Source organism: Empidonax traillii, unplaced genomic scaffold (genome assembly GCF_003031625.1).
Source record: "Empidonax traillii isolate 1590-97213 ecotype Southwest subspecies unplaced genomic scaffold, ASM303162v1 scaffold7:size3022706, whole genome shotgun sequence".
NCBI classification, from domain to species: Eukaryota; Metazoa; Chordata; class Aves; order Passeriformes; family Tyrannidae; genus Empidonax; species Empidonax traillii.
The window spans coordinates 275,424-419,602 of NW_020955200.1; the positions used below are offsets into that span (position 1 = coordinate 275,424).

The following is a 144,179-nucleotide window of genomic DNA, read 5'->3' on the forward strand; positions in this document are numbered from 1 at the left end:
TTTATTCACATACACATAAACTCCTCTTTTCTCATGCCTTTTCTAAATTGTTCCCTTAAAGATGTGAGTATATTACCAGGAATACAATTATAGACAGACTAAAAAACTTTCTCAGACATCTCTACCTCATCTTCCCACAATGGCAACTGTTTTGTTTTCCATTCTAACACAGTAAGAACATAGGACAGCAAAACCCAAGTATTTCCCAAGCTAAAAATAACTGATCAAAAAGCTACCCTTTCTCTTCTGTCTCAGACACCTGTTTCAAATGCCTTTTTTTCAGCATGAAAATCCTGGCACCTCAAATAGTTTCTAAAGAAATGCACAGAAAGGTAAAAATAGGATTTTAAGAATCTGAGTCATCTAAGAAGGGAAGACATTTCTTTAAACAATAAAATCTACATTTCCAATATAGCCAACTTAGTAAAACTGTCTGGAACTTAATGTATGAAACCAGAAGATCTTTCCTGCCATACCATGCAAGCAGATCTCTGCTGCTGTAAAACTGAGGGACAATGTTCACATATTCTCTTTTTCAAAGTTTCTATAAAGAAATATTTTTTAGAGTTCTGCTTTTCCATAAATCTGTCCTACAGATTTAAGGGGAAAAAAAAAAAAAAAAAAGAGCTGCCTTTTTGTTCATCTGCTTATTCAACGAGCAAAATAAGATAAGAATTATTCTTACCAAAACACAGGCTTCATTACTATGCAGGTTCTACCAGCATTATTAGCATTATGTTTGATTCAGTGCAAGCTGACATTTTTGCAAATCAACCAAATACTGTTTTATGCAAGTAAGCAGACAGACGTCCCTGGTAGTGTTATTCTTCAAGTGGAGGAAGTTGTACAGACTGTGAGGGGAATACCATCTGAAACATTCTGAAAAGTTCTTGTTTTCACCAAATACAAAATGCTTAGGCTGCTTTATTGCTTATCTGTTGTGGTTATTTTAGTTGTTTTTCTCAGCCATACTGGATCCCTGTATATTTGAGTCTCCCTAAGGACTATGTATAACCATGAAACATCAATTCTGTTCTAAGAATCCAGTGCACAACCCCACCATTGCCCTGTTCCCTCATCTGTATAAATGCTCTTTTGTACATAGGCACTTTCAGGAAATTGCCCTCCTCCTCCCCTGCTTACTCCCCACTGTCCAACTCCAGCTCACACCCCCCTCCCGATCAACACTAGGGAATAATTGCATTTTTGTTGGAGCACTTCCAGCTCCTCTACATGTTCCACTCCAGAAGCAGCACGCTGTAGCTCTGGCACACTTCTCTGTTTTAACACACTCATTTAACACACTCATAACACACACACTCTCACACACACACTCATTTGGACAGCATCAAGCTTATTTCAAAAAAAAATGACCTTTCACTTCTCCCCCATGCAACTTCCTCTTTTGCTGAAAAATACAGTGCTTCCAAATTAAAGAAATATTCCTCTTTCGGTATGTGACTACCACTGTTCTGAAACACTGTTTCTTCCACTTATGGGTACCCCACGTGCAAGAAAATTACCATTGCCAAGACAGATATCCCTGGGTTCCAAAGTTTCAGTCATTTCACATCCAGCAAAATCGGCAGGACTTTGCTTTTGTGGAGGCCTTTTCCCCTCCCCTTTAAATATACAAAAACTAAAGCAAGCAAAAAACTCTCCTCCATGCTCAGAAAAGCGGCGTGGGCAACACAAGCGTGCATATTTCCTCTCCCGTGAAAATAGTTAAAAAAACATACCTTCCCTGGGGTCATCAGCTTCCGAACTCATGGTGTCAGCTCAAGGCACTGGGGACCAGATTACAGCTGACGTGCGTGCTGAGATGCAGCAGCAAGTCAACTTCTCTTTCCCTCTCCCTCCCTTTCTCAGTCTCTCAAAAAAAAAAAAAAAAAAAAAAAAAAGGAGAGAGAGACACAGAGAGAGGGTTGAGGTTTTGAGGGGAAAAGGATCCCGCCCCTTTCTCAGCGGCACAGCAGTGACTGTCTGGAAAACCAGCACCTTCAGAGAAACCCTGATTTTACTCGCCAGCTGTTGCCGTTTATGAATCTTATTCTCCCCAGTCTGTAGGAAGGGTGGAGTATCACTTGTTGCAGCTTGCCAGCGTGGTATGAGAAAGCAAGCAGGAGAGACCAAAAAAGCACTGAGTGCGGAGCAGTGTCTGATCGTGGTGACTGACAATCAGATTGGGCCTCTCTTAACTTGCTGGAAAATCTATTTTAAATCAATTTTTTTTTTAAGCCTAAATTGTACATTTCAACACTGGTTGCTATCTGGAATTACTTCTGTAGCCTCTGTAATTACACTGACTAATACCAGATGACTAAATACATACTTCAAGGATGAGAAGCAGCAGCTTACTTTCAGGTAGTTTAAGCTAAATAATCTTCTTTCACTCATGCTCAGAGCATGGTGCTGTCTACCCTGAGAGCAGCAATTCACTCTTCCTTCTTGGAAAAACTATTTGATTTCTTTGTGCTGCAGTTCCCCCTCCCCCTGCCCCCGCCCCAATCCTAGAACAGATTGTTAATTTTAACTACTACACAACATAGGTTTACAGCACAAGATAAATGGGGTCTTTTGCAGCCACCCCCTAATTTGCCATGCATCACATATGCCTTCAGTGCAAAATCAGGGGGAATTACTTGGAAGCCTATTTTCAATTAGCACAGCCTCCAGTAAAACCACTGTCATAAGGAACCATCTTTCCCTACTTACTAATTCAACAGATCTTTAGCAAAGTGAATAGGACAAAACCTCACTGGAAATGTGACTGTTCTGACAAGAGGAGAGATATGAGCTCTCCAAATTCCCACCTGCCTCTCCCTCACAGGGTTCAATGTGCCGTCTGAAGGGCTGAGAAGGTCTTCTGGAAGTAACACTGTTCAGAGCTATTAAGAGCTAGCAAGTGTCTCAGTGGAGTCAAGTAGAAATAAGTGTATTTCAAAATGAAGTCAGAAAGAGCCAAAGCTGTTAAGTGCACAAAACTGGGGCATAGAGAAGGAAAAAAATAATTTCAGATTGTAACATTCACCTGTATCAATTAAAGCTTAGCAGAAGACTAGACATAGGTAGGGTGGTCTTGTAAGTAACAGTAAGATACAATGTCATGAAGGGCAGTATGAATTCTTTAGCCACAGCAAAATTGCTCTGGGGATTGCGGTAAATAGTATTTCGGACTGTAAGCAACCCTTATCCCATTATGACTTAGTTTTATTAATGATAAGGACTGTCCTTTGCCATGTACTCCTCCCACACCTAGGAAAGATAGATTTCATTTTAGTTAAAGGTTCTGGGTAACTGACAACTTTTTGGTTTGCAATACACACAATTCCACAGGTTCCTAAAGACATTCCTCTTTTCTAAAGGCCTTATCATCTCCTGTAGGGTATAAAGCAGAGAAGAGGCATCCTTCAAAGCACAGAGAACGAAAATGAGTATTACCCTAATTACAACTGGAGTAGCTAACAAAGCCACATTTTCAAATTAAAAAAAAAAAAAAAAAATCAAAAAAAACCCCAAACACAAAAAAAACCAACTAAACAAAGCAAAACAAAAAAAAACACATTAGGAAAAAATTAAAGTACTGGTTTGGGGTAATTATTGTTTAGGGGACTGAAACCACTCAAAAAACATCACACAGAATAGAGAAGGAATAGGAAGAAATATAGGGTTTGTTCAGATGAACTGCAATAGCCTCTGGGGTCCTTTAATCACAGGAAGTATTGTAGAGAAATAAAAATATATGCCAGTATGAAGATCCCTGCATGATCAGATTTAGACATTAGATGGATGCTCTTTGTTATTTTAGATGACAGACACAGGGAGATAATGAGCCTTGTGGTTAAATATCAGCACGTTCTACAAATTAGGATTTCTCAAATCCCTCAGAAACTTTTTACATCCCTAGACAGATAAAAAAAAACCACAATGATTTTGCCTTGTTTCTTCCCTACAGAATCAAAATCACATCTCCTCACTCACTGCTTTTCCTCCTGCATACAAGGTCTCAATTCAGACTCAGGATATTTTTTTATGCTTCATTTTGGTTGTTATGCTTTTTAAAAACACATGCGTTGGCTGAAAATACTCCAACCTGACTGAAGACTGTTTAGGTATGTAATTTTCTGATATTAGGTTAAGCAGGGACTTGTAATGGTATTTGATATTGAGGACATTATCACCTTCTTCAGAGTCTGCACCCAATGAACTTTAATTACTTTTCTTAGAGAGCTAGCAAAAGTAACAGAACAAGGCAGGTAAAATTAAACAGAGTCCATAGACAACACTGGAGCTCAGGTAACAGATGATACCACATCTGCAGGCAAGTGGCAATTATCAAAGCATCCAGACTGATTTCTGAGTGAGTAAAAAGCCTGGAAGTTCCACAAAATCCTCTTTAATTGTAAACTGTGCATGTGATAGGAATAGGAAGGACAAAACAAAGAATGACAAAAACTCTAAAAGACAGAATCAGTACATACAGCTGAATTTCACACAGCATATTCTCTTACAGAAAATAAAAGTAACTTTCTAAAACAAAGGGCTTAAAACACATCACACATTTGGACAGACACTGTCATGGAGGAAAGGTCAGAATTCCCAGAGAAAAACTAAATCATTTGTGTAAAACATACAAAAAAGTGGGTTTACACACTTCAGTGGCTGGAAGTCTAAAAGCTACAAAGCTGGGTAAGACAAGCAGTATGGTCCCTTACACCCTTCTCTGCTGAAACAAAAAAAACAACTTCTGGTTTAACTTGGAAAAAAATATTTAGCAGGTTTTGGTTTGGCTTGGTTTTTAACTCATTATTTGTGAATTGCCCTAACTTCTCCTAGGGAGGCTTACCACAGAAAGAACAGACTAGAGCCAGGCCTCAGCTTCTCAGCTTACTACAGGAATACATGGGGAATGGTGAAGGGATGGGTAGCTGTGTGTCAGCACTTCCTGAGTCCAGCTCAAAACCCTGCCTATGTTCTGTGTCTTGACGCATGCTGAGACAGCTCTGCTTAGAGAAGGATTTACTTATTAGATACAGAGGTGGCAAATCCTATTATGTGTAAATACATAACAAAAATAATAAATACCTTAGTAGCAAAAATGGAGCTAAAATTGCTGCCAAGAAGATTCTAAAGCTCGATGATGAAATGTCAAAAAACCCCAACTGTAATGTTTTGTTTCACAAAAAAGAGGAAGCAGCACTACTACATGAAAAGTATCAGGAAGAAGCTTTCAAGAGGAGGCAGCTGCCATGGAAGCAAGAATAAATCTCCTACTGCAAGAAAACCCCTGCACAGCCCTAGAACAGTTCTAGAGAAGGAAGTGGTAATGTCACACTTCGGACATTACATATTCATGGGATGTAAGAAAAACCCCAAACCTCCACGTTTTGTTAACATAATTAAAGTTGTTTGATGATAACTTCTGCTCTTCCAGAATGTCATATTAAACGGTCTGCAAACCTTTAAATTATTAAAATAAGGTCCATGCCCAACCTCAACTCCTTCACACAGATGCCAGTCACCAGTGATTTTCTCTAAGTCCACTGTGTGTCTTTTGCTGACTGTAACTGCATTGAGTTACTTAAAGCCACATGACAGACCTGATGGCAGCTGGGTTTCCCACTCCCACCTATGAAACAAAAGGAAAAGGCGTACAAGGATCCTGAAAGATCACAATACGTGTAACTGCAGGTATGGTTTCTTTATGCTACCAGTAGATAGCCATGCTATTGAAATTTTCTTTCCCACAAATTAGCAAGGTGGAGAATGTTGTGTGGGGAGAAAGAAAGTGTTGAACTACACTGTCCCATGTTAAGACTGCAGAGTTAAACAAATTACTGACTTTCACAGTAGTGCTATAAACAAAGCTTTTCAACCAGCTATTTTCACAGAATAAACTAAAAGATACCATAACCTCGGGATAATGCTATGCCATCTAGGAATCACGCAGAAATATAGGGAAATATTATGTAATTTCTCTTCTGTAGCCTCAATAAGTTGTTGTACCTATTTCTGATACTATAGGTTTGGGTTAATAAATTTTCAACTGCTGAGACTCTTCTACAGGTGTGGATTACTGACACATAATTCAAGTTTTCACTAGGACATGGATAGCATTGGACACCTCCTGAATCACTCACATTTATTCAAAGTATATCTTCATACATACAAGTTTCAAAATGTAAGGGGAAATTCTGTTATACACAAGCCACAGTTACCACATTTCAGAAATTCTCAAGTCTTTTGAGTTTTTTCAAAGTAATGTTCTGAAAGGGAATGAGATTTAAGATTGTTGTATTTAAGTCTAAGATCTTCCAAGCAGACAAAAAGTTCATCAGGTCTAGTCTGCATACACATAGAGAATTTCCAATCATGCTGTCCCTCCAAAAGTGCAAGAAGATGCCTACATAGTATCTCAGAAAAAAAAAGGTACAAATATTAGTTCATGGAAATAAGAGGAAAAATTGTTAAATTCAAGTCTGGAAGCCACACTGAAATACTACTAGGAAACTAACTTGGTTTAGGTAGCATACTTAAGCCTCTTCTTCAAATGACATCTTGCTAACTTCTAGGTTTTACCTGAAAGATCTTTTTATAGAGGTAACTGACTGAGTAAGAGGTCAAAGACAACACAAAAGCATGCCTTTGACTTGCTCCATCAGTCCTTTTCTGCATTCCTTCCAGTACCACTGCAACCTTTGCTCAGGCAGGCAGGCTGATCACAACTCTGCTGAGTTTCAAGACACACAGGTTGATAAAACAGGAAATATTTTTGTTTTCTAGCCCTTCTCTATTAGTTCAAACTGGTGGATGAGCTCCTAGAGCACTAAGATCTTGCAGCACAGAAGGAGGAGCTGCTGCCTCTTCCAGCACTCTCCATCTCCTAGGATGCAGAAACCCATCTGTCAAGCATCCTCCAAAGTGCCAAACAGTGCAGCCCTGACCCGACCTGCTGGCTGTGCCTTCTGCTGCTGCCATACACAGACACTGTGTGTGCATGATAGTGCACAGGGAGAGGAAAGGTCTGGAGAGAGTAGTACAGAGTCACCGGATAGAATAAAGTTTCGGTTTTCTTATATTGTATCTAAGTTGTTCTGCTTTCTGTTATGCACTCAAATAGTTACACACATTTAAATCAGCAAACCAAGAAGTTATTTTAAAGTTATTTCCTAACACAGAGGTAAAGCAACACCCTTTGTAGCTGTATTACTCCAGTTATTGCAAAAGGAAGTGCAATATGCACTGTCTGTGAGGCATGAGCACAGCAAAACCAAATTCCAACTCCTTTGCAATTTGGTTATTTTGGAGTAGAGTAAAAAGAAGGTTTTGACTAATTGTGTGATTTTAATGTCAGTGTTCACACAGTTTTGTAGCAAAAAATATCAGGTAGATAGCCCATCTGTTGTTTGTGTAGCCAGATTTTACTCCTGTATTATTATGATCTACCATAAACCAGACATATATCAAGATAACATCGACAGTGCTTAGTTTTCAATCAGTGGCAAAAATCTTGTTTTCACCGTATAGCATTCAGTGTTTCCATTTAACAGCACAACTCTAACATCTCAGTTATCTACAGCGCAGAAATTTTTAAGACATTTTTCTTTCTGCACATAAACTTTCAGATATTGTTTTTATCTTAGGAAAATCAGGTCTGCTGAAAGCTAGAAAAACAAAATAAACAAAACATTAACACACTGAGTTATAAGCCAGATCTGAAAAACATCTGTACTCCTGGTTTTGGTCTGATTGTCACTTCTTGCTGTTCCTTATTGTTAACTCATTTTTGTCCCTTCGCACAGCAGACTTCAGACCAATGCAGATGACTGTGGCACTTGTTGAATCCCTCTCAATACTTCCACCTGTTGGGGAGATCGGTCAACAATACTCTGTTATATCATGTTGTATCAATGTATCACATTCTACCAAGTGGTTAACAAATTAATATAAAAGCTAATTATAAAAGTTAAAAATTATAACATATAACTGTCACCTGACAATTATATCCAGGCATCCCTCCACACCATCTCCACAGCATCTGCTTGGCATCCAGCACTTCATCCTGTTCTCAATGTTGTCCTGCTTTCCTATTCTAGACCTTCCTGTTAAAATATCCATTCTCTACCCTGCTACTAGTTTATTGAGCTCCATCAATTCTTTTTAATTTCCAAATGGCAAAAGGAATACACGGCAAATCTGGTGTTGAACGAACCCACACCACGTTGCTGGTGTGGCCTTCAGACAAAGTAAGCAAAATCTAGGGCTTTACTAGAGAGTAAACTGAATAAAAATATGTCTAAAACCTCCTTCTGATAATGCACTGGCAGAAAAAGCAGCAGTATGCAATGACATGGAGGGGACAGATGTTGTTCCCATGTGGACGCAGTAAAAACTTCCCCTACAGTCCTCACCTCATCTCTTCTGCCCCTGACAGAAAACAGACAGAAAGAGGGCAGGAAGGCACAAAAGGCTTCATAAAGTTGAACCTGCTTAATACTGAACATAATCTTGCTATAGCATTTGAATGTGCTATCCGTCTCATCTGTGCAATACCGTCAATCACATTTATGTATTTTCAGAGCTGACAGTGCAAGAAGACAACATAATACTAACCATCTTCCAAACCTGTGTCCCTGTGACAAACATGCTGAGATTCTAAGATTCCAAATAGCAATAAAAGTTGTTTTTAAGCTGTCATTGACTCTACTCAGAAACTCCTGTGTTTAGGAGGTAAGGAAATACCTTCACTTGGCCTCAAAATACAGTTTTCTTCATAAACTTTATCTGCATCTGCCACTAAGTGTTGGACTATTCAGTCACAGCACAGCCTCAGCATAGGTCTGGGATGTTGGCTCAGTCTGATCCCCACCTATCAACCTCACATTCAGCATTGTCACTGCTGGGGTACAAGACTGTTCTCAACTCAGAAGAGGCTTCTCTGGATTACCTTTTCTCTTCAAAATTATTCTGCAAATTCACACACAGAGCAACACTGACTTCTGCGATGTGAACTCTGATGTAATTCTGATTTCTTGACTATAGGTATAATCTAGTACAAAACCACTAAAAATGAGAGCTTTGATTGTAGTCATGTAGATACCATTCACTGAGACAAGCTTATTTATCCAGTAGTTAGCAGTTACTAAAGACAAAGTTTCAGTGCATAAGCAAGTGTAAAATAATTTCTCAAGAGCAAACATGTCAAATAATATTCAATTATTGGTTGTTATTGTCATAGTTTAATCCTAACTAGCAACTGAGCCCCACACAGTTACTCACTCCCACTCGGTGGGACAGGGAGAGAATCAGAAGGGCTAAAGTGAGAACACTTGTGGGCTGAAATACAAAAAACTTAGTAGGAAAAGCAAAACATGCAAACACAAGCAAAGCAAAACAAGGGATTAATTTACCCCTTCCCATGGGCAGGTGGGTGTTCAGCCATCTCTGAGAAAGCTGGGTTCCATCACGAGTAACAGTGACTTGGGAAGACAAATGTCTATGCTTTGTCCCATTCTTCCTCCTTCTTCTCCCAGCTTTATATGCTGAGCACACCACCATATGCCATGGAATATCCCCAGGGTCAGTTGGGATCAGGTGTCCCAGCTGCATCCCCTCTCAACTCATTGTTCACCCTCAGCCCACTCTCTGCTGGGGTGAGATGAGGAGCAGAAAAGGCCTTGGCACTGTGTAAATGCTGCTCAGCAGTAATTAAAACATCCCTGTATTAACCCTGTTTCCAACAGAAATCCAAAACACAGCCCCATACAAAGTACTATAGAGAAAACTATATCACATCCAAAACCAGCAGAGCTATCCAGAAGGAGGTGGTCACCAGTGACAGTTGCTAAATGTTTGGGAATTCATAGAGGTTGTGACAGAAGTTGAAGACAAGGTGTCTTGCCTTGCACCAACCACCACAGCAGGTACTGACACTGGTTTATAGCACTATTTCTTCCAATACCAAAAATGGCACTCATTATTTTAATTTTTTTTTCTTTTAAAAAGGCCACACAGATTGTTCCTGACAACACTGCTATGCCAAGCAAAGACAAGCTTTGAAGAGAATGTGACAGTGACAAAGGACAGTGACCTGCATGAACAGAGGTAGGAAGATGGTAAAGAGTACAGCAGATCTGACCGAGTTCTGTCACATAGCAAAATAAGCTTCCCAGCATTAGTTTATGATAAAATTCTTATAAAATGGTTGTGTTACCATATGAAAAATTAAGGCATGGTCTCAGAAAACCAAGAGGCAGAGCACCAACAACATAAATTTGAAAAAACCCCTGCATCAGAAACAGGAATTATGCCAAAGCATCACAGACTCCCCATACAAGCAGGAGGGAGTCAATGTGCCACGCAGAAACTGACAGCATCACCAAAGGCCATGAGAAGAGATATACGAGATCTGCCCTCAGAAAGGCATCAGAGGTATTGCCGGATACTTATGCATCAAAACAGTGCAAGAACAATTTTAATTGAAAAGGGATATTTTAATTAAAAACAGAAAATCTAGTATCACATAGCCAATAGTTACTAAGAGCTCGAAAACAAAGTGCCTGAACTAGTGTTAAATACAGTACATTTTAAACAGTGCTACTGGAGCACATGGCTAATAAGGCCGTTTTTTCTTTTTTCTTTTTTTTGAAGGTATGGCAGTGATGCTGATAGAAAAAAAAATTGAATATTAGCTTAAAAAAGGGAAGATTTTTGTTCATATAAAAACAGTGTACATGTGGGAAAACACACGTGTCTTGGTTTGTGAGCACTGTGTTCCAGTCCCAAGCAAACGATCCAAGTATTTTGCTAATGTGCAACAATCAAACTATGCCCTTTTTGTCTTAGACGCCAAAACCACTAATCATGCAAACAGTCAAAACACCACTTGCATATCAAATGGAATCTTATCTGGATAAAATTTCAAATAAAACAAAACTAAAAACTACCAAGCTATGTGAATAAATCTCCTTTTAGTTCAAATTTAATTAAGAGATTAAAAGGGAGATTTAAATGGATATTAAACCTAAGCAGAGTTTGCTCTTTAAAAATTCAGTTTAGCTGTAGTTTACATTCACAAGCCAGATGTACCTAATTATATGGTGTTCATTCAAAGAACCATATTGATTTCTACTTGTTCCAGATCAGTTTTAAATCAGTTTATTATTTGCCTAAAGCTCAGACTGAGGCCACAAAGAATCTGAAAGAGTACTTGCAAGAGCTGGATTTCTTTTAGAAAAATATTAACTAAGACTATTCTGAACAAGTGCTGAAAAGTCAATACCCAAAGAAATTTAATAGTTCATCATTCATGGTAGTCTTGGAGGGAAGATTTTTAGCACTTGCTTTCTCTGGTTTACAGTGTCATTTTCATAACTAAAACATAATTTAGAAAACAGCATTTCAGGCTGGTCCCAGTAGCAGTCTATCAGAGCAGCATCACCGTCATCTTCTTCCTTTACATCTACCATGCCAGTAGAGGCATGTGGTGTCTGCTTACTGAAGATCCCAGTTCTAGCTAACCTTTAATATTTTTTTTTTCTTTGGCTAGGAGAATTTTAACCTAAACTAGCTCTCTGATTTTTAATAAAAATAAATATATAATAAATGAATTGCAGCTAAAAGTAAGCATTTCTCTCAAAAAGAAGGCCTTGAATGATCTCTAATCTAGTTATGACAACTGAAAATTCCTCACCTTGATCATTTTTTCCTATATTAAGCAGGTTTACAATAGTGAGCAATGTAGACAAAATTTCAGATATAAACTCTGCTTAGGATTTCAACATTACATTAAAATCTCAATATCAGACTTTTAATGATTGCTCTGAGTTGCAACTAAAACAAAACACATCAAAATTTTAGCTGTAGCCCAGATGAGTTTATTTAGAAAAAGCATATCTAACCTTTCAAGGATTTTATCCACTTTACAGGAAACTCTTCAGCTCTTAGAATGCTTTAGCAACAATAATAACACAGTTTGCATTCTGGGGCCAGGCCAAACTGAATACCACTTCACAGGGTTATTGCAATACTTTCATGAACTATTTCAAGTATTTGCTTTCAAAAAAAAAAAAAAAAAAAAGTTCTGGATAACAAAATCTGAACAAGCCTTCTTAGTCTTGTTGCTCAACATCTCCTTTGCAGAAAGCTGAATTATTGGCTCATACTTAAGATGATTTACTTGTTCAGGCAGATGGTCTGTCAGGGCTGTGCTACTGCAATTCTTCCTAAAGGCTGAGGACTTCACAATACATTTCCAAAATCTGAGGGTCAATATGGACAACAGCCAATATCTTTGTCCACTCTAGAAAACAAATGGGACAAGAAAGAGTATAAAGATTGCCACTGATTCTGCCACTCTTGGCACACAAGAATCTGGCACTTTGATCAGAAATCCCATGTAACAAACTTCCAAGTGTTGCACAAAGATGAACTCCCCTAAGAAATCCACCCCCTCCCCTCTGAGCGTCCCACATTCACCTCACTCATGACATCTGCCGGTGACTGATTTAGATCACAGAGCATTTGCTGGTGGTTTTGGCCAATGCCACGAGGTGGCAACAGTATCCTGAGTAAAACAGAGCTGGTCCTCAGGATTGTGTTTTGCTCCAGTCTAGGGAACAGAGCAGGACCAATAGCAAAGTGCAGGTAAAAATGTCAAGTGAGAGGCTTCACATAGAGCCTGGCAATAGCATTTCATATTGCAACTCACACAGAAAGGCTGAAATTGTGACTCTGCATGCCAAAATGGCAAAGCTGGAGAACTAAAAGCTTCTGAAGCAGCAGCCATCGCCTTAAATCAGCTGTCAGAACATCAAGCAGCAGCAAAAAATATCTATCATTTTCTCCAACCCAAATGCCAAATACGTTTGAAAAAAACTTAAATATATCTAGATGATACTTACTAAGACTGCAATAGAGCAGATAATACAGTGGTAACAGCTTGGCTCTATGAAGTTAAAACCACACTAAAATTTCAAGTATCACTTCAAGCTATGGATACAACTATGCTACTCATGATACCCACTGCTTCTCTCAGCTTCTCCCTGCCATGACTTGCTTCAGCCCTTCTCTGCCAGTATGCTTTTCCTTTCCCTATCCTGCCATTGTATTTCCAGAAATGGGATAATGCAATCTTCTTTCTTCCTTCAGAGGGGAGGCGTTGAGTTACCTATAACTCGACTTTCCAGCTACAGAGTCAGAGTCAGCCCTTCCTCATACCAGACATGCAGGATTCTTTTGCAGCCAGAGACAGTGGATAAATCAGGGGGGCAGTGGATAATTGAGGGGGACAGTGGATGAAACAGGGGCCTGGACTGGAGTAGGTCTCCTCTGTTTCAGGAGTTCAAACAGGATAAGGGTGACTCCTCACTGTAGTCAGCTCAGTGAAGTAGTCATGCTGAAAGCTCCTAGGACCCCACCATGGTACAGATGGGGTGAAAGAGCAGTGGGGAGGTCAGTGTGGGAAGGGAGAGATGAGTTCCAGCGCTCATCAAGTCACTGGGAATCCTGATGGCCTCTCACCTGATATGTAGCAGTGATACCAGGTCTGACATTAGGAAGCCACAAATATCACTACTGTGCAGAATTAAAATGCCCATCAAAAACAAGGAGAGCTACGGATAAAGACTGCACATACAACCTCAACTGGGCCAGTGAAACAAACCCAAGTATTACGCTTTTCTTCATATTATTCCCAGGAGAAGCCAGCGTCTCATTAATTCTGTCAGAATGCAAAAGTTCAAAACATTTGTTTGTTTACTTCTGAAAACTAAAAACAACTCAAATGAGGGAGAAAGTATACCTAGAATTAGATAACAGTTGATGTTTCTGTGTACACTGTAAAACTGCAATTATCTCAGGACCACACCCTTCTCCAATATTTTTTCCCCCAAATATTTTTTGTGCATGCCAATTAAAACTCCTAGAAGACATTTTTTCAAAAATGCAGGTAATTTATAGAAGGGGATGCAATAAGAAAAATTAGGATATTGTAGTCTAACCTGTGTTGGGTAGAGACAACTGCCTGCCATGTTTTTAAATGTGTATGAAAGTAAAAGAAGTACTAAATCTATGGTTTTTACTTCCTGATTGCCTTAGACTATTTAATCCTAAATGTGCAGACAAATGCACTCACATTCCCCATCAAAAATGATGAAGCAGGAACTGCCACCACTTAAACACCACTTTAACATTCTCATTACTCAAAACAACAGTATCTAATCAAGTAAGACCTTCCCCAAAATTTTGATCCATATTTTAAGCCAATGTAGAGTCATCAAGTTTTTCATGTCTGTAATTGAAATTGAAAAAAACGAATCTCCATTCTTTAACAAATACTAGAAATTACATGCTTGTCTTAACTATGGAACTAAGAAAATGGCACCAGAGAACACATTTACTGAAAGCAATAAACCAGCATCTATTTAGCACAAAGCTCATAAATCCACTTGGCTATAGAGCTGTTTCATTCAAATCAGATTTTTATAACCAAACAGGCTTACTTGATCTCAGCCCAGTTGACTGCATGTAGAGAACAGGAGCAAGTCTAGCTGATGAACCAAAAAGCAGAGCTGAAGTGTAGCATTATGAGGCTGGGTTACAAATATATTTGACTCAAAGCTATTGCAATGTCTTCCCAAAACAGATTATACCAACAGCTACATAACAGGGCTTATTTTTAACATCAGGAAAAAGCCAGCAGGAACTCACCTGAGAGTCAACAGTGAACATGTTTGGGCAACATAATACTAAAGTCATCATGTTTCCCCATTTCCTGAGTGTTTGGTTTCACAATTCTCTGTGGTTTTCACTCCATAGTTTATACTGTAAATGCAGACTGACCTTCAAGCTTGTAACCAATCCTTGACATCTCCTCAACAGTCACTGAACAAATAATCTAATTTCTTTTCAAAATTCCTATGGCATTTTAACACAGCAGACTCTATATGTAGATACCTGGAAATCTTTAAGTATATCAGTTTATCAAAGTGAATCAGGAATAAAGAAAACTTCTTTGCAAAAATCACAAGCATTACCAAAGAACAAGGATAGTGTTGATCCTAATGACTGCAAGGAAAAATGAAAAATTCCAATTTGTCATAGTGGGTTTCTGATCTTTATTCCAATATTTATAATTAACAGGTGGAATACAAACACTTAATAGTGAATGAATAGGTAAATAAAGAAAAAATAACCTACTACACTAAAATATGCAAGTATCTAACACCAATAAAGGAATCTGTCTTAATATAAAACTTGGAGAAAAGGAATGTCAAAAACTTTAAAAAAAAAAAAAATCCAGTCTCAAAACTGGAATTTTGTGATGAACGATTTCTGACAAACACTGTTGTTTTGTCTTAAGAGTTGTGAACTTGATTTTCTTATTTCTCTAGCTTTTAGTGTACTTCTCTAGCAAGTGCACTCAGCAAGAAACTCTGCATTTTAAAGTCCTAAGATACAATAAATGTCAGTAACCCCTGCATGAATTTGGGCATCAGAGATTCTGCATAGCCTTCTCTCATGATGCACTCATGCACACGTGGAGCACCTGTGTGGTACCCCCTCTCTGTCTGTTTTTTCCAGATCCTTTAAAATACAGAATCTTATGAGTATTTTGAAGAGTGTTACGCATTAATACCATCTCCATCTTTTAAATCCAGCTTTAAAATTCTTTGCAGAACTATAGATGTACATAGGCACATGTGCACAACAAAAAACAGAAACCACTCAAAGTTAGTAACATTTGTGTAACAAAGATCTGAAAAAGAAGTAATATATTTGATGACCACACAGATTTACACTCATCTGATCTCCAACTCCTGGCTTTTCACCAATTGTTTTCTGAATGAAAAGAAAATTGAACTGAGTTAGAAATGCTTCACATTGATTGAGATTTGAAATAAGAACCTTTTTATCATCTTGAAGCTATTTCTAACCTCGGTATTTAAAGAAAAAAACAAACCCTACAAATGATATTTAGTCCAAATTAATGCACTAGCAACTTCCATGAATGGAAAGACCTTGTTTCAGAGGTCCAGGATATTATTTTTTTTGAAAACAGGCACTACGTTTCCATGTGAAGTGGGACATCTCTCGCCAGAGAAAAGCCAGGACCTCATGTATGTCAATTTCTCCTACTGATGCCCAGGAAAGTCCTTGCCTAACCTACTGTTGGCTGTGAATCCCATGTAAGTTGTCCAGCTCTCTTCAAGGGTGCTGATGTGTGTGCTGAAACCCCTTTATCCTTGCTGTGAAAAAGGCAGCAATTCCCCCCCAACCTCCAATATTTCTTATAGCAAAATCCTCAGGTATAAAGCAAAAGATTTTTAATTTGACATAGTACTGGTTTCATAGGGTAAAAACAGAGTAATTACAAATGTCTACTCTAACACTGGCTCATAGGGAAGTTAATTATTCACAGGTGGTTTATGCTAGAACTCAAACTAGCCCTAAATGTTATTTTGCCTAAATAAGACAAATGAAACTGTATCTTCTCCATCTCAGCAGAACTACCAACCCCCAACAACTAAACTGTATCTCTTTCTGCAGTGAACCGGAGACTAGCTATTGATCAAAGTGTCTGATATACCTTCAGGGAAAAAAAAAATAAAAAAGGTTAGCAACAGTCCAGATAGTGACAAAACACATCAGCAGCATCTGTGAAGGTACTCTTAAGGCTCTTGTTGAACTATATTTGTAATACCTGATACTTCATCAAAATGAAATATGTATTTCTACTTTTATACATTTTGGTGATTACAAAGTTTTGGGAACCAGTTTCATTACAAAAATTAGGTGATTTCTTTTTAGCCCAAAGGCTTGCTTTGAATATATTCAGCACCCTACCACAAGCCTGTGCCATCATTCTGGTCTGCATAAACCTTGATTTACTATAAAATAAGACAGCAGTATTAAACAATTGCCTACCTAGTATACTGTTCAGAAAAAGTCCTAAGACATGCACACTTCATCCACAAAGCATAGTGCCTTCCAAATTTAACTCTGTTGTATTCCTAACTGTTTATGTTAGCAGTAAGCAATACCACTCACATTATGACTAAGAATGACTAGAGATGTTGGGTCAGGAGAAGTGCTTTATCTCCTCCCTCTGGGAGGACCCAAATAGCTTGGTCTCTTTACAGTCTTTGAATATTAAAATTAGTTGACAGCACTTGAGACAGAATGCCAGAGGACTACAAATAGGAATATGGAATATATCTGGAATTATCTGTAGTGATTAATAAGCAGCCTTCCCATCTCCTTCAGGTGAGTGCTCATTCATGCTCACCATCCTTCTCCCCCAGAAGTAACAGCAGATCACTCAAGGTTGCAGCCTTGAAAGGCTCCTCTCCAAAAGACATCAATACCTGATTAAGGTGCCCTCTGAAACACTATCCCTGATCAAAGGAAAATACCAAGGAACTAACTTGACTGAAGTGTTCTGTGTTTAAAACTGAAAAGCACAATTCTTGGGGCTCAAAAACACATTTATGCATCTGAGACAGTCTAGTTGACATGGGTAAACATTTGGGAAGGGAAGCTGTCCCAGCATTCCCAGGATTCCTGACAGTTTTTTGAAGATGAGGTAGAAATGCTCAGTAGAAACTCATACCTCAGATTGAGTGGGGAGGAAGGCATCCAGTTGCAGTGCTAGGAATCAGTAGGTTCAGAAACAGAAAAGCCACCACTCTTTAAGATAAAAAAAGAAACGTAAGGCTTAGGAATTCTTATTTCAAGGTGTGTTATTTTGAGCTTTTGTCCTGGGCCTCTCATTAGCAGCCCAGATGTTTAACCAAACTGAGTTATTTTGTAAGACAATCTCCCAAAAGTCAATGACTTCCCTACATATGAGAAAGATCTCATACTTTTGTTTATATCATACATTATGATTGTTGACTGTCAACACTAAAGCATGATAGCTGTTTATTCAGTGGGCAAATGCTAGACATCCCTCCATACTGCATGGAGCTGCTGTGCAGAGGTACACAGAAATGGTGGGCCTTAACCACCCAAGTGTACTACCAAGCTGAAGAGAATAGCTTCCATGTCATCTGAATCTGGATGGGTTGTTCTCCTCAAAAACACCTTGTCTAGCCTTTCAGAAAGAATTTAAAATTCTCAGAAGGACCACAATCATAGCCATCTTCAGGGATTTTTGATGCCTTGCATCATTTTATGTGGAATACAGCGGCTGATGGCATCACGCACTCCACTACAGTTAGGCAGGATATCATAAATCTAAGAATTGATGTTCATGATGATACCATGGCAAGGAAATGGAAAATGGTACATTCTGTGTCCAAATGCATAACAGAGGAAGAAGAAAAACACACCACTTCTGGCAGGTGCCCAAAGATGTGGTGGTGAGATAGTCAGAGGCCAAGACAGGAAGAGAGTCTCTATCAGCAACAGCACTGCCTCCTTCTCTGAATATACGGATGAGTACAAATGGTCGTAATGTTAAGTAACAGAGGCAGAATATGCGGTTCTAGAGAAACGTAAATTCTGGTTTAGATTCTTTCAGAGACAGGGAAGACAATGAAGAGGAACACCTTGATGGCAAAGCTCTATCCCTGCAGTTGTGACTCCAGCATCTCTTGTAGGGAAAATTCACAGCAAGGTGATCTTCTGGAAGAGTAATGTAATCAGTTTAGTTCTTTGAGAAAAGAAAACTATTTTAAGCATTTAAATCTACTAAATATAAACTATTTCAATAGTTTATATTCAACTATTTGAATAGAAAATTATTTCAGTTTGTTGTGCTAACCTGTAAAGTAGCTTGGGAATACAAACTTTATCACAAGCACCAGGGCATATGCAGACTGCTGTGAAAACAGCAGAGTAAAGCTATCTTCTTTGCTGTCAATAACACCAGGCAAGCGAGTTCAAGATGGATGAAGAAGCCACCAAGTTAAGCAGTAACACCACGTGAAATTTGTGCTTTCCAAGAATTTCGTTTAGGTAGAAGATGTTGATATCCATTGTTTCTGACATCTGTCAGCACCCTATCCTAATCTCTATAGAATTCAGACACCAGAAGAAAGCCTCAGAGCCTTTGTCAGTCTTCAGACTTGTCACCATAGATTTCAAGAGCTTTGGGAAAGGCCCCTAAGTCTGGTAGCAGCAGATGCCGGAGGTATATGCCACTCTTCACTGAGGTGGTAGGGAGAATACTATTTGAGAAATAACTGAACTGCAGCAGATGAAGACCAAGACATCGTTACATGCTTTCATGTCCCCGTATAAGAGGAGGCATCTTCACATTGTATGAATGCAAAGAAACTAAAATTTAAAGAAACAAGCTTTAAACTATCAAAGGAATAAACTTCAAACTATTAAAAGAAATAATTTATGTTTTAAACTACTTTTTGAGCAGAGTGAGGCTGATGTATGTGGATCATATATACAAGGAAATCACCAGAAAGGTGATTTCTGAATTCTCTGAATGCCAGAGGGTATTCTGCCACCTGAGTTAATCTTACCTGCTCTGGAAGGAGCTGGAGAAGTCAGCTATCATTCAGCATCTATCTGACACTGGAGAAAAAAACCTGCCGGGGGCAGATTCCTCTGCAGTTTCCTTGCTCTACCTTTGAATCTCACAGCATTTTAAGCTCTTCATTATGAAAAAGACATGTTCTTTACAGTACTACAAACCTCCCAGTTCATGCACTGCTGCAAGCTTGAAGGTCTGGCTGGGTGATAGAAAAATTGGGGCTACCAGTGAAGAATATGCCTTAGCAACTTTTGCTGCTATGAACTTACACTTTTCTAAAAACATAGCTAGAAGTTTTCCTCACTCTAAACGTTAATCACTTGTGAACATAAAGAGCAGATCTACTAGACCAGACCAAAGATAAATTTGTCCCAGGTCTCTGCCTTCAACAGCAACCAAAAGCAGGAAGAGCACAAGACATCTAAAAAGGTCCCACAACCAGTCACCATCCTGACCACCTGCAGTTCACAATCCATCAGAGGCAGAGCTAGCAGGGCTGGTAGGTAGTTACATGCAAAACAAAGGAATTTGAGAAAGCAACTGACTTAATAAATAAACAAAACCGTAACAGGAAGGATTAGGAACACATTTAAAAGTTCATAAACCTGTAGTTTGGGAAACACATCTCACAACTCATTAGGTTAAAGCTCTTAGCTTGTATAATGTATAAATAGTAGAGGAAAACACCATATTGATCACTAAGAATTATGACAACATTAACCTAAAGGATTTATATGGAAAGTACTTACATACTAAAACATCTGTGCAACTTTTTCATGTTTTAAAGTTATAAATGTATTATTTATTATTTGCTGGATTCAGTCCCAGTACCAACCTATCTACACTTCTTAAATATTACAATATTGGAACAAATTTATTCTAAGTATTTAAGGACTAGCACTTAATAATTGTTTTAATTTACAACAATTAAGGGTCCTAAAGATCAGACTTATCTGTTTATACTGTAAAAGTAAACCTGAAATTAGAACAAAAGTCATATTAATTTATAGGACATTCAAAATATCTTCTTTTGTCCATTTATGTCAATGAAAAACAAAATCCCTAAACAATGTACTCTTCAGATTGAAGAAGTCAGATAAAAATCCTAAACAGTAAAATCATACATCTACAGCTACCAAGCCTTTACCACTCTCTTCAGCAGATAATTAAATACATCTGTAACTCACAGCATCTTTGCTTCTCTGTATAGTCTTGTTTTGTTCAAGTATCTCTGTCACAACTAATACTACTTCAAGCAGTCTTTTGTACTGTGGATTTTAGAGGACGAGAGAACAACTGCAGCAAATTATGCAAGACTTGCTCTAAGAACTAATACAATTTTACCTTTCTCATGCATTTTGAAAGTAGACTGCAGATCAGGATTAAAGACTACCAGTTTTCCTCCCTTAGTTCAAGATTTTTGAAAAATCTCAGCCCTTCATTCATAGGCAGTGACTTGCCACTTGCTATGCAAAAACAATTAAACAACTGCTAAGGAAGCTTAGTTTTAAACCTTTGTATGTATGCTGGTATAAACATAAAAATATTTTGACACGCATATGTATGTCAGCTACACATTTGTTTACTAAGATGTTTAGACAGCAAAGGGCTTTTTTAAAACACAATATCCACATGTGGATTGCAGATGGCACATTGATCCTTCTCATATCCATCCAGCAATGCAACCCAGCCACTGCTGATACTGAGAGGGCAGATATTTCTAAGACCTAACTACAAAATTAAATCATTAAGCATAGCCAAAAAAAAAAAGTTGTGATTAATGAAAAAACCCCTCAGTGTCTGGCATCTTCTGTTTTCCATATATCCATTGTACTTAAGCATTCCTGGGTCAAATGCTCCTGCATTTCAAGGTAAATCTCTCACTTCATTGTAACAAGTGGCATTAATAAATGCCAAACACTACTATGGCACAACATACATGGTTTCGGATCACAAGCCTCACTCAAAGGGAGTTTTTTCAGGAGTACAAGTTAATATTTGAGAAACAAAGCCAACCTGGATCAAGCACTGAATGTTCCAATGGGGAAAAAAAACGAAAACAAAAACAAACACCCCCCCCAAAAAACACAACACAAAACAAAAATAACAACAACAAAACTTAGAGAGGATCAAACACTCTTCCTAAAAATATTTCAGAATCCAAAACAAAGTTTCCTGAAAAATTCTCATACACAGATGATGATTATATTGGTTTAAGGTTGAGTACACTATGTCTGTAATTTAGGAAAACTTCAAAATATCCTGAAAAAGGAAAAAAAAAGTGACCTGACACACTACAACTGCCTCTTGGTTTACAGCAGCACTCCTGGTTATGGAATGCTTTTTAAAGAGAGGTTAAAGAAACTGAAACATTATTCAGAAATGGTTATCTCAAAAGTAGGTCATGTGAAAACAAGCTATTAACTTTCCCAGTTGGGACTTATTACATGGAAAGCTACTAGTGAACAATAGATGACTATTAATGCCTAGTTAGACAGTGGACTTGCTAAAGGAAAAACGCTAACAGGGAGTACTGGGAGGGTAAGTACCAGACTAAAAGAAGCTTTCTTCTACAGTTTAGGTAAACTTCAATCTTGCAACATAATATATAACTTGGCTCAAAAGGACAGGAGCATTTGCACCACGGCTGAAAGACTTCCTTAACACAGAAAGACAAAACACACAGGAAAAAGGGACTAAGTCTGAGGAGGGCTGGTTACAGTGAAATGGATCAGTATATCTAAGTGCAAAGTCAGACTGAGAGACTTCTATGAATACAAATTTTTAAGCATTGCCTCCAATTGAAGTGGTTGCACAATTCCCAACCCTCACTCTTCTCCTTTCACCCAGCCTGAGAGCTCCCTGAGGTAGCAAAAGTATGTTTAGCTGTACAACACACAAGGATTGAAGACTGCTGGGGGGAAAATAAAAAAAGGCTAATTGATCTCATAATTGAGTTCCTCAGTCTGATGAACATGAATGTTTTTGCTGACACAAGGAAGGAAATAATACAAGCATTGGAGCAGGACTGCATGACATTTTTGGCAGCCAAAGATGTGTGTGGAATTAGTGCTTACTGACTTGAATCCTTCAGCAAAGAGACGATATCATCAACTGGAAACAAAAGGAAAAGGTATTGTGCCACAAGATCATGCCAAACAACCAATCTGTTACAGCTTCAGAAAAGATAAGACAACAATGGTGAGACACACAAGACCCTCATCTGCATACAAAGGATGACACAGACATTTGGTATGTGACTAAATAATAAAGCACAGCTTCAGCTCTTCTGCAGAGACTAATCAAAGTTACAAACTGTGTGGGCTTGAGGATGCATTTTTTCTTATCCTGTACCCAGTCATGCATGTATCATAATCCTTTAACCAATCAGAGACTACATAGGTAAAAAAATTCTTCCAGTCATCTCTTTTCTGTTCTGAGGTTGAAAATTTATTAGTTCACAGTATTTCCTTCAGCTATGCAGCCCTTGACTGCAGCTACCAGTCCAGAGCTGTATCTGTCATGCATAACCCTTTGGTGCTTGATTGCACAGGAACTCCCCACATCTGAAGTAACACTCGCACAACATACTTCTTGAGTAACTCTACTGCTGCATACCCTAATTCTCAGTTCAAATTTCCATTATATTCAGTCAGGCATTAAGCATGCTCAATAAGCAAGGGACATTACCTGCCCTCAACAGCTTTCCCAGGTGCACTGCATTTGTTACTATCTACTGATACTGAGCCCAACCTTCATTCTGACCATTTCAAGACCCAAATTCAGGCCTGCCATGACAACGTCCCTAGCTTGGATACCATTGCACCATTGCATCATACCTGCCTGTCAGCATTGGTGACTGATCCCATTTTTCATCAACCACCTCTTTCATTGCATAGCATGCAGTTCACATGGTGGAGGTGGGCAAGAAGATGACACCAGAACCACTCCCTACAACAGCCTGGGAGATGCACCAGCACAATACTCATCCCACAGGCTTCCTTTCAGGCTCATATATCCACAATCTTGATACCTATTGCTGCTTGAAATGTTGTATTTTTCAATATAAACAACCATCACTGAGCTTCTCTCCTGTTGACAGGGCATTTTCCACATTAAATTGGGCCTTCATCCTTAAGCCAACTCCAGGTGAGCAGCTCCCTCAGCAATGTGTGCTGAGAACAAACACTATTTAACCTTCACTTGAAATAAGGATAACTTCAAATGCTCACAGGTTTTCCACCAGTTCAAATGGATGCATCCTGACGATGTTTGCTAAGGAATTGGTCTGTACTCCTTCTCACACACAGAAAGTGAAGGAACCAAATACGCTGCATCTCCTTTTACTTCAGTTACCACTTTACAGCCTTAATTATGCACCAGGACCTCATCAGGTCTACCCAGGACCTCACAGCCCCATACGCCCTTGAGCTCCAAAAGCGGCTGCTACACCATCACACACAGTGCTCAGAGCAGCTGTCACAGCTAAGCATGAAGAAAAACATGTCTTGCCACATGTCTGCTAGCATGTGCATAAGAATCTGATAGTAATGCAGCCATACGAGCCTGCATGTTGATGATTAGTGCTGATGATTAGTTAGAATACTAGAATTATTCAGCTTGTAAAAAGATCATTTAGTCCAACTGTCTTATAAGCTGTAACAGAAATGCTGCCACAACATAACAACAGTTAATGTCAAGGCATATCTTTTCATGCCTGTGGCAGCATGAAAAGGCTTAGCAGAGGGGTCAATGTCTGTCACTCCAGTAGGAACCAGGAGAGAAGAATCATGAGCAGTGATTCCAGCAGAGACAGAGCTTCACCTAGAGATACTATTTATGACAGATGTGTATGTATGTATGCAAACAAAAGCATGTTCTTACCTACACTGTTTGGGAGAGCAGGATTCAAATCACAGGAATCACAAAGTCAAGGGCAGGCAGTGCACAGCCTGCAGTAGCAGGCAGAAGAGTTTGACATATTTACTTTTTTAACAAGCATGCTAATTACAGAAGACATCAGTCTATAAAAACATCCAGGTTAGAGAAAGAATTATTTCAGCTCACAATATAAAAACAAGGGAGAACAGACCAGCCACAAAAGACAGATAAACATCAGAAGTCTCCAACACTACAGCAACCCTCCAACCATCTCTGTAAATAGTGAAAATGCCTGTGCAGAATTAAAATTATGTTTGATCACAATGTGAGATGCAATTGCTTGCTACAGGGCCACCTGGAGCCTGTGATTCAGAAGGCAGACCCTTCTCTACTTCTGCCATGCTAAAAATTATATTAAAAGACTTTAGGCCTTTTCCTCAAAGAAGCTTGAGAAGTGAGGGGTTTTTTACAGTTCCTATTTGAAAAACAATGGAAGAGAAGAATCTGAGCGAAAGTGGGTGATGACTGCAACATGAGAGCTAGTTTCAGTCTATGACTGGAAAAGCTTATGCTGGTCTTAACATGCATCATCTGAAACAGCCTCTTAAAAGTTCCAGATTCGTGGTTTCAAGTTCTCCAATAAGGAAACCACTATCAGTCACCAAGGGATTGGTCTCCCTGCACAATCTCTACAACAAATATATTCATTATTTTGCAAGATAGCAAACAGCTGCACTTCCTGGAATGTGCTGTAACTAGTCATCTTCACCTCCAGGTAATGTTAGCAAAGCTCAGTGCATTTGAAACAAAAAAAAGACTTTATCCAAAGGACACTCCGTAAAATTTCCTTATTATATGGCTATTGACAAGGTACACTTCCTTAGGGTTATCTGGTGCTAGATCACAGAATCAACCAAGTTGGAAAAGATCTCCAAGATCATCAAGTACAGCCACTGCTGTGGTTACAAGGAGATGCTTAATTGTTCCTCTGAGTTACTGTTAAAATTTCATTTTAAGCTACACAAGTAACTTGTCAGTAGGGTTACAAATTTCCATAATTTTACCTCTGAAAAACAGGTTCCCAATCTACATACGCTACCCAAGTAAGTGTGTAAGGGCTGAAAGTGTTCGCTTCCCATGGTTGACAAACAAAACAGGGGTTCTCACAAAACAGGAGAGGTGCATTTCCTTTACATGTAAACAGAATTGTAAGAAAAAAAACCCACACACCAAAATCAGTAATACTGAAGTACAAGAACACACAGAAACATTCCAAATGTACATTTTCTGAATATAAACAGAAAAAAGTCTGATTCCCCTGAAACATGTAGCACCCTGCACTAAACTATTCTTTCTTCTAAATGATCTCAATAGATGACACATTTCACGTAAAGCATCTAGAAATCTGATGTAGATTTAAACTTTTTTCACAACTTCCTAAAAACTTACATTATTACTAGAAAGCTCTGGAAGTTTCAGAGCTAAACATTAAATGAATTAAGATTCATGCAACTTCCATTTTCTTTCGCATTAGCTAAAACCATCTCTTTTGGTAAACGAGACTATTTCAGTTGCATGTCATTCTAAACAGGAAAATCACAAATATAATAAAATATTCCTTGACATTTCTTACACCAGTGGGATGTAGTCAAAGCCACTATGGCTGTCCCCTGGCACAGCTACATGACTGCTTTCGCTGTTCTCACCTTATTTGTTTTTCCTTGAGGATTAAGGCCATGCATTGTTTTTCATTAGGCAAACTTTTCCTGAAAAGAATATAGACCGGCAGGATTTAAAGCAGAATAACTTGTGACATTTATTACGAGGCCTTTCTGGAACCAGCTATTGACCATCTGTAACATTCTAACTGCACAGAGTAATTACTGAGGTGGGAACTGTAAATATGTTTAAGTGTATGCAAGAGAATCAAAAAAATTTGGGAAAAATTGGACATAAAGCTGGGAGGGTGTGCTTGCATCTCAGAAAGGCAACTTCATCCTGGGCTGCACCAAAAGCAGCACGGCCAAGGGAGGTGATTCTCCCCCTCTACTCCACTCCTAATGAGATCCCACTTGGTGTAATGCATCTAGTTCTGGGGTCTCCAACACAAGGAGGACATGGACCTGCTGGAGTGAGAAGTCCACAAAGATGATCCAAAGACTGCAGCACCTCTCCTATGAAGACAGGCTGAGAGCCGGGGTTGAAAAGCATCTGCGGCAAACTCTTTCCAGCCTTTCAATACTTAGAGAGGACTTAAAAGAAAGATGGTGAAAGACTTTTCCCTAGAGCCTTTAGTGACCAGACAAGGTGAAATGGCTTTTAACTGAAAGAGGGTAGCTTCACATTAGATATAAGGAAGAAATATTTTACCACAAGGGTGAGGCTCTAGAACAGGTTGCCCAGAGAAGCACAGGCTGCCCCACCCTTTGAACACCCAAGTGTTCAAAGCCAGGCTGCATGAGGCTTCACACCATCTATTGAACGATGTCCCTGCCAGTAATGGGAGCCAGGGTGAGACCTAGGCTATCTTTGAAGGTCTCTTCTAACACAGGCCACACTGCGGTTCTGAAAAAATGGGAGCACGCAGTTAATGAAATAAATAGAATGCTAGCATACTGAAATTATCTCTATACAAGGCATTTTCCAAGTAAATACAAGGGATGAAATCTGCTTAAAAAAAAAAACATGTCAAGTGCCATGAATGAAAATGCAGACCTGAATATCTTGAGTAGTTTCTTGAGTCCTACACACTGAAAGACCAGGGGAAAAACTAGGTTTTGAGAAGAAATCTAACTTGTGGTCCCAAGCACTGAAAAGCTTTACTCATAGTAGTTTCTGTATGTTATTAATGCAGAAGAGAACACTGTTCAGACATATTAAACTTACTTGATGCACATGCAACTACATGCAGCTGTTACGGAGAAATTTAGAGAAACCTGTCTGGATTTGGCACTCTGTAAAAAAAAAAAAAAAAAAACAACCAAAAATCAAAGTAAGAGATTTGAATCATAGGCAGGAAATCAATTTTTAAAGCACATTGCATCTAATGAATCAAATCAATAAATAAACATTACAATCAGATGTCTGAGAAATGTTCCTGTGTATAGCAAGGTTTAGCTTGGTATGAATTATCTCATAAACTGTATATAAAAATTGATGTGTTATGTAAGAAAACTATCTCAAATTATACTAACGGTCAAATGCTACCAGTTACTGAAGGCTCTTCATCTAAATTACTGCAAAACACAATAGAAATCAAGTGCTTCCATTTGGCAGAGTGGAAAGAAGCTTTATCCAAATAGAAAAATCTCAGCTGTTTCACTCAGGTAAAACAAAACGAGCTTAAAACTTCACAGTGAAAGGTTTCCTCCAACAGACTCTTTTCACCCCAGTTTAGACTTGTACAAAACAGACAACACTTCAACATCTGGAAGATATTTACCCTGGATCACACAACCAGCTTTATAGCCACCAGCACTCATTCACTTACACACCTCTACTGTCAATAAAAGGTTTCGTGTACTCAAAGAGGAACCTGTTTTCCTTTAGAGATGATTATTTCTTACTGGGACATCTTTGGCTGCATTTATACTACACTACTCAAATATCTCCAAGGGTTTTGAGGAGAAGAAGAGCATGAGAAAGAAGAATTTAGTACAAGTCCTGTATAGAAGGATCACACAAAGAAAGAGTAACTGCAAAATTTGCTAGTCAGACTAAACATTCATATGTATATATGTGTACATGATTACTGCCAGAGGTACTGCAAGAAAAGATGGGTGTAAAACTAATCTGTTGACTTCCTTTAGAGCACTGAAAAAAAAGATAGTACTAAGGAGGTAGGCAAGTTACTGCCTGAAGTCTTTCCACAGTTTTTGAATTTCATCTTCTTATTTCACTAGCTTATGCCAGAAGAACTTCATTAGTTTATCCTCCCGTTTTCTCTCAGCTGTTAAGCTGCACTGCAAAAATATCACTGCTCTAACATTTTTCCTAAACTACGTAGATTTGTGAACTACCCCAGGATTCCCATTTTAAGTAACAGAACTACTCCATCAATGTCTGTTTATAGATAAAAACTAAATTATGCATAAATACCACAACTTGAAATAATTTTAAAGGAGGGAAAACAGAGGTTCTCATTTTAAAGCACTTGAATGACTTATATTCCCTCGAAGAAATCTTGCATTGAAATTTTTAAAATCTAGATACAAAATAGGAGTTAGTTTTGCTATAACCTGCCACACATTGAGTATTATAGAATAACTGCTGCACAGTAAACATGTTTGTACAGAGAGCTATTTCTTATTTCAAACACTACTGTATCCAGCCAACGTTTTCAGATACAGGAGCATAACTTTGGGACACAATCACCTAGTGCTGTGCTCTGCTGTAGGCTTTGAGGGTCCCAAAAGTTGGTACTGTCTGGAGCTGTGGAAGGCCATCGCAGACATACCTCAGAGTCCTCCCTCATCACCCACCATGCAATAACCTTTTACATGGGTATACAAAACTGTCCTCTCCTAAAATTGTCATCAGACAAAACTGATACTCCAGCTCTCAAACCGACTACACACTTATACAACTTTTGTAGGTCAGGTTCTAAGAGCGAGTTACTCTACCATCATGCTATTCAGACAGACACAGCAGTGGATGTACCAGCCAAATATCATCAGTTTTTTCCTTTGTGAGTTATTTGTTCCTCAGACAGATCCATTTAGGAGATCTGATCCTTAGCTGCTCGTGAATGTGATGTTAAACTAAGGTGACCAGTACTGCGGAGTTGAACAAGTTTTCAAAGATGCTCTGAGGTCACCTACAGAAAACAGAGAAGATAATGTTGCAACGTACTTTTTAACTGAAAAGTTAAGCAGGATTCAACAGTTATCTGTATGTTTTATTTTGGAGAAAGTTATTGTTCTCCTAGTACTTTCTTACAATAAAAGAGGTTGAGAGTGGGATAGGGGCTCTCCAAAACACAGGATTTCCCTACCTCTGACTATAAAGAATTTTTGCCCAGCAGGACTCAAAGCTTTCTGCAAGCAGCGATTGCTCCAGAGCTTGAAAATCATAATTACAACACGGTCTTGTTTAAGGTATAAACAAGCTTAAGGCATGTTATTTTCAGGGTTACATTGCAGCAACACTAAGCAACTGAACAAATTGCCTCCAAATTAGTCAGGCACAGTAGTGTTGCCCTTCAGGGAACTTCAGTTGAATTTGCCTGAGCAGAAAAAATTAGGCAACGGTCACCAGTCTTCATGCTGTCTATGTGAAATAATTGACAAACTGTTTATTTCCCTCAGTTGTCCAGCACAACAATGTAATATTTGTACTCTGTCACCCACCTGAACACAGGAGACACAAACATTCCTGTCTGATACCACCATTACTGAAGACGGGTGGTTCCTCCAGGCAAATAACCACAACCTTGTGACAATGGTGAGGACTTTGCAAGGCACTTTGTGGGATGTGCCTGCCCCCCTGCAGGCCACCCTCAGAAGATGCAGGCTGCCCACCACAGCTGTGGCACATCAGATGCTTCTGCTCCACACATCCCTGTGGTCTGAGGCACCACTCCAGCTACTGACCTTCAGAGAGAGAAGAGCCCCAGCTGTGAGCTCATTTAATATAGTACAAAGGGCTCTGACGGCTTTTCTTGATGCAAGTGCAGGCTCTAAAGCCAACATGCATTCAGTGCATTTTTACGGTAGTGTTCTCAGCTCATATGCACCCAAAAGAGAATAATATCCATAACAGCTTTAGTTCACTCATTCCACCACTTTTGCATAACAAGCCCTTAGTTCACAGAGCACAGAAAAAAAATCTGCATGATCAGATAATTTCAGACTGTCATGTTGGGTATCTAAACCATGAAGAGGCTTTGAAAAAGAATTCTCTTCTGCCTGGCACATTCATACATTTTGTTAGCTCTAGCTTACTTCATTATGGTGTTATCCAGTTCTTCATACTAGGAAAAAATAAAGCCTTAAACATACAGGGCTTTTTTTTCTCTTCGAGCTTTTGGTTTTCATCTCAAGAAGTTCATTTAAGCTTCTGAAGGTTCTCCTTATCCTTATTCCAGTATTTGATCAAGTTCTGAATTTACTCCTCCTAGCTAATTATTTAATTATTGCTTTGCTTATCTATTAACTGCAAATCTTCTCCATCAATATATGACACAGAACAGCAACTTTCAGATATGTGCTACTAACTTACAGTATTTTTAAGCCAAATAAAGATGAAATATGTTGCAACTGCATTTTTAGCTGTGGACTCCTGTACTTCTTTTCTCACATGCAGTTGTAAAACTGATAGACTGTTAAATGCTGCATGATGCATTTAAGCTTGGCTAGTAGAGAGTCTTGCTTTCCTACAATGTTAAAATTTGAAGTCCACTGTAACAACACACTCTCCTTCCCCAAACTCAGTCACGTACATAAAACCTCTTGTGCTTCAGCAGAAAATAGGGATTTTTTATGTAACATGGTTTCCTGTGTACAGAGCAGCAGCACATGCTCTGGTTTTAGGCCCTTGCAGGTTTTATAGGTCTCAAACGCTGAGTCCCCACCAGGTGGATCCACTCTGAAAATATTTTCAATTCTACAATCACTGAAATAAAATACCTGAGTTGATATGTAGAACTGGGTACTTCTTGTAAAGCAGAATCTTTACACAAATGTGGGGTTTACACTGACCTCACATCCAGTACTCCTCTTTATCTATTCCCCAGTTATCCTCCTGGTATTAACAACAAAATTCACATTTCAAGTGACTCTAAACTATCCACCTGCATATTCAAAACCACTTGCACAGCAAATACTGCTGGCAAACCTGTACAAAAGCGTTCGGTCACAATCAGCATACTTTCTGCACCACTGAACAGTGTGCTGTTTTGCAGACCAATACAACACAAATTCAGAGTTCGGATTACACAGCTTTTTCTACAATTCAAATGTCAATCACATTTCCACTATTATTCAATGTTACAAGTAACTTCTAATGAATTTTTACAAACAACAAGCAAAACCAGATTATAATACTTCTTCTTTAACATGAGAGTAATCTAATACACTGAAGTACTACAACAAACATTTTAATAGAGAACCAATTAAGTAGGTATGCCTGGAAATAATCAACTGAATTCACATAACGTAGCAGATAAGACCTTGATATATAACTCATGGCGATGCAAAAGCATCATACAAACTATTGCTTGAATTAGCTCTTCAAATAAGAAACAATTCCACTTCTCAGTATGTTGTCAAGTGCTGCAGGAAAAAAAGATCTGGTAGCTAAAAAAAAAAAAAATCAAGATTTGCACTGCACTGCTTATAACAGATCTGTATTATTTCATTAAGTCATCAGAGAGGAAGCTAAAGCATTCTGTCATTTATACACAAGAACTTTAAATACTACTAAATGATATAAGAATATAAAACTGCACTCAAACAGAGAAAGACCATTAGCTTCCGCTCAGTGTGTTTAAATAATTCTGAAACTGCCGGAAATCACAGGAAGACAGAAGCACAGAGTGTTAAGGCATTGGAAGGGATCCTAACGATCAGCTAGTCCCAGCCCCCACCAGGGACACCTTCCACCAGATCAGGTTGCTCAAGGCCTTGAACACTGCCAGGGTTGGGGCATCCACAATCTCCCTGGGCAACGTGGTCCAGTGTCTCACCACCCTCGCAGTGATGACTGCTTCCTGATATCTAAATTAAATTTACTCTTTTTCAATTTGTACCCAATTCTCCTTGTCCCATCAATACAGTTCCTGATGAAGAGTCCTTCTCCAGCTTCCCTGTAGGCCCTCTTCAGATACTGGAAGGTTACTGTGAGGTCTCTATGCAATCTTCTCTTCTTCAGGCTGAACAGCCCCAACTCTCTCAGCCTGTCAATTTTTACAGAAGGTGCTCCAATCCCTTTATCAACCTTGTGGCCTCCTCTGTACTTGATCCAGTAGTTCCATTTTTTTCTTATTTTGGGGGCACTAGAACTGTGTGCAGTACTCCAGGTTGGGTCTCACAAGAGCAGAGCAGAGGGGCAGAATCACCTCCCTTGCCCTGCTGGCCACGCTCCTTTTGATGCAGCCCAGGACACGGTTGGTTCTGTGGGCTGTGAGCACACACTGCTGGTTGATGTTGAGTTTTCCATCAACCATCAAACCCCAAGTCTTTCTCCACAGGGCTGCTCTTGACAGAGGTTCACAAAAACTTTGCTACACTCATCCTGAATCCACTTGTGACTCCTGCAGAAGATATACCTACAATTTTTTTATACAGTTGGGGTTTTTTAACTTTTAAGAAGGTGGGGGAGGACACATGAAATATTAAGCCTGTTATCCCACCAATGCAGATCAGTTCTTTAGTTCAGATGCAAGAGAGTCAGTTAGCATCACAAGGCTAATTAAAATAAAACAGCATAGCTTCTTGATTTTGTTACACAAAGATTTCAAGTACAGCAACAATATAAAACGTCCATGATCTGTATTATCCCATTTTTCACTGCAATAGCTGTAACTAAACAGCTAAACATAATCAATTACCTTCTTCTAACTTGACTTACAATGTTTTGGACAACTAAGCAAACTTCAAGGCTCCTACAAAGCTCAGCTTTTTCTCTCTTGCTCTATCCTCTCGTTCTCTTCTCTTTAACTTACGCAAAAAAGCTTCTACTTTTAAATCTCATGAAAAACCATAATTAAGTTTCACATGCCACTAAACTCCACCTAGCCGCCTACAAAATATTCCAGTCATGCCAAAAAAGATAATACAGCTAAAAGTTCTAGCAACACTATAAGTAAGATCAACTTTAGACTACTCAAGACACAGATTTCATGTCTGGAATCCCAAACGCTACAAGTTGGAAGGTCCAACAGTAGCAAAGTACTTTCTTCCATGTAAACTCAACAATTAAAATATACCAAAGACACAATGGTAGACTACATTTCCTTAGAAAGGGATTAATTTTTTTTAAACAAAACAATTCTTCAGTTAGTCATAAACACAGTACTCTACACATCAGGATTAAACAAAATCTTATTATCAACAGTTACTGACCATAAAACATGAAGATGACCTGGAATTTAAAAAAAAAAAATTTGCTAAACAGCTTTTGTTCCCTTTTGTTTCACCTTTAAATCATGAAATAAAAAATTCATCTGAAATACAGCTGATAAAATTCAGAGTTTGTGTTCCAAACTGAGGAAGAAGGATGTGGGAGGAGCTTATGGTGGGCAAAGGTTCTTCCACAACTTGAAAATTACTTTAATACACTACAGAAAATGGGCTAAGCATATATAAAAAATAAATACTCTTCTGCTTAGAAGTGGAAGGATATCATAAATAAACAAATATCTAATTATGAATGCTCTAAATTGGCTCAATAATCAGGGCTTAATTGCAGGCTATTTAACTAGGCTTACCTTATCTAGATTTTTTATGTGTGCACTACTTATCACTCAGAGAGAACCATCTGCAGCAGATGAGTCAGAAAGTCACAGGTACCTTTCAAAACCAACTAGAACTTGTCTACATTCTGAAACCACAGATCGAAACACTCAAAAAAAAAAAATCTACAAAATGTTTTGCAAAATATGGAGGTGTGGTTTTGCTACTTATTTCATATTAGTTAACGACAATATACAGAGAGAACCCTAAAAACTGACTGCTTCATATAAAACTGTGATGCTTTATTAGCAGTAATTAATCATAATAATGTAGCAGCAACTTCCTCTCTGCTCCTCAAAGCAAAGCAGCAACAAAAATCCCTTCATAACTGTTTGCAGAGAAATAACACCACGTGCTAGGTTTGTGTGGTCAGGCTTTGGTAGTGGGGAGGAGCTACAGAGGTGGCTTCTGTGAGAAGCTGCCAGAAGCTTCCCCCATGTCCTGCAGAGCCAATGCCAGTCGGCTCCAGGACGGACACACCACTGGCCAAGGCTAAGCCCATTGGAATAGCAGTAACACCTCTGTGACAAGTTATTTAAGAAGGAGAAAAAAATTACTGGGCAGATGTAACTGAGGCCACAGCAGAGCAGAGTGAGAATATGTGAGATGAACAACTCTGCAGGCACCAAGGTCAGCAGAGAAGGAGGAGGAGGAGGTGCCCCAGGCACCCAGCAGAGATTCCCCTGCAGCCCATGGTGCAGACCACAGTAAAGCAGGATGTGCCGCTGCAGCCCATGGAGGACCACAGGAGTGCAGAGATCCAGCTGCAGCCTGCAGAGGAGACCAATGCTGGAGCAGGTGGATGCCCAAAGGAGGTTGTGACCCCGTGGGAAGCTTGTGCTGGAGTAGGGTCCTGGCAAGGACCTGCAGACCCATGGAGAGAGGAGCCCACACTAGAGGCAGGTTTTGTGGTAGGACTTGTGACCCTGTGGGGGACTGTAGACTGCGTCTGAAGGACTGTACCCTGTGGAAAAGTGACCCACGCTGGAGTACTTTGTGGAGAATTGTTGCCTGTAGGATGACTCATACTGGAGAAGTTCGTGGAGGACTGTCTTCCATGGGAGAGACCCCACAGGAGCAGGGGAAGGACTCCTCTCCCTGAGCACCAGTAGGAATGGCATACGACGAACTGGCCATAACGCCCCCCCCCACACACACCATTTCCATCTCCCTGCACCACTGGGGTGTAGGATGTAGAGCTGGGAAGGAGGGAAGGGTGGGAGCAAGATGTTTTTAAGATTTATTATCCTGCTCCGATTTTGTTAGTAATAAATTCAGTTAATATTCCCAAGATGAGTCTGTTTTGCCTGTGACAGGAACTGGTGAATGATTTCTCATGGACCTTATCTCAACTCATGAATCTTTTGCTTTATTTTCTCTCCCCCGTCCAGCTGTGGAGAGGAGTGACAGAACAGCTTTGGTGGGTGCCCAGCATTCACCCTTGGTCAACTCACTACAGACTGGAATGCTTTCATTAAGTCAAGAGGCAGGTATTTATTTTAGACATTGTAACAAAAAAGTTGAATCACATCTTAGAGCATTTCACTATTTATGGCTGCTGGGGATAAGCCTTCTGCTGCAAGTGGACCATTTATGGATAAAAAGGATCCTCTGCAAAACCCATGTTTTGAAATTGGAACACAGCAGAGGATTTATGGTTCCAGACATATCTTTTATTTTTATACCTTCCACTATAAAGGTTAACATTTTCAACGCCCATGTCCATAAGAAAACAGTAGCAATTATTTTATATCCCCCCCATCCCATCAACAGCACTACAGCCATAGCAATGACTTGGTTATGTATTAGATTTCTGCAGAACTGGCAAAAGCAGGAAGTTAAGGTTTCGTTTCTTTGAGTGATGGCAACATGTATTCATGCCAGGAGTACTAGTTAGCACACCCACCCAACTCCTGACAGAGAATACTCTTCATCACCTGAAGCCTAGTTTTTAATATCTTTTTTTTTCAGGATTTCAAGATTAACTTCCAGAACTTCAGCTGTACTTGTAGGTAAAGTAAGTTCTTCAGGCAAGTATAATATTCTGCAGTAATGCCAAAACACTTCTGATAGCTCATTATCATGCATCAAATTGGAAGTGGGCAGAACTGTATGAGAATTGGGTCCAAAATATCTTCCTGCAGCTAGAAACTAGAGGGAAATTCCTCTTCATGGAGAATCAGAGTGGTTACGCACATTGTACTTCACACTCAATCACTGAACTGTGGTAATATTTTGTTTCATAAATTCCAATTTAGCATGTATTTTTAAAAAATTACTATTCCCTTCTTAAATAATTTTTTTCCTAACAGATGATTTTCTTTGCCTTGCTGGATCACGTATTATTACTTAAAAAGCCTTTCGAGACAGCCAATTTTTACAACCCTATCTGTGTGCCATATGTATGCTGGAAAGGACAAAGGCCTTGAAAGCTTGGTAACTAGAAGATTTTATTTCCTTCACAAATTAGGCATTCAACTTCAAAGCTCAACAGACAAACATATCTGAAGATCATCACATGCAGGTATGTGCTTTCTCAGTTTGGACCTTATTCTTCTGCTTCTCAGTGCCTTACAGTTTAATATATCCTTTCCTTTTACATGTATATGCTATGTAGAGGAATACCATGGACTACAGTTACAGGGTTTTCTTTAGTTCAGTTATTTAAGACAGTCCACCCCGAATGTCTCTGAGCCTCAGTAAGTTCTGCAGACAAAACAGCCAGTATGAAGAAACATCTTGTGTCTATAAAAATACTTGATTAGCAGGAAGTTAGTTTATAAGTACCAGATGAAGCCAACTAAGAGAAAGTAACCATGTAAAATCTTCAATCACAGAACACCATCCACTTCTGCTTAAAAGACTGGCTTTGCTCTTCCATTTCCTGAATTCCTCTCAAGACCAAGCCCTTAGGAGGGCACAGCATTCAGACATGCTCCTGGAAGGTTGCAGTACTGCAGTAGAAAATAAGCTGTCAGTTGAGGAAGGCTCACTATACAATTAAAATCTTGCTATTGATCCAGGTAATATCAAATTCATATGGTAAATGTAATTTCCACCAGTTCACTCTGAATTCTGGGACCTCCAGACACGGTTATAAATACAAATACTCTGCTGTGGATGTAGAGAGCCCAGCCCACTGCTCATGCACACACCTCCTCTACATGATTTAACAACCACCACTCACTCAGAGTCAGACATGTATCCAAACAACTACCATCAGCAACAACTGCACCTAAGCTATCTCCACAGGCTAACACTACTGCACTCCTGCATTCTTCACTGCAGTATTTCATAAGTGGGAGAAAATGCCAGGTCTTAACATATTCAGTTTTGTTGATTCTGCAATGTAAAATGAACTTCAAAAATATTCATTTAAAAATAAACAATTCCATTTCTGGAAGCAAAAAAAGATTTTGGATTAAGGCAAGCATATTTAAAACTAAAATTCAGCTGTCAGAAGATATGCTTTTAGTTAATGAGAAGACATTGAAAGAAACACAGATTTTGGTATTAGTATCTTCTGGACTAAATCCTCCACATACATTTTATTAACTTACCAATGCCAACTAAGGGTTTTATCATCTAAAAGGCATGAAACAGCTTTTAAGTCCCTGTGAGGTGTGTGCAAGACCTGAGACACTCATTTTTCACTATCTGGATTTCTAAATAAAAACAGAATTGAAATTAAGGAATAGCTTTAGCTTGTGTTTTTCAGAAGTTATGTACTTTGTTTAATACTCCATCTCAAACACCCGCTTTACTAAAGAGATCCCAGGAACCATCACAGTGAAATAAAGAAAAAGAAAGGAGTGGTGTTTTGGCTTGAAGTGACAATGTCAATAATCGTTCAGAAAACAGCACCCGAAGCACAGAATTAACAGCTTGTAATTTAAATCATGTATTCTGCAGTTCTCCCTCTCTTTGAGGCTCGTTAAGAGGTGCTAAGGAAACAGCCAAGTACTACCACCGCTCTGCAAATTGCACACCTCAGTCTCAGAGCACAGAGCTCGCTTCTCAGTGGGGGTGAGATGGACCTTCAGGTTAAAAAAGGAAATTCTGGTTTGAGCAAAACATTACTTGAGAAAGAAAGTGTAAAAATGCTGTGTGAAACTTCCTGCTCACATGCTTAACTGACAAAATGCCAGCTTAACTTCTACTTGAACATACACCATATTTACTCTGGGTCTTATGACCTGAAGATGCTGGAGGCATAGGAGAAAAAAAAATAAACATAACTGATTTCAAGGCCATTCTCACTTTCTCTGATTACAAAGCCAGTCTCAAATAAAGAGGTCTAGATTTTGCACTCCATCATAGTTGAAGAATGTTGTAAACATTATTATTACAGATAAAATTGACAACATGTCTGCTTAGGACTGTGAACAGATGGACACAAAAAAAAAAAAAAAAAACAAACCAGACCAACCCTAAAAAGTCCCCTACTTACTTTAACATTAAATCATCAGTTCCTGAAGCACCACATTCCATGTATGGGTACTCCAAACAAAAGACAAGAGCACTAGAATATGGCAAATTGAGATACACAGTACTGGAATATGTCTTGATCCTTGCTCAAGCTACGTTCCGTACAGGAAATACTTTCCCTGTGAGAAAACTCTTCCTATATACTTGATTTTATTATTATTATTATTATTACTTGATTTAATGAAATTTAGCAAAAACAGAAAAGAAAGCATAAGAACAAACTTAAAGCATAAGAAATTTGTCAGTGGGAGAAGATAAAGTAGTTTAAATTATCTGCCTAATGGTGGGAAAATATAAGAAATGGCAAGAAACCTACCTACAAAGGCAACAGGAGAAGAAAGAAGAAACGGGAAAAGAATAAGAAAAAAGAAGAGGAGCTAAATCCAAATGCCTTGTGTTATATCTTAGGGATGTTAGAACCTATAACCAAATTTACCCAGACAGTGGTCAAAGCTTCTAGAATGTAAGCAAGACAGAAAAAGCTGTGGGAAACATACTAACAACCATTTAGATAAAGGAGGTTGTATAAATGGATATATACAACAGTAAGATCATGACAAATACCATTTGGTCACTTCTTTTCCATCTTCTTACCTTTCACGTACGAGAATTATTAAAAATCATACAGGGGAATTCTAGGGGAATTCTAGGCCAGAACCTCTGCTAAGAGGTAAACTCAAAAGTGAACATCTGCAACCTGGAAGAAAATTAATCCTAAAATGTAACATATCAAACCAGCTACTGTTTACGTTGTTATTCAGTACTCCTGTTATTTGTATAAAAATAATTTGTAGGCATCCATTATCTGCTTTAACGATAATTACGCATTTTACTGTCCATCACTTGGTGGACTCATCTTGATGTACTACAATAGGAAATTGACTAAAGTTGAGATTTCCCATCCGTTCGATTATTGCCTCAGCCTTTTCAAGTAGCAATTATTATTCTTTTAAGATTATTTAAGATTATTTACTCTATTTAAAGAATACTCAAAATAGACAAATTAAGTCATAAAGCACACCGAAACCTAGGTATGGTCAGATTAGGTTAGTTACTATTTAACGGAAATTAGCAGCTTCCTGTTGTCAGGCAAACAACAAGTAACTTCCATTTCAAGCTGCAGTATTTTATGCTCCTGAAAATAACTGGGCCATAACCTTCATTTCAATAGGATTCCACGTGAAATTTGCTTCCAGATGAAATAAAGACAAGTATATAAATATACTAGAACATTTTAGTTCCTTCTTCCTGCTTTTAAGTATGTCCCAAGTTCACCAAGTTTTGTCTTCCACATACAGGTCTTGGATCTCCTTCCACTGCAAAACTCCTCCTCACTGGATCTTTTGTGCTTGGTTCCACAATCAATACTCTTTCAAAGCAAATTTGCTATTTAGAGCTGACGAGATAAACAGAGCTGCCATCAGTCAACCAAGCCAGTGAGTGCAAACAGCTCCTCACCTGGCGTATCCAACTGCTCGGGGAAGTTTTGACCAGGCAGTCTGTGAGTGGTTTCACTACCACGTTACGTGAAGCAACTTGCAGAGGAGCGAGTAAGACACGTGCAGACGGAGCATCGCTTGGGCTGCGCTTTGCTTCGCTCATGTGTTTGTGCTGCCAGGTAGGGCTTTGAACATGTACAGAGACACGTGTGTCTAGAGACACAGAGACCTCCAGAGCGGTGAGTCTGCCCATCCTGGCTTCTAAAAAGGGTAAGCCCACACTGAACTGTGATCTCTTTCATTTAATTAGTACATTAATAGATACAACTAGTTCAACTGGCAGAATTTCAGGATTTTTGCAAGTAGTACTTCAAACCCAAACTCACGCATCTCAGAAAAGTCTTTTACCACTATCGTACAGATCAACAGCATCACCACACTCGTTGACCCTGCCTCAAGAACCACAGATCGGTCCTGTGCCCAAGCACACCCTGGCGAGGGGGACGACTCACTCTGGGCGAGGAGAAGCACTTCTGGAAAAACAACTGGGAGAGCAGCCCGGGAGGAGCGGTGGAGCTTCGGCGCCCCCGAGCAGCAACCCCGTACATCCTCCACCCACACAAACACATGGAGGCGCGGCCAAACTCTCCCAGCGCTGCTTCGGGCAGCTCTCACCTGGAGAGCGGCTCCCACCTGGGGCTCCGCAGCACCGAGGGCCGGCGGGGCAGGGGGCGGCAGCGACCCGGCCCCAGACCCAGCTGCGAGTTCCAGCGGCACTGGCGGGGGCCCCAGCGGGAGCACAGGGCAGGGGCAGGAGCAGGGGCCGGGGAAGGGGTCGGGGCCGGACCCGCCCGGCGCGGCCCCCGCGGAGCGCAGCGGAGCGCGGCACTTACTGTGTGGCGGCGGGGCGGGAGCAGCGGCGGGAGCGGCGGCCGAGGCTGTGCGGGCGCTGCGGGCTGGCGGCGGTCGCGGCTCCCCGGCGGGGCCCGGGGCGGGGCGGCAGCGCGGCCCGGCCCGCCCGAGCCCCGGGGCCGGAGGCGGGAGCGGAGCCAGCCCAGCCCCACCCGCCCCGCCGCGGGTCGCACCCCAGCCCCGCCACCGCCTCTCGCCGCTACCACAAGAGGAGTTACAATTAGTGCAAGAGCAGGCCCTGTACGCTGAAGCATTTTAAATTTTGGCAGCAGCTTGCTGCCGCCGGGCTCGTTGCGTGCTCTACTCGTGCCCAATGTAAGACTAGAACAGGGGAACTTATCCTTCTGCCTCTGCTAAAGGTGGGAAGACCAGAGGGGTGAAGCTCCCCAACACCTTCGCAGGTTTTCAACTTTAAATGAAACAGAAAAGGGGTTAAAAAAGTTAAGTTGTGGCAGACATAGCCATCACTACGTCGGCCTCATTCCACTGCAAAATGACTTAGTTCTACTCAGTTCCACTAGTTACACATTGGGGAAAAAAAAAAAAAAAAAAAAAAAGGAAAACAAAAAGGAAAAAAAAAAAAAGTGCTCACCCCTCCCAAAACACCAAAAGGCTAATACAAGGAAAGCCAAAGTATGAGAAGCTAAGGTGTTGGGGGGGGGGAGGGAGGGAAAAAATCATGCAGATTTTAAAGCTAGGAGTGGGGAAGAATAAAAAACACCAAGAAAATTGGTAAATCAATATCTTTATTTTATAGAAAGTAGTTTGATCAGTGTGCTGAACCTGCCATTAGCGGTGGTTTTGCTATTTTTAATAAAAATAAACATTTGAAAAAAATTACCTTAGAGAAGTTATCATCTCCAAGCATATCTCCATTTAATCACTGTTGCTTTTTTTTTTTTTTTTTTTTTTTTGTAACTATTGCAACTAATCTAACACTGGGTGCTCTTAAGAGGAAGGGAGTGGTACCTAATGCAGGGTATCTGAACAGTTTATTTCCTGCAACTGGTAGCGAGGTTCCTAAAATGCAGTAGAACATGTATGACTTCACGTTGCACCACTGTGGCATGGTACAAAATCTGCATCTAAATTCCATTTTTCTCCATAAACATCCTGCAACATCAGCTGTCAGCTGAGAATTTTCGAGTGAAAAGTCACACAGCAAGCCAGTTTAAGTACCCAGATGGCCAGAGTTTTAACTTCCACAAGTTACTGAAGTAATCCTAAAGAACTTGGATCAGGTATCTGTTTGAGGTAACTGAATCAGTTAGCAACACAAGAATGACACACTCTGATAGCATTATGTATTTCTACACAGACAAACACAAGTAACAACTGCCAGTCTATGATATTTAAAAGGGACACTATCAACTATATGCCAAGTTACTTAGTCTGGACAACACATTATTTTTGACTAAGCACTCATAAATGCAAATTTTATGTTCAATCTGTGCATGTGGCTATTTCAAGCACAGAACCTTCCGCCGGCACAATTACCCTTAAGTTTGAGTAACTTGCATAGCAACAGGTAAGAAGCATTAATCGCTGTAGGACAAAGAATAGTTTTAAATTCAGTTCTTCTCCAGTGACTAGATTTCAAGCTGAGAGTGTCCCTTTAAAAGTTACAATTACAACAGAAGTTAACTCATTTTAACTCCATCATTACAAGAAAGCTACCAATAATCTGTCTTAATAGCTAAACATCAATGAACACTATATAAGCAAACAACTGATTCGTAAATGAAATAGCAGCAACATGGAATTCTAGAAGGTTGAGTTTCTGCAGGATTTATTGGAAAGATTATAAAGGTGTGGCAAATACATTGTGATTTTACATAATTTACTTTTGAGAATAGCTTATAGTAACTATAAACATTATTGAAACTGCCTGCCCACGGTCAGTACTATTCTGGTATATGCATAAGTTTGCCAGGATTTTTCATAGTGCAGCTTTACTCGGAAAAATGACAACATTGTATGTCTTGGCAAATTACATACAAAAACTGCTCAGTTTGCAGACGGTAAGACAGCTTTTTGTGACTGCCAGTACAATAAACTTGAGCTTGAAATATTAAAGCTAATGAGATATAAATATTTAAGGACAAAACATCAAGGACATAATTATATAATACTGCCATGATTTTTGCACATGTAACTTTGTTAGTTCAGTGGATGTATAAAACTGATACATGTATATAAGCAGCTACAAAGTCACGGTTTCAGCTGATTCTAAAGGACTGTGCTACTGTTTACTCCACTGTTTTCCTTCTTCCATAAGAATACAGGATATTAGAAACTCAGCCACTTAACAGATACAACATACCCATTGGGCAAGTCTGTTTTGTAAGGTGGTGTCACTTTTAGTTACTTTTTCTGGACCATCACTGTACTTAAACTGTTTTGATATCAAGTTCTATTTCAATCTAGTGTTAAGGAAGAACAAATACAATTGAATCACTGAACAGCTGTACCAGTTTGAAATGCCGTCACATGTTTCTTCATGGCAAAACATTCACATTCTTTTTATTGCACAATTTGAAAATTCAGGTTATGTGCATAAAAACCTTCATAGTGTTTGCACTGCAACTTGCGAAACATACATTTAAAATGACCTTAATACATTTTACAAAATCTTTTTAAACAACTTTATATTCTTAAGATAAAAGCATCCTGAGAATGTTACATAGTTCATTTTACAAGCCCTTCATTTCTGCTAAGCTTTGTTTATCCCCATAGTTCCTAATTTGACAAGTTTATTTTACAGTTAATATCTTGGTGCTATATTTCACAAAATATCTTTTAGCAAAAAGTACACCACTGGCGTTCAAGTAATCCAGCCTCACATCTAATTTACAAATTAAATCTCTGTCAAGCTCTCAAGTAAGGAAAAGTAAACCAAAATACAGAAACAGTTTAGCTGACTAAAAAAAAAAAATGTAAAGGCCTTGTGCATTAATAATTTGGTCAAACATTTAAGTTATGCAGTTTAATATTTTGGCAAAAAATATCCCAAACTCCATCTATCCTTTCCAATCTTTTTTTCTTGCAGTTGACACCAGATGTAAACATACAGTACAAAGCCTGACATGGTTGAAGTACTTTGCTGTTGAGTTTTTTCCTTTTTCCTTTTTTAAAGTACTTAGGAAAAGCAGACAAACAAGAATGTAAGTGCTAAGAATGAACTGAGTATCTTTGGGCTAAATAAAAACTCTTACTGGAAAAAAAAAAAGGCAAAAATAAATTAGGTTGGGTTTGGGTTTTTTTTCCTCTACATACAGCTAAATAAATAGTCTCTGAAGAAATTCTAGTGCCATATCCTAAAGCAGTATCTTCCTTTATCTTTTTGATCAAGACTAAGGCTTCACACATAATCTTGACTATTTTACTAGGAAGATATCCATTCATATTTACATTTTACTTTTGTAAAGGGAGTGTTCAGGATTAAAAATATATTTATTTTCAAAAGGTAAGCCTGCCATCCTGATGGCAGTGATTTAACCTATAGAACAGAAGACAAGATACAGAACATCCTTCAGTTTCTTATACCCAGATGAGAGGAAGGAGATCAGGCAAGTAAAGAGAGGTAAACAGCCTGGATTCCAGGAATGGATACAGAGAGTGGCTTGTTACACGAATGCTTGCATGACCAGGAGCATTCACTCCTACAGACTTTGTTTCTCTTCTACACACAGGTATAAATTTTTATTGTCAGCTGACTAAATAAGTTGAGAAGAGAGACAGTTATGGCTGCCACAGTGAAAAAGAATATTATCTAGGTTTCCATCTGGACAGACGCTTTTAGAAGGTGGCCAGGTGTTGAATATAAGCAGAGGTCATGCCCAGATGGTACACTCCAGGTGGGAGTGTAACTATCTCAAAAGGAAGAGTAAACCACTTCAACAACATCTTCATAATATTATAACTATATAATTTGTAATTCTATATAGCTTTTATTTTAGGCAACAATCAAAATCTGAAGGACCTTGTTAATCTTTAAGGCATTAGTGCATCAGGGACTAAAAGCTCCAGGTAATAAATAGAGGGTTAGGGGGCAGAAGAGAGGGAGGTCAAAGGGGAGAAAGGAAAAAACCAAAACATCTTTGTCTCACAAGCTATCACTGTGCATTTGCTTTGTTGGTTAGTGCCAGGAAGAACATTTTCAGGGATGGCAGAAAGGGGAATGTTATTCACTATTTTAAGAAGAACATTAGATCATAAATTTCACATCATTTTTTAACACATCCTTTAAAGGGCTGAATCTATCAGGCAAGATTCTCATCTTTACTGTTCCATCAGCACCACAGGAGAATATGTGATTTGCTGGTCCTGTCTCAATTTGCATGACTCCCGTCCCAATGTTTCTGAAGAGAGACTGTCGAGCATGCTCATTTATGAAGGTGTGAAGAAGATTAAATGTAGACAGACTCCACACCTGAAAGATAATCAAAATATCAATCTCCTACAAGGAAAATTACCATGATCTTAAAATTCAGCAGTCATGAGTCATGGAGAAACTGGACTACATTTTGCATTTATTTTTCTGACACCAACTGTAAAATACGTAGCAATATGTAATTACACAATTATAGAATATTAATATTCATTTTCTATAATAGGGAATATATACAGGGACTAAGGTACTGCTAATTAAAAGGAGGACTGCAATGTAAGACTAATATTTTGTAATTAAATTAGTAAATGTGAAAGTCAGGGTTGAGAACAAATGCAGTACATATGGTATCTGATTGTTCCACACCTGTACAAGACTCTTTCTGAATGTACACGTCATCTCAACTCCCTCCCCCTCATTAGTACCTTTATGTTGCCTTCAGCAGATCCTGTGACAAAATACTCTTCTGTAGGATCAACAGCAATTGCTTTGACTGGAGAATCATGACTCTGAAGTAATTGTTGCTGCTGTTTTTGGCGAAGATCAATTACACATGTAAAGCCTTTTCTGCCTCCAGATATTAACAGTTGATGTTTTGGAGCATATGCCAGCACAGTTGCTCCACTATCATGACAGACAAAAGCTGAAAACCAAAGCAAAGTAATTTAAATAAAACACAGTACTAAATTCAATTTTCCATCAAATTCGAATGGTTCGAAACAGTAGCAACAGTGACTTGGATGTTTGATCACAACCAGCCCATTTGTTGCAGTACCATATACATGTAATCCCAGGTTCACATCAGACATTCTCAAGATACATTATTCTCAAAAAAATCATTTTCTTTTTATCCCTGTGTAATCACAAACTATTAATCCCACCAGAAACAGATTATTTTCAAAGTCTCTAATGTTTGTTATTTTAAGGCATATAATTTTCATCAGAAATGGCTCCTAAACTACTTGTCCAAGTATCTTACAAGTTTCCACTGGTTATTTTACTAATAATTTGCTGCTTTTCACACTTACTTGGATATCTACTCCCCCAAATCAGTGGAGGAAGTGAATGAAAATTACGATTTCCAGAACTAAACTCAGTATATTTCACTAGTAGTTCAAACGCTAAATTTATATTTCGAGATTCCACATGTCCTTCACATCCAATCAAGCATTTGTCATTACTCTAAGTAAATGGAGTTCACAACTCTCTGATCTTAATTCTGTATTTCAGATTTTGAAATCTGTTGTATTTCTTGCAACAAAGTATTAGTAATAAACCTAATGAAACCTTGCTAAATATTTATTCTATCTCCAAAAGCATGCTTACACAAATAACTCTTCTAAAGCATATTTGTAGTACTATCTGTGTATACTATTTATCTATATAAACCATTGATAGTATGTGGCATAATACACAGAATAGAAGTGCCATGGGAGTGGACAATCTTTGAAAGCAAAATGCACTACGAGTAGAGCAGTTAAGTTCATCTCTTAATTCAACTATGAAATTTACTACACAAATGTGAGATCTTATTTATCTGCTGGTTCAATACATTCATAAAAATATCAATTAATATTCTCTATAAAATTAGGTCTGTTTATTCATATACTTATCTTCAGACAACTATAATCATGTCCTTGTGTCTTTATTTTGTCTAATATTTAATTAATAAATTTTGTGTAGGGGCACTCTGATTGATGAATACAGACACAGCCTTAGGAACTTTAAACTGGAGGCTGTCGATACACGTTGTACAAAAACATATCTCATAACCTTGCTAAAAACTGCAGTTCTGACAATGTTATAGCTATTGTCTTCTTAACATGCCACTCACTACGTGGGGGAGCTGCTCAGAACCTTTTAAAAAGGAACAGAAATGTTTAGCTGTCAGGAGTTGCACTTGTAGTGCAAAGACACAAGGTATGCAGAGGAAAGTGTTCTGAAAGTGTGCATGAAACAGATCATTTATACAGAGCACTAAACAATTTCTCAAAAATCTGGTTTTACGTTCCTGCTGGTGCACTTACACTGAACAGCATAAGATGATTTACTGCTAATGTTAAAATTACTTCCCACAGTAACTTTTCCATAAAGAAAGACACAAAAATACACATTTTCTACTGTGATCAAATATTTTGGTGGTTGTATTTTGCTTACCATGCACCAAGCTATTTGTGGGTGAAACCAAGGTATCCCAAAGACAAATATTTCTGTAGATAAAAGAAAGCAGTTTAAATCAGTGACAAATTTTCTAATGTATTTTGAACACCTGAGAAGCCATCTGAACCTTAAAAACAGTCTTTCAATGAATACTTTTGAGAAGACCTCAAGTTACTTCCATAGTTATACACATACTGCAAGAACATGCCTTCTACACAATCATGACTGGCTATTCTCACAAAGGGATTCCTACTGAGATGACAATCTGCTGTAGCTGAACTCAGAGGAAAGTCAGCGGTTGTTATGTTTCTTGATCAATACTTACTTACAAAAACAAGTGTGAAATGAAGAGCTATGCTAGTTGTAATTTAAGACAGGCTCATTTGGTAAGAACAGAACAGAATAATTCAGCTGGAAGTGACCTACAAAGATCATCTAGTCCACCTAAGGGCTGACTAGAACTTAAAGCATGTTACTAAGGGCCAAATGTCTCAAACATGGAGAGGCTTGGGGTACTGACCACATCTTAAGGGAGCCAGATCCAGTGTCTGAACTGCTTCTTGGGAGAGAGTTTCCTGATGTCTAGTCTGAACCTCCCTGGCACACCTTTAAGTCATTCCCCATCCTATCACTGGATCCCAGGGAGAAGAGGACAGGACCTCCTTCTCAACTTTCTCTCTCATAGGGAACATGAACAAAGTTCTGTGCTTCCCTATGAAACCTCCTTTAATAGACACATGAATTTAGCTGCAAACATTCCTTCTCTCCCCCTCCCAACAAAGAAAGAAATCAAGTAGAAGTAAAGGTGGCTCTTAAAACTACTTAAGAAGAATCAACAAAAAACAAAGTGGCAGAGAGAAAGTATATTCATGCATTATCACAGCAGTTCTTACCTGTTGTCAGAAGACAATCCTGCTGTAGCTATCAAAGATGATGAACTGATGAAAACAAAGTCATTGGCTGTTTTGTTATGACATTGCCACGTCTGAAAAATTGCAGTTTAGAAATTAATTAAAAACGAAATGTATTTTGTGTAAGCATGAAATATTAAATCTCCTTGAGAAGGTAAACTGTTCAAAAAAAATTTAAAGAACACAGCGTATAAAGGTATTGGTATGCCTTGTGAAACTCTTAATTTTTCATGAAAGTATACTTTCCAGTCCTGCATAACTGTCAATTAGAGAATCACAAAATGACAGAATATGCCAAGATGGAAAGGACCCACAAGGATCACTGAGTCTAACTCCTGGACCGGCACAGGACCATCCTCAAGAGTCCTACCATGTGCCTGAGAGTATCATCCAAGCGCTTCTTGAGCTCTGTCAGGCTTGGTGCTGTGGTGCACTTAACTGGGGAGCCTCCTCCAGTGCCCAACCACCCTCTGGGGGAAGAACCTCTCTCTAATATCCAACCTAACCCCCCCTGACACAACTTCAGGCCATTCCCTCAGGTTCTGGTCACCACAGAGAGGAGATCAGTGCCTGCCTCTCCTCTTCCCCTCACGAGGGACAGCAGTGAGGCCTCCCCTCAGTCTCTTCTCCAGGCTGAACAGACCAAGTGACCTCAGTCAAGCCTCACATGGCTTCCCCTCAAGGCCCTTCACCATCCTTGTTGCCCTCCTTTGGACACTCTTTTAACAGCTTAATATCTTTCTTGTATTGCAGCAACCCAAACTGCTCATGATATTCAAGGTGAGACCGCAGCAGTGCAGAGGACAATTAATTGACAACTAACAACTACTGATTAGTCTCAATGACCATTAAAGTTATTTCAGACCTAACACTGCATTTTCTACTCTCCACTTAGCAAGTATGATTAGAATGTAAGAACTTGCCTGTCAGACATATCACAGGATGGGAAGAACACATAATTTATTCTTAATTAATACTGGTTATCAGCACAATCCCTGCTCTCTCCCAACTGTTCTGAAGGGGCAAAGAAATAAGAGAGCACAATTCAAGTTTATGGAAACTAATTTAGTTTTCAGCTTACCAAATATGGCTTAGGTGAAGTTCCAGTAAGTGGGCAACATTTCCAGTTTGTCTGATATAAACTTATATATCCATCAGCATCAACAATTCCAAACTGAAAAAAATATATACTCACAGTAAATACATATGTATTGCAAAGAAAATGCCCACAGTTCCTCAAAACTACTTTAGATTTGAAGAATGTGAGTTTCTGCTAATTTGCAATTATACTGGGGAGAAGGGAGAAGAGAAGAGAAGAGAAGAGAATAAGCACAGAAACATTCTGTCAATTACCTTATTTCCTTGGTAATTGAATCTCATGCGAGTTACCCTTGAGTTGCCACCAGATCGAAAACATGTGATTTGCTGGGCATGACCCCATTCAAACATTCTTACACTACCATCTTGAGCACCTGTTAGGTCTGCAACAGAAAATATTTACATGACTTTTCACAGGTGGTGTAGTTTTTAAATTTTTTAAAAAAACTCTGACCATCTCAAAGTAACCAGTGCCAAAATATGTGCCATAGTATCTGGTTTGGTGTAGGAGCAGTAGGTTACCACTGGAATTCGTGTTATTCATTATTCAACTAAGAACTGTATTTAGAAGGTACTGAAATATGAAGCGATTTACTTGGAGATTATAACATATTTTTCCTACTATCTTTCATTCAAGTGACAAATAAACCAGAAATACAGTACTTTTTGCTATAAAAATCCCCCTGATTCTAAAGGCTATTCTATATCCCCTAGTATGGTATTTTAAAATGATAAATAGTTTCAGTAAAATATGGATTACATACAACTTTAAGAACATACAGTAGATTGCTGTGCTGGTAAAAAATAGCATACTAAGAAATAGGCCAATAGGAAACATATAATCTTTAGGTATAAAATAGCATACTAAGAAACAGGCCAATAAGAAATATATAACCTTTAGGTAACTTTTCTTGGTTTTTTTTTAAATAAATTGAACTTACAGTATGGTAGTGTTGGGTGAGAAGCCATTCTTCTGACATTATTAATAGCTTTCTTGAGCATCTGTTAAATATACAATGAAATAAAAAAAAATTTAACAGTACTGCTGAGCAAAAAGTTACTGAACTGGAGAAGACTTAGTGATTGCAGAGAGCTGATTCCTATCAAATTTCCTACTGAAAGCAAGTACTGGGTTTAGAGATAAAGACAGAAGTCAGTTTCTTCCAAGACTAGTGCAGACATTAATACTTTTGAAGCTTTATACATCTAGGTAAATATTAAATTTTTGCTTCAGAAATGTATGGATCCAAACATAAGCACTCCTTAGACTGCAATCTTACCTCTTTTCTTGCCAATTCCTTTCTGATTCCATTAAATTTATTGGAATATTCCTGAATATTGTAAGATAAGCAAGAGAGAGGCAGAAGCATGTAAAGAAAGAGGTAAACAAACTTTAACAGAAGTAAAAAATAGGAAGGAATATATCTATTTTCAAGTCTAGTTAACTTATTGCCATTGCTTGGAAAGTGGTTATTTGTGGCCATCCAGAATAAGCAACACACCTAGTAACCGACAATAAAAAATAAATAATAATAATAATAATAATAATAATAAATTCTTCAAAACTTTTTGTAATTTTGCAAATACAGATCAAATGAATTTTCAGTAGCACTTTTGTTCCCAGGCACTACAATTCACTTTGAGCAAGGTGCATTGCCAAGACTGCTGTTCAGATTGCTATTTTTCTTATTTTATTAATTCTTACTGGGAAGAATTCAATGTATGAAGAGAGCTAGAGACATTAGACAATTATATTTAAATCCCATCTAATTAAACTGCTTGCCCAACCCACAAATGCAAAAAAAAAACTTTATGGATTTTTTTATCATAGAAATATATCTGTGCCTGTGATCTCTCTTCCCTTTTTTCTTTCTATTAATGTATGTCAAAGTTGAGTTTTCACGCTTTTGTTTCTTGATAGTTATTCTCAAAAGCATCTGACTACTCTGAGGACTGACTTTCCTTGGAAAATTGCTGGACTCTGTTTGCTCATGCATGTATTATTTACCTGAACATTTGAGAAGGGAATAATTTTTTATTTGTGCCAGGTGTTAACTTCAAATGAGAAAACAAATAAAATTTTGTTGCCAGAGCACTCATCTTCAACTCAGCAGCTTACCACTTTCTACACACCAATAGCAAGCTGGCACCAAACTACTTTCAGAGAATCATTAAGATTACATTGAATCCCACTGTGACTTTCAAATGCCATAATTTTGTACAGTATTTTGACACTGCCTGTCATGAAGCAGTAGGGATCAGGTATTTCAAGTATATGATTCTCCCTTGCCTCCAGTCATATCAGGCTGTCAACTGGAAGAAGGTATGAACTACAAATTTTCATATGTTTTTTATATGATCCAATGAGTAGAAAAGTAATAGTCTCTAAATTATCAAAAGTAAAAATGAGGAAAAGCACTTGAAAGGCAAATAATTTATTTTCTTGCTAAAATTTCCCTGGATTTGGATTAATGGAGCAACTGCATCCTCTTGATTACATTCTGGAAGTAGATTTAGATATTTCAATTCTCAGAGCTTTATTAGTTATTTAAGATAAATCTTATGCTTCTCAATTACTCAAGTTTATTTCACAAGACTTTCCTGAAGATAAGAAGCTCTTCAAATACGTATTTTCCTTTTTATTTTCTTTAGGTACTTTAAATGTCAAGGGAAAACGTCAAACGGTTTGGTTAAAGTATACACACATTTTAAGGTTTAGGACAAGACAAGAGAAGATGATATCCTTCAAACATTTACTGACTGGTGTGTGCATTTATAATTGCAATACTTTGCTCCCTAAACTTACAACTTATCTCTATGTGTAAATGGAAGAACATGTTATTCATGTTCACTCTATTTCTTCACTAAAATGAAGGGCTCTATTGAGTTTCAGAGCTACCAGCTTCTACCCATAAGTTAGTAGGCATCACCTTCCTTCATTCAACAGACAAGCACGCACCACAATCTCTTAACCCATGCTGGATTATGCTTTCGAAAAATGCAAACTTACAGTAACGTGCCTTTGAAAGGCTGCTAACATAATTCTCTGGTGCAGCATCTTCAATTTAGAAAACAAGCACAATTATCAAGTGAAAATACTTCCGTTATTAATGCAACTGACATTTGAGATTGCGAGCCCTCAGCTTCCCCTTACAACAGCTGATGGCTAGAACACGAGTTACTTTGCTGGAGAACTGGGTGCTTTGGGCCTAATGTACAGTAAGCCTGAAAGACTAAAAAAGTGTCCCACCATTCATCCCACCAGTTGTTAAACAGGTAAATACTGGTGTCAGTCACAGTGACTTGTACAACAAGCTGTTCAGAACATTACCAGAGTTTCAAAGCTGTTGGTACATACTAGTACTTCAGTGCTCTCTTAAACACCTCCTGTAAGAACTGTGTGAATACACTGTGCTGAAATGTCTGATGGTGAGCCTCCTTACTTACCCTCTATGAACTGTGCAACAGGAAACAGTGAAGAGTAACAGAAAAACCCTAGAGCTAATAAAACATTAACTGCCTGAGTATCATCAGTCCAATAGTCTCCCTTGCTGATGAAAGTGAGGCAAAGACAACAAGACTGAGAAGCCAATAATGGTAGAGAACAGTAGGCTATAACTACTAAATGGGCTGCACATTATGGAAAAGCAATGATGACAACAAGAATCAGAAGTAGTATCCGAAGGAACAAAGTAGTAAATAGTAGCAAAAGAAAGACTTTTAGTGAAGCTGCTTTTCTTCCCGGTTTGAGTCCTTCCACAACAACACTACTGTCTCCCAAGAATCCCTCTATCTTCCTTCATTTACTTTGTCCTTCATTGGGTACCTTGGTCTTTCTTCCCTAGTGGACAGGTGTCGTTCTGTGCTGTGGTTGGTTCTCTGCCACAGTCAAACAGTATGCCAGACAAAATTTAGGTCCAAAGTTTAGCAGCAAATGCATTCAACATAAGCATAACTAAATATCTTTAGGAAGAAAGTTCTACTACATACAAAATAGAAAGTCATGTAAGTACAGTTTACATAATAGGGTATATAATTACTTAATGCTGAGAAATATACATTCAAAAATCCATACATGTATATATAAATGGAAGTGAGAGGAGAAAGTAGCGAAGGTATTCAAAGAATACTTGCAGAAGACACCTGACTGTTGTAACAGAGCTGCAACACTCGCAACCTGGATCAGTATTTCGTAAACGGAAGGCAGAGGGTGTAGGTACTGGCACAATACCCACTTCCATGTGTGGATAACATTATCGCTCTTACAATGCTTTTTCCTTATCTACTCCTCCTAATCAACAGATATTTTCAAAAATCAACTACAATATTAATTAACATATAGTTATTTCATTCCGTCACCAATTATAGACTTGCTTTGAGCTGTCAAATGACACAAAACATAGCCAAGTCCCAAAACTTAATGCATTCAGTTATCCAGGAAAACGCCACATCCATGTGCAGAAAGATCAAGAGATAAGGGTGCCTTTTATGATCTTTTAGCCCAATTAAGTGTCTCCAAATAAGCATCTCTCAGCTAACTGATGAACAGATCTGCATTATTATACAGCATCTATGCTGCAGAGGAACTAATATAAGAATGTCAATGGCCAGATTACAATTATAATTTGATCTGAATTAAATTTAATCTAATAGCTTTTTGCTCAGGGCCAAGCTTCATTCCAGACACAAAATCATTTCTAAAACTCATAATGAAGCTGAAGATCACACTTAAAATAAAGGCTACTTCAACATTTCATTTAATTATTTCTACCCAATCCTTACGAATTTATAGCCTGAAATCTGCTGAATATATGCTTTTGAGATAGAGCATTTGGCTTCAAGCCATCAAAGAACAATTTAAGAAGCAACTTCTTACCTAAACCCTGATTCTTTGTTTTATATTATGCATCTTAAGTAAAGAATGCATATATGGCTTGTCTAAAAGCTCTGCTTGCTTAGTTGGTGTCCTCTAAATTATGTGCAGTACGTATACTAATAACCTATCAAGGGAACTGCTATAAGAAAATTCAGCTCATCTTGATTACACAGACAAGCTACATTTATTTATACACTAATTATAAAATATAACCAGCAACACCGAACAGACAAAAGGAGATAAACAGGTAGAATACATGAAGGTAATCTTTGACAACTGACTTACCACAGATGCACCCCTGCCAGTTTGTGTACTACCAAGCCAAGGCATATTGATAGGTGTGCCAGGATTACTATGAGTATAAGGAGTAGTTCCCTGAACGTTTACCAGATCATCACGAGCATGTATAACTAAGAAATCATCAGCCCTGTAAATGAAAAGAACACTGTTAAGATTCCAAACAGCAACATTAAATACCATGATTTGCTACTCTGAATTATCAACAGTCAAAAAGCTGTGATTTTGAAAACAAAGAACATATACCCTTTATTTTCTATTTCCACATCATCATCAACCCAGGTATAGATTTGTGTAGCTAGAATCGCAGAAACGTCTAACTCTTGAATATCATGACTTGATGCTATTGCAATGCAGTTCCGATTTGCCTGAAAAAAAGTAACATACAGAAAGGGAGGTACAAAAGAAGATCTCAAAAAGGGACTTATTTTAGTTTTCTATGGTTATGGCACCATTGTTCAAACAAATACACACTTAATCAATTTATAAAACCCCAAACATATATGACTGATCTATATATGTTTCAACTTGACATTTCTTTTTTAAAGCTTATTTGCACCTGATATATCATCACACGCTATTTGTATCTTATACCTCTCTCAAGCAGCTCAAGTATTTCCTTGCTCTTCTCAGAGGATAAACAGGATAAACAAGCATACCAGAATGCTTGTAAACAAGCTCCCCTCCTCCACTTCTGAAGGGTTACATGGCTGAACACAGAAAAGATTACTTCCTTGTTTTTGACAGAAAAGCTCAAATACTCCTACTCACAGGCTTAAACAAAAAGTAGACGCCACCTCTCCATTCCCTCAGTGTACTGCACAATAGGAAAAAAAGCCAATTTGTAGCAGAACTGCTTAATTACAAAAAGTTAATTATGAAGTGCTTTTGAGGAGGGAGTGCTAAAAGTTCTTCGTGCTAAAGGTGGCTAAAGGTGCTGGCAAATCTTATCTCACACATTCACAATGAGACTACCACCTGTGTATCACGTTGAAGTACAACACAATTAGATTATTCTACCTCCTTTACACTCACCTTATTGACTGCAAAAGCAGTAATGATGTCAGACTCTTTATGAATTATTCTTGCCTTGCCTCCTGGGTATCCCAGATCTGTTTCTATCTGTATTTAAAAAGTAAAGCACAATTAAAACCAAACTTTTATGCAACACCGCTTTTTAATGAAAGTACGGAGACCAAACACTGTTTCATATAAAATTTCTTTTCTTTTTTTTCTTCCTTTGAATTCTAAAAAGATTCAACAAACACAGCCTGTAACAATTAATCTGTTTTGTGTAATAATCTAGTTCCAACTACCATGTTGAGATCAACACAGCAACAGAGAAAATGTAATTTATCACAGTAGTCACAGTTCTATGTTCATTCACAAGGTTTTCAGGGATGCTGAAAACCAGCAAAGCTGCACACACTTGCTGTTTGATGACTAAAATTTTGAATCTTGATGTTTTGTTCTCAAAAATTTTGTTAAGTCTTTGCAGGCTCTTAGTAAACACTTTTTGCTACTGAAGCTGATGAAATTGTCAAAAAGAAGCTACAGGCAAGCTCCTGAGCAGGAAAATAAATTTAAGCTTTGTCAGCTTACCTATTCACATTTTTCCACAACTGAATAAATCTGGAATTCTATACATTGTAGTATCACAAACTTCTTACTATTACTTTTTTTTTTTTAATTTTTCTTAATGCGATCTAATGTTGGGTTTGAATATTGTCTACCATTTTGTATTTTAGAAATGCACTGGGCTATTTGCCAGCACACACACAAAATTCTAAACTCTACCAGTACTGTAGCACTTCTGTTCAAAATTAAAGAGCTCAGCATTGCAAGAATTAAACTGGTAGATTACAGACTCAGTCTACTGCAATTACAAAATTATTTTACAGTAAAAAAAAAGCCTCCCAAACTCATGGTGATCTGAAAGTTTACACCTGAATTACAAATGTAAAACTTTATATTTTCTTCAAAACACAAGAAACTATTCCAGAACTATTCCCAGCCTTTCATCTTCAAATTCTTTACCTTCTGACCTTTAAAAGATTTAATCAAGGACATTTTACTTGAAAAACAGTAAGACTGTGCTGTCAAAGATCTGCAAATGCTCTTTTTCGAAGTCTGAAAAAAGTCTATAGCTGTTAAAGATGAAGAATTGGAATAGTTTTTTAATGTCAAACAAAACTGATACCTTTTTGACTTTATGTATGTGACAATGCACAAGACTGCAGTGACAAACACATACAAAACCATGATCATGTTACGGTGAACAAACCTGCATGAAATTAAATTTATTTTTCCCCAGTCAGTTCCAATTACGTATTTGCTAATACCTCTTTATCATGTAATTAATAATAATAAGGTAGCCCAAGGACATCACAGGGTGTTCTCGTTTCTGTCTCCACATTAGTTTTGCAAAAGAAAGACTGAAGAATCCCATATTCATTTGAATTTCCAGGCAGAATATTATACCTTTTCAATATCAATCTCCCAAGAAACTTGCTACAAAACTGTTATATGGGTTCATTTGCCACCATCTTTAAAATAAGGTGCAGTGAAAACCAGTACCATGCTAACAAACTGCTGTAACTTCAGTTAACCACTTCCACTTACAGGCAGTTATTCTAGACATCTCATACTGATGAAAGGTCCTGTAAGTACTATGTACCATACCGCTACTAAGTATTTGTCACTTGTGCAAATCTCAACTTCAGCTCTTCACTTGCCACAGCTACAGAATTTGATACGACATATTGTTCATACCTGGTTGCTTCATGAAGCTTTCTACCATAATTAAGTTTCAGATAAATTCTGTAACAAGACTACTTTATCTCTATCCCTTGCAAAAGTGAATTTTTAAGTTTGTTTGCTATGTCAGCAAAGACTTTAAGTGAAATCAGCACCATTTCAAAAAGAAAGTACTTCATAATGATGTAAGGTCTAATAAATTTGAGGATTACTACTGTGTACCTTATTGATGATGTGCTCTTCCACCACAGAATTTTTCATGGTTTCATTGTGCTCCTCTAATGACTTCACCAAGGAAAGAACAACCACAGAACAAAGCATAAAGGTAAGACATAACACACAAGGTATCAAGGAAATCCTTAATTCCTTGGGTTTTACCTCAACACAGAAAAACTGAAACACAGCAGCATGTTTGCACACACACATTTTAAGTAGTAACAATAATTAACGAATTCTAAACTCTGTATTCAGTACAAAACATACTGATTTACCTATTCTGTGATGTAACAGCATCTAGTCTATACCAAAAGTCAAATTTCTTAGAAAATAAGCAATCTACACTGACAAGATAAAAAAACAAAACCAACACACCTATGCTGTGTAAGGCTGCACATGATCCTCCTTTGAAATTTATAAAGCACATATAAAATCTCTCAAAACACCTGTCCATATAGCATAGCAAAACAGCTGCACTAACATAAAGCATGGCCAGAAAGGGTGCACCTTTAAAGGACAAAAGGAACAATTTTCCTTTTAACTGCAGTCTGCAGTGAACACAATTACCCAACATTACTCAATCAAGCTAATATTCTAGTTGTCACAGAACAAAGGTTAGGTCATAGAGACCTCTCTGCTGACATGTCATCAGTATTTACTAGTCATAAATATTCTTTTTTCCCGCATGTTTAATTTGTTCACATCTGCTGGTTTTTCCTCTGTTTATGCTACTCCACATTTTTTCGGTAATACCATCAATTCTTTCAAATTATTGGGAGTAGGGGTAAATAAGGAAAAAAAAGAGAGGAACTGAAGAGGGAGGAAAAAAATCCCCTAAAAGTCCATTACAGAACCACAACTTAAAAATATTTAACAGAATCTGGAACCTGGAATCCAAAAAGACACTGGCACAAATTATCGGAGACTGAAATAATAACTGTTGTATGACCAATTTTCTTACTAAAATCAAATCGTAACATGACAGAAAGCAGTGGATAAAAGCCAGGATGACTGTGGTATAGACAAAGTCACAGTTTTAGAACTTTGGCTGATTAGGTTCCTGGTTTTAATCTTTGAAATTTTCAAGTTTGTCAGTCTTTTGAGGCAGCTTTACTGAACTTAACGAAGAGGTTGACTGTAGGTAAGTTATGTTAGTTGTCATTCTACAGTCACAGACTGGTTATTTTTGCATTCTATGAAAAAATGGACAATTATTTTTTATTAGAAATACTGTAGATTTAGAGTCACAGCCAAGAATATTAACCATTCATGCCCTAGAAGTAAACATGTCAGCTAAATAATTTAAGAAAAATTTCACAGATTGACCTGCAGTATTTCCCCCATTTTATACACCATACCAACCTCATTTAGGCATCGCTTCTTTGTAAAAATATTTCTGATAAAGGTTTCCTGGACTTCTTCCTGTTTAACCAAGTACTGCCAGAGCCTCTTCACAGACAGTGCAACATGACTGCTAGATCTACAGAATGAAGTCAAAATAAGTATTTACATATTGCTCATACTTATACAAGAGTGCACTACCTTACATATGAATAAAACTATAGTCAGAAGAAATGCTGAAGCAAACTCCAGATCTATAGAAACTATATAAGACCTTATTTGGTAGCACTTTACCACCCTCTTCCTGAAAAACCTGTGAGAGGAGGTACAAAAGGAAAAAGGATAATAATATGAAGCATTTTCTCCTCCTATTTTGGGACAAGTCACGAAAATCTCTTCAAGAAATTATGCAGTGATAAGGGCAATATACAGATTATTTATTAGTCCAACTCATTCTTTACAAAATGGGCCATTTCTGTTTAGTGCTAATGATTGATCCTATCACATGGACAGTAAATGATCAACACTTCCTACTAGGAACACATCATCAGCTGTGCAACATCCCTGAAACATCCATAACTTCCCAGTAACAAAATTGGAAGGACTGTAGATCAGATCGGAATTCAAATTTTATGCTTAACCCTAGAAACAATATGTAAAATTTTTAAGTACAAGTACAGTTGCTTAGGACAGGCCAAAAAACAACAAACTCTGAACTGCTTAAAATCATAATTTAAAAACAGTATCAGACAACAGATACATGTTAAACTGTGACCTTTTAATCAACTCACATTACTAAAACTAAGTATGACCATAGTAAGATAGTAAGATATTTTACAATGAAAAGACAGATTCTGCAATCCACAGGTGACACCAAAATTAAAAAAGCAGAAAGCTATATAAAAAATTATAATTTAAGAAACTGAGCACACTTTTGTGGTTGAATATCTAATTAAACCATAACTATGCAAATATTACAAATAGTAAATATTTCTTCTCTGATTTTAGGTAATAATACTGATAAGAATGTGAGTATATTACCTCCAAAGGTGGGGCAATTATTTCATTCCTTGTCTCTAATCCTTAATTATCTCTCAAGGTAAATTTTTTATTCTTTAGTTTATCGTCAACTGTACTTTTTGAAAGACACTCAAACTCTCTCTGTTAAGATTCAGTAAAAGAACTAAAAAAAAATTAGAAACTGTTGTTTTCCCTGATCTAGCTTTGGAACAGAGATGCATGAAACCTGATATGCACCCACCATTTCACAGTGGACTAGAGCAAATCTTGAAACTGGCATATAGTTACTGAATTGTGTCACACACCCTAATAACTTCATGCTTGATTTATATTAAAGATATTGTAGTCAGTATTTACATAAATTAGACTCACCTGAAAGGAGTGTTTGTAGGCTCAAGTAAAGTTTTATGGCGAAGCAATGCAGGACCAGCAGCTAGGGCATCTTCAGAAGCATGAACTGAAATATAATGTTGAGGTGGACCCCCATAGAGCTCAAGACGTCGGAGAAGAACTTGTTCCCAGCGCTGCAAAGTCTTTAAAACTGCATGGCATATTGGGGAGCTAACTGGAAGCTCTAGAAAGACAAGTAAACAATAAAAAAAACCCTCCCTTTTCCATTATGATCTTGACAAAGTTAATTCCGTCAGCTGAAGACTGAAGTTTATTTCAAGTATTTCCCCAATTAAGCTTTATTCAAACCTCAGTTTGATATTGGCAAGTATATAAAGATGAACTGCTTTGTGCTATCACTGCTAAATACAGGAACACACTTCTCAGTGCTGACAAAAATTAAATATCATGGAACAGATCCTCCTGGAAGCTATGTCAAGGAATATGGGTGACAGGCAGGTAATGAGAGAAAGGTGACATTCCTTCACCATAACTAGCAAATTGTGCCCAGCTAGTCTGGTGGCATTCTATTGTGGACTGATTGCACCAGCGGGCAAGGGAAGAGCAATGGATGTCCCCTATTTTTGACTTCTGCAAGGCCTTTGACAGAGTCCCACACAACACCCTTACCTTTCTATTGGAGCAACAAGGATGGACTATCTAATTGCTGGAGCTGGTTAAATGACCTCAATCAGAGATACATTTAATGTCCAAATGGAGATCAGTAACACGCTGCATTCTTCAGGGATGCGTATTGAGTTTGATACTGTTCCACCTCTTTGATAGTGATACACACAGTGGTAGTGAGTGCACCCTCAGGAAGTTTGCAGGTAACACCAAGATGAGAGGTGCAATTGATTTGCTGGAGGGAAGGAATGTCACCCACAGGGACTTTGATAGGCTTGAGACGTGGGCCATGTGAACCTCCCAAGCTTCAACAAGGACTAGGGCACCAAAGCCAAATGAGGGATGAAAGAATGAGAGCAGCTCTGTAGAGAAGGACTTAAAGATACCAGTGGATGAAAAATTGTGCATGAGCTGGCAATGTGCGCTTGCAGCCCAAAAGCCAACCACATCATAGGCTGCATCAAAAGAAGGGTGGCCAGTATGGTGAGGGAGGAAATCTGGCCCCTTTAACCTGATCTCATGACACTCCACCTGGGGTACCACACTCAGCTATGGGTCCCCCAGTGTAAGAATGACAGGGACCTGTTGGAGCAGGCCCAAAGAAGGTTCATGAAAAGAGGTCAAAGGGCTGTAACACCTCTCTTGTGAAGACAGGCTGAGAGTGCTAGGGTTGCTCAGCCTGGAACAAAGAAGGTTTCAGGGAAACCTTAGAGCACCCTCTCAATATTTAAAAGGGATTTATGCAAATGCTAGAGAGTAAGACATTTTACCACAGCCTGTAGTGACAGGACAAGGAGTAACAGTTTTCAACAAAGCAAGCAGATTTAAATTAGATATAAGGAAGACATTTTTTATGGTGAGGATGGTGAGACAGTGGAACTGGCTGCCAGAAAAGCTGTGGATGCCCCATCCCAGGAAGTGTTCAAGGTCATGTCAGATGAAGCTCTGAGCAACACCATGCAGTGAAAGAGTCCCTGCCCTGTGGTAGGCAGGGTTCGACCTAGATGATCTCTAAAGGTCCCTTCCAAACCCAAACCATTCCATGATTCTACGAATCTATGAAATAAGGAGTAGGAAGGCTGTTACTTGAATTGCAAAAAAACTGTAGTGTTTCCACCAAAAAATACATATTGCAAACATTCTTATGTGGCTAAGAGGCAAAGAAAACATAAGTATGCAGACTTCTGCTAACTACTGAGCATTCCTTTTCACCCACTCATCTTATGCACCCACAATATTATTTCATAAATATACCTGTATGATAAAGAGTATCAAAACATTTATTCACAGATCACTGAAAAATTAAGAACTTTTGAACTAAAAATAAAGCTACAACGTATGTATATTATTCAACATATTACTGATTTAAAGTGTGGTAATTAGCTATAAAGAGACAACTCTGCTGTTTATTACCTGAAAGATCATGTCCAGCCAAAGGGTAGAAAATCTTCAAATTGTGAAGTACCAGCTGAACCATTGCCAATCTCATCAGTGACCAACTAACAAGAAAGCACTAGTAAGTCATTTACTAATAGTAAAATAATTTTTCTCACTTTTTCAATATTAGGATTAAAATTTAGAGCTTCAAAACCTCATTATAAACTACTGAAAACTAAAATCCATATTTTAGAATATTATAGATGCTTTTAATTCAAAAGTCACTATACTATACATTAATGAGTAAAACAATCATTGTGAAAAATTAACTAAGTCTACATTATGCACTCCTATGAAATATCAAGTTACTGGTATATTAACTCAAAAATAAAAGGCCAGAAATACAAGTCTAGACATGGTAGAACATCCTACGTTCTAAAGCTACTTACCTGTAAGAATTTGAATTAGAATGCTCTTGATTACGTGAATTTGATGCACATATATCTCCATCAATATCTTCATCATCTTCATCACTTTCCTGACTCTCTTCTGAATCATATTCCACTCTACTTTGTGATGGAAGAAATGGCTAAAAATTTAAACAATATTCCTTAAATATCTTCTAGCCAACATCTCATTTGAAATTACCTTTTAAAAATTGAATTGTTATAATATTTAAAGCTTTTTATAAAAATGTAGGCACATAATCTTACTCAATTTAATAACATTTGGAGTTTGTACCTCATGAGAAGGGTAATTGTCCATAAGTATTATATACTTAAACAGCTTAATTTTTTACACATTACTGAAAGTTCTAATGCTGAAAACACTAACATTTTCTAATTCTTATTTTATTTTATTTATATATTTATATGTCAAATATATCTAACCAGACGTAGGACACACAAGCTGGTCAGAGAGAAGCCACAGAGTATATTCTCTCTAGTTCTTCCAAGGGCTCAAAGGACAAAAGACCAAGAAAATCCTATCCTTTTCCTACAGAATTCAGTATTTATGACCAGCCTACCATCAGTGCCTCACAGTACTTATTCAGCATTTGCAGTTTCTTTTTTGTCTTTGTTCCAAAAATACAACTGACATATTTATTTTGCTGGTATAAGTAACATATGATATAGAAATGTGCATACAACATTATGTAACTTTCTACAAAGAAAGATATGCCACAGCAGACTTAACAGAAGGCAATGTAATTTCATTTCTAGTAAGCATATACATTCATTTCATCCAATTGAAATAGCTGATTAAATGCTTTTCACATTTCCTTGTTCACCTAAATAGCTGGCCCATAACTATCCATATATTTGTATGCTGCAAGCCTAAAAAATGTTTTGTTCATAACATTACCCGAAAACAAATTATTGAATAACAACGGTTTTTTAGAAAGCTATTTCAAAAACATCTATTTAGTGTTTTAGAAATATCAGTGTTTTAGAAAAAGCTAAATGCTAGCAATAAAAACAGGGAGGTTTTATCACACCAATACCTAGAATAATGACTAATATGAGAAAAACTACCACCCCAGAAGTGACAGAAGACACTTAATTGTCATACTAGCAAAAAATTACCTTTGCAATGAAATAATCCCAGATGCTAAGCTCAGGAGGGATAAATCTTTCTTTGTGAGATGGAAATTCTTGCTCCACCAATGGCAATGCAGGCAACCGAGAACTCTCTTTTGGAGAGGTTTTTGATGAAACCCTGTAACGTTTTTGCTGTTTCTCACCATCATCTATGGAAAAAGAAAGTACAGTATGTTGCTTTAAACCATCTGCTCCACCTCCCTATTGCTTTTAATAAAGGGATTCATAACAGAATGCAAAAATCTTCATTACAAGTTTTCAGAATTTTAACACTGCTGTAACAAATAAACATAGAAAATGCTGATCCTCAGAATGTCAAAAATCCCAGCACAAATAATACAGAACAGTAGAGTACACCCACAACTGCATTAGCTCTCTTCCTACAAAGATGACAAACATCATTACTCAAGCAACGATACTGCAAAATTAAATTACTTTAATAAGAACTACTGCACACTGATAATGCTTGAAGACAAGCCTAAAGTCTTGTCTTTCAGAATATATATTGCAAATATGTAAGCTTGCCATTCCTACTCAAGTTTAAATTCCATGTTTCGTTGTAGTGGAGGTCTGTATTTTTTCTAAATGGTAAAATTCTGCTCAATCCCTATGCCCCAACAATGCATTTCTCCAGTAAATATAAAAGACCCCATTTTAACTAATGCAACCTGACATATACCTCATTTAACAGGGAAGGACTAATTATCTGTAGTAACACCTTAAGTCCTAGGAGTAGAAACGTCCTCTCACTTGCCCCAACACTGAGTTTTTTCAGACAAAAGATGTATCTGTGGGAGATTTATCTGACTTACATTCTTGATCATTACATTACTCAAGGAAATACTTTATCCAAGCTTTCAGGAGTATCTTAATGCAGTTGTATGTCCTGATAACCTGAAATCATTCTGGATCTTGTTAGGTGAATATCCCAATAAAACCTTTCTGTTAGTGGAGGAGGAATGATAGTGATTGTCACTGTCCCTGAACATTAAGTGTGTTAGCTCTCCAAAACACATCTGAAGTCAAAGGGACAACAGAGAGAAGAAATTTTATTTGGAGACTTGATACAACATGCTGGCCATCACTCACTTTCATAACAGACAAAAAGGACTTGAATCAATTTCCTACTTCATTGTAAAAGGTGTGTTGTTTTTTTTTTTAATTTAAAGTAGATACATGTAATGCATGGAGGTTAGTTTCTATAGTGAAAAAATAAATGAATTCAAGACTTAGGTAAAAACACAGAAAGCTAAAACATCAGGATAAAAAGTAAGTTGATTTTTTGAACTTCCTTCTGGAATCCCTAAGATTTCCAAGACCTATTTAATCGAGTCACTTTTCTTAAGTAGAGGGGAATATGGGTTGTCTTATGATCCAAGTCTTTGGCTGACCTAGCAGCAGTAATCGTTAGGATCCAAGAAGGCAACTCTGCAGTTTAAAAGAGCTGCCCTGGAGAATGGATATTCCTATCACTGAGTTCAAGCATCAACATGTTGGGATAAACTGTTTGCAAGGATGAACTAATATGAACATCACAAATGCAAACAGATTCTTCATCATTTTATTTTTCTATTCCCTTCTGCTCAAAATCAACCCTCAAAACTACCACTAAAGCCTCCAAAATTACTTTCTCCTCTTGATAATGCTCAGGATGGCAAAAAAAGAGCCAGCACACCTATGCATTCCTAGAGTGAACTACTACAAAGAAGTATTTCCTATATCCTCATTTTTTTGTTTATATGTTTTATCCACAGCAGACTTCTGATTCTTGATAGACTATTTCCTTCAAAACTCTTATGGGTACTTCAATTACTTGAACACAGAAGGTCTAACACTCTGGACAAAAGAAAAACAGCACGAATTTACAAGCGGTTATATTCCACGTATAAGACTTCCTTGATCTTAACACAAACTGAGACAATTGCTAACCCCAAGTCACATAAGATTTAAGTGGATTGTTTAAAAAAAAACCCTTTTTTTTTATACCTCACAATTTTTTATGCTTTTTCAAATGGGCAAATTCTCTGTATTCACACTAGGTGATGGATTTTTTTCATAATTTCTGCTCTCATTTTTGGACTAGAAAAAACATGTTCTTCCAAGGAGATTCAAAAAGATTTTTGACCATGTATGAAGATGAACATTACCATCACAAGCAGCTGAACTATTGTGCTTGTTTTGGCTAGGGTAGAGCTAATTTTCTTCACAGTGGGTCTTATGGGGCTGGGTCTTCGATTCGTGATGAACACAGGGTTGATAACACAGAGATGTTTCTGTTATTGCTGAGCAGGGCTTACACTGAATCAAAGTCTTTTCTGCTTTCCATACTGCCACGCAGGTTGAGGAAGCTGGGGGTGCATGGGAGGCTGGGAAGGGACACAGCCAGGACAGGTGACCCGAACTGACCAAAGGGATATTCCAGACCATATGACATCACACTCATCATATAGAGCTGGGGGGAAAATGAGGAAGGGAGGATGCTTTGAGTGATAGTGTTTGTCTTCCCAAGTTACTGTTACACGTGATGGGGCCCTGCTCCCCTGGAGAGGCAGAACACCTGCCTGCCCATGGGAAGCAGCAAATTAATTCCTTGTTTTGTTTTTGAGTGTGTGTGTAGCTTTTGCTTTCCCTATTAAACCATCTATATCAACCCAGGAGTTTTCTCGCTGTCACCCTTCCAATTCTCTACCTGATCCTGCTGGTGGGGGAGTGAGGGAGCAGCTGCGTGGGGCTTGGTGGCTGGTTCAGGTTAAACCGTGACAGCTACAAAGTAATTTATGTATAGAATCTAATAAAAGATGAAGACACCTCATCTTTCATCTTGAAACAGGGATATCATAACAGTCTGTGTTGCACTACTATCCTGTATCATAATTTTTTTTTTTTTTTTTATCCTGTTAGGGATATTATTTGAAATCCACTTACCTGTACTAAAAGTCAAAAATGCAGTAACTGCAGTAAAATGCAATGCATTTTCATTTCATTATTTGAAGCTTACCAGTTAAGAAAGAGCATGCACATGCATCACTATGAACTTGTAGCAACTGCTCAAAAAAAAAAGAAATTCACTAGCATGAAATAAGGAGCAAGTGTTGCATGATGCAGAAATAAGCAAGTATATGTCTGCAGGTTGTTTTTCTAAGCAGAATTCAAAAAGCAAATATTTTACTTTAAAACAGTACTTATTTCCTTCCGTTGAATCATTCTTTGTATTTAAAAATACTGCTAGCCACTGGAAAAAATTCAGTATTTAAGGCAAATGAAAGTACAACCATCTAAGGGGTGTGAAATACATACTATAAATGCCAATTTCTTTTTATGCATTCTAAAAAAAATTAAATACATTAACAAATTCATTTTAAAAAAAAATCTCAATTTCTCATTTGGGATTCCAGATTACCAATTACATTCACTTTCAAATTTCTCATATATTTCTAGTTAAAACCCCCTTCTTTCTTTTTTTTTTTTTTTTTATTTAAGCATTCATCTTTGCTCATATTTTATTTATAAGACAAATGTAAAATTTATGTTATTTCCCAAGAAGACTGGACTATTTCAGACCAGGAAAATCCTTTAATTTTTGCCAAGTTCTAATACATGCAATGATAATCAAAAGATCTGTTGCCTCACTCCTTTCCCAGGAAGAGAGCTAAAAGGTTCAACTTCCTTAAATACTAAAATGCAAGTCAGAGTTACTGTATTTTTACTGATGACTGTGTGCATGCATGAAGCATCAACAGCCCAACACCCTATGAAAAACACAAGCCTTGATGAAGGTATGTGAAATTATGAAGCCCTCCCCTTACAAAAGCATCCTCCTTGACTGCAGACATCAACAAGTACCAGCACTGCTGAAGGCCAGAACCAGAGTATAATGACAAAGACATTACAAAGAAATACTAATTTTGAATCACACCTTGAATCATTCTAGTAAGTCTAAAGCTCTGCACAGATTTCAGTAATTCTTTGGGAAGTTGTAAAAGCGAACTAGAGTAGCAGCCTGGTGAAATTCCACACTGCTGCACATTTCGACTTCAAACATACAAAGAATTTGCATTCTTTAAGATGACAAACCCTGAAGCTTTCAACATGATATTCTGATTACACACAGGCTACAGCTCGTGTGGCCATGGTGATGAATTTAATGAATTTCCAATCAACAGGAGCAACTGCAATTAAGTTCCCTAAGATGCAGTTGGGTGATTCACTAAAAAGCTTAAAGCAAGGTATATATTACATTCTCAGATAGTATTATTAGTAGTAGTAACAATAACAATTATTGTTGTTGTTGTTGTTGTTGTGGGCATTTCTATAAATTGTGAAAGAAAATCTCTTGAAAAATTAGATTACAACAAAATACTTGGTTTCATACACAAACATTCTTGACATTTTCTGCCCTCCAAGATGTTTCCTGACCATCCAAGACTATTTCTACTGAGCTAAAGAGACTCAACTATTCACACAGCATATACTTCGAGTCAAACTTCTAATTTGTTTTAAAAGCTGACTTAGCCAAGAATAAGACAGTAATAGTGAGAAATCAAAGACTTAAATATACACTTGAAAGACCACACCATTAATGAAGTACTCAGTACTTCAAAGCACCATAAGGGAAAAAAAAAAACAAAACACAAAACATTACCATTTCTAATTCTGGAATTCAAGGCAATTAATCTCATGTTGATGTCAAAAATTTCATTACTAACAGCATCTGCATTAAAAAGGGGCAGTTTGACATGGCTGTTAACTTACATAAGTTGGAGGGTTTTAAAACTTGAGGAATCTGTATTCTTTCATCTGATCTGATATTAAGCAACTCCTGAAGATAATGTCTAAATGTTAAGGTTTTTTACTATTTCTGACTTGCTGGTGAACCTGAGTGCAGAAACACAGCACTGCTTGACCTAGTCTGAAGCACTCCTAATGCAAGTTCAGTTTTTGTTGCTTTGTTTTAGATTTGTGATGAAACCTACCTCACAGTAAGTATAGCAAGCAGATAAATGCAAGAGTTCTAAGGAGTGGGGTGTTTTGTTTTGCTGGGCGCTCTTTGTTTGTTTGGGTTTTTTTCTTTCTTTACAATTACCCAAGAAAAACTTGACTTACATGACCTGCTACTCTAAGTCAGATATTTGTTAGATTTCTAATGACAATCTGTTTTCTAGAAGGACTGGAATAATGGTTTGTGAAGACTCTGATCTTTACTTGACAGAGGCAATAAAACAAGTTTTTCAAGGAAATTAATTCCTAACAGATGTTAATATTTTATAAGACTACCAGGTACAAGTTTTTGATTCCTGTTTTCCAATTTGTGTTGAAGAGAAATTTTATATCCAAAGCTATTACATGCTCAAGTCCACTAAAGCAAAGAGCAGAAAGGGAAATCACATTGGCCAGTACTGTACATAGTATCATGATCTCTTAAAACACATTTGAAACTTGGAGGTCAACATCCTATTCAGATATATACTAAAGGATTGGAAGGGAGGTAAGACATGCAGGACTTATATTATTGGATTAGAATTTTTAGTGTCAAGAATTTTTGTCTTTTAATTTCCATTTAAAACATTTCACAAAAATCTAAAAATAAATGTAAAAAAAAAGAGTCTAGTTATGCATAACAAAATGGGGAGCTACAAAACCATCTAAATACTACTATGCAAGAACATGCCATAGTTGACTGGAATAAGCATTCCAGTCACTTATCAGGATTATTTTCTGGATGTCAGAATTAAAATTAAGAGATGACAGTAAAAGCACAAAAATATAGCTGATTTGAATCCTTCTGCTCTGCTTCACTGGGGGTCTGTTTCTGGGGGTCTACTATTTTAAAATTAAGTGACAGAGAAATGTATTTCTCAAAAAATTCTTTCCTCCAGATTTGCTCTACGTAAACACATAAAAACAAATAATAACCTACAGAATCCTAGAATTACATAGTTTGGAAGATGCCTGGTCCAGCCCCTTTGCTCAGAACAGAATTGATGGCATTTGTTCATGCTTTTGAGTAACTCCAAAGACAGAGACTTCACAATCCCTCTAGACCTTTTTTTCAGTGTTTGATTATCCCTAGAAACTAGTATTTCAAGAGGTCCCTTCCTCCCTGAAACTTTCAGCTTGAGCTTCTTGATTCCTGCAGCAACATTTCTACTAAATCTGCCATCAGACAGTCAGTATTCATTTTTAAGAAAAACACAGCAGACAGGCATTTAGTATACGTTTCAGAATACACTTCTACGTAAAAATATTTATTATTTTAAACTGTGGTAGCAGCAGCATTAACACACCTTAGTATACAGTTAGCAACATCTAAGAAACAGAATTGCTAGCAAAAGCCAATTATGGCTTCTAACAATTCTGTAATGGCAAATATATTTACCTTACCACAGTAATACTGAGAAATACTTATTCAATACTACAGATAAAACTGATCAGATCTAGAATAAGAGCTCCTTTTTGATTAAAGATCTCTGCTCTGAAAATACTTTCCCAAATGTCTGATAAAGATGGTATTTAAACAGATCACATTTACAGTTTTCCTTAAACACAAGGTTAGACATTTTTATATGTAACATACATGTAATATCAATAATAACAAAAGTTATATAAACTTATATTTTATCTCTCTACATACATGTTTAGATGTGACGTACAAAGCCAACAAGTAAATTTATCTTTACAAAACCCTCCTTAAAAAAAATTATACAATCTGCAGTATTTTTGCTCTTGGTTTTATAGTACTAAATTAAAATGCAAAAAACCATACCGGAAAGAAAAGTGTTACAGGAATTAATTCTGGACCTCAGGATAATTTACCATCATCTGACTTTAAAACTTCAAGAACGTTTACTTTCCTAAAGGGTTCTCAGAATATCAAATTTGAATATCAACAAGACACCTTACATTTGTAATGTCTAGAATGAACACTTAGAAATCCACATGCATAATAACGCTTATATTTAAAAAGCAAAACAAGCAGCTCTCCAACAAAGATATCAAACACTTCTGATCCTTTCAAACCATGGTCAAAGTAATTTTATATTAATATTAATTTCAAATGAAGAATTAGTAATGAGACTACAACAGCACTGACAATTTTCTTTTTAAAAAAGGCCCAATTCAACTGCTGCTTTAATTACAAAACTTTAAATTTTGATGTCATGGCTTGCAAACAGAAGGTTTTCTGTCTTTCTGCATATGCAAAAAAACGCCACGCATAGCAAACTGCATGTAGAGGCCTAGTACTAAATCTAGTATCTTGCCTGAAGATTTGGTAGGACTATGAGTACTGAAGGAGGTAAGGGATTTGGAAAACCCCACGCATTCCATGGAGAACACTACTACCTGATGTGGGCTAGGCATTGGGAAGTGCCTACCTGTCAAAGAGAGAAAACATACTGTATTTGTAAAATGGGAATATATACCTGTTACAAGAGAACTGGAAAGCTTTAAAATTAACATTAAAAAAATTGGCTGTAATAGTACTGGCAACTTTCTCTTTAAGATCAACTTAACTCCCTCACATTACAGCAGCTGTGCTACTTGGAAAGTTTATTTTCCAAGTAGCATTCACTTCTGCTCACTCCTTCTACCCAATATCTATAACAATAATTTTAAATCCTTGTTTTTCTGTGCAGACCTAAAAACACACTGAATTCTTACTAAACACAAACTTCTGAAAACATCTACTCCTAAGTTTTCAGCAGTTACATAATTTTCTTAAAATCCCCAGAAGACAAATATAAGTAAAACAAGAGAACTAACCAGTTTTTGTCTTTAATTGCTGTTGTCCTTTGCCGGGTGTATGAGCTCCTCCTCCAAAGACAGCAGACCACATTTTGTCATTAAGTGGATGAGCTATAATTCTATACAACTCATCGCTAGAATGTGTTGCAAGGCCATGGATGAACAGACTTAGATAGACCGCAGTTAAAATTTCACAAAGTAAAACTGTGAGACCTGGCTGGGCTTCCTCACCAGCAGAATTCAGGAGGCGTATTAGAGCTGTCATTCCTGTTTACATAAAATACATAAATTCTTTAAGAGAGCGCATATTTTTTTTGTGAATATACTCCAGATTATTAAGGGTATTTTGACTGGCAACCTATGTTATTCAGTAATTTGTAGAGTAAAAAGATTCCAAGTTTTAAACGAAACTGAAAACTCAAGAAGAGGTATGCTTTTTATTTTTAACAATTCATTGTTAAAATGCATAACAATTTTTCAATTATTGTAACTACAGGAACCACTATAAGTTGAAATGTTGTCTTCTCACTTTACAGGGGTACAACCAATCAAAAATCATGGGCATCAACTTGAACTACATCCTGTCTGACAAGTGTTTCTTCACTCAAGTACTGAATATCTTGTGTTTTGATGCTCCCACAAAAAGGTGTCGTTTCAGATGTGGCTTCAACTGTTACACTTTGTGCACATAAGTGAAAGTGCAAATAGTGGTGGCCAAATAATTCTGCTTTTGTGTCATCCTCTCCAATTTGCTCATAGAACACGTTAAACTATTAAAAAATAGAGAAATTAGTTCAAGGTAATGTTATTTATAAGAAAAACAGCAACAAAGTCCGTGTTCCATTCATTAGAAATTTAACTGTGCAACTAATGAAACAAAGAGAAAACAGATGACAATCTGATTTCTCTCTAGAATTCTAGATTTAGTGTCAGAACGTTCTGCAGAAAAGAAAAAATGGCATAGCATCAAACACAAAGACTGCTTGAGGCTCACCAAAAACATTTTCAGTGTGAAATTTTCTTATTTAAAAAACAAATCCCATAATAAGGAACTATATTTCTTGGTTAAACTTACATTTAAGTTATAGCTGTAAACTGACGCTCATATTTTTATAAATACATATATGTGTGTGTGTATATGCATGTATATTAGTGCTAACACTCCCTCTAATGTAGCTTCCTAGTATAGCTTCACTAGCATACTTCAGGAAGTACCTGAAAACCAACACTGATTTTAGGACTACAGAAAATCCTAATTTATTCTAAACTTCTCATTTTCAATAGTGTTAATTAGTTCAAAAGTCTGAGCTGAAGCACAAACTAAGACAGCTTTTCAGGAGTAAGGAACTACAACACTGCTGCGACTGATCTGTTGCCTCCAGGAGGAGCAAGTAAAACACAGGACATGACTTCACCTAACTTCCCATTTACTTGCCCTTTACTAGAGCCCCCACTAACATTTTTAGCAAGAGGAAGCAATATAAACCAACTTGACTTAGTGAATAACCAAAATAATGAATAACCAAAAGTACTAACTTGGAGGTTTGGGAAAAAAAAACCAAACAAAATTTTAATCAAAGAACTTGACTTTACCATACATAGTTGCTACAAATAGTACTAGAAAGTCCAGAGCATAGCTACATGCTCTTAGGGTGGATACCAATAACTCAGTTTTCCTTAAGAGGGAAGAAATAAACCAACTCCAGATACCTGGCCACTGAGCAGGTGATGTATTGGGAGTCACTGTTTCTTCTAAGCTTGCTGTTCTTAAAGAGTGGCGCCGAGTTAACAGCACTGTCTGATACACTGTTCCAGTGAACTGATTTGCTTGAAATGAGCTGTGAAACACAAAAGTGAGAAATTATATTTACACAAAAATATTATGGTTACAGCTATTCAAAGTTCTTTCTAGACACAGGTAAGTGTGAGCACTGCCTTCTGATGCACAACCAACTATGATCACTGCAATGAGACAGTGTATTAATAGTTCTCTAAAAAGCACTTTTCCTACACATTTACCTGTAGCTGTGGCCATCACAAAGACATTGGTAGATGCAAGCGGAGAGTGACGCTGCTAAGGTGTGCATGACATATATCTGTAAGACAAAGTTTCATAGAACATATTACGCTCAGAATGAGCAGTGGTAACTATGGTAGCCTTTCATGCATACAGATTTGTATAGCAAAACAAGCACTGAATATGGAAGATACAAACACACACTTAAAAAGACATGTTTCTCGTCAGAATTTCTTTCATATAAGTCAGTTCACTTTGTAATGAAAAGGATGGGGAAAGTATTCACTTACACCCCCAACCCATATCAAAGCTCAGCTGCAGCTGAAATATTTTCAATTAACAAACAGCAATGTATTAAATCTCTACACAACAGTCCTAAGTAATTACATCCTAAGACAGTAGCAATATGCTGGCTCAGAATACCAAGGCTTTGCTTCAGAATGAAACAATAATGCAGTTTAGCTTTTGATTCTTGCACAACTCCTGTACACATGCAATTTACTCAGTATCACACTGATCAGTAATTTTAACATAGCTGATACTTTACTTAAGGTATCACAAACCACACTCAGATAAAACACTAGAATCTGCTGCTCAAAAGGGTTCTCTTAAACTAACACTTTAGGTTGCACCTCCAGTCAAAAGTTAAAGACAGAACAAACCTTAGAGAAATATAATTTTAAAAAAATTATCATATTTACTATATGTACATAGAGTTTCACAAAAAAATTTACTGCACTTTGCCACTAAGTTTTTATACTTCAAACCTTTGTTTTACTTCAGTCTAGGAATGAAATGCAGAGTTACCAGAAGTAATGATCATATTGACAAATATAATCATTATAACTACAATTATATTATAAAACAAATATGATGCTGATAGTGTAGTACAACATGTTTTCCAGAACAGGTGTCATCTTGGACAAGCATCCAGTTCTGAGAGGCTAATCTTCTTCAGCTTGTGTAACCAGATGCTCAGCACCTTTATAAATCATAAATTTCTTTAGCTCAAGATAATTACTAGAGAAAATAATTATGTTTCGCAGTTTTATTATTTGTCAAAGAAGGCACAGCAGAAAGTTTTCAAGCTGTTAGAAAAAAAATCATGATTAGCAAATTAGACAATGACAACAAAACATGTATAAAAAATACATACCTTGTTGTTCTGAGTATCTGGATGAGGTGGCGAATCAAGGTTTATTATGGCATGTAATATATCATGAGTTAAATTACCAAGATGTAGCAATGGGTTAGCCACCACTGTTTTGGCACTAGCTGTGCAAGCAAACAGGAGAGGTATGGAACTTTGCTCTGGTGGAGGCCTGGAAGGCATCTGTACTGACTGCTCCTAAAAACAGGCAAGAAACACAAAGTGATAGTACATATTCTTAAATGGAACATTAGAATTTTTGAAAGAGGAGAAGGATTCTAAATAACAGTAATAACAACAGGAAACACCTACAGAAAACAATCTGTTCTCAACATAACAGATTTACATTTGTTATAAAACAGGTGCATGCTATAGTAGGAAAACTTCAACAATAATATAAACCACATTCAAATAAACCTACAAACCTGAAGCATTGAAAACACAAACTAAGCTCCTCCACATACCTGCTGAGATTCTTGCAATAGCAGAATTAATTCCATTCTGACAGATGCCAAGCCTCCACCATGTGAGCCATGAAGTATACAGTAACTAAGAAACATTCTTAGCAGGGACTGGTACTTCAGAAGCCACTGACGTCTCTTCTGAAAGTCTTCTCTCTGTAGCATACTTTTTTGCTGGTCAGCTGCGTCTTCAGTGTTTTCATGTAATGTAGGTTCCTCTGGCATCACTCCAATTCCTGACTGTATCTCTTCTACTTCAACATTATAATCACAGGTCTTCTGAAGAGCTACCACTTCTCTCTCAAGCCACTGATAAAGCTGATACCGCAACTTCCCACCATCTACCTCATAACCAGTGGACAGTGTACGAAGCTCTACAGTAAGAATTTTCAGGCATGCTCTAAACTTCAGCTGTGCTGAAATGATATCTTCTGATGGACTGAGAACATTTTTGTCATCAACTACACTAAAAGATTCCGTGTAGCTAGAACTTGTTTCATATAATTTTTCAGTTTTCTTCAGAGGTCTTAGCTCTCTCATGACTGGGGAAGAATCTTCACTCTCATCATTTTCATCACTGTCTGTCTGTAGTTGCAAGGGCTCATCTTGGAACACCACACTTGGCTGACTCCAGTCAAAGGAAAGAGTTGAACTTGAATGCTTTTCTGATGAACAATCTGAAGATGAACCTAGACCATTCCATACTGGTTGCGACCAATCAATACTGGAAGCTTGGTCTTTTGTTTCAAACTCTTTAACTGGAGAAGATGGTGAGAAATCTTTACTGGTATCCATTAAACTAGGGGATTTACAGAATGGCTTTGACCTCTTGACAACTTTGGGCATCTTTGATAACACTTCTAAGGCCAACATAGGACAACCAGCTTTCAAATGAGCATATGCAGTGGTAAAGAACAGTCGTCTTTCACCTAGATTGATTTTGTCAGCTAATCCATTTTCTACTGTTAAGCAAATGTGTGTGGAAGATGTATAAGAAGAGCCAAAATGACGTCTCAACAAAAGTGGATGTGTTCTTAAGTAGTTATAGAAGTTAAACACTGCAGGGTTACAAGTTGATGAACCATCTCCTTCACCTGAAAAGAGATTGCAGCATGAGGAAAATCTATCATTCTGTAAGAAAGATCAATCTGCAAAGTCTTGAGTTCATCAGAAAGCTATTAGGTCTTAATATTAATTCTACTGCCTAGTTCATATATTCATTCTACTGTTTACTTCACTGCATCCCCCCCTGTTCACCTTCCTTTGCACCTTTATAATTCAAGAAGTCTGAGTGGGACAGCAAGTAAGACCTTTTAAATTAGAACAGATGCCACTTCTTTTCCTTGTAGCAAGGACTGTTTTGCTGAAGTCTAACAAGACCACTTTTCTGTTTAGTTTAGAGTTCGAAAGTATCTACCTCTACACGACAATAAGATGTTAGTTACATTTTACTAAAAATTTCTATTTAAAGGTTTTTTTTAAAACCTTGGATTAGTTTTTTTTTTTATTTTGTCTACATCTTAAAAAAACCCCAAACAAAAACTAGCAAATCTGTAACATTTAATGGTAGCAGTATTACATACAAATAAACAAATTACACAGCAGTGCAACACCTATGCACTTTATTTTCATGTCTACAACAAGAAAAACCCTGGAAAGATATGAGCACCAACACAGGATGAGTCACTCAGCTTTCAAAGGGTCTAGGTTAGCTGAGATAGACCCTTACTTTCTCCTTTACCAGGAGTTAGAGCACAGCTAGTGACAGATAAGAGGTAAATGAAAGGGCACCTTTGAAGTAAGAAAATAAAGCGAGACACCACAAACAAGCCACTGAACTGACCACAGAAAAATCAGTAACATTTTAAAATTACTTTAGACAGAAAGATGTGACCAAGATCGAAACAACCAAACACCACACTCCTCATTTACCCAAAGTTATACTAAGGCATGTAACTTCTACTGAAATAAGTTTTTAAAAGTAATTACACAACTATAAGTATTTGAGCCTTCATTTGTTACTCTCAAATTTCTCTCAGAAGCCAGGACTGAAACTAGCTAGCACAGTAACTACTAGGAACTTGAAACATTCAACTTCCTTGACAACACTAACTTTAGGAAATAACACAATTGATTCTTAGAAGCTTATAAAATTAGCAAGTGAACATAGAAATTAATTGCTCTAGGAGACCTATATGCTATTTCAGGAACCATGTAGACCTCCTTGTATCATCGTAAATATCAAAATCTTCCTGTTGGCAGTTTATGTCGTCAACCATTTTTTCAAGGACTAAAAGCTGAAAAACACTCTGTCTTCCAGACTCTCCTACGTAACTGTGCCATCAGAAATTTCTTTTTAGTCCGTGATGGAGTCAAATTAACTAATGAAGCAAATTTCTCTCTTCATCTTTAAACTGCTGCTTTAAAACAGCTGCATCACTGTAGGATCATCCCATTACTCTGATATTCATATGCTTAAAGAACAAAGTATCTATTCATGGATACAGGATAAGGACAACACAGTCACCACATCTGTTATTAAAATCCACATACACTGCTACAGCAAGTTATTTACTAACACTGTGAAGAACTGTGTGGTACCTGGTTTTGTTCAGATGATACTTCAAGAAACTGCGGCTTAATGGAATAAATAGTTAAAACCAATCTAACAGGCAAAATACTTAAATTTTTACCTCCTTTATCTTCAACAGAATGTTTTATCAAAGTGTCAAGAGCCTTGCTATAATCTTCCAAAATCCAGTATGCCATACTTCGCAGAAAAGGGTCACAGTGTATGTTTCCTGAGCTCTCTTTTCCAGTAAACACACCCAAAACTCTTTTCTGTAGTACAGATTTGTAAGTACTAGAGACTTCAAACTCCGATTCGTAAAGTCTTGATATTACAAGAGCCAATTGAATGTCGTGCAGTTTTTCAAGGCAGACCTAATTGAAAATAAATATATTCAAGAGATCAAATTTCATAATTTCTCCTCTGTTGAAAATGATCACAAGGCAGAAATTGACATGAATCTGCTCAGATTAAAATAAGTAATTCTATCAACCCCATAAAAATGAGCAGGTACTATGCAGAATAGGTGTAACCAACTATTACATGCAAGATCTGATATGCATTTCTTCAGTTTAAATGACATGACAACAGATCTTTGAAATTGATTGGCTTCAAGAGGACAAATCCTTCATTATCAGAGATGAATTTCCTCACAACTTGTCAATTCAAACAGACCCCAGCAATACTTTTTTGTTTGTTTCTTTGGAGAAGGGACTTTAGGAGCTAATACACATCACTGCCAAAATGCCAGGTCTGGAATCTCCTAATGAAAACTCTGCTGTCTTCATATAGGACTAGGCAGACAATCTGAAAGTAAGATAAGGGTAGGTAATGCCCCTAATGGCAGATAGGCCCTTAATATTACTAACAGAGAAATTAATTAGCTATGTGACTTTTTAGTACCATTAATACAACAGCTAAAAAAGAATCAAAATGCAAAGATCAATGTTTTGTGTTTGGCATTAATTTGGGGGATGGAGGGTGAGAAAGACGAGCACAAAGCAGAAGCATCAGAAACTTCAGGGGCCATACTAATAATGCAAAATGCAAATCACATTCAGTATATTTGTACACTTGGGACAATATAATAGTCTTAAACATAAAAAAGTAGTTTATTTTATTACCTCCACTGCATCTTTTAAGTGTCCTGCTAACAAGAAAAATGCTGCAGAATGTTCAAAACGCTGTTTGCCAAGCAGAGAAAAAGCATTTTTTAATGCTGCTTTACGCCATCTGTCCTCAGTAAAGTTGTTTCCAAAAAACTGTGTCATTTTAGTATCTTTTTGGGACCTGCATATTGAACATAATTGATAAAAATATGATACATTTTATTAGATGCATCGTGGTTCTTGACTTCCTCAGATGCCAGTATAATTTTACACAGATCTTTACAATAGGAAATGCAGTGTCACTACACCAGGAGTGGAGAAGGCTTCATATTTAAAAATAACAAAAGTTAGTGAATACAAAACCTAACAGTATTTTCAATTAACCTGATACAAATACAGAAAATCTCATTTCTCCCAGGTGAGCTTTTAAGAGTATGTGACGATGCAAACTACTTTACAAGAAGTTTGCAACATTGAATGGTGTATTACGAAACATCAGTTTCAAGGACAGGTGTAATTCAGTCCCCTGAACTTAAAGGTACAATTTATAACAACAAACACTCTTCCAAAAGACAGATGTATCATTCTATATCATATTATATATTACAGTACACTGCTAATCCTCAAAAGTAAACCAGAATTAAGCACTAGCTGAAACTACAGTAGCTTTGAGACTAAAACTTGAAGCATCTACCTTCAGAAATAGCGACTAAATTACTTCAGTAAATATAAGAAGCTCAGAAATTACTCATTCTATGTAATGACTAATTTAGGAAACAAATCTCAGCTTTCAATGGTAATATTTGTCGTTTTTTGGATTACCATCACATTCCACCTTTTTCCCAAAATTATACCAGACAACGTGAAACTCCACGTAAGAGCTTTAATGTTTTCTACCTGTATAATCCCCAGATAACAGCCTTCTTCTTCATTGCAAGGTAAAAAATGGCTGCATCAAGTGGGTCATTGTTTCGCTGAAAGGCTGCTTTAGCCACCTGTGAAGACAGTTCAACAGCAAAAAAAACAACCAAAATTTCAATGAGTCTGAAATGAGATTCTTGTTGCTTCTGGTATCCCATACCCCCTAGTGTTTGGAAGTACTCTTTAATATAGGATCCCTCCTGTCATTATGAGTCTGATGCAAATGTGAAGATACAAAAGCCCCTTTCATATCATTTAGCTAATGCTCTTCCAGTTCTAGAAGATTTTTGGAAGATCAGATGGGAATCCCTGTATCTGAAATCAGTTCCTGAAATCACAGCAAAATTAATTTATTAGTTGCTCTGGTAATCAAAGGACACATGGAGTCTTGAAAAACAGGCTGGGACCAGTCACAACAGGAGAAAAATTGTTTACAGGAGATTACTTTTGAAGGTTGGAAAGGAAAAAGGGGTAAGTGGCAGCAAGAATAGTCAAAGACCTATGTAAGATAACCTGAAACTCAGGCCCAGAACACCTGGAATTTTTTTAATGCAAGGCAGTTAAGTTTTATAAAGTGAAGATTAATTACTGAAGATTGAAAAGTAAAAGTAGAGACATGCATTTTACCACTTCGTGCTTTGTAGTCAAAGTATCTTGTGCATGTCATTTTCTAGCTCAACACACTTGGCTTTTCCAAGAGCTTAAAACAAGTGATAACGAGGTTAGGCTTACTGCCATATCTGTGATGGTTAAAGTATTCAATACAAAGAAAACCAACAAAACCCCAAACAAACACACAGAAAACCCCACAAGCCAAAATAAAATAGGTTTGTTTATCTCAAAAATTAATCAATTTGCAAGACACATGTACAATACCTAAGTTGTTCCCACTTCTGATAGCTTTCTAAGGAGAACCTCTTTCCATAACTTGTTTCTCTATCTTGCTATTAAAAACAACTATATGCTCCATCTGTATCTTGAGCATCCACAATAAGCACTGCACATTACCACCTCCAAAATGGAATATCTAAAAGCAAAAAATGTATCTCACAGTGGAATTTGAAATCTGCAGTACTAAAAAAAAAAAAAAAATCTGAATACCAAAGTTCATACTTATACAACAAACTATACATACAAAAAATACAGCATGAAACATTCAGAAACACTTGATATATGTAAAACTTTAAAACCCATAAACAGAAGATAAACACCAGAGGACAGCTGTTTGAAAAGAGTTTGGTAATTTTTTTTTCAGAATGTTATGTTTACCTTTTCTATGCATTTTCGCAGGCTGTGGATATTTCGAACCCACCATCCTATCCCCATAGCTCTGAGCTCTGACCATGTTGGATCTCCCTTCTGCACTGCAGGGAGCATACTCAGCAGTTCTTCTTCCGCTACTGAATGAAACGCCCAGGCAAAGTGACTAGTAGATAACCCTGCATAATAACACATTAAAAAAAATAAATTTAAGAGACATTCATTAATAATATATTTCAGAATCTGAAGTCAAGGGAATGGGAAAGGGAAAAGCAAAGAAAAATCAAACTCTTTATTTTGCATTTATAAGTGCATTACTGATGAGATGAGAAACATAAGAACATTTGTTAGCACTGCATATCTAATAATAAAAAAAGATCATACAGGTGAAAACAATTTTTCATCTGCCAACTCTTTTCATCTGCGAAGAACTGCGCTGTTGAACCTCAAATATATGGATAATGGTGGCATTAAGATTAGCCACAATAGTCAGTGCAATGTAATGATTAAATATTTCAAAGTTTTGAAAGGTAAGTTCACTACTTTGACTTGGAATTGAAAATGCCAAGTTTCACATAATCAGAGCAGAAAACACATTTGAGGACAGAGATACAAAAGAAAACTTGAAATAAAAAAATATCATGAGGAAGACAGCAATTATTAAGCAGCAACATAGCCAGTTATGAATAATTGTAACTCTAGTGACAGCCAGACACTTCTTTGTAGAGAGGCACACTGAACTGCACTTTTGCATGTGCCCTGGAGGCACTTCTCACTCTCACGAGTTTCTGAGCAGAAGTATCTCAACTAATATTAGTTCATCAAAGAGCTAACTCTGCAGTGCTCTGCTCTGATATCCTGGCCAAATGCCAGTCTCTGGTTCTGCTGAAGGGTGACAGGCCATGAGACTGAAAATGCCATTAATTGTCATGGTGGCTAAAAGAGTAATTACAGTCAGTTCTTCAGATTTGATTATGACTAATGAAATCCACCTTGTTCCATTGCCTGCAATGCCAGGATGAAAACAGTTAAATCACACAAAAAAACGCATATTTGAAATAGCTCACTCTGTAATTACAGTAAGCATACAGAAATATTTTAAGTCCGAGCAGTCTGCAAAATACCCTTCCCAATAGGCACTAAAAACCTAAGTAAATACGTACTACTTTCTACTGTTTATTCCTGCAGAAGGCTATCGGAATGATATGATACTAGAAGTACAGAAAAGCCAGTTCATTTGAGGAGGAAGAAAAAGGAAACAAAATTAAAAACTTGTTAGAAAAGAAATCACTTCAGTTCCAAGACCAAAAATAAAACAGATGTTTTCTGGTTTGGCATTTATTCATAGTGGACTTTTTTTTTTTTTTTTAAACCCAACAAATTAACCCATTGATTCTGTGAAGGCAGCTCAACAGCACACCAGTCATATGTACATCACCAAAACCCAACTCATCTAACAAAACACATCAGTTACCTTGACGAAGTAGCTGAGCTCGATGTACAGGAGGAAGTGCAGTTGTCAGAAATGTGTGAAGCCGAACAGCCAATAAAAACTTTAAACCACACTCATCAAGAGTTTCTCCACCTGGAAATAAATATTTTTACATAGACTTCAGTGAAACTACTCAAAGTAACTATTGTGTTTCCTAAAAGAAGAAATAACATTTTGTGACTACTAACTTTAGATTTGTAAACATAATAACTTAATTCACAATTCTTCCCTTCAAGAGAAGGGAGAGAAGAAAATTTCAAATATAAAAAGTTTTGAAGCTATTTGTTCTCTTTAACGGACGAAACAGAAAAAGTGTTATCATATAAAAAAAACGCTCACAAAGTTTATTTCTCGATTTCTCTACACAGTCCAACAAATATTTGTCATTATGAAAGTTGTCCCTTCAAAAGTGAATTAAAAATAACACAGGTTATACTATGAAATAAAACTGTAAGCCATAAAAATATACCAAAATAGGAAAAAACTCTGCAAAAGGGTTATGCAGCACAGTAGTACATTTAACTTGGAAGAGACCCCTTACCTTGACTTCTGTCTCTGCTTTCTCCAATGTCAGTACTGGTAGTAGCAATTGTATCTGCCAAGGCAAGCAACGACATTTGCTCCATCCTAGTCAGACCTGGCAAGCTTGAATGAAGCAAGTGACGAGAAAGAACTTGAGCATGTTCTGGTCCAAAGTAAGCTGGGTTATACTGAGAAAGATCAATGACTTTCGGTTTCACACTCTCTTCATCTGCATCAAATGTAACAAGATCATCTGTACTTATAACAGGATTTTGAAAGAGATTTTCATAATTGTCATTGGGTGTATCTTTTTTATTTTGACTATTTTGATTACTAGTCTTCTCTGAACAGGAATAAGATGAATCATCATCTGCAGCAAGCAGGGCATACAAAGGCAATGGCGGAACAGAATCTATTTCAATATAGTCTGTAGTCTCCGCCTTGCTGAACGTTTTGGGATCTCTTGCAGTACTTCCACTGGCACTGATGGTCAGAGATCTGAGCCTCTTATCATGATTAGGCTCAGATTCATTTATAGCAACAACTTCTCCAGCAATGCACTTCACCAAATGGGACAGAATGGCTTTTGCTCTGCGTACTTTACCAAGATCCATGAGTTCCAGCAGTTGATATGGATGGTACTGAGGTAAAGTTGGAGATAATGTATGAGCTGCTTCAAAAAGACCAGAATCTTCCATTTCCACTGAGAGATCACAGGCAGACCTTTTCCCACTAAGTTTCTGTGCAAGGCTGGTCATAGATCTGGTCAAGGTTCTCTTTGGTGGATGCAGACCTGAGGCGGCTGACTGGCTTTGTTTAATTACGCTCGTTATACATGACATACTTCCACTGTAGGAATCTGTACTAACTAGTTCCTGCTTGGCAGGAGATTGCCACTGGGAGTAAACATGCATTTCACAATCCATTCCAACTACAAGAATGCCATCGCGCACCCAAGACAAGGAGACGGGAAAAGGAGGTGATCCTTCTACAGATGAAACCAAATCAACACAACGCAGCAAAACAAATCCAGAAAGGGTTGTTGTACCCTTAGTGCTGCCACTATGGGAGATTGCTACAATCTCATTACCATTTTGTTCTTGCCTCTTCCCAGAGAGCTGACCAAACATATAGAGTTTTGATCCAATTCCCACTGTCAGGATATGCGAACCATCTTCCCTAGACATCCAGTCTAAGTGTACCAAGTGCTTGGTGCTGAGTGTAATACTCCCACCATGAGACAGAGAAGTGTCCTGCTGGTTATATGCCACTAAATTGCTGTCAATACTAACACTAGAGTCAAATATGGTGCCCACCTCATCTAAATTAAGAGTCTGTTCTAAAATCCAAGAAGAACCCCCTGTAGATTCACATTCAAAAATACTAACATGCATTACAAAATCTTGATGGCTATTTTTAGATGCTACCTGCTTGTATGCTACTGCTAATCTGTTGGTGTGTGCACAGCTGACTTCAGTTGGCCTTCCTGGAACACTAATAGCACTACTGCTAGGAAGTCCATCCTCAATCAGTAATGGCCATTCTTCCCATACATATTTAACATCACCAAGTGTGCTATATTCCGGCATGGAAGAAGCTGATGATTCAGTCACAACTCTGCATCTCCAGAATCGAACTTTTCCATCAGAGCATGAAGTAGCCAGCAGATAAGGTGCACGACAAACGGGATATATGGAAGAAGAACTGAGATGTCCTAAAATGAAATAAAATACACTTTCACTGTGGGAAATACTAAAAAACAAGCACAAAACTAGAGATGATTTTATGTAGCTATCATTTTAGGATTATTCTGAAATTAAAAAAATATTACTACTTCCTCATGAAGAGATTGTTTACAGGGCCTCACAAAGAAGACAATGTGACAAAAATACTGTCCAGCCTGAGACAAATACCACAAAACCATTTTACCTTTTCTTTTGATTCCACTGCATTCTCCAGAGGAAAGTAAAAGTATATTATTTAAACATTAATATTACTATATATTATCTCTTCCATCAAAGATTCCTCCATTCAAAAATGTAAATATATTTCTGAAAGACTACTGATGAAAGCCTTAAAATTTACAGATCCTAGAAAAAATTTCATGAATGACTGCAAAACAAAATTTGTGCTTGTATAATTCCTTCTATTGCAAGAATGTGAAATTCAGTAAATATTATACCTTAAAGAATAGCTTCATTTTTGTATTATTTCCAGGATGGAGACATAAAGTTAGGGAAACAGGTTTTAGCAAACCTCTTGGATCCACCTACGGGCATTTTAACATAAATATCAAACTCACTAGTACTTTGTTTCTATTTTAAGATTTAAGTCAGAAAGCCAAAGAGTCCTAATTTTAGTCCTTTTTTAAAAAAATTACAAACCTGCTGACGGCTTCACGCTTATTATCTCTACTCCTTCTGGCATACTCAACTCTTGACTATACACCATTCTGGAAGACAGAGTAAGCCGGCTGGTGCTCTGAAGGTTTGCTTTACAGGCCCGATACTTTTGAGTAAAAGGTGACTGGATCTTCTCTGGATCAGGTGAAGAAAATATTTCTTCTGTTTGTGTTGCTTCTTCAGGTGGATTGGAACCTATCTTTTCATCTAAAAAAAGTTTGCATTGTAATTAAAAAAAAAATTAATTTCCTTTAACTAAAGAAGTAATTTTACCTTAATAGTTCAAAAAAAGACTGATAAAACATGACTTAAAATTTTACTTTCATTCATATTCAAAGAGAAATGCTAGTACATCTCAGATTAAACACTTATGAGATTCTACTACTGCTGAGAAATTATAAAACAATCAAACTACAACCAGAAAGACCAAAACTGAAGACAAAGACTTATGTATGTGGCTATCCACTAAAAGTAAGGTTTCCAGGAGCGCAAAGTATCTGCAGCTCTAGAGAATTAAATGAAGACATCCATGTCTTACCTTAAAAAATGGGGAAAGATATTTTTCTGAAAAGTTTCATTAAGTTTTATTTTACTGTTTAAAATGCAGGTTCTCAGAGATTGTGTAATATAATTTTTCCTTTTTTTTTCATAAAACTCAATAGCTGAAGTTAAATAGATTTGGAACACGAATAGCTAACACATTTGCTGATAAGCTGTATCAGTAATATATCCTCATTTAGTAGATGATAAAATCTCACTACTTTATAGATTAATTGCAGTAATACTTATTTCTGCCTTTCAAAGCAGTAGTAAGAAATACTAATTTAGTTTAATGACAGAAACATGCATTATAACAGATTCCTCTGCTAAGTGGTGAATCTCAGACATGTTTTCTTCAAATCTTTAAATGTTAACAGAAAAATACTGAAGTATATCTTTGCTTACTTTAAAATTTTACAGTTTTAGAGACAGCTTGAAAGAGAACCAGTAGATTTCAAAATGTCAAAGTTGTTTATAATTATATCACTGATGTTTAGATGCTTCAGACCATGGTCCAATTTAAAACATGTTTAAACGCAAAAATTCCGTAAGAAAAAATTCTGAGAAATAAAACATCTTGACAGTTAGACTATATTACATAAGTTTAACCCAGTTAAATATATGTGCCCTTAAATGCACAAAAAATACCAAACCCTGGGCTCAGGTTGAACTCAAAAACTTCAGCATTCTGAAGAAAAAGTAATCCAGAAAAAATGGGCAGTGATAAAAGCTTGCAATCAACTGCAGCTTATTTTCAAAAAGATGAAATACAATTCAGAATACATTGAAGAGCAGATATATTCACTAGATAGTAACTTACTTTTTAAAAGAAAACTACAATGAAGAAGGCTTACCTATTGAGACAGGAACTGACTTCAAATGTAAATGCCACATATGTAGTAATGAGCGGCTTTGAGTATATTCTATTACTATTAAGTAGAATTTTTCAGAGAATCCATTCTGCTGGTTTCCTGATGAAATTGAGAAGAGGAAGATCTTAGGGGTTATTCACCTGAAAGCAGAACTAAATTTTGCTGGCTAGCAAATAGTTACATTAAGCTACCAAGAACTAATACTGAAACAGTCTGACTATATCCGTCACATTAGTTTTCTCAGTATTTCATCACAACCAACAACCCCTACAATTATGGATACACTCATGTAAGAATTGTCAATGTTTTCTTTTAGAGATGACATATTTGGCTGACTTTACTGTGTATAAAGCTATGTACTATCGCAGAATGTACTATCCCAGAATGTACTATCAGCTCTGGACCTTTGTCTTTTACATGTCTCACAGTTTCTTAACTATGTGTTAGTGGTAACTGTAACAGTTACAGAGATTTGGCTTTCATGTATAAAAATGACACAAATTATATCTAAAGAAGAAATGCCATGTCCACATTTGTGAAGTCACAGCTTGGTCTAATAGCTAGGCTTGTTGGTCACAACCCACCCAGACCAACTATATATAGACAGGGTCTACACATAGTCTGGAACACACAGGAGATGCAATGCTTCTTCCTAAGAATTAATTTACTATAGTTTCATACCAAGAAAAGAGGACACAAGTTGTACAATTAATAGGAGCCCATTTCTGGAGGGTGTACCAAGCCCATCTCCCTTCTTAGTATCAAACCCATTAGAACCAAGCAGGAATAGTTTAGAGACCATCTTTCCTCCCTGACCTTTCTTTAGGTGTGCATTTACATAACACATGATCAAGAAAAAGCTGTATTTGCCCTTTGTGTTTGACATGGTGGTGCTTATGGTACTAGAGAAAAAAAATTAGTTATTTTTAAAAACAACATGACATAAATATCTTTATGCATTATTAAGGATGAAAGAGTGTCTTTTTAAAAAACTAAAAGGCTTTAAAGTACTAGAAAATACTTTCATTTTACAGCGTAGGCAAACGATCCAGTACTAATTTACGATTTTCCATTTAGCCCAATTCCTTACATGGCAGCAATCCATGCAGGCCTTCAGAACACATACAGATGTATACAATTGTCTTTTCTAAGATCAAACGTCTTCCACATTTCTTTTTAAATCCTCTCTGTGTATCATACTCAAGATGTAAACACACAAATATGTGTAGAGTAACACTTCCTTTTGTTCTCTGTTTTGTGCCTAATTTTCGACATCCTATTCGCAGCTTTTGAACTCTGCTGAAGATTAGGATTATCTCCACTGCTCTAAATCTTTTCCTCAAGTAGAAACAGCCCATTCACAAATGATCACTATGAATACACAGTTCAGGCAGTATGTTCTTTGGTCCCACTGACACTTTTCCACGCCTTTGCTTCCTTTCATTTAGGACTTCCTTTACTACTGCAGATGACCCCAGTATTACAAATTTTACTCCGTCCCTCTTTTCCCCACACTATATTATTGGAACAGAACAACACAAAACTGTGACAACTGTCTAACAGAATCACTGATCCACTCCACTAAGGAAAACAAATCATTTGTTCCACAACAACTAAGATCTGCCCCAAGACCAACAAATCCACACACTACTCACAGTATTCTAGTGAGGGGGAATTATTTGGTCTGCCACTTATTATACCATGCAAAGCCCTAGAAGCAGTATTTAGCTGATGTAAAGAATGAACATCCACCATGACAGGATACAATAAGATATCTCTGTGTCATACTCTACAACTAGGGGCTCCACACTTAAAACCCCTTCCCTCTCATGTAAGACTGAATCAGCAAGGGACTGCTTAATATACTACATAAGGGGTATCTCATGATTTAAACTACTTTATCTAAAATTTAGTTGTACATAACTCAGAGGAAGTGAAACACCCATGAATTCCACAGATATTCTTCTGAAAATCTCAAAGCAAGGTATTTGACCTTAAAATGACAAAAGCTATTAAACAAGTTCTTTTTCTTCTGTGGAATGAAAATTTCAACGTTCCATGAAAAAGAATTCTTTACCAGAGTCTGATAAATTGTTCTTCTTTGCAGGCATTTCCTTCTCCTGGTTATTTAAAATGAAGTCTTCTTGAAAAACATGGAATAACTGTGTCTTCCGGCCATGCTAAGAAAGTAAAAACACATCCAAGCAGTGAACATTATGGAGTGTACTGCTTAAGATCACTCTCTAACATGGGAGCTTTCAACTTGATAAGTTATGCACATCAGTGAAAGATTTCTGATGAAGATGCACCTTCATTACTCACATTCTCTTCACTTACAGGCACTACTGAAAACAAGAGCAAGTATACGCCACAAGCAGTCTTTAAATACCTCATCTTTACCTGACAGAGAGCTGCAGGTATTGTGTTTACTATTAACCCTTTTTTAAAAAGCTAATTATGGTGAAAAATGAGTATAGGAGAAAAATCTTACAAGCTCTGTGATAGCATCCAGTTCAATGATACACCCTGGGCGAGCCGTAGATTGCTGACTTATGATGTTAAAAACTTCACCAACATACTTCTGTTTAAAAAGAGTCAGAGGGGTGGTCTTGTTAACTCAGTTTTGTGCATTTCTGTGATACAGCCTGCCATGCAGGTGCAATATCATTATGCAAATGTTACTAAAGCACTAAATATACACTGGTTGTGATTCAGTAAGAACACAGGTAACATTCCCCATTTCGAAAGAGCACATACGGTCTGGATGGCTGAAAACTGACAAGAATATCTGCAAAGCCCCACATTTAGCAATGCATTGTCCTTTCCCCAAGCTGCATTGTCATCTTAGCTTTTCCTTAGGATGTGTGTGCATGCACACAGGTATTATTCCTTGTAGTCCTTTCAGAGGTATTTCCCAATCAAACACTGGCCTGCCTCAATATGCCGAGTTTGAGATTAAATGATATGCAGTGGCTAAAAAAAGTTTTATCTTATCTGTTTTTACAAGCAGAATCACCTGTGAAATCCTCAGCAACCAGTTTAGTTACTAACATGTCTGAGCCTAGTGAGACTGAATGAAGTTGCAACATGCAAAAACTTGAGATGGCTTTTCACTTACAGAAATTTCTGGATTGGAGAGCTCACACAAAAGTTTCGTAGCATCTATTACAGCTTGATATAATTTCAAATGCTGTCCATCACTAGCCACAAAGCAGGCACTTGGAGAATTACAGTATGCACCTAAAAGGTAGGAAGGCAAAAAGAGCTCAACTATTCAAACCCTAACTTGCTTCCTTTTTTTTTTTTTTTCTGGACAAGAGGTAATTTTGAAGTTATGACAAAAAACAACGCAGCATAGAAAATATCTCCTGTTAACTTCTATTCACAAGCAAGAACTACAAAGTTTAATGCTGTGCTCAGCAACCAAATCAAAGTATTTAAAGGAAATGAGAATCCCGTTTGCAAACTAGAGCTAAATCTTCCTCAGCTTTTAAGTGTTCAACATGCTCTGAAGTATGCACTAGTATTTAAGAACTTTATTGCATAAGCTCCTAAAAAATCAAATACATAAAATAAGACAGAAAACCACAGCAAATCTTCACACAAGAATAAAGAATTTCCAAGTATCAGAAGCTTGCAAATTTGTGAAGGACCTATACTTAATATTTTTTCCATTACATTCAAGTATTTCTACATTATCTATTTAAAAGCATTAAAGGTTATTTACTTTTATTTTAAAACACTTCACAGATCAGGAAACAAAACTCACCAAGGCAATAGCTGGGTATAAGTGTGGGCAGCCATGCAACATTAGAAAAAGCTGAAACATGAAGAGAATTGATCCGGGCAAGTTCAGAAACTCCACCAGAAAAGGACAAAGGTCCAACAGGATCTACTCTCCAAAGAATAAGTTCACTGTAAACCGCATTGGGATCCTGGGATGTCATATCTGCATTGGCTCTACTCTGAAGTCTTACTGGTGACTCCTGAGACTTTAAAGAATCATTTGCCTGTACTGCATTCTCAACATCTGGTGAAATTAGAGCATTGTGATGTGAGGTTGTAAGCAGCAGTGGTAATACTGAGTGGCAAGCCAAGTCATTAAGATGAAAACGGTGACCACAATATCGGGATTTATGTGAAATACTGAGTACAGTTGAAAAAGCAGATTCCTCAGCAAAACTCACTAGCCACTGGTTCAATGACCCATCTGCATGTTTGGAAATCATCATAACATTAGGTGTGAAGATGCTTAGTTTTAAACTGTTAGTTGATTTACTGTGTCCAGAAGAGAAAAGCATAGATGAAGATCTTGTAAGGCCAGGAGGCTTTTGTTTGCCTTGTTGAATAGCTAAGTCAACATTTTTGGTACAAGCATACATCACTACACTTCTGCAAAGAGAGTTTGCGTCACCCGTTGGAAATGCAACAGGAATTCTCGAAACAAATGACACCTGGAATTTTAAGAAAGGAAGAGTAAGTATTAGTTATTGTTTCATCATACTTCTCCATGAGCAACACTGTATAATGCAGAAGAAATAATGTACCTGCACCTGGCGAAACATGCCAGGCTGGTATTCATCCAGCCAGTCCACATGCCACACCAGCAGTGAACCATCCATAGGATGTATACTGAATAGCATGTCAGCATTTTTACTCCATTCAGAGAGCAGAACTTCAATTTCATGATCAATAATAGCAGAAGATAAAGGAACAAGGCTTGAATCTGGAGTAGTTTTCTCATCGCTCAGTTCCTTCTTTTCTTGGTTTCCTTTTTGTTCATCCCCATTCTCATCAGCTTCTATTTCACAGATATATAAATATATATTACATTCAAACCCAGCAATATAACAAGTGGTGTTAATTCAGGCATTGGAGTACCTTTCAGGTCTTTTTTATAAGACAATCCTATGAGAGCCACTTTAAAATTAAAGAACTAATCTAAAAGAATGAAAATTATAACCAGAAATCCTCTAGTGGACTTCAATGTCTAATACATCAATATAGCTTATAATGCACCTTAATTTGAAATACTTTTTTTTTTCCACATTTTATACAAATCTTTGCACGCATACACAGAACATGAGCACCAAGCTCTAAAATATATAAATCAATTGAATATATTGTTACAGAGTAGAGCTATTTAAATGAAGTATATGTTAATATCTAAAAGAAAAATAAGTTAACTCAAAATATTGCACCTGCTTCCTTAATATTATCCCATGTCAAGTTGCCCACCTCTGACTTTACCTGAAGGAACATTATAAACTACTTTCTAAAATGAAAGCCACTTTTCTAAATGGCGTAAGTCTCTGTAACTTTTACCTTCTTCTGATCTGCCATCCATTTGATTAGATTCCTCAGTATTAGTCTCAGGAGAATGATGTTCAAAACTCCTTTTAAGTTGCTGCAAAAACACTTCCATGGATAAGGTAAAATGAAGTTCTTTATTGTTTAGCCAGTGCACAACAAAAGGTCCACTTTTTTCTTCATTTTCACCAAGACTCAAGGATGTGATAGAAGGGAGTAGAGGGATATCTATCAGAAAAAGATGTTGACATTTTTTAAAGCTACATAGTTTGGTCAAAAAAATCATTTTAGAAAAATTATTTTTAAGCAGAAATTCTGTCATAAAAAAAATACACAGTGTATTGCCACTTGCCATTCCTTTCACCAGCATGATCTGTTTTTAGTCACCACAATAGATGTTTCACAGAGCAGTTCCTTTTTATGCTTACCTTAAGATCACAGTAGGGCCCTGCAAGGTTTTATCTTCTTGATGTAACACTGCACATAGAGGTTAATTTACCTTGTCTTTTGCTACTACAGCTCAGTGTGAATCAAACAATTTAGGCATGATTTCCAACATTTAGTCCACAATGGATGCTGCAGTAGATATACACTGTAATCAAACACCATGGGTTTACACAAGCAAAAACTAATACAGTGACTAGACACCCTCTTTAACATCATCACAGAACCCCAGAATATCTAATTCTGACCGATTCTGTTATTTGACATTGCACTGTGATGGTAACCAGTGTCCCATGTTGCTGTGAAAAAACACAGCAGTAATCACAATGCGTGTGACAGAAGCAAGGATCAGACTGCTGCAGAGTAACGTCATCTAAATTACGCATGGCTAAAAGGCAGGTATATGATTTACTGAAATTTCCTCAAATAACTGATACAGCAACATGTTAAAAGCTCAACCAGCTTTGCCACCTCATTACTACCTAGAAAAGCTCATTCCTACCTAGAAACCTCCATCTATATTGTCATCTCCTTCTGCTCCCTATTTATGCAGCATTACTTAAATTCCATGTCCTGGGAGACAAACTACTTTTCACTCAAAATCTGTTGTTTTTAATCAAAGACAATAATAGTTTTAAATTACTCATCCTCCAATCTAGCCAAAAAAATTATAACTGAGAGATCACAGATAAAAGGACTACCAGGAGAACCAGCAGTTTTACTGTGGGAAGGGGATAAAGCAGGTGAAGGGGGCAAGAGAGGCACAGATCATTTAAGAAATAGAGTCTGTCTTCTTAAACAGGCCAATGCCAGTCTCAAAAACAGCATTATACATATGGATAGTAACAGATCTTGGAGGGAAAAATTCTGTTGACCTCTTTTTGCAACACAAAACTGAATGAGGTGAACTAAAAAGATAAATTTTCCAATAAGAAATCACTTTTTTTTTTTTCCATTCTCCTACCTCAAAACTACCAGTTTCTAACTGATGCTCAGCTCTGAACATTATCCCTGGTGAATTTCTATTTGCTTCATAAATCACAATCGCTCTTTCCAGAAAAACCCTAATGCCTTTGGATGGAAGAACTTTTTCTGAAATTACCTAGAGACAATTTTGTCGTAGTAACTACCATTTATTCCTTTCACTGAACTCCACCCAGGCTGAACATCTGTTGAAATAACACCATCATATAAAAGCAGGTCTCAAGGATTTTGTATACTATATGAAATTTTATATTTATTCTTATATATGACAGCATTATTCTTCAAAATGTGAAGTTGTTTTGGCCTTAAGTTTTTATCAACTACTTTAAAATGTAGTAAGGGTAAATTTTCAAGTGAGAGATCACAAACTGATTTGTTTTAAATTAAATGAAAGGAAATACAATTAGGTTTTCAGATTAAATCCAATTTCAAAAGGGTAAACTAAAAGGCCTACTTAGAAAATCTCATTAGACTAAGATACTTAAGGACTAGTCTGTAAGGAAGACCATACACTTCTTCAAATTAATATTTAGAATGTTAAAGTTACTTTAAAGAACAACCTGTTATCTTCCAGTCAACTGAGTTAAAGAACAAATGATCCAAAAGACAGTATTTGGACACAGATTAATACAGATAATATAAAAAGAATGTAAGACTGAAAAGGCCAAAGACAAGTTTTGAATAACTAGGATAATATTCTTCCAATCTTTCTCAAAATTATTTTTATTCTGCTTCTGTGAATTTGCTGTTAGGTGAATTTATATTACAAAGACTATTAAAAGCACAATCAAAGTTTATTTAGTTGCATTGGATAGTTTTGGCTAGGGTAGTCAATCTTCTTCACAGTGGCTGGAATGGGACTGTGTTTTGCATTTGCGCTGAACACAGGGTTGATAATATAGAGATGTTTTTGCTGGTTACTGCTGAGCAATGTTAGTGCTTATATAGACACAAGGCCTTTTTTCCTTACTGTACTCCCACGCTGGCAAGGAAGTTGAGGGTGCATGGGAAGTGAGGAGAGGACACAGTTGGAACAGATGACCAAGGGGATATTCCAGACCACATGACATCACACTCAGCACAAAAAGTGGGGGTAAGAAGGAGGAAGGAAGGATGTCAGGAGTGATGGTGTTTGTCTTCCCAAGTAGTCCTTAACACGTGACGGAGCCCTGCTATCCTGGAGATGGCTGAACACCTGCTTGCCCATGGGAAGCAGTGAAATAATTTCTTGTTTTGCTTTCCTTATTAAACTCTATCAAATCAGGAGTTTTCTGGCTTTCACCCTTCTGATTCTCTCCCCAGTCCTGCTGACAGGGGAGTGAGCAAGTGGCTGCTTGAGGCCTGGTGGCAGGCTGGGTTTGAAACACAGCACTACCTACTGTGTATAAAAATAATAAGAAAAAACTACATACAAAAAAAAAAAAAAGGAGGGTGTAAGATTATGTGCTAGCCACATGAAAAAGTTATCTAGCTCCTTGTGCAATCTGCAGATGAGAAAGTACAGAAGAAAAATACAAATCTCCAAGAAGTTTTGAAGAAATTTTCCCCTATGAAACTGGGTAGTAACATAAGTAATGACTGGAGACTTCTCCTACAGGATAGCACTGATGGTACAAGAGAAAACTGAAAGAAGTTTCTCTCTGGTAGGCTCGATGTGATTCTAGTCCTATCTGTTAAAATATGAACAAATGAACCAATACTAAAAATGCTGGAGGTTATTCCTGGAGGAGAAAGTGTTTACAGCTTTGCCTAGCACAGCAATTTTAAAGGAAACCACTTGTTCTTTACAATCATACCAAAGACTGTACAGTTACAAATATGAACTCATCATCAATGCCTTTAGATCAAAATTGGCCTTGCAAACAAGGATCAGTAGGAACAATTTTAAAATACTGTAAGGCAGAGCTTAACTAGTTTAAAGTAAGAATTACATAATATATTTGTTCTTTAAGTCTAGATATAGAAAACCAGGTACCAGTAGTAAAACCTTAATGAAAGCCCATTTAATACTGCATTTTTATTCAGTTTTGCAATAAGCAGATATGCACTTCATTTTCAGCATACACAAAGATTATAAAGACAGAAATATTAGTAACTGCAGATGAGTTTCCTCAATGCTTATCATGTTGTTTGAGTGCTAGACAGTACTAAAGTTTCTGGAATGCTAAATGAAGGTGTGTTTTGTTCTGTTCAGAGACAGAAAAGAGGTACTGGAACATGTGGTTATTTTTCATTTTATCAGTGCATTCCCAATATCACATACAATTCACAGTAAATTGTAGCTCCAGTTACAAATACTTATCTTATCCCATCTTAGACCACTATGAATCTCAGTTAAAAGATGACAAAATGAAAGACAGGAGAGAAAATTTATTCAAATAATTTCATTATGTAGAAGGTTCTTTCACATATAAATGAAACAAACATACCAGCAATTTTGCATGATCATGTAAATACTGTACAAATACATTTGTTAAGCTTCCACAGAGAACACATACCTGACAGAAATTGCAGTTCACTTTGTAGCAAGGATTGACCACTTTTCTTACCTGTGGCTGGGTTGATGCTGGCAGCAATATGGAAGTGACAAAGGGCATTTGCATGAGGAGGGATGTTTCTGTGAACTTCATGGGGATCTTGCTGATGCAGAGCATATCCAGTATGTGCTACAACAGCACCTGACCTCCTCCTTCCTCGTCGGAAGTGCCTCAGGTTTAACTGCATTAAGAATAAGGTGTCATTTTAATTCCTTTCAAAAAGAAAAAGCAGATTTCATCTGTAAGTGGTTTTCCAGAAACTACTGAATTGTATTTCTCAGTTTAAAAGCTAATTTAAAGAATTAGTGGAGTTTCTTGCAACATTGCGCTGTTTGGGTGGTGTCTGCAATAGAAAGATACCACTGCCTTCAGATTTACTTATGAAGGTCCATAAAACACCTTCACATAAGTAACTACTTCGTGTTCCAGCATGCAGACAATGTTCACACAGTTTTTACACTCGGAAAATATTATTGTGTTTCATAAACATATACCATGCTTATTCAGGATTCTGAACAAAACAGTAAATGTCAGTAGTCCCATTTCAGAGACTGAAAAATCGGATTCCAATATTGGATCTAATTAGATCAGTATTTCATAAGGGCCCAACGAGTTTAAAGGTCTTCCTCCTTTATGCAAGTATGTTTCCAAGGGAAAAAGTAGTATTAGATTTTTTAAGACTGACTTAGCTCAAGCCCATTGTGCTGTAGGCATCTATATAAACACATAAAGGTACACAAAGATACACAGTTTGTACTAAGGACAGTATTACACCCTTGTAATTCCTTTTCACTTGCTGTGCTTTGCGTCTTAACGCAGCATGCTAATGTAAAACAGTGTTTTCTCAATTCTCATATAATTGCTGTTTCTGACCTCTAATGTTGCCTCTTATTTTCAACACAGAACTGTCTCCAACTTTCCCTTTCTCTCCCATCTTTTGACTTTTGTTTTTTGCTCTGTTGTGCCTTTCAGCCTGTCATATTTTTCCTATATGTCTTATGTGCTAAGAAAGCACTGTAAGCATGCTAAACACGTAACTCCATTAAGATAAACGCATATAAGCCCTACATAACACTGCTTCTCCTTCTTCCTGATTCCCACTGGTTAGAAAACACTGTCAAGGATCATTTGCTTTAAAGTCTACAAGCAATCTGCTCTACTTGAGGACTACAGCAGAAAGGCTATTTTTCTTACCTCCATATGACCACTGTTTTTCCAACTGCAGAAGTCAGAGAACGTCCCACAACTTCAGAGGTAACAAGTGAGCCCCTACCACACATTTTAAGGCAGTATCACTCCTGTGTTTCACATACCCTAAATACAGCATGTGTTCCTTACTGTTCCTAGCCTTTTGAACTAGATACTGTAAAGCATTTTTCTTCAGTCACCAGAAGAAAATAGCCAGCTGGGACTTAAGAACAGCGTGTCTTCTAATGTGAGAAGTTCAGTAGGAGAGCTGTCAGCTTAGACTTCCCAAGGGAGATTTCAAAGAAACTCATCCTTTTATAGCATTTTATCCACTTCTCTGGTATGAAGGATTTCAGTTTATGATACAAGTCTGAGTTTATAATTACAAACCTGTCTAAAATTACATGTTTGTACAAGTGTTTATTCTCACTGTTCCATTTCAGTTCTTACCTCTAAAGCACTTTGCACTTTTTCTTTGCTTGAAATATTTCTCTTGAAGTTATTTGAAAAGTTCACAGCTTCACTCCAATTGCTGTATCCTCCACCATACAAGAGACTGTCATTGGGTAACAAAGTCTCTGCCCAGAGACGACAAACATTATCCTTACAGCAAGTCAGGAGTACATTGCAGACAGCACCACTAAAGAAAGAAAATTTAAGGTATGAAAAAGCTGCTTACTATTACATAGCAACAAAATAAACCAACAGTTCCAAGCCATTTTTGGAATTGCACCAAGGAACTTAAACATACTAATGAAAGAAAAACTTATCACTATATTCTTAAGAAAACAAATGATGTATCAAAGGCTTTCCTATCTGTTAAAGTATCTGACTATAAATTACCTCAAACTTCATCACACAACAGTGCAACAGCAAATCGTGAATTTCAATTTAAAGAATAACTCATACTTGTAACAGCAAAATTTATGTTTCTCCTTTTAAAGCTGTTCACATAAAAAGCTAGTAATATCCTAGATACCTGTTCTTAATTCCAGATCTTACCACTATCTGCCACTTAAAAAACTATACACAAAAGACAGAAACCAAGTCATACCAGGGACAGAACAGCCAACTGAAAGCTACAATTTTTTCTTAATTACTATTTTTCCAAATGCATTTGTGTTACATATATAGCCAAAAAATCCAACTACCCTCAACCAGACACTGGAAAAAGATTTCCAGTTCATTTAAGTTTACACTTTATCTAAGGCTCAAAAGATATACAGATCATCTAACTAGACTGTCAGCACAAAACTCCCTTAGGAATCACAGAGCAGATGGATTTTCAGAAGTGATTTAAGAACTAAAGTAATGGCTTTATGAAGAATCTTCTGCTTAAAGGGTGGTATAAAGGACAGCATAAACTTGCTCCACATAAAGGTATGCAAATTTGGTTACTATTTGGAATAATACAGCCGAAAAGTGGTTGCAGGGCACAGTTTGAGACTGGAATTACTGGTGGAAATTAGAGACAGGTCATTTTGAATCATCAGAACATACCCCCAGAAAAGCTCAAACGCAAGGTATCAGTTCCAAATTATTATTTTACTTGAATTTCCCTTTCTGACTTTCTAGTTCTTTTCCAGGTAAGAGGATGCTTACCTCTCAAGAACACACACAAACAGTATAAAATTAGTAACTGAAGTAAACCATACAATATGTGTGACTGTTGACTGGACAGCTGGGAAGACTGTATAATTCGGGGGATTTTTTGGGCAATTTATGAACTTCATGTTGTTAGAACTACTGACCGTGGCATGAATTTACTGGTCTTCCTCCATGAAAATGCATTCACTGACCGAGGATGAGCCAAATAAACAAATGAAAAATCGATTTCTTTTGCTTGGTTTTCAGGATTGATACCAGGTGGTGTTATGGCTGATCGCCAGCTCTCTGTGTTGTACCATACTTTCACAAGACAGTCATCCTGTGGAAAGGGGAAAAAAAAGGCAGTAAATAAAACTACTTTCCATAAGAGTGTTACGAACTTCAGGTACTTCCAGGTACGTCTCTTGATATTTCATTCTTCTTTAAAGTAAAATACTCTTCTGATCACAGAGAAAAAATTTCAGTCCAGTTTACAGAAACAAGTTCAGTAAATACAACTTCAAAACTTCATCTTAAAGAAAACACAGTAGCAGAGCTTCCATTTAACTTGCTCACCATTACTAACAGGATTTAATTTTGGTCCTACTCATTAGCTGCCAATTTTTAACCACAAAAATTCAAGCTGCATTAGCTTGAAATGGTATTAAAACGTTAATACAAGTAATCGTACCTTGGCAGCAAACAGTCAACCCCCCCCCCCCGGCACAAATTTAAGTGTTAGGAAAACACATAAAGGTCATAGATGACATGTCAAAAATTAGGCTCAGTACTGCTCGATCTGCTTTTGTCAGATACACATACAAATTGATTATGCCTTCAAGGACTAGATAAATTAATCTGAATCTAGATTCATGTTGTTGATCCGCTATTAAATATGAATGGCACTGAAATACTGTATCAAGCAATGACCCTACTGGGAGGAGGGGGAGTTCGTTTAGCTCACCAGCATTGCCCCTCATAAAAAATTAAATGAAGAAATAAAGATGTGTTTTAAATAAAGATGTGTTTTAAAGACTGTCCAGGCAGGTAACTGACTTAAGCATTTATGGTAAAAAATATGTTATTAATTTTCCAGCTTATTAATTTTTTTTACTTATTCAGTAATTTTGCTTCGCATGAGTTTATAATCTAAGGTAACACAACAGGACATAAGACATGCTGGTCAAAAATTCTGCAAGAGTATTACCCCTGCAGAAGCTACTTGCAGATTAATTAATTTTTCCATAATTCCATCAAGTCATAACATCAGAATCCATTAAAACTTGATTTATAAAATAAATACTAACTCCTACCCAACAAAAAAAGTGTAATACATATAGATTATATCGCTGACGATGACAACACACTTTTTTTTTTTTTTAATAAAACATGTACTCAGACAATTTTTGTAAGTAATAGTTATCTGAAACATGGTTGGAATGGTTCTTTCAGTCAGTAAATGACTAAAGGCACCATAGAACATAGAGCAACCAATGCACCATCCAAATAAGCAAAACAAAAATGCTTCTTTGTTACTATACAGAATATAACTTATTATCAAGAAAGTCTTAGTTTTTCACTTCGTATGTTGGAAGCTAGTTGACTGGAACATAGTTTCTCTAGAAAAAGAAATCTAGATTATTTTACAGATTTGTTGCACCTTTATCTCTTCTTTAATGACAGCAAATGCCTTAAAAGTTACTCTTTCATGCATCGAGCAAGCATGATGACCTGAAATGGCAAGTTTAAAGTAAAAAACAAACACCTACAACTAATCAAGATGTGCATTACTCATCTGTTCCTGATGCGCAGAAGTGAATCATGAAAATATGCACAACAACTACCTTTCAAAAGCAAGGTTCATTTGCAAACTGAACCATCCCTGAATCTTTGCTTTTCAAGCACATATTAAGGCACATTATGATCCAAACAGCAAAGTTCCACACTATATCAAACACTGTTCTAACCATTCTTTACATGTACACACTCATTTTTCATTCATGATTCCAAGGCAGACCAGACTAGATTGCAAAAATGTCTTTCATTCCTCAGTCTTGAAACTCATTCTGTCAAGTTACTACTGCTCAGGATTCTGTGACACTTAAACCAGGTTTTCACTAATCTCAGCAACTGCACTGTCCCAATTAATCTTACATACTAGCATTTTGTTTCCTTTCTACTCCGCAGTCTCTGCTAGGTTCTGTGGTTGGCAGCACGAACTCAATGCCTACCTTCATCTATTAATCTGTGCTAAAACTCCTTATACTATCAAGTTTTCAGCTACGTTTTTCAAAACAGTACCTGAAACCAGTATGTTTGTTCCACAATCTACTTCGATAATTCCATAAATTCTAACAAGATGGATATGGACATTCTTATTCTAACTTTTTGACCAATGTCAGTGTGACTCTCCTCTCAAATAAAGACAATAGTATTATTTGCAGAATAATCTCATTCAAATTCCTTAACAAGTAATATAAATTCTCGCATGTATTTGTCATATTTGTTCACTTATCCTACACGTGATCTTGATTTTTTTTTTTCTGCTTCGACTGGTTAGGACATTATTCTCTTACAAAACCTGAGTAACAAGTTTTGGAGTATAAATAAAGATTAGTTTGTTTCAGGAAGAGGAAAGACAAGACTGACTTTCTGCATTAATTTTTTCTGCTTATTTTCCCAAGGGGTTTTGCTTTTGCTGTTAAATTGCCCAGTGCTGCACACAGAAGTAATCTGTGCGACTGGTCTCAAACACTGACATTAATGATGTGTGAATACACCTACGGAGGGGAACGTGAATTCTCTTCTGTGACAACAAGTAGGCATCCAGTCATGTCTGGACAAAAACCATATGAGAGAGCTCTTTTTTATTAATGGTGTCACAGTAATAGTGAAATCCTGAATGTATTTCATCACTAGAAGGATATCCAGCAGAGATCTTATCCACAGATTTCTCCCATTCCCCAGATCTTCTTTTTCTGATGTCTTATAATTTGGTACCAATTAAAAATGGGTATTTTAAAATAGTGAGCAGTGAATATTTAGTGCGTTGCTTCCTTACTTCAAACTGCTATTCTCCCAACTTACTGTTTACAAAAACCTAAAGATGCATAGACAGATATGCCAAAAATAGAAAAAAATAATTTTTTAATTAAATAGTTGCCTTTTATTTTACATATTTTTTGTTTGTTTGCTTCAATAGCTTATCTGAATTGGTACAATACTATTAGGGGAAAAAAAAGCTTACCTTTCCAGCAGTAGCAAAAAATTCCCCATCTGGTGAGAATTTCATTAAACAAACTTGAGAAGCAGTTCTACGACAAAAAGAAAAAAAAGAGAAAAAAATTTAAAAACTTTTTTAGAATTTTAAACAGGTTTTTTTTGCCTTGAATTTAGGAAAGTCATTTAACTCTTAAATACAAGTGTATACTGTGTTTTGTGAAACAACCAAGTTTTAACAAAATTTCAAAAGGACTAGAAGGTAAACTCATGTGCAACATCTTGTGGTCACACAAGAAAACCTGAGGGTGCTACAGTATCCAATATTCAAAAATATCATAAAAGAAAAACAGCTGCTAAGAAATGAGACTGTTCTACTTCTACTTTGCAATCATTTGGATTTCAAACTGGTGTCTCTTGTCCCATATTATCTTCCAACTTATCTGAAAGAGAGCTCATACTTCCTATAATTACAACTGCAGAAACCAAAAAGGTATTAAAAGAATAATGAAGTAGTATATGAAAGCAGTTTTTACAGGAATGGTCAGAGTGATGTAAGATGCCACATATTCTAAACCTAATTATGTGGCTCGTTTCTGTAGTGTTTTACTTTAATTGGAAGTACTAATAAATGAAGTCCTTTTCTAGGTTTGGAAGCACTGAGCTATTGCTTAAGTGACAGGCTTGTTAACGGCAATAAGAACATACAGGAATTTAATTGTGCAGCACAGATACAATGTACATTTTCATCTAGATTTTATTAGATACCTATATCAAGTTGTTGAGGCTTAATTTTCAGGAAGGATTTAGGTGGCCAACAGGTCAACAAAAGCATAATGCATTTACTGTGTGCAGTAACAACAGCAAGGCAATTACAAGAGCCACGTATCAAAGAAACCCACTCAGGTTTAAGTACGAAGACATCTGGGTATGTTTCCTTTAGACACTAAAAATTATTCCGGTAGTAACACAAAATCACTGTCTTGCAAACTTGCCCTTAAGAAAAACCTATTCTAAATCTAACTGCAGTAAAAATGCCAGAAAACATACAGGCATAAAAGGTGAATAGAGAAGGCAAGTTATGCTGACCCTTGCCAGAACGTACCAGTTCAAAGAAGAAAACACTCAGCTCTGTCTCCAGTAAAAAGTTTTAAAGAGGAAAACAGGTGGAGAGCTAAGATGACTTCTGTAAGTCTTCATACTTGACACAAATGCAAAATATATTATAGAAAAGACAGAGGAAAAGCGCTACCTTTGTATGATCTTGACTACTGGTACCACAACACCAGATTCTAAAGCCATACTCCACAGCATTCCACCTACAGGCTGACTTCTCCCCTTATTAGGATGAGAGATGAGCAACCAAAGGTGTCAAAATAAACAGAGTAAATCTTCAACTTATTATGTTTAGAAAGTTCATCATACACGAAGAGAAATTTTTCAGTTGTCATTTGGATGATCTTGGGATTTTAAACACATCCTTGATAAAAGTTCAACTACAGAGAAAAAGGAACAACTGAAGGATTAAAAAAAGATGTTCTAGTTCATCCAGAGAACTGCCCAAGCAACGCTAAAAGCTTCATGAAGCATAACCTCAGGTAAGCCCGTCCAGCAGCCATCTTGGCAAACTTATTTAGGAGACTGCCAAGTGAATAGTGCTCCCAAGCAAACAGTGCACCCAAGACACTAGAAAAGTCCTCTTATAGCAGGAAGGACCATCATTTAAACTGTATTATAAACTGAAGCACTACACTAAAACTGTTCTAAATGTACTAATAATTCACAGACGCAAATATTAAAATCAACATGAATACAAGAGCATTCACAGACACAGTAAACCAGAATACATCAACCTTGCCACGACTGTTCCAAATAGCCAGAATAAACACAGAAAAAGTAAAAGGTGTGTGAAAGGTGGGAGATGTTACACAGAACACAGAAGAAAGCTTCTTTTCATTAGTCCTGCAAGTACAATAATTTTCAACTGTGCAGCTTTCACCTTACTTTTTGTACAAGAACAAGGTCTACTGGGACAGCTTCAATACTAAGCCTCCCCTCAGTATTTTACCAGTGTTCAATATAACTGAAAAACTGCTTAAGAACATGAACTCCCCCAAAACCTATTACAATTGATCTTGTAAGAAGAAACAAACATCACATAGTCAAGGAAAACATGATTAAAGTTTATCGCACATCAGTAACATTTATCAAATAACTATGCAATATAATTTCACTAAACTACATTAGGTATTTTATCTGAAAGGTATGAATAAGCAAGAAAACAGGAATTGCTTATTTGTAAATGTATTTCTTACTTGCATTGCCAGATACATCTCCACTCCCCAAGTCCAATATGTGTCCTTTCCGTACTGTCATTGTCAGAAGGGTTTTCCAAAGGAACATTTGACCAAAGTTGAAGACAACTGGAACCAGTCAAGAGGCGAGTACCTAAAACAAATATTTATAACAATCTAACTCCAAAAAAAGCACGAAGATATAGACTTCTTTAGAGAGAAAGAGGAAAAAAAGGTTTAGCAAAGTTGAAACTGTAGAACAAATATGGCAGATACACCTTTTCTAGATTTTTTTGGCAGATTTGAGCATTTACAGTTCAAACTGTGAAAATTAATAAAATTTTAGCAATTCCCTAAAAGAAAGACCTACTGTAGACACTCCTCTTTCTCAACAAACACTACCATTTAATTCATGGTTATAAACATTAAAAATGGCTGAGACAAGAATAATCAAGTCAAACCATATAGATGCACTTGGTATTTTTGTTTTCCTATAAGTGACAAAGGGTAGATTTCACTCCACTTGGTGTTCTCCATCATGTTAAGACAAAACAAAAATCTTTTCCTTGTCCCTTAAAGAATGGTAAAACTTATATAAGAAACTAGTATCAAATAGAAAGATGTTTCTTTTATTCTATTCCTACCTGTGGGATCCCATGTTAGATTATGTACTATGGTTTCCAGTGTGATCTGAGCACTCTTCTGCCACTGATAATGTAGCACCTGAAATTGTAAGCATTCACAAACATGAGCATGAAAACACTTCCTTCTTTTTATAATAGAAATAGAGTATCTTCACTGCATTCTCCAAATTTATGGATGTTTAAAGTAAGTTACTGCTTATCTAGTAAAAATTCATTTGTTCTTTGAAACAAAATATCTTTTCACAAATATGACCATACATATAGAAGCTTTTAACTTCATATTTCAAAAATACAGATTGAAAAATATTCCATACATAATCACCAGAAGGGAAGTGCAATTTGGAACAAATAAAAGATATATAAAAAATGAAACACAGTAAATGTGCCTGGTGTTTGATATCCATGCCACTGTTGATACTGGAGGGTTTCAAAAAGGTTAGGATAACATACAGGATACTTCCTTCCCCTCTTTTTAAATATACAATAGGACAGTCAATTATCTTTAGTTTTTAGTTCACTCACTGGAACAAATTGAGAATTAAATTCATCTGGTCTGTTTCCATAGCAGACTGCAAAGATTTGATGCCATCAATCACAGAAGAAACTGAACACATTATTTGAAATTATATTGAGTAAACATGTTTTTCTTTTAATTCTCAAAGACAGACTTTTTTAAAGTAATTAACCCCCATCCCAAAAATATCACATCAAATAGATGTGAAAGTTAAAATACAACAACTCAATCTCTCAGAAGTTTGGTACAAAACAGAAAAGAAGCATCTGCTGATAAGGATCTAAATGAAACATTTCTGAGCCTAGTTTTTCTTTCTTTCTTTCTTTCTTTTTTCATTTAAGAACCTGAACATTCTGGTAAATGTAAGACAGACACAATTTTACAATAACCTGGAACAATATGCTGGAAACTACTGCAGAGAGGCTAACTGAAAGAATGAAGTAACAGAATATTTCTTCAATTATAAGCATGTGAAAGCAAATCATGGATGATGAGTGCTTCCTCTGCTGCCTACAGTTACTACACTAACTTTGAAGTTTAAGCTAAGTGTACTGTTTACCAGTCTAGAAAAACATTCAGGATGGATTCAATGGTTCCAGTGGTTCCAAATATGAGAGCAGTACACCTAAAACGTTCATATGAGCTTAGGAACTCACATTTTACCATTATTTTATTCCACTGCTTTTCAGTGATGTAAATTATTATTTATATATTCAATGCCAGTTATTTAATTAATATATAATATACCACAAACTTATAACTACACCAAGAATCACATGACTGAGTTTGTTAGTACAAAGAAGGCAATCCACTAGATGGTCATATAAGCAATTTGTTAATACAAATGGAGAGACCAAATCCATGAAGACGGAGACAGAAGCTCCTCGAGCAACTGCAAGTCAAAGTACTCATATAATCAAACTGACTTTAATTAGAATCTAACACTTATAACTATATGAGTATTACCCTTCATGTAAGAAGCACAGTTAAATAACTTGCTCTATACATGTTATTACTCAGAAATTAAGATTCTGTATGTTAATCACTAAATCACTAAGAGAATAAATATTGTTCTTATTCAGCATTCTAACACTGAAATATAAGCATTCAGTCAGATATTCTAAAAAAGCCATAGATTTTTAAACTATTATAGATTTGGCCAAAAGCAGATAGTTTCATAAGCAAAAATTAAAGTAACAAATGTAAAACACATCAAAAAGGTTCAAAAAGGAATTCCTATTGTAATGGCTATACTATTTGCAGAACAGGACTGTATGTCTTTTTGAGTTCTGGAATACTTCAGTTATGAACTGCAGGGTTACATAAGTAAGTACTATGAAGCAATGCAGTAAAACCTTCCTTCTTAAAACTATTTCAAATAACAGGGCTCTGTTCTTATCCCACCATTTTCACTTCCCAAGAACCACCTTATTTCTCAATTTTATTCTAACATTAAAAGAACATATAAAAAAAAAAAAACCTTCAACTTTAAAGCAAACCAGAAAAATGAGACAGGCTTTAAAATTGCTCAAACAAATCAAGGAGTGATGAAATACTTACATTATGATGACTGCTGCTCTGCTTCAAGAGGTTGACTGGTTCAAAGATACAAATCACCTTTCCGTAAGAAGCTGCAATCTAAAGCAATTTATATTGAGATGTATATAAACACATACAGAAGAAACAAACTACTGAACAAGAATAAAATGCAAATGGTTGATTTTACTTTTAACCCTCCTTGTAGGCAAATTTGAAGCTCATATCCATATTTCCTTTTGATAACAGAAAAAGGACATCTAGTAAAAATCATGAACTGGTGTTGATGATAAAAATATAATCCTTACTCATTAATCGTGATGAACTATGAGACTATTGGTGGACATGAGATTTTCTTTTAAAAAATTCAGATTATTAGCAATATTCTTTCCATACTGAATTACATAAACACTCAAAAGTCTGAAGAGTTCACCTTCTCAGACACAGAACCAATAGTGGTTCAGGATGCTTTTATGCACTTCCCTAGCATTACAACATGCTGCCTCACAGAAAGTTAATTCAGAAGACCGAAACTACACAAGCAAAACACTCAATGCAGAGAACTGCAAACATAACTACTACTACAGGCTAACAAAAAATACTGCCAAAAAAGTTGCAATAAGGTCAGTTTTTATTGGTAGTTCAAAGTTTTAGCTCATCAGTGGTTACCAGCCACCCCAAAATTGCATCAGGACAAAAGAGTATTTGATCACAAGATATCTATATAAAAGCAAGCATAAAAGACTTGTTAGGAAAAGCCAAAACAAGACAAATGTACATTGAAGACCTCAGGCAGAGAGCCTGCGTGTGTTGTCACAAGGAAATGCTGCCTAAAACTACCTGAAATACAGATTTACAAAAATTAAGGAGTTTGCCTACGTCATGCATAATGGACATCCTGCATTCTGAAATGGTGCTTGCTGTTAAAAGAACATCTACAGTTATGATATACTGTAATAGTAAATTTCCTATTTCTGTAAAATTCAGACTTAGAAAGTATTCATAGTTTTCTTTTGAAAACAATAAACAGAGTCATATATCAACCACAAAGAGCTTTTAAAGAAAGTACTAAACTTTCATACGCATCATTATTTACAGATCCTTTAGATACAGATGTACATGATCTGTACAGAGGTATAGATTGATTCAAATCCTAAAATCCATAGATTCATAGCTTCAAGAGAAACACTCTGCATTAAAAGAGGAGATAGTTGAATAAATTTCTATCCTACTAATAACCCAAACATCAGCCTGACCCAAAAACGCCAAGAATAATTTTGTCACATTTGCAAGGAAAAAGTTTCTTCAGGCATTTTCCATCGCAGACTAGTATATGCCTTCCCTTATTCTCTTTAACTATCTCACTTACTCTTTTATTCTCTAATAACTCCATTCCACACCCAACAGCAAATGCGGACACTTTTTCCAATTTATTGTTTAGTGGGTTTTTAAGACAAATGAACCTTAGCATTCCAAAATGCTAAATATACAGTGTCTAGAGCAACTGCTACCCACTTAAACTTTACATAGGCTTCAATAATGATACAGTCACTCGGCCTAGTCCTCACTTGAGATGTTGCCAAAAGGAATAATTACAACATTGTGAAGAATTTCCCAAACTACTATAATAATCACTCAGACACCAAACAAAGGTCCAAAGTAGTCCCAATTTGTGCTATTAGAAATGAGATATGCAAGGAAGTGTTACTGAGTTGTAAGGCACTACAGTCATTCCTAATGATATGAACAGTGGGACTGAGTGTACCCTCAGCAAGTCTGAAGACCAACCACATCAAGCCGTGTGGTGGAGTTGACACACTGGAGGAAGGGAAGGGATGTCATCCAGAGGGACCATGACAGACTTCAGGAGGGATCCCACGTGAACCTCATCTAGCTCAACAAGACCAAGTGCAAGGTCCTGCACCTCAGACTATCAACACAGACTAAGGAAATTAAGGGAGCATCCATGTGGAAATGAACTGGGTGATACTGGTGGACAAAAAATCGTACATGAGGCAGCAACATGGCTTTGTTGCCCAGAAAGTGAATCACGTCCTGGGCTACATCAAAAGAATGTGGCCAGTAGAGTGAGGCAGGTGATAGTCTTTGCTTTAGTGAGATACCACCTGGATACCACATCCAGTGTCCCCAGCCCAGGAAGAAATGGATATGCTGAAGCAGATCCAGAAAATGAACACAAAAGTAGTCAGAGAGCTGGAGTACTTCTCCTCTGAAGACAGGAGGCTGTGAGTGCTGCAGTTATCCAACACTTTGTTTAGTACACCAAAGAGAAAGCTGTGTATCAGTACTGATGAAGAAGGTGTAAGAAGAAATTCCAACCTTACAACAGTGAACAGGAAATGCACTGATCATTCTGGACAATAAGCAAATTCCTAGCCAATTAGTGCTTAGCACTTCAGCACTCTGCAAACACATCTGGTTTGCTGACAGCAAACAATACAGACTTGCAGAATCCAAATGACCTCATAGGTCTACTGAACAAACAAAAAAATTCTGAAGCTTAGTAAGCCTTATAGTTTGATATAGTCACATGTGTTAATTTACAATTCAATAACAGTTTGTCCTTTAAATGCATAAATAACTCGTATCATGCAGTCAAGATGACCTTGCAAATTTATAGAAATATTTTTTAAGATTAACTGCGATGTGTGATCTTCATGTGTATTTCACCATCTCTTAATACGTGCCCACTGAACTCAAAAACCAAGTTTCTAGTTAACAGTAGCCAGTGGAAAACACCAGGCAAACTTTATGGCTATGAGGTACTAGAGACACAGAGAACATTTTCCTAATTTTCATTTATGTTCCTTCACTACCACTGCAAGAGTTCATCACTCAACCGCCAAAAAGCAGGAACAGGGAGTGGCTGGGGACTCATTAGCATAGACTTTACAAGTAAACATGAACTAGTTTCCATCAAAGGTCTTGCCTCAAGATGGACACCATCACCTAATCAAAACTCCCATGAACTCATAAGGCTTGTAGTAATGTGAAGAAACGTTATCTCCTCACCAGGAGAGGCTTAACGAAATAAAAAAGGCAGACAACCCCTCTTATATGAGCAAATACTTACCCAGACACTTCAGACCAGTTCCTACTGAATTGCTCAATACTTAATCCCACTGACATCCCAATGGACAGAACTACTTGGTTACCTCTTTTTTACTTTGACAGAAAAATTAGGAAAGAGCTCTGTTAAATGGACTTGAAACCCAATACTGCCTAAAATACAACATTTCTGATGAAGTTTACCTACATTAGAAAAAGAAAAGCTAAGAATTCAAGAAAGCAAATGCTGTCCAATAGCATTGTTAAGCCTTTACAAATTGCTTGGAATAGATGTCATTTTTCTGGGTGATCTGAAAGTGATTTTTGTGGAAGTACTCATCTGCTGCCAGCCATTAACATGTCAAAGCACGTCAATGACATGCCCATTAGTGCAAAACCATAGTGAATAAATTACCTTTGCTTCCAACTCAGTCCAACTTCCAATTCTTGCCGTGTCCTCTATGCAGCCCTACATCTATGGCCTTTGGTGCAGTCCTACTTATCTCCTACAATCTCATATCCATTTCACATTCATTGTGCTGCTTACTACAAGACATAAAGCAATCAGCCATTTTACTACTCCCTGTAAGGTATTTGCCTCGCCTTGCAAGACTACACACTCCTGAGATGGTGCTTAACACTACATTGTTAGAACACTATCAGAAATACTGCTCTACATACCTTCCCCTGTTGCATTGAGCAGTCCACACATCCCACTTGAATGTTTCCATGTTTTGCTCCAGGGATTATCTGTAATCTTTCAAAGTCAGTCCCCAGTACCACAATATCACATCCTGATGCATATGCCTAAAAAAAAAATAAATAAATAAGTTCAAAAACCAAACAAGAATAAAGCTTCAGCTACTTAAAGCATATCAGTGAAGTATGAAACAGAATAGTCCACATAACCTCTCCATGTAAAACACAATACTGTCTGAAGTACAGAAGTATTTACAGAGATAACTGATGTCTAGTTTAAAATCAAGCCATAGCAGTGGCAAAGGCCTCTTTCTCCATGCTTAGAAGTACATCATAACACTCGTATAACAAGCAAACAGGGGTTACAGATAGAAAGGGAAAAAAAAAAAAAAAGACAGGAGTTATGAAAACTTTTAGAAGAAAAAGTTCAAGCCCTGGAAGTTAAAAACCTCTCAAAAGTTTCTGTCTCCAGTGTAAGAAATATATTACTTTTTCTGACTTCGCAAGAACTTCATAGACTTACTCTACTTCTCATATCTGATTCTCTCCATTTCTAACTTCAGAAGCAAACCTGAAATCACACAGCGTCAGACCCCCACAATCATTGAAGAGAAACAAAGAATGGTTTGGCTTGGAAGAGACCTTAAAGATCATCTAGTTCCAACCTCCCTTTCATGGGCAGGAACACCTTTCACTACACTAGGTCATTCAGAGACCCACCCAAAAAGGTCTTCAACACTTCCAGGGATGGGCATCCATCTCCTGGACAACCTATTCTAGTGCCTCATCACCCTCACAGCAAAGAATTTCTTCTTAATATCTAATTTAAACCTACTCTCTTTTAGTCTGAAGCCATTCCCCCTTATCCTGTCACTACATGTCCTAGTAAATAGCCTCTCTCCGTCTTTCTTGTAGGCTCCCTTCAGGAACTGGAAGGTCACTTGCAGTAAGGTCACTCTGAAGCTGAACAATTCCAATTCTTTTAGCCTTTCCTCATAGAAGAGGAGGACTCTATCCCTGTAGTCATCTCAGTGTTTCTCCTCTGGACTTGCTCGAACAGGTCAATGTCCTTCCTGTACTGGGCATCCCAGAACTGAAACCAGTATTCCAAGTGGGGTCTCAGCAGAGCAGAGTAGAGGGGTAGAATCACCTCCCTCGCCCTGCTGGCCACACTGCTTTTGATGCAGCCCAGGACACAGCTGGCTTTCTCAGCTGCAAGGGAACATCGCAGGGTCATATCCATCTTCTCCTCCAGCAGCACCCCCAAGTCCTTCTCGGCAGGGCTGCTCTTGATCTGTTCACCCCCAAGCCTCTATTGATACTGGTGATTGCCCCAGCTGAGGTGCACTACATTGCAGTTGAGTCTTGTAGTAACGCACCACTAACAGCAATCCTGAAATTCATAAACTAACCATTTTAAGGGGATCAAGAACTCAATCAGTTTTAGCATATAAAAACAGTCCTGAGTACACTTGGCATTTTGCACTGAAAGAATGCTACAGTAACTCTCAAACACTATACACTGGAGTCTTCAGGCATTGGTATATTCATCAATGTATCAGGAACAAGGACTTAAAACAATGTGGTAGAATATGCAGAGTTGGAAGGGACACATAAGAATCATCAAAGTCCAGTTCCTGGCCCTGCACAGGACCTCACCAAGGGTCATACCATGTGCCAGAGAGGGTTGTCCAAACACTTCTTGAACTCTGTCAGGCTTAGTGGCCGTTTCTCTGGGGAGCCTGTTCCAGTGCCCAAACACCCTCTGGGTGAACAGTGTGCTCTTAATATCCAACCCAACACCTCCCCCAACACAGCTTCCCACCATTTTTTGGGGTACTGTCACTGGTCACCACACCAAAGAGATCAGTGCCTGCCCCTCCTCTTCCCCTTACAAGGAAGTTGTAGACTGCAATGAAGTCCCCCCTCAGTCTCCTCTGGGAGCAACCCAGGCTAGCTCCTGCTAAATTGGGCTGTGATGGACAACAGTAGCTTAAGGAGGTATGCAAGAGGTATTCTAGACTTGCTGTTGCCCAAAAATGTCCCCTTCGTGAACACACGCTAAGAGCTATGGCTCTCCCTCTCTTTTTCTATGTTGAACCATTGCTATTATTTTATTCTTAATAGTAATTTCTCACCCAAATTCGTGTGTTTGTCAAATTGGGGATGAACTTTCTGATGACAAGTCAGGGAATATATTCTCATTCTAGTAGTTCTCAGTTCTAACAATTTATTTTAAGTTTGTTAGAAGGTGGGGGTGAGAGGAGTGGCCTTTCAAAATCCTATTTCTGAAAGAAAAATACAATCATTCACCCTTATGTTCTGGTATTTCTCCATATTATCTAAAAAAATGTATATTCTGGGAAAAAAAAATAATCACTTCTGACATCAGTCTATTCAGAGGGATTAGATAATTTTTGGTCACATTGGTTTCCCAATGCCCAATAAGTCGCAGAATCATTGACTAGCTCCTAAGCCTGTACAGCTGATTTGTTCCCAAAGAGGTAGAAAGAAAAATAAAAGGTCTTTTCAAAGAGCTTCCAAATATAACTACAGCCAAGTAGAAGGATGATGACTTGGAGGTTATTTTTGATGTTTAGTTAATGTTTGCCTGCAGGAGAACCACAATTTCAAAGACAAAAGGCAAAGGATGCAGAGGATAAGGACATTACATACTACAATGAAAAGAGGTGTCTGAATAAGAAGGTTACTAAGTTGTCTGGCAAATGAAACCTGCAACGGCTCCCTTTCCTACTGCTGCCCACCATTCCCATTATATCTCACACTGACCAGACAGTTTAGGAGGGAAGCTTGAGTATCCCCTCGTTACAAGGTGTCCTTGCTTTGGTTCTTTGCTGTCCCCTCTGCAACTCAACTATTAGACTGTACCTGTGCAGAGATGGCTGCACAAGAGAACGTCACATCCTCTTACACATTCACTGGATCTCAGACTGCAGCTTTGAAAGATGTTTCTAAGCAGTAGTATCCCATAAAGACATTTCTCTAAACCAAGTCCACAAAATTAACTGCTGGGCTAACTTTACTCTTTTTTTTTTTTTTTCCCCACTATGGAATTGTATGGGTCATTTTAACTTAATATAAAATGGAAGACTATACTGAGGCGTAAGGAATAACTTCCATAATCTAACAGTCTCTCTGAGGTAAGAAAAATTAATTCTGCCTACCAGTCACTTCATCTAATTTTTACAGCAATACTTATCCACGACAGCTCACGTCACTCATTTTCATTTTGACAGAAGCTAATGTTTTTCTATAAGCTCTGGAACTGAGAAAAAAAGGTAATTCTAGTCTTCTATTATGCATGGGGTAAGAAGCAATTCTAAAGTATAAGAATTTCTTTTACACATACTTTTGTGCACATTACTTGGCCTCTGGTGGCACGGTGGGGCACAAAAAGTGCCATACAGTTGAACAAGGAAAGAGTTCCCAAATACGTATTTTAAAACCTAGTAATAATATTAAAACCTCCAGATGACTTTTCGAAACAAGTAGAGCCTCCATATCTGATGTTGGCAAACCATAAAAGCCTTTCACCTTAAGAATGCCCTAGAACATTTACAAGAAAGTTGTCTTTGCACAATGAGACAAGCAGATAATGTGATATTATCATGTTCTTGGAATGTTTATTAAACAATGCCTTGTTCTTCTGTTACACAAATAAACAAGATAGAACCAGTTCAAGCTGCATGACCATGGATCTCACTGCTGACATAACAAAACAAGCCTGAAATAAGGGAGTGAGAGATGTTTCAGGCCTGTGAAAATCAACGTGATTTTGCATTGCAGTATTGGGGTTTCATTGCAGTATTGGGTTTTCACACAAATTCTACCCATTCCTTTAATCCAATGTCAGCTCTTATTTCTAAATAATAATTTCTTAGAAGATTAACAGATACTGTGAAAATAACAGTGCTTTAAAAGCATAGAGTTTTAACAGACAATAGTATGGACAATTATATGAACTATTCTGATTTCTTTCTAAAGTGAAAGCCTGATATACACAACTCAAAATCCAAAACTAGTACTGGGAACTCTCAACAGAAGGAAAGTAAATAAGCAAGGGTCTTGACCTCTTACATGGCACAGCATCTCTAAAGCAATTATTTCCCTTACACACAACCTTCTTGATATATTTCTTCTATGCACTGACAAAGAAGTTTTTGCTGTAGTTTCTGCTACAGTTACATAAGGACTGACACATTACATTGTGTCTCTTACAGGAAGGGCACAAGGGCACAAGTACACCTAATTACTAGCTATTATCCATGGGTGAATGAAGCAGTATGTGCGTGCACACATACATATTTATAAAGCAATATATGTATATATATATATCAACCCATGCAAATACATGGGGGATGAACATACAGATTACAAATATAATGCACAACTCAGCAGAAGTCAAGACAAAAATTAAAGGCAAATAAATCTATGAAGAGGCAATACCGAAATAATGGCTGTATTTTTTTCCTTTGCACAGAAGGGTCAAAATCGAAACCCATAGCCACTGTGAATTACTCTTTTCTATTCTGGTGTGGTCTCTCTCCATCCCCTTTTTTGCATCAAAACTTACATTAGCCTAAGTGTTCAATTTTAAATTTTATGTAAAATAAATAAATAAATTCTTTTGTTAAGATGCTTAACTAAATTTTAAGAACTATTCTTTCACCATGTTTGGGAAAAAAAAACCAACTTCCTAAGCTATGATATACTTTATTACAGTATATATAAGTAGCAAATTGATTGGCCATGCACTTAGAATCATGTCTAACTGAAACTCCACTTTGAACAGATGCGTAAAGAAATTTTATCCCCTCCCTTTTTTTTAAATATTAATTCAGTTAGGAAGACAATAAATTTTTCAAGTCCAGAACAGCTTAACTAGAATATTATTAAAAAAAAGTCTCAAAACGGTTTCCTTCCCTTGACTATATCTCAGTCAAGAAGCAGGTGTAAACAGTGTAATTCCTTAACTGAGTCTTACTATCACTCAGTTAATTTTCTGGACTATAGATATTTGCAAAATTCTAAATACAAATATTAAGTATTTTCTAGACACACAGGTAACAATTTCATTGAGTCACAAAATCTACTTTTATTTATCAAAAAGGTTTGCAAAACAGGAAGTCTTTATACCTCAAAAAAACTCAGTCTTGACCAAGCTATCCTGACATGGTCTTGATGAAGCTATCAATGCCCCTGCCCGCCCCCTCGAAATTTTCAAGTGCTTTTCAACTTTAAATGTTAAGTTCATAGTTTTAACAATCTTGCAGAGCAAGTCTCAAGTCCAGAATTAATTTAATCTCACACAGAAAGGAAACGTGTCAAGAAAGTATTTTGGTCCCATTAAAATAATCCATGTAATTAATCCTTCTTTCACAGATTTTTACCCCTACAAACAACCGCTCTTTCATGACTTTCGTTACCAGTCTTAAGACTTGTACTTGTAAAGCTGCTATTGCTCATAGTGATTTTTTCCCCCCATTTTCTGCAACTTGGAAAAAAAACCACAAAAAAACAAACAAAAAACCAACCAACAACAACAAAAAACAAACAAACAAACAAAAAACAGAAAAATATTACAGAAACAGAAATTAATAAGTAAAAATGCACAAAGCCAACGAATCACAAAAGTGGTATCAGTGCTCGTTAACAATAATTTAAATACAACTTCAGTAATAACTAGTTCAGAAGAATCCTATGTGATGAACTACACGAACTTTTTAAACTTTTATACAAATATTTCAGATCTGAAACAAATAAACTAAGCAGCATGTCTTCCACCATGGACAACTACATGGAAAATAAAACAATTTCAATTTCAGGAAGAGGATATAAAGAATAAAAAGTTAAATTCTCACATCTGAGGGTCAAGGTCTCATTCAGTTAGTGTCATGTGTTACCACCGCCTACTCTCTACAGATAAACAACATGCATGCTTCTTAAGATAACTTAATGATTATGAGTCTTTTTCTATATATAAATAAAAGATGGGCTAAAGACTCTTTAACAAATGTTCTCTCCAAGGAAGGTCATGCTCCACTTTACACTTCACATCCTAAAAACTCAAGGTCAGAACAACAAACAAGTAAACCATTAGAACAAATACACCACTAGAACAAAAACCTCAAGCTCTTTCTTAAAACAACTGCACATATACAAAAAGATGCATACAATTCAGTGGGTGAAGGCATTTTTTTAACTAGTTTTACTTCCAGCTTTTCAGAGTTCAAGAGAAGAATTTGGTATTTTTAGCCTAAAGCTGTAAAATCTTAAGTATTTCACTTCAAATATTCAGTGCTGCGCATCATAAAACATTCTGAAGCATAGTGTATATTAAATCAAAAAATCAAAATATTACAGATCAAGTTCTCCTGTTGGACAAAGATAATTTGCCCCACCTATACATAACCCTGAAATATCAGCTCTCAAGAGTTCTTGGCCATGAAAACTGGAAGCACAGAAGCTTAACATGAAGCACAGAAGTCAGAAGTGTTTGGATTTTCTTCTGTTTCTAAAATGTAATTCAATAGTATTTATACTAATTAATACCTATATCATAATATCAGACATGGAAAAACAACTGTCAATTTTTTTTTTCTTGGATTCTTCAAAGGTTTAGTACATCATTTCTTTCCAAAAATGCAGAAATTAGTTTCAGTACCTTTCACTTAATCCTTCTCAGAACTCTCATTAACTTAAAACGGCAGTACAGAATGAGTAACAAGAATAACAAAAACAGCCCTGAAGCACTCCAGTTTATTTCTGTTAGCAGTTTTAAATCTAAGGAAAAGAAATCCATTAATAACCTTCTCGGAAAAAGGACAAACAAAGGAAGATGAATGAGCCTATAGGAAACACATTAATAAATACTGTTACTATACTTATGTGAAAATAGTTCTTGTAAAAAAAAAAAAACCACAGATACTGAGAACTGCACTTCCCAATTATGCCTTTCTCCTCAAGAAGAGATTCCTACTCTTCTTAACCATTGGGTAACTCCAACACTTTTGCTAAGTTGGGCTGCAGCAGGTAGAAAGTGAGTTCAGTAACAGTAATAACTCGAATTATTTCCCTCAAAAAAGAATGAAACCAAAACGGGAAACTTATGAGAACATACTTTGAAAGCTTACTAGCATTTCACTGTAAAGCAGACCTCCTTGCGTCTTATGAAACAGTGTCCCACCATCTTTGATGGGTTTTTGATGAAATTTCTGGATATGTAAAACCAGAAAGCTTGGCACAGTTGGCATACCAAGTCCCAACTGCTGTAGTTAAAGAAACCTTGCAACATGAACTTATCTATAGGATCCACTTTTTTGAAAGCAAGCACATCACCGGACAATGCTGTAGAGGAACTCTGCACTGTCAGCCTAACCCCGGGAAGGCAGCTCCTCGCCCCGCCGCCTGCGAGCGAAGCCACAAGTAGCCAGATGAATTGAACTGCACGTTCTGGACGGGACAGAAAACCATAAGTTTCTTATTTCTTGGACTTCTGACTATCACTCTCCTATCAAACTAAAAACACACCCTGCTAAAGGTGGGGGCTGCCATAAAAGGTATGGTGAAAAGCACTCAAAACGTGGTGCCCTGAGAAAGTTCCCTGCATCTTTTTTCATTGCTCTTCGGGCCAACAGAGGGAAGGAAGAAGAACACAACAACATAAGTCTGTTTACAAAACAAAAGTGAAAGGGAAGAAAACACACAGTAATAAAGCATTTGGCCTTTACCATGTACTGCAAGTTTTCTCTTTCCACTCTAAGCACAAACATCGATAGGGAGACCAAATATGCTTTGAAAATCTTACCACCGCTGCAGGGTATTCCAACACCGTCCCCAACTATGCGCAGTGAAGACTTCAACCCCCTACCCTGACCGCACGCCAGCGCCGAAACTCCCCTGCACCGGGAGCCGCACGTCCCGGCCGCCGTTTATGTAACCTTTTATCGGAGCCACCACCGCACCGGCGCGTCCCTAAAGCCCCTGCGATCCACACGTGCCCTCCTGCCCCGCGGGCTCCGCGCCGTGCCCGGCACCAGGTTGGCACCGCCGCGCCGGGGCTGCCCCCACGGGCAAGTCCTGGGGGTCTCCGCCGCCGCCGGGCCGCGCCCCGCGAGTGCCTCGGGCGGTGCCCCCGCCGGCGGACGCGCCCCCCGGGCTCTCCCCGCGCCCCGGGCCAGCCGCGGCCCCGCGCCTGACGCAGCCGCTTTGGGCGCCGGTGAGCGCGGGCCCCGCGGAGGCGCCGCGGCCGCGGCGGGGGGAGCGCTCACCGTGAAGGGCTGGTCGCGCAGGCTGCCCACGGAGAAGCAGCTGTCGCCGGGGTTCACGGCGCCCGTCAGCACCTGGTGCAGGTTCATGGCGGAGGGCGCGGCCGCTCGGGCACCGCCGCTCGTCCCCCCGCGCCCGGCGGCGGCGGAGGCGGTGCGTCCCGGGGGCGGGGCGGGGGCCGCGCATGCCCGGCCGGGCCACGGTGCCTGGGGCGGGCCGAGGGTTCTGTGCGCGCGGGGAGAGCTTGACTTTCCTGCTAAAATAACTTGACGTTCCTGTCAAAACAGCCGTGGAAAGCGCTGCGGCCGCGGCCCTGCAAGGGGACCGACGCGGCAGAGCCAGAGGGTGGGTGAGGGAGCGGACTCACCCGCAGCGGTGACCCCGAGCGCAGCCCCTGCAGCCCCCGCGCCGGGGCTCAGCCGCAGCTTCCCCGGGGCAGGGACGAGGGGAAGCCCGTGGCGACGGGACACTTGGCCCCCCGAGGCTCGGGAAACGAGACCTTTTCGCTTCAACATCAAATCACCTGTCAGCAACCGGGCTTTTCGCCGGCCTCATAAAATGAGAGGGAAAGGGAGCAGTGTAGGACGGGCGCGGCTTTACGTGCAGCTCTAGAGCGGGGTTGGTGGAGGCCGGTTTGGCTCATCGAGACGAGGAAAGGTCAAGTCGGGCCAGAGAGCATCAAGTAGACCGACCTCCGTGATGGGATGGCAGGAGACTCTTCACATCCGCCTCACCATTTCAGTAGCGCTTCACCACCGAATGGTCTGAAAGCGTCTCCCCATTGTGAGACAGTATGGCCATTCTTTCTCCTACACTGAAAGCACTTTGTAATATTTTTTCCACTGTAACTAGTTTTTAAGACTCCATAAATTTCTCTTAGGGACTTCGGCGTCACTAGTGTTTTCCTTTGTAAATTACAGCTCCCACATCCCACAGGCTCTTTCTGCCTACCAGCTGTTTCAAGAAATTATACATAATTAAAATAATTCCTCAGTGTGAGGCATAACTTTACATCCCGTGCTACTTATGAGGCGATACTATGTATCTGTACATGGCAATGCCTTTTTTCCTTTTGTTACTTTTCTAGTCTCTGTGGAAGCAAGGTCAATCTCATAGCATTTTGGACTCTGTGTCTTACAGGTCATTTTAGTAAATATAAGCCTTGCATCCTTTGAAAAGCAAAATGAAAATCATCTCACTATAGCACAATGTGCTGCAATAATTCATGCAAATAAAAGAAAGATTTCCTATATTTTTTAAAATCTCCTGATATGAGAAAAATCCACCAAGTTTGGTACTCTATGCATATCAATGTTCCTTCAAAAACCTATGGTTTTCTCATGGTAGTTATAAACTGCTATCACCATAATCACTTTTGTTTGGCAAAGGATAAAAAAGCTTATCAAATTATTCTATCAATATATATATCTTACCGTTGCTAGGAGTTCTGATCACTGATAAGTGATTTTATTCTTCTGCCAGCTGCAGAATCTCAAAAAACAACTTTAGTGGATTTTTAAGTTAGTTAATGGAAATTCTGTTCATTGGGTTCTAGGCAACAAAATAAATTGTGACTGAAGCAGTAAGAGGCCTTTATTTGCCATTTTCAGCACAAGCAGCTACTTCTGGGCTCAGACTGTGAACTGCTGTGACTTTGGCTGCAGCCAGCTGGGACTTCTTCTCACCATGACTGATCTGGAACACACTGGATAGAAGAGGTCAGAGGTGCTGCAGAACTAGATTGTTTTTTCAAGCCTTATTCAATCCACAGGTGTAAAGCACATAGGATTTGCAATATGACGAGAGAGTAGGTTAACAGGACATAGCGATCCCAGCCCTCTGTATGAGGAAGATGAGGAATTCATGAAAAAAGGGATCCTCAGGATACCAACTAAAATAATGAAAAGAAAAAATTTACTCTGCAGTTGATAACTGCTTTTTAATCTATATCTAAGTACAACACAGTATGACAGTGTGTTGACAACTGGCACACCCTAACACTGATATGCTAAGAAAATACAGAACTTCTCATTTCCTTCTTAAGTGGATTTAGTCTTTGTGACTACTCAGATTAATATGTTTGGCTTACTTCATAACAGAAAAGACATTATCTTTTGTTCTCTCCTCTGTGGATAGAGTGAGATGCCACGTAATGACCTATCAGGCACATACATCCATATCCTGGCTCCCTTCCCCACAGGAATGAGGCACTACCTTTGCCTTCCCACATCTGCTGTCAGCAGTGCACTGTAGTGCAGGAGATCTCGCACCTCACCTCACTGCTTATTCCTGACACTGCTGCTGGGCCTCTCCTTCTTCTCAGCCTGGGGAATGGCAAGGACAGCCCCCACCTGTTGGACTTGGGCACCTCTTCTTCGGTTTGATGCCCTTTATCTCTTCTTCTGCAACATCTGTGAATTCAGCTGCAGACAAATTATTTACTGTATATTATATTTTAATGTCAAAGTGAATGCACTGTTGGATACTGGCATTTGAAAAGAAAAACTTTACATTATTCAATAAAGCTGAAAGTGTATTTGTACCTCATCATGTTGAGAAAAAACGCAGAGGTTGTTTTTGCTCAGAATTTGAAAACTTGACAGTTTCTGGAAGGTAAAATGAAAAACGCCCATCAAGCTAATAATAACTACAAAAGTGTTTTCTGTGTTTTTTGTTAATTTTGCGTATTTTCTCACCTTCTCAGTAAAGGTTTTTTTCTTTCAAAAGGACCTTTGTTTCTCCTTTCACACAGGAGCACCTAAAAAATGGAATAGGCATTGAATTTACCTACAGGACTACAAAATACTATCACAAGCTCCTTTTCATTGTTTTTTTCCCTAACCTCAGTAGATCTTCTTTCTTTGATCTTCCAGGAGATGCAGCTCTTCTCTCAAACTGATGACTCTTGCCATTAACAACTCCTGAGCGTGCTCACACAGCACTTGCCTTTGTCTTTTTTAAAGGCAATACATACTAAAGGCAATACAAAATATTCTCGGTATCAGAAGAGCAAAACATAGAAAAGACTATCACTATCCAGTATTTTAACAGAGAGTGGCTGTGGCTGTTCTGAAAGCCTGACAGAATTTCAGCATTTGTGCATGCACAGAAGGGCTTGGAAGTAAACAATTTATTGCCTTTTGATTATTGAGCAAAGCATTAGTTTTTCAATAATACTGAGGCCTTTGAATGCTTCATAGAGCAATGCCAAGTATATGCATACACACTTTTCATTAATAAATCCTGCTTGTATTTCCCTAACAGTATCTGAGGAAAGTTGAAATGACAATTTTAAATCATACTCCCACAAGTCTCTTCTAAATTCAAAATTGCACATTTGCAAAGCAAATCCATATTAACAATATTCTTCAGTGTAATTCAGTAGAAAATTGACATATATATGTAAATTATCTCACTTTCAGAATTACAATGGCATGCTTTCTGTTCTTTCTGTGCAATAAACATCTGTGAGTCATTCATTAACAGCAGCGAGGTTGCTTATGTCAGTGATATACAGGCAGCTTTGACAGAAGCTGGCATTTTAAGTGGCATGTTTAGAGTTTATCTACACTATTAGAAAATGTTGTCCTTTTCCCTTATTTCTTAATAATGAGCTACAGGAAGGCAGCATACCTTTATATATGTATATATATATATATATATATATATATATATATATATATATAACCTTTTTTTTTCCTTAAAAAAAACAGTGCACTGCAGCCAAGAATAACTGTCCCACCTCATATACTCTTTGACCTTGTCTTTGTTGTCTTTGACCTTTCTGCGGGGGTTTCTTTGGTTTCTGAATAACCAAAGCAAAGTCAGACCTTAGTGAGGTCAAGAATAAAAAGCCTGTTATTGATTTCCTCAAGATCTGGAGTTCTCCCTCAGTTCTTACACTGGAAATCACTTGAAGAAGTACTTGATTCTCTTCTTGAGCTTCTATGACTTTTAACTGAGTAAAACGAGTCAAAACACAGCATGGCATCTTGGGAAAATGTGAAATTCATAAATACGTAAACATTGACATTTAGTAGTGAGGTTCTCAGCAGCTGACCACTTTGTGAAACCTTTCTTTGCAAAAAGCTTGCTTTATTCATATCTTCACTAACTCGTGTTTTTCATCTGTAGCCTGAAGGATAGAGTGGTATTTGTTTGGTTGTGGGTTTTTTTGGTTTTGTTTTTGGTTTTTTACTGTTTTCATTTGGTGAAAGACATTCTGTAACAGCTAGTGTTGCTGTCACATCTTCTGTACAGTGTAGTATATCCCCTTTCACTTCAGGGATCTGATGTAACCTTTTACTTGGTGAGGAAGATATATGTACTAACTGGTATCCTTTTTTATAAGATATTCGTAAAGATGTTTTCATTTATTAAATTTGGGGGTTTTTGGCTTTTGCTGATACTTCTGTTCCAGCTCAGAGTATCATCAGTAGTTGTTTCCAAGGTAAAAGTCAACCATTATTAGATCCTTCAGGTTTGCAAATTAACAGTTAACAATTAACAGGCTTTTAAAATTTCCATTCATATTCAGGATTATGCATTCATTTCACAGACTGAGATTAAAGCTCCTTTTTAAAAAAAATCATGAAAACACTGCTTGATAACACATTAACTGTCCACTCCTTCCCTGTGTATTTATAAAATACTCTGCAATCCCTGACAGCTGAGGATGCTGAGCTGAATTTCATCTCTTGAGTGAGGGTGGTGGGGTGGCCCTGGTGTGTCTCTCCATTGCTTCTCAGCAGACTGCTGCCAGGACATGGAGGTGCACCAGAGCAGGGCTCTGGGAGCTGCTGTGCAAAATATCCACTGCTAGACTCTGTGGTACATAGCCGAGAGTGATCTTGTATGGCATGAAGGAGTCCCTTCCTGCTGCAAATGTTAAACAGTGACAATTCCCAGACACATCACTCAGTTTTCAAATGTCATCAGTCTCATGTGCACAGGGTACTTTTTGTGCCACAGTGCAATAGTTGGTATCCTGGAAATGACTGAGGCTTTCTCCACCCAAACACAGATGCCATTTAGTTGGTCAGTTATTTGTGCTGGGAGACTTCTCCATCTGGCCTTGGAGAAGTTCTGCTGACCACTGACCTGCTGGCACTGAGCTCTGATTAGGCTGCTTGTGTATGGTTTGTTACTTGAAATTCACATGAGAGACTATTGAAATAGGCATTCTGAAGTACTATCTACCAGAATGCGTTCATCCTGTTTATGTAAAAACTTAATTATTCAGTAAGTCTATTCTTTTTTTTTTTATTTACTGCCAATTTCAAATTGAGTATAATAATAAATATTATATTTTTTTTAGTTTATTGTGAAATCTTAAATTATATGTAAATAAATATGGACACTCCACACTCATATAATGAATATTCATTTTATCCGTCTATTCTAAGGAAGAATATTCTATTATATGTTTTGAACTTTCTGTGGTGTTTCACATGGCACATGTTTTCCATACCGTGTTTAAGGGTGGTATCTTTTATATGTGTCTGTAAGGAACTTACCTGAGGTGTAACAGAACCATTTTAGTGTTCCTTTCATGTTTATATCAAGTGCTTGAATATATATGTTTCCAAATTCAGTATCAGCATATCTCCACAAGTCTATTGCATGCAGACATTTATATTTAGACCTTTAAAATGCCTTAGGATGCTCAAGGGCTAGCCTGAAAAATGAAGTCATTTTATGCTATTATTTCAACCTTTTACCTCTTTAAGGTTCTTTACGGTTAGGTATTAACCTCGTAGGAGGATGACTGAGCTTTTGACAGAGGATTGGTTGTTCCCCATACATATACACAGCCTTAAGCAGATGGTCATTCTCGTATTGGCAGAGAAAAACATGAAACCCATTTTTCTCTCCAGTTGCAGTGGAACAAACAATTTCCCCTCAAATGCATACACCACCTCGTAACTCACAGGTACTTTGTGAGGTAGCCACTTTTTGCTCTTTTGCCAGCATTTTTAATGGTATGCAGCTCACAAGTTATTTCTATTTCCGCTTGCTATATTTGTTAACAGAGATCATTCGTTCCTACATACAAATGCAGGATGTCTGAACAGCTAGGCATACTTGCTTTTTGAATATTAATATTACCTTCTTTGTATTGTTTTTATTGTCCAAAGTAGGGGAGAGAAAGCAAGAAGAACCAAACAAAGGCAGGTTCACCTCTGTTACTACACATTCCTTGCACCATTCAACAGCACCTTCATAGCTCTGTAGAAGCATAAAATTTAATAAAGGTGCTGAGACAAATGAAACACTAACATTTCAGCTTGGTAGTAGTTTTGCAGTTGACTCCTATATGCTGAGTAGAAAATAGCATTGCGGTTAATGATTTTGAGAGGAACAAATCATACTTAAAGGGCTTGAAAAAAACTATTACAATAGCTGTCTTTCTCATCACTTGATCACCCATATGACATCTGATTTCTTTATATGGTAATAGAGTGCTTGTGTTTTTATAGGAGAGAATGATATTGAAACACCCTCCATGTTATAAACAACAAAGAGTAAGATTTTTTTAGCATAATAGTTGACAGGAACTAAAATTTACACATGCACATTTTAAGACATAATAAAGGGTGGTGGATTGTTCATTAGTACCGTCTGTTTTACTACTCAAGAAAACGAGCTTTGACAATTAAGATTTAAAAAAAAAAGGGCATGCTATTTCCTTGTTTAAAGATTGTTAAGTGTGTAAAGTGTCACTGTGTTTTATGAAGACTGTGACTTTCCTGAAATAGCATGTGGGTTTGTGGTGTACACTGTTTAATCTGCCCAAGAGCAATATTGCTTTCTCGTGACTCTTCCTCCACCACATATTATACACTCCACCTCAATGGAGTGATTTTATTTAATGCTGAGTCAATATTTACCACTTTGCTACTGCCTGCAGTAGTTGTAATCCCTGTCTGAGAACTGAATGGTACCAGGAGCTTTTTAAAGCATTTAGGCCTTAATCTGGTCATATTCAACCTGTTTCTAATGAAAGTTAAGGATGTTCAACACCCCAAAGTGCTACAATGTCTTGGTTATTACTGTTTATTGCTTGTATTGCAATAGCCCTATAGGACTTGATTGAGCAATGGGGAAATACTATGTGAGGTAGGGCGTGTATAAAACCTAGAACGTGCTTTTTCCACAGTGTTGTTCTAATGCCATGAAGCAACTAATAGGCTTTTTTTTCCCTGCACTTGTGAACAAAAGGGATCCTGTTGTACCAGAAGCATACACCTGAGAGGAACCAAATTAAATAAAAACAGCCATCAAGAAGCTTTGATACACTAAATCACTTTGTAAATGTAGACCGAGATCCAGGCAAGCCTGGTTTCTCCCATGTTAGGCATACATCCTTGTAACCAGTTTATTCTGGTAGGTTTTCAGTAATGATTTAAAAACACAAAATCTGCTTGAACCATATAGATATTAAAATGCCAACACGGCAAATGAAAAACAGCTGTGCAAAGCTTTATTCCACAAGTACAATTAGATCACATGTAACAAGTTGGAATAGACTGTCAGCTGTATTGTACAGATGGTGCCCTTAAACACATTTTGGAGGAAGAGAAATAAATTGCTCTTCTGCATTTCCAGTGGCTTATTCTGTATGTTAACTACTGAGTTTCCATTGCATTGTGGTTCAGTGGCACTGGTAAATACACTTAGAGAGCTTTAATCAATACCCACTTCTACAACTAACTTTTCTTCGAACTCCACATCAAGTATGTGATAAGTGAAGGCACCGGTTTTTATTCCAAGCAAATTAAAATAAAAAGGGGGTACTAACAAAAAAACTATTTCTGTATATTTACTAACTTCTAGGCGTACCGTGGAGTCTGTAAGGTGAAGGGTCCTGTCTGGACCTAACACCAGGGAATCTTTTGCAGCCGGGAACAGGGAACAAATTATAAATAAAAATACATTTCTCTGTGCCATGTGGATACAGAGAAAGGACTTGCAGCGTGAGGATGATGCAAGACCCCCCCTGAACAAGCCCAGGGGAGATAAAGTGACAACCAACCAGGGGGTAACATCCACCTCCGAAGCAGGAAAGTTGCCTTTTAAGGCAACAAACGGACAATGGATGAATATTCAACAACTGATATCGAGAGGGTACAAAAAGCCCAGTTTTCAAACAAGGTTTGTGTGTCTCGGGCGGGGCACTGGCCCCCCAGACCACCCAGCGCTGTTTGCTTTATTATCGCTTGCTTAATAAATTTATCAACTTTTAATTGGAACTGAGTTGTCTAAATTCTTAAACTAACATATAACAAAGTATCTCTATTTTTTCTGAGGAACTTTGCAAAGAAACAGGTACAGTCACAAGGCAAAAGAGAAGCATGATAGGTATTCTATGTTTGCATTTACACCTTACTCTATATTCTTTCTGAATAAAAATAGAAAGACACAATCTTGCCCCAGGAGGATAGAGAAATAAAATTGATAGTAATCAGATATAATTAGATTCTGTGTTTAAATATACTAGTGTAGAGAGGAAAATAATTAAATAAATAAATAACTCAGTGAATAATGAGCACTCAAAAGCCTAAAACTGGCAGTTCAATCTATGAAATTTTTTCCTGCTCTTGAGTTCCATGAAAATGTTGAACAGCCCTGTTTCTTTCTCTGGGAGTGTCATAGTTCTGATTTCAGCAAGGAATTTTTCTTTCCCTTCCCTCCTGTGTGTGTGCTCTGTGTGATGGGCCATCAGGTGAAACAAAAGAATCGGCCGGGTTCAGTAATGGCCAAGAGATCAGTCTCCTTGACAACAACAAAAGGGGGCGGGGGTGGGCTGGTGTGTGGCTGGAAGGAGGTGGGGCGGGGTGTCAGCTCAGTCTCTCGGCCCGGAGGGGAGCGGCTGCGGGCTGCAGACACTGCTGGGGGTTTCTTTGTCTCTTTCCTGTTGGAGGGGAGTTTTTGCTGCTGCTCTCGGTTGAGCTGTTGCTGGCTGCAGGCCCTGCTTACAATGGACCCTAATCAGCTGAAGTTCGTGAGTTTTCTTCCATTGGGAGAACTTTCTGTTTTATTGCTGTTGTTTTTCCTTCCCCTTCTTCCCCCCCGCCCTCCACCTGGCGGCAGCCAAGGATCTCACAGCGCCGCCTGGTGACGGGCACTGGACATTACAAGTTCTACTCCTCCAGTGATCCAACAGCGCCACCTGGTGACTACTATAGGACACTACAAGTTCTGCACCTTCAGTAACCCAACAGCGCCACCTGGTGAATGGTACAGGACATTACAAATTTTGCATCTCCAGTGACCCGACGGTGCCCCTGCTGACTGTGGCTGGAACTGCACCAAAGGGTGCTAAAAATTGAACTATTTAAATTTTCCTTTTGCCAGTTTATCGGTTTTGTTCTTGAAGGGGATTATTGGTGGGTATAGGAGTATTGCTTGGTTGTTTTACTTGGTTTTTTTTCGTGTTCCTGTTAATACACACATACCTTTTAATAAAGGGCTGTTATTTTTTTGTTTTCCCTTTTCCATAATTTGTTTTCCTTCAATCAGAGCCTCTTAATTTCGGATTTATAATTGCTTAGAAAAAGAAGTTTGGGTCTTTTCCTCCTAATCCATCCTCAGCAAAAGATCCTTGTCCCATTTAAACTGGGACAGGGAGTCTGTGTATAGAGATGTGTACATTCATATGTGTTTTTGTGTGAGAGAAAGAGACTACGAATTATCACTAATGCATGCTACTTGGCATGTTTTCAGAATGCATAGCAATCAAGAATGATTACATGAAATATGAAGATATATGAATGCTTGATTATGTCATTGCTGGATGATTCAGACAACAGCATATCCTGCTTTGGGTTACAAGATTTTTACAGATCTGAGTTCAAATTGTTTTCACATTACATAAGAAGTACTCTCTAATATAAAAAGGATTTTTTTCCGAGATGTAGCACTATGATTTTTGCATTAACACCAAATGACTATTTGACAAATCAGTATTTCATTATTTTAATGTACTCTGTAATAAGCAACAGAAAATACAAAACCATATATCAAAACCACTGAAATCATCAATTTGTGATGATTTTATCACCACAGATAAAATCTACTGTGATAATTGTGATTTTCCACTGAGTGATTGAAATGCATAAAAATAAAAGTACCTCAGTAAAGTTCCAATGAAGTATTATATCTTGGTTTCAGTACTGCTTGCACAGTTTTAAAATTGTCATCACCAATAACTTAAAAAACTGTAAGCAAAGGAAGGGCTCAAGCCCAAGAATTTAGAACCCTCAAGAACTCTTTAACAAAGCAATGTACCCATTTTAGCAAAAAATACATAGATATTTCTTGGGAAAAAAATGGTGGGTTCGGATTTCATATTCTGTGACTTCCATGTTAACACTAAACTTGTATTAATTCTGAAAGCTTTTAATTTATGGGACTCCAATAATACTTAAGACTTAAATGCTATCACTTCATTCTTTTTAATGAAGGTATATCACATAGAGAACAACAAAAAAAATTTATGTTTGGCAAATAGTAATTGTTATAAGGCCACTTTGCATAATATTATATTAAATAAAATAATTGAATGAAGTTTAAAGCTTTATAAAAGAAGAAAAAGTGAGTAGACTTGCTACACAAATTGTATATTGTCCACTGGTCTGATGACAGGAAGGAGGATGGAAATTATAGCACAGTGGAAATTGTTCAGTAAAAGTATCAGCTGTTAGTTTTATCACTTTTGGAGACATCTAATGAGAAAAATATCTACAAACAATTTCATTCCTTCTTAAGACATGATCTAATTTTGGTCAAGTGTGCGTTTTATTTACAAGTGACAGAAATGGAGAGTTGTGTCTGGAAATTTTCCAAACCCTTTCATAGATATTAAATATACACAAAATAAGAACATAATTCTCTTTCATGTAAATCAGATAAGTGACATCTGACTTAGAGTTGAAGTTGACAGATATTGAAGTAAATAAATACTGGTCAATAACCTACAAGGCAATATGCCTGGGAATCCACCAATGGCATGGGATGAGAAGCTCACTATTGTCCTCTGAAGGTGGTATTTGTTTGCCCATCTATTGCAAATATCTGGCAATTATCTCCCCAGGAGCTGCTCACAAGACTGGACAGGACTAAATTAACTGAGTAAAGAGAGAAGTGTGTCTTTTCTTTTCCTTTACCACTGTTAAGTGAAATATGTGGCCTAGCATGGCTGGGACACTACATTTATTCATAAGTGCCATTATTAGGGTATAAGTTTTTATAAACTTTTCTTCTCATGGTTTGCTGACAGGCCTCACTGTAGCAGCAGGCAGCAGCATAAACCTGCCTGTCGTGTCTGTTCAGCTTTATATGCAGCTTGTTTTGTTGCTGCTTTCAATCTCCTTACAAGTTTGCCATGGGCATGGGACCAATCTGGTTGTTTGTGGACTGTACACACCAGATTATTTTATAGTTAGCTGCTCTCCATTAAAAGCTGCCTACACTTCTCTACCTCTGCACAGAGGTGTCTAATGCACATGGTGAGCACCTGAAAGTTGTGTAAATACATGTCCCTAGTATATCATGTACTCATACATCTCTCTGACTTTGCAGTGTACACCTCACACCAAAAAAATTTCTGTTGCACTGTAGTAAACAAACTGTGTGCAAATCAAGGTAATCTGAGGATAAACCCTTTGAAAGCTACCAATGAATTTGTCACCTTTGTTCATATCAACACACGCTTTTTGATCTAGTGGCTGTTTTATTAAATTTGCACCTGAGAACGGCACTCAGATTTGACACACTACAACTTTTCATCTGTTTCCTCTTTGCTGCACGTGATCACACAGATGCACAAAGCAAAATCAGTGTCAGATGCACCTCAAACTACATAAGATTCTGAAATGCACAACTTTGGGTAATACTGTGCAGCCACAAGCCACACTAATTGCAGTATTTGCATCGTTTTGCTGATAAGTGGTTTTTCTTTCAGCAACACACTGCTGTTGCTTATGCGCTTTTGTTTTTCTTTTTGTGTGGATGTCACCTTAGCTGGCCTTGAGCATGCCTGAGATATATTCCTTCCAGCCCATTTCCCACTCTTCACTGAAGTGAATGATGATTTTTCTTACTGTTCTCAGTGGAAAATCATTGAGCTATCTTTAACTATTATCTCACAGCAGTTCTCATATTCTGTGGGCTGCAGTGTTGTAACATGGGATTTTGAATTCCTCTGTGCTTCAGATCATACTTGTCATGGGAAAAGATGGGGTGTGATTATTTTAGGTCTGTTCAGCAAGGTGCTTTTAAGTCCTCAAATACAAATCTATATATGTACAGAATTAACACTATTAAAAAATATGGCTTTCTGTATTACTTTTATCAATTGGATTTTCTTTTTTTTCCACAAAATTTTCAGTGTTTGCAGGGGAAATATGCGGATTTTTCAAATTTCTAAGGGAAGCAGGCCCATAGCTGAACTCATGATTCAAATGGGCCTGAGCACACAACAGTAAATGGGAGAGACTCTGATGATGTGACTTACGGAGGATATGCCATGGGTTCCCAGCACTGTGTGCAGTGGCTGGCACACCAGGGCTGGCTCAGCCTGGACAAGGGGGAGCCTTCGGGGCATCCAACAGCAGCTTCCAGTGCCTGTGAGGGGATGTCAGGGAGCTGAGATCTTCTCAGTGGGGCACAGTGGGCAGTTGAGGGACAGGAGAGGTCAAGATTGGCCATTAGAAAACCTCTCCCCAGGAGGATAGATGAGCAGTGCCCAGGGGCTGTGCAGGCCCCCTCCCTACCTGAGCAGCCTGGTCTGACCCTATGGATGACTCTGCTAGGAGCCATGTCTTGCACCAGCCACCTTCTGAGCTCTCTCCTCACCTGGATTATCCTGCAGAACCGTGGTCCTTTGAACCTAGTCCTTGCTCACTCTTAAGGATGGCTAGCCTATCCTTGACATTAACAGAAAAAATATTTAACCTTCTAATTTTTTATTACAACCTTTTGCATTGGCAAGCATTTTCAGTATTAACTGCCAAGAGAGTGTTTCGGAACCCTTTCAAGAGTGTATTTAAAGGAGCAGATTCCTAAGAGGTACTTCTTCCTCCCTTCTGCTTGCTGCAACTGCTGACTCCTTTTTCATGTGAGAGCTGATAGAAACAGATTTCTACACTTGTTCCACTTTATGTTTGCTTTGCTGCTATGTGTTCTTCCTTCCTATCGCCCACGAAGGATAAAGAGGAAATGGCAGCTTTTTCCTGAAAGACTGTAATTCAAAAAGCTTGTGTTTCACAGGGATATGAGTAGGTTCCTCAGTAATGATAGCCCTCTGAGCCTACCATATGCTGTTGTGCATGGAAATCTCATATGAAAGAGAAATATTTCTGGCTACTATTTGATGTTAATTAACAACTCTCCTATGGATGGTCTATATTTTAAGGCACAGTTCAGCAGCGCCAAACTTGGACCCTTCATCAAAGGCTAAAACTTCGGAAAACATGTTCACTTTTCTATTATTGCAGTTCCCAGTAAACAGTACACTGGATAATATGTGAGACTGTATGTTTCTCAGTTAACTCTTTAATCCTCCACTATTTCTTTAAAATCCTGACCACTTATGACAAGCTGGTAGTCATCGCATCAATTTCAATATTTTATCTTTGACAAATACAGATATATAGTGTGCTGTGACATGATTTTTTATTAGAGTCTCTGCTAGTGTGATTACATCCTAAGGGCACACCATTACAACATCATCTTTGCTGGAACGTACACATTTTAGAGTTTGGCTTCTGCATGTCCAGAACTGTATTTGTCCACTTTACTAATTTTTACAGGTTTCATACTTCATATATTTTTCCTCTCACTTTTACAGTTTGTTATACTCTGTGACCTCCACATATTTTTATGAATCCTACTTGCACTGACATAATATTATTACCTTAAGTAGTAAGTCACCAGTGATATGCATCTCTGAATTGAGCCAGTAATAAGAGGCTCAGTATGTTCTTCCCTGGCCGCCTTCCTGGGATGGCCTTAATGAGTTTCTGCAATGCCTTATCTTTGGTGTGAGTGCTGCAAATTTATTCCTCATTCTTTCTGAGACCGGATTTCTACAGAAATGACTTGGTTATAATAGCCTATCATTTTCAAATACAATTGCCAAATACTTTCCAAAGCATTCATTTTATCAGCTTTATTTGTCAATCTTTATTTGTCTGTTTATATCCTATTAATGAAGCATAAAGTAGTATCTGTGGGGAAAAAAGACCCAGTCATGTGACTTTCTAATTTGCTTCTATCACAAAGAATATCTCAAAAGAAATTATATATGTTTGACTACCCCAAGCAACATAGTGTAGTAACGGTAGTTGTTTTATCTTTTCTCTCTAACATTTTTTTTCTAGCCAATTTCTTTATTTCACCTAACACACCTAGAAAGTTCAATAAAAGATATCTATCAGAGAATTCTCCTCTCTGCTGCAGTTTGGTGTGAAATCTGCATTTGTTTCAAAAGAAGCTATTTCTAGGAGTGTAGTTATCCTTATATTCTGCTTATTGTCTATAAAAGTTCATTACTTGCACTCACACCCTGGTTTGCTAAAAACTCCAGCAATATTCAAGAAAATCTGTAGCTTCTTTCTCCTTGGATCCAGCTTGTTAAAAGCCTTGTGGCCTTTTCCCCAGGATTTCACAACATTATGAGTAAGTTTCAAGTCTTTTTTTTTTTCCTTAAACACAAGTCCTCTTGGAGGATCACACTGCTGCTAGTCAACAGGGAGTGGAACTCCTCAGAGGTGGAGGGCTGCATACAGATGTAGATTAGGAAAAGCTTAATGGTATTATATTCAAATAGGAGGGTGGTGCACTGGGCCATTGACAACCTTCTCAAAATATATACACAGGTGACAGAGTCTATGACAGCTCAGCTCATACAAATACCTATTCTTTACATAGGCATATCTCATAGTGGATTTTAGGCTATGAGAGATAGTGGTTTTTCAGACTACGTCAAGATTAGTTCAGAGCAAAATCAGGTCTTTGTCTTGGAAAGAAAATTATGCCAATAGGTTCGTTGTGATTTACCATTCCCACTGAAACCAAAGCTGGCTCTGGGTCTCCAGAGAATATGCTCGTTCTTGAAGTGTCTGTCCAGTATCATGAGTGACCATCCTCCATTTTACCAGACAGTACTATAAAATGCAAATACACACCTTAAATTCATGCCCAGAGTGTTCCTTAAGCAGTGAGCTACCTTATAATAATAACATATTCCCTACCTCCTGTGTCTTTCTGCTATTTTTAATGATTTTGCTGGTCTGACACCTACAGCACTATATAAAACAGCATCCTTCTGTCTTCCCCATCCCTCTTATGTAGCCTCAGGACTAAAATCTTCTACACTGTGCGCCTGAAAGAACACATTTGGTGCCAGCATAGGGGCAGCCCCATTTAGATGTGCAAGCACACCTCATCACACCATTAAACCTGTGCTTTGCTGTCCTTGCAGAGACAACATCAGGGAGAAATCAATCCAGCATTCTTTTAAGAAAATTCCCACTGTGACTTCTTGCAGAGAGAGGGTTTTGTAGACTGCTACAAGTCAGGCTGAGGTTGCAAACGAAAGATAATATAGATGCCATGTCCTCGCCTGGGGAATGCCCTAGGAAGTATATTGTAGGGCCATTATGTCTACATTACATCAAGGTTTCTACTGACATAATAATGTTAGGCATTGATCTTGCCTACAACATTATCTGTCAAGCAGATCGTAGAGCTGCAGTAACACAAATATATTCACACTACCACAACTATTTACTGTTCAAGGCCATTCCATGGAATTATGTATTTGGATTATTTAGGTCTGTTCAAAGCTTTTGTTAGAAATTAAAATTTCTTGGGTAAAAAAAGTCAGTCCAGTCCAAGGAAAAGAATTTGGTCAGGGCCTGGCAAAACATTAAAATCAGGGTATTACAAAAGGAAACTGTTTGCTTAAAAAATAGCAAGATTTCTAAAATTAATAAGGCAGTTTATTTTTACTCCCTCTCATTTGCCAGCTACTGGAAGAAAGAATGTGTTTTGCCTGACAGTGCTTTTTATTAGATAAACAACTCTTTGTAGGGGAAACAAATCCATAAACTTCAACTTAAGGTCCTTAAATGCCTGATAATATTAAAGATATTGTTGGGATGATGAAGGATTAGAAAGTATGTATTGCAAGCATAAGCATAGTGACCAGAACCAAAGCAAAACAATATCCCAGAACCCAAGATGTAGAGGCAATTCAGGGGATATTAATATGCCATGTATCACTACTAACATTTGTCTTAAAATTATCCTAATTGTTAGTATGCATCCATTTAAAAACTCATACTTAACCATAAAATAAATATAAACTAAAGATATAGCTGTGATAGATGCACTGTGTCTCCATGTGTAAGATAGGGACAAGAAACTAGATAGCACCAGTTTTTGAACATCTGCACTGTTAGATGCAACGAAATAGAACTGTGACAGTGAGCTGAAAGCATCCCAAAAAAAGTCCTGTCTGGGCCCAGGAAGCATCCTGAATCATTCCACTTAATGCACTTGTCAAGACTTGCTAGCACAGAGGCAAAAACAATCTTCTGTGCTATATGCTTTGCTGTCTAAGACATAGTTTTGTTCAAAGTTTCTTCTACTGGAAATATGTGTCTCATTAATGCATAGAGGGTTTTTTACGTCACTTACTATTTGCCTTCTCTCTCACTACACAGGACGAACTTCTGTTTTCATAATTACCCCTCTCACATGTTACTACGATCTGTATTCAAACTACAGCCTAGTCTTAGAATAGCATGGCAGATACCCAGATATACTATTTAATACTAATTTAGTGTTTGATCTATAGATCCAGGACAGTTGTGCTGCATGGATGCTGCTCTGGAAGAAGAGAGTTTTTATGGCTTACTGTATGGTTTCACACCTGTCAGAAATTTTCTTAAGCAGTCTAGAAACCATGAAATGCTTGCATTTTACAGACTGATATTGTTACTTTCTTGTTCTTTACAAAAGGGCTCAGCTGTATCTCCTCTTCCATTGCTGTGACCTGAGACTTTTACTCCATTTGATGAAGGCTTGTCCAGAAGATTGCTATTTCCAAAACCAGAAAAACCAGATCCTATATTGTGCATCTAGTCTGTGAAACTGCCAAAAAAAGAGAAATGGCAAGATATTGATAAGCACATGGGCGTGACTCAAGTTGCCTGACATCTTCCCTTTGCATTGTCATGTTTTCCAAATGACCAAAACCTCTTGGATTTAAAAAAGGGGTACTTCTCCTTTTCAGAAGTGCATCCTTGTAGCCAAGAATAAATCATCTCAGTTAGCTGCATGTACCCTTCTGATAGAAGAAACAGAGAACAAGCTGAATGTTACATTGGAAGACAGGTACAGTTTGGACTTATCATTAAAGCTTTTTGCTTGATTGTTTGCTAAGAACAGAAGTAATTCAGCTACACTTATTGTGAGAGTTAAAGAACAGGCAATAGTTTCCAGACATGGAACCTGCCTCCTTTGTCCGCCTAGGGTAGGACATACTATTACTGACACTGGAGCAGGAAACACTAAAAAAACTACTGTAATTATGGTGTTTGACTGGATCCCTCACTGTGAAACTTCACACTCTGGTGATAATTTTCTTACAACTTTGAAATGACTTGCTGAATTTAAAGCTTCTAAAATGAGTGGGAAAATACTTCCGACATCTCAAAGTGCCTTGTAAAGATAGAGCTGATTGGAACATTGACTTCTAGAGGCCTTTAATAAAAATTCAGAGTTAAAGATTTTAATCAGTATTTCTTAAACAGTGCACTCAATCTTTTCTCTCCCTGTGACGTGCCACTTCTGCATCAGCAGTTCAAGCTGATGCAAGTGAACTCTCTGCATATGCTTGTCAGCTTCCAAGAAACTTGTAACATGCAGAAGTCTCCACTGGGTAGTCCTAAAAACAGAAACCCTCTGCTTTAGCTCTAAAGCTACAAAGCTGTGGAGGATATTGTGGCCCTTACATATAGTATTTTAGCAGAGACTACTTCAAAGGCTCTCTTGGCTACTTATTTTAATCACCACCACTAAAGTTCACCTGGTTTGTTTTGCACCTGCTCTCTGTATTTTCAGCTGCATTTTACAGCTACGAAATGACATACATAGCATACCACGATTATACAACTAACTATACTTGTTCTCATACAGTGCATATATTTTGATTTTTGAATCTGATTTTAGGCAAGGATTTTGAAATTAGCATGAACTTCACAGTTACCCATTTCTGTAATGTGCTCCAGGTTTATCAGAGTTACAGTCAGAGCTGCAATTAGAGGTTTAGTGATTGGAATTACCTCTCTTATTAGCCCAGTGTCATGAGTGAGACCATGGTGTCATCAGAAGCCTTGTTACCAAACTTTCAAACTCATGATGAAATGACTGTGTATGAAAATGTGTTTACACTTTACAAATGTTTGCTTCTACCTTTTATGAAAGAACTGAATGAATGTGAATAATCTGTCATATGCTGTATTCATGTTCACTCTAAGCTGTTTCAAAAAGGAGATGACACTTACATGTGACCTAACAAAACAACTTTAGGAAGTTCCATGTGATTTTCTAATGCAACATGTGAGATCTACATGCAACAGATAAAACCAAAACCAGCTGAGAAGGCAGTTAGTTTTTACAAGCATAAAAACAACCAGACTTGTGAGCCAAATTAGGCAACCAAACTAGTACTTCAATGTATTTTTCCAGATATCTTTTTTCTTCATATCTTTTGCAACCAACTCCTTAAAAAAGCAAAACAAAGAATCAGAGATTTTCTGAATAAGAAAAACACAGCACAGTGTGATGTGGCATGCTGGCAGGGAGCGCAGCCCAAGCATTAGGCTGGCATGTTGTTTCACAGCCCACTGTGGCACAGACAAGATGAACACTGCAGCAGTAGAACAACAGAAAAGGAAAAGTGGTGGCTCACAAAAGAAAGGGTGAGAAAAAAAACCCACAAGTGCATGCAGAGTTATTTTTAGCTGCCAGTATGTGGATATGTTGCCACATGCCCTTCCAGCAGTTTATGACTGTACTCTGCACAGGGCTGGCCCACACCAAGACAGTGACTGAGGATGGAAGCCAACCTCTGCAGGCAGCAGTACATGCCGGGGGAAGCAGTCTTTTCCCACAGCATTTTTACATTTTTACTGGTCTTTTACTTTTTTACTGGTACTAGAGATCTAAATGGATCAGATGGACATTTTTCTCCTCCTCATTCCTCCCATCAGCACGCTTAGGCCAGCGTGAGTGACTGGCTGGCCACAGGGTAAACTCAGCTGACCTATCTGAGAATAAATTAAGAGAAAGAAAATTACAGGGTGGCTCTGTGGGCGCATGATGACTCGTATTAGCACTGAGGGAGATGGGGAGGGTGGGAAGACAGGCAAGATCATCACCTCCATCAGCTCTGACAATTTATGCAAACCTTCAAATTATTTTGTTGCATTTAGAAATATGCTATAACTTTTAAAGGTTGCTGAATATACGTTGGCTTGAACAACATGCTCATCTGAGCCTAATGGAAATTGGCTGGAGGCAGCCTGCAGCAGCATCGTCTAACACCTGCTACCCTGCCAGCACTCACCAGTTCCTGAGCCGGAACAAGCAAACATTGTTTCATCAGAATTCAATGTGTGCATGTTTGTTTACAGTTCTCATTAGGAGAAGGAATTGCTAATCCACCATTAAGAGTGACTACTTTATCAGGCACAAGTGCCTGCAGAGCCACTGGCATGTGCCCACCCACTGCAGAATGCTGAACTCAAAGTGCAGGTAGACTGCAAAGAGCCATACAAGCAAGGCAATATTTGTTAAATTCATTTGAAAGCAGCAATCTTTCTATCCAACTAGTAAAACTTTATAGTAACAAATGCAACCAAAATGATCAAAAGCTGCCTCAGAATAACATCTACTGGATAACTATATCTATGCCAGAGGCTTAGGACTCTGATAGTATATCTGTGTGAGGTAAAATGTATTTGCAAATGATGAACGATAACTGCACAAATGGTTGCAGACCAATATTCAGCCTCCTAAGCATTTCTCCCTTGAAAGTGAGGCTAATCTAAGCCTCTTAGACTAAGCTGGGTGAGAGTTCAAAAATAAAGCTCCAGTCTGTACTGATATTTGTCCTACCTTGGTACTTGTATCTTAATGTAAGTTAGTTGAAATTAGTTCCAGTGCTGATTTACAAAAAGGTTTCACTGTTGTAAAACTGAGTAAAGAAATAAGGTTCTACTCATAATATGTATCATTGTCTAAATTTATTTTTTCCAAAATTGCTGATAATTATCCCAAAGTGAAAGGGAGAAAGAAGAAGAACACTTCCTGCTATTAACAGTATATGAAAATATGCAAACCAGTAGTTTTGTGATGTAGTAGTTACCTTGCAATATCACACCCTCATTATTTCACTGTAGCTCATGGGTGTAGTTATGCGAAAAATAAAAGTGTATATACAGGAGTTTGAATGAGACGGTTGGAATGTAATGTTACTTTATGCTATTTACTCACATGAAAATAGTTCCTAATAGCACTTCCTTACAGGTATCTCCAGGCTGTGAAGAAAAAAAAGAGTTTCAGTGGACAAACATTATTATTTCTCCAATTCTATGATTCTGAGAAGGAAACGATGTCATGGAAAGTATCTCTTTTTTGTCACATGTATAGAAGAGAGGTACTAAAGAACAACAGTTAGCTCTGCAGAAAAGTTTTCATTAGACAGAATAAAGGAAGAATCACTGCTGCATTTTGGACACAGTTGCACAAATTTTAGTTCTTAGGTCAACAGAAAAAAAATGCAGATGAAGATTAAGCGACAAACAGGATGTTTCTGTTGCTGCTGCTGTTTCTCTGGTTCATGTAAAGGACATTTCCACCCCCCCACCCCCCCCAGTAGTGACTAAAGTATCTGAAATGAACTCTGCATTTTTCAAGTCACTTGCTGTCAGTATTTACAAAGCAGTGAGTTATCATGAATGACAGACAAATCCAAAGACTTTAAACAGAACTGGTAAAGTCTGAAACCCATGGGTTCAACAGATTACAGGAGACAACCTTACGCGGTGTAAATCATTATTACATGATTCTTACCATGCAATCAGATTTTCAGTACTGGATGACTAAATGTTTTACACCCATGTTTTTTGTTGTAAATCAGTTATAGTACAGCATCTTCTAGAATAGAGACAGCTGCAGATAGTTTTTGCCCTTAGAACTCACAGCACCTCTGAACATGTGGAAAAACACAGCACCTCGTGCAAGTCCTTGGTGGGAGGTTGGGGTTCATTATTCTGGCCAGCTACTGTCTCACTAAACCATTCTTTTTTCCCTCAGAAAGGCCTGTCTTGGGAGACAAGTGGTATGACAAATCAGGTCAGTGCATGCTTGGGTCAAACAGAAAGCAGCTCTTCTCCAAAATTCAACAGTTCCTGGTTTTGCAATCAGGTACCTCCAGACTTCTCCTGCACAGAGCTCTATTTCCAGCCGTAGTGGTATTTACTAACATTACTCTCAACCCTCTTTATTTAATATACAGCTTCATATCTGCACATGGGCTTCTGTTCACACACATTGACAGCTAAGAAGCTTCTTTGTTAAGCCCATTCTGCTGTACAAATAGCAAGATGTCTGTCTGTCTGTTGTGAGGCAATGAGGCAGAACCACATAACAAAAGCATCCTTATTCCTCATTGCAGCCTTTGTATGAGCGTTTCCAAGCTCACCTGTCTCCAGCCTTGTTCCACTTGACTCACAGTTCTCAGTGCTAGTCAGTTCTCTAGGCTCACCTGTGGTGCTCTGAGACAGCAGCTTAGCTTGTTATGTCTTCCAAGCTCCCAGCTCTGACTCTTCTTAGGACTACAGCTCATGCTGACACCAGTGACTGTACAGTAAGCATGGTCAGGCAGTCCATCCAGCTTAATTTATGGCTTCTGAATCCATCACCAGAATGTATGGACAAGTATGGGGATGGACAGGAAGCATGAACCATAACTGGCCCAAATTTAACATTTGTGAGCTGCAATGAGAGCACATTCCCTATGAGGATATAGCTTTTGCAAAAAGAAAAAAAAAAAAGAAAAAAAATTATCCCACAGGATTTCAAATTAGTTATGTCACTATTTGAAACTGTGAGTCAGCCCAGTCTGTAGAAACATGGCACTTGGAATCAAGCTAAAGCTGCTGGGAAACTGCCATTTGAATATACTTCTTTGAGAACTGCCATCCTGACAGCTTCCTCCCATCTCTTAAAATAAATGTATAGTAAATTTGAACTTCTTGGCAGGGGTGGGGTGGCTTTTTTGGTGACTTGTAACAGCAAGAAATCTAATTTGTACATAGTAAGTGCTAATTCTAGAGTAAAATAAATATTAAATCCTAGAATAAAAGAAAACTGGTTTATGTAGGGACAGAGAAGAGACTGGATGTCCAGAGGAATGGTACTTTCCACAAAATTTAACAGACTTTCCATACTACAGTGAGTCTACAGCTAGTCACTAAACATGTGACCATTCATGATCTGAAAAAGGGAAGAGGTCAGTATATCAAATATATTAAATGCAAGTAAGAAGCTCCCAGACAGCCCATCATTTAGATCTGTAGATTTACAAACTGCAAACACTGGTCCAAAGAGATGCTGTGAATTTCTCAGTTTTCTAATATGATGGTGGAGATGTTAATTTTGATTCAACCATGCACATCAAATACTCAACGTAATTAAAAAGGTAGTGTGGACACACATACCTATCACTTTTTGCCTCAAAATTCAGTATGCAGGCATTTCTCCTCTTAAACTCTTTCAGTTGTTTAAACAAGACTTCTGGCCTAAAAATAATGCTTCCAATTTTTTAAAATGAGTAGTTCCAGATTTGGAGTTTGTTGGCCTGTAGTGAAAGAAGTTGCTGGTCTGTTAAGCTTTGGAACAAGACACAGAGCAAACACTAGCTCTGTTCAAAAACGGAAAAAAAAAAAAATCTAGGGTTGAGCTGGCTTTTAATCCTTTCTGCTGTTGTTGGTAGTCTAGAACAGCAATATTCAGGTAACAGGAACCCTCTACCCTCAAATCCAGCTTTTATGCGTGGTCATTCTGTCTTAACCTGATCTCATGCTTCCAGTTTTCCTTCAGGTTAAGCTGATTCACTTTGCACGTCAGATGGATACACACAGAGAAAACCATTCTTTTTACTGAGCCCCTATATATTCCCTGCTACATATACCCATTCCCTTGACAACAAAATTACTTCAGGCCATGCTATTGTTACATGTATTTTAGGCATCTATCTGCAGATCAATTTTCTCTTCTGTGTGGTCAGATCAGGACTGTTTACAGTGGTTTACTTTCTTCTAAACTCATGACTGAAGTTGATTTTTGACCAGAACAGATAAAAACTCAATCTTTGAAGACACTTGTGGAAAGCTATGAAGGCATTTCCAGGCCGCTGTCAGGAGCATGAGGACTCTTCTCAGTAAGCTGGAAGTAGAAAAGTGGCCCTGCACTATGACATCAATACTCCTTCTCATATCCACTACAGCTGTGTTACATCAGCATAAATAAGCTCCTTGTAAGTTATAACAACTCAACTTGTGATGAGGCTTTCAGCTTAATAAGAAAGTTTAAGTTCTCCCACCCTCACACTAATCGCCTTGTCCTAAATTAGGTGGCCTATAATATTAGCAGTAAGTAACTTTTCCTTACTTTTTTTTTTTTTTTTTTAAATTTACAGGATGTAAATATTCAGGTAGCTTCAGAATCACTGGTCTCTGAGTTTTACTTTTTTTTTTTTTACCTGGTAAGTAAAATGCATTCCAATGTCTACACAAGAAAATGCATTTATTTGCAGCTTGATCTACAAATACAAAACTATGGTACAAAAATACACAACCTAAAAGCAAAACCACATTAATATTGTGCATGCCTCTAATACCAGGAGGCCTGAATTGCATCAAGTGGCTCTGAGGACTGTAAGTAGGTAAACACAATACAGTTTATCTTGGATGCAGAACAGAAAACAGGAAACAATACAACCCGCCAACCCATCTGGAGTTATTAATTTCAGGAGAAAATCTGTCCTGAAGAGATTTACTCGTTATTGTATTCAGTAGATTTCTAATGTAAACGCCAATGACTTTGGAGTTGAATTTTATTGTATTTTTTTTGTATAACAGACTCCAATATGGTCAGTTTATTAACATATCTACCTTAATTATCACAGCATAAACTTGCATTTTTGCATGGACTGTAGGAACTGTCCCACAGCCCAAGGGAGAGTAAAAGGGATGCACGGGCATGGGAACTCCCAAACCCCTACGCTGCTCCACTTCGAACAAAAGACCAATTAAAACGGTCGGATGAGCACTTAACGACCACAAGTTCGTAGGGCTTTTTAATAAAAAAAAGCTACTGGAATTTGAATCTCCACCTCCAGGGGCACCAGCACCAGGAGCTGCTTATCCACGATCGGCCAGCTCTTGGCAGATAACTCTCTCTCTCTCTCGGCGGCAACCCCCGTGCGGGTGAGGGCAGGGGTAAGAATAGGAGCAGTGCATCCCGGCTCCGCGTTCCTCGTTCCCGGCAGGATCCAGGAATGCTCCCTAGCCGAGCCCACAGCGCCCCCTGGCGGCCGCGCCGCACACAGCGCGCGGCTCCCCTCGGAGCCTCCCCATTGGACGGCGCTCTGGGCGTCCCCATTGGGCGAGCCGCGGGAAGGGGCGGTGCCGCCTCCTCTCACGTGGAGCGAGCGGCGAGCACCGCCTCCCGCCGGCGTCCCTCTGGCGCCCCCTGGCGGGCGGCGGCCGCGCCGGCCGGCAATGGAGGGGAGCGGCGGGGGGGACCCGATCCCGATCCCGGCCCCGAGAGAGGAGGAGGAGGAGGAGGAGGAGGAGGAGGAGGAGGAGGGCGAGGGCTGCGAGGGGCTTTGGGAGCTGCCGGTGGAGCGCTGCGAGAGGCGGCCCGAGTGCGGGCGCTGCAGGTGAAGCGGGCGCGGGGTCGCGCCGAGGCCCCGGGCGGGCGGGGGTCGGTGGCGCGGT

At 37.8% G+C, this 144,179-nt stretch overlaps 3 protein-coding genes across 10 annotated transcripts in view; 1 reads left to right on the forward strand and 2 right to left on the reverse strand.

The window, feature by feature from the left end:
* The window catches only part of TNFAIP8 (TNF alpha induced protein 8), a 33,293-nt gene extending 18,723 nt beyond the window's left edge, over positions 1-14,570 (reverse strand). The window contains exons 1-2 of one of the 3 annotated variants that reach the window (XM_027881441.1): positions 14,502-14,570; positions 12,179-12,301 (exon numbers count right to left, since the gene is read on the reverse strand). In XM_027881441.1, the coding sequence (XP_027737242.1) occupies position 12,179 (1 nt within the window). In that variant the 5' untranslated portion in view covers positions 12,180-12,301; positions 14,502-14,570. Of the gene's footprint in view, positions 1-1,739; positions 1,887-12,178; positions 12,302-14,501 lie in introns of those variants that run through there. The other 2 variants (XM_027881432.1, XM_027881424.1) reach the window with 2 other exon arrangements.
* Positions 14,571-42,431: 27,861 nt separating this feature from the next.
* DMXL1 (Dmx like 1) lies at positions 42,432-119,239 on the reverse strand. Of its 6 annotated transcripts, none has more exons than XM_027881476.1 (45): positions 119,100-119,235; positions 110,791-110,916; positions 107,065-107,142; positions 104,991-105,069; positions 104,368-104,500; positions 102,081-102,147; positions 98,998-99,173; positions 97,697-97,886; positions 96,071-96,239; positions 92,109-92,321; positions 91,331-91,581; positions 90,553-91,237; positions 89,902-90,023; positions 89,275-89,364; positions 88,861-88,963; positions 86,766-86,882; positions 85,354-85,578; positions 82,989-84,683; positions 82,430-82,540; positions 80,965-81,134; positions 79,672-79,769; positions 78,790-78,955; positions 77,790-78,039; positions 75,100-76,190; positions 74,642-74,833; positions 73,488-73,564; positions 73,179-73,306; positions 71,487-71,735; positions 63,711-63,874; positions 62,574-62,713; positions 62,161-62,246; positions 60,103-60,304; positions 58,732-58,849; positions 57,376-57,438; positions 55,432-55,518; positions 54,643-54,764; positions 54,385-54,526; positions 50,504-50,554; positions 50,165-50,225; positions 49,479-49,606; positions 49,207-49,299; positions 48,108-48,199; positions 47,212-47,264; positions 45,480-45,697; positions 42,432-45,096 (listed from the first exon to the last, which is right to left on the reverse strand). In XM_027881476.1, the coding sequence occupies exons 1-45, from the start codon at positions 119,184-119,186 to the stop codon at positions 44,872-44,874; spliced, it is 9,183 nt and encodes a 3,060-aa protein (XP_027737277.1). In that variant the 5' UTR covers positions 119,187-119,235; the 3' UTR covers positions 42,432-44,871. The 6 variants fall into 6 exon arrangements, with proteins under 6 accessions (XP_027737277.1, XP_027737268.1, XP_027737295.1 ...); XM_027881467.1 differs by having other exon boundaries at positions 91,331-91,584; positions 119,100-119,234; XM_027881494.1 differs by lacking the exon at positions 119,100-119,235 and having other exon boundaries at positions 91,331-91,584; positions 107,065-107,135; positions 110,791-110,911.
* A 21,810-nt stretch (positions 119,240-141,049) lies between these two features.
* The window catches only part of DTWD2 (DTW domain containing 2), an 83,820-nt gene continuing 80,690 nt past the window's right edge, over positions 141,050-144,179 (forward strand). Inside the window, exons 1-2 of the mRNA XM_027881326.1 lie at positions 141,050-141,114; positions 143,579-144,121. Of these exons, the coding sequence (XP_027737127.1) occupies positions 141,050-141,114; positions 143,579-144,121 (608 nt within the window). The remainder of the gene's footprint in view (positions 141,115-143,578; positions 144,122-144,179) is intronic.

Coding starts and splice junctions, on each gene's coding strand:
- DMXL1 (XM_027881467.1), bottom strand. CDS start 119,186: ATGAACCTGCACCAGGTGCTGACGGGCGCCGTGAACCCCGGCGACAGC. Junction 86,883..88,860: donor GAACAATTTATCAGACTCTG/GTAAAGAATTCT, acceptor CAATTTCATCAG/GAAACCAGCAGAATGGATTC. Junction 81,135..82,429: donor AGCTCAGCTACTTCGTCAAG/GTAACTGATGTG, acceptor GTTATTATGCAG/GGTTATCTACTAGTCACTTT.